General features: G+C 39.5%; 2 protein-coding genes and 1 pseudogene across 4 annotated transcripts; 1 reads left to right on the top strand and 2 right to left on the bottom strand.

The window, feature by feature from the left end:
• Window positions 1–5,099: 5,099 nt before the first annotated feature.
• LOC128106450 (elongin-C-like) lies at window positions 5,100–11,049 on the bottom strand (annotated as a pseudogene).
• A 26,770-nt stretch (window positions 11,050–37,819) lies between these two features.
• Pfn2 (profilin 2) lies at window positions 37,820–43,787 on the top strand. 2 transcript variants are annotated; one of them, XM_052730661.1, is made up of 3 exons: window positions 37,820–38,049; window positions 40,016–40,208; window positions 42,470–43,787. In XM_052730661.1, exons 1-3 carry the CDS (start codon window positions 37,918–37,920, stop codon window positions 42,565–42,567), a joined length of 423 nt encoding a protein of 140 aa, XP_052586621.1. In that variant the 5' UTR covers window positions 37,820–37,917; the 3' UTR covers window positions 42,568–43,787. The 2 variants fall into 2 exon arrangements, with proteins under 2 accessions (XP_052586621.1, XP_052586620.1); XM_052730660.1 differs by having other exon boundaries at window positions 37,826–38,049; window positions 42,149–43,787.
• A 6,597-nt stretch (window positions 43,788–50,384) lies between these two features.
• Window positions 50,385–143,786, bottom strand: Rnf13 (ring finger protein 13). 2 transcript variants are annotated; one of them, XM_052730267.1, is made up of 11 exons: window positions 143,666–143,777; window positions 118,687–118,843; window positions 107,252–107,377; window positions 103,454–103,534; window positions 99,489–99,614; window positions 82,942–83,029; window positions 78,689–78,779; window positions 74,335–74,440; window positions 63,271–63,364; window positions 52,249–52,329; window positions 50,385–51,730 (listed from the first exon to the last, which is right to left on the bottom strand). In XM_052730267.1, the coding sequence occupies exons 3-11, from the start codon at window positions 107,363–107,365 to the stop codon at window positions 51,369–51,371; spliced, it is 1,143 nt and encodes a 380-aa protein (XP_052586227.1). In that variant the 5' UTR covers window positions 107,366–107,377; window positions 118,687–118,843; window positions 143,666–143,777; the 3' UTR covers window positions 50,385–51,368. The 2 variants fall into 2 exon arrangements, with proteins under 2 accessions (XP_052586227.1, XP_052586226.1); XM_052730266.1 differs by lacking the exon at window positions 118,687–118,843 and having other exon boundaries at window positions 143,666–143,786.
• Window positions 143,787–144,179: the final 393 nt, after the last annotated feature.

Here is a 144,179-nt window from a genome sequence, read left to right as displayed (position 1 = left end):
CTGTATGTGCCAAATAATTGCTTTAAATAAATTTCTTTATGACTTATTATTGGTAAGTGTTTTGCTTGTATACCTATTTACCCAGAGTTGTGTAGAAATGTGTTAGGCTAGTGGGGATCATAAGGGGGACAATTTGAAGAGGCCCTTCCCTAAACCCATAAGACAGCACAACTTCCTGTCTTATAGCTTTCAGTCCTGTGCCTGGCTAATGCTTCCTTGAGGAAAGCAGAGCATTCCTACTGTCTGAACATGGAAATCTCCACCCTTCTTCAGCCTGGCTACTGTTTAACTTGGTTTGATTTCATTAAACACAATGACCAGCGCAGCACATGATATTTTCAGGTTCAATAAATTGTCAAGGGATGGCTTATTTTCATTCCTTGTGTTTTTTGATAAGAACAGAAGATAAAACTAGTCAGGAAGTTTTAGGGCTGGAAATCCAAAAGCAGCAGTTCTAGAAGTGGGCATGGTCCTGACAACCGTTCCTCCTTGCTGGAGGCCAGAGCAGAGTTCTTGTTCCTGGTTCCTCATTACCTCTCTGCTTAGAGAGCACTCTTGTTTGAGAGCTATACATGAGGAGTGACTCAAATTGAGAGGAAGAACTTGGACACCTCATAAGTGGGCCAAGTGGAGTAATTGTCCTAAATGCTTTACCCAATTTCTGCCATCAGTCCTATAAAAAGTCCCCGGACTAGAAGCTCAGTTATCTCCTTTCCCTGGCATCTGCTCCAGCTCCACAGAGCTCCACCCTCGTTTTTTGTCTGAAATGTCTTATAATAAAACTTCTTTCTAAAATTCAGCACTGTGATCCATGAATTTCCTTCTTCACCTGGGTTAACAGAGAAAGCATCCATTGAACCCATTGAAGTGTGTCAGTGTGTGGGTGCGTATGTGTGTCCATGTGTATATGTGTGGGATGTTTGTATTTCTGTGTCTGTGTGTCTGTGTTGTGTGTGTGTGTGTGTCTCTGTATGGGTGTGGGTGTCTGTGTATGTATGTGTGTGTGTGTATGTGATGTGTGTGTACATGTATGCCTGTGTGGGGTGTATCTGTGTGTGTGTGTATTTGTGTGTGTGTGTGTAGGGGTAGTGTGTGTGTATGTGTGTGTCTGTGTGCATCAGTGCATGGTATGTGTATGTGCCTGTGTGTGCATGTGTCTGTGTCTCTGTATATGATGTGTGTGTTTGTCTGTGAGAGTGTGATGTGTGTGTGTGTGTGTGTGTGTGTGTGTGTCTGTGATAGTATGTGTTTGTCTGTCTCTGTGTGGTATGTGTGTCTGTGTGTGTGTGTCTATGTGTGGGGTGTCTATGTGTGTGTGTCTCTGTATGGGTGTGGGTGTCTGTGTATGTGTGTGTGTGTCTGTGTGTGTGTGTGTGTGTGTGTGGTGTGTGTATGTGTCTATGTGTGGGGTGTCTATGTCTATATATATGTGTATATATGTGTGTGTCTATGTGTGGGGTGTCTATGTCTGTGTATATGTGTGTGTGTCTATGTGTGAGGTGTGTGAATGTATGTCTGTGTATGTGTATGTATCTGTGAGGGGTGTGTGTGTATGTGTGTGTGTGTGTGTGTGTGTGTGTGTGTGTGTGTGTTTGTCTATATCTGTGTGTACTGTCAAAGCCTGCCTGTTGAGGCTGGGAAGACTTACTTTCCTTTACAGGAATCAGAACTTCCAAACATCCTCCCAAGAATACCAGATCCAATCTTACAATTGGAAGACATCAATTTGCATTAGTTGTAACTCCAGTTATGCAGTAGGACAAAAAGAGACATGAAGATTAGCATGACCCCTGACAGAAAAAATAAGACCTCCACTCCACTGGGGCTCTTATGCGAACAAGAGATGGCATGTTTGAGAAAAGTCGGGGTAAATTCAAGTGTGTGGGGTGGGGTGGGGTGAGGAGGGGAGACAGTGCTATGCCAAGAATCTGTACAGCGGTCATGACTTTTGTGGCCCAGCACCAGTGAGCCTTTAACCTTTCTCCAGCTCTGGCTTACTTCCATTCTTGGGTGTGTTTTTCTCTTTTAGTAGGCTGTCTCTGATTTTACCACTATCCATGTGTCCCTGTTGCAGTTCATCCCAGGACACGAGTGGGTACCCTGGAATCCTCATCCATTCCTATAACACATTTTTTTTTGCAAAATTTTTCCTTTATCTTTATTTTACATGTATGGATGTTTTGCCCATATGTATGTCTGTGTACCACATGCATACAGTGCTTGAGGAGCCAGAAGAGGGAAATATATCCTTTGGGAATGCAGTTAAAGATGGTTGTAAGCCAACCATGTGGGAGTTGGAAATCAAATTTGGGCCCTCTGGAAGGGCCACCAGTGCTCTTAACCACTCAGCTCTTACACTCTTTCTGCCTCCTTTTCTACAGTTCCCTGAGCCCTGAGAGGAGGGGTTTGTTAATGACATGTCATTTAGAACTAAGCATTCCAAAGAATCTCATTCTCTGCACACTGTAAAATGTGGGTCTCTGTACTTATTCCCATTTGCTGCAGGAGGAAGTTTCTCTGATAATATAACAGACCCATTTCTTAACAATCAGTCCCTCACATCACAGGGGTGAGAAACTAACACTAACCCTAATACTAACACTAACCCCAACCCCACCCCTAACCCTAACCCCAACTCCAACCCTATCATCTGAACAATGCAGATAAAGCAGATCTTCTTAAGGCTCCTGTTTTCTTCTGAAAGAATAAAGAAAATATTTTAATTTAGATACATTTTACCATTTTTCTGTTTCAGAAAATCAGAATACCGCCTAGAACTGTGAGAGCCACTTGTACTCAACAGATTTATACTGTGATGGCTATTTTGGTTGCCAACTTGACTACATCTGGAATGAACTAAATCCTAAAAATGGCTGGGCATATGTATGAGGGATTTTTGCTTAATTAAATCATTGGAAATGAGAAGATCCATCTTCTAACCCAGATCTTTGAGGTGGGAAGACCCATTTCTCCTCCCGGCCACACCTTCTGCTGGCAGCCTATGTAAAGGACATGGAAGAAGGAAGCCTTGCCCTTTGCCTGCTTGCTCTCACTCTTGACCGCAGCCCATTCCTTCACTGGCATTGGAGCCTGCTTCTTTGGAATTCCAGTGTATACTGAAGATCAGTTGGGATATTCAGTCTCGTGGATGAAACAACTACTGGATTCTTAGACCTTCCATTCATAGCCAGCCCTTGTTGAATTATCTGGAACACAACCTGTAAGTCATTCAAATAAATCTTCTTTCTATATATAGAGAGAGTTTCGTTCTATAAGCTCTGTACTCTACAGAACCCTGACTAATAGAGATACCTGGTTGTACTCAGAGTTTCTTAATCTTTCTGACTATAAGCTCTCTCAGTCATAAGGATGATGACATGAAACTCTGGATTTAGGCCTAAGATATTTTTGCTACAGATGATTTCTACATGATGATTATTTAAAATGCAAGATTCTGCTGTATTTAAGTCTATATATGTGTGTGTAACTTTTCAGCCTGCCATGTGTAAAATTATAATGCAAATTAACTTCTGAATTAATAGTTTTTAGGTATTTTTGGCAATCATTCTCTTAAAACCTTTAAAGTACGTATCTATTACCTTTCTGTTGCTGTGATAAAACACCATGACCAAAGGCAACTTAAGGAAGAGAGAATTTATTTTGGCTAATGGTTACAGAGGGATAGGAGTCCATAAATGGCTGGGCAGAGGTATGGCAATAAGTGGCAGGCGTGGCAGCTGGAGAAGGATGCTGAGAGCTCATATCTTTTTTTTTTTTTTTTTTTTTTTGGTTTTTCGAGACAGGGTTTCTCTGTGTAGCTTTGCGCCTTTCCTGGTACTCGCTTTGGAGACCAGGCTGGCCTCAAACTCACAGAGATCCGCCTGGCTCTGCCTCCCGAGTGCTGGGATTAAAGGCGTGCACCACCACCGCCCGGCGAGAGCTCATATCTTAAGCCACAAGACAGAGAGAAATCAACTGGAAATCATAGGACTCTTTAAACTCTCAAAGCTCCCTCCCAGGGAGAAATCCATTACTTCTTATGCTAATATGCTAACCTAAGAAATGAAAAGTATCATAGAAGATAAATTAAGAAACATACATCTCAATATATAATAGCTTTAAAACATACACACTAATGCTTTGTGGTGGTTTGAATAAGGTTGCATCCCCAGTGGGCTCATGTATTTGAACATGTGGTCCCCTCGTGGTGGTGCTGCATGGGAGGTATGGGAGCTGCAGAGCTGTTGGAGGAAGTATGCCACACTAGAGGCAGGCTTTGAAAGTTTAAAGACTCATGCCACTTCCAGTTTGCTCTCTCCACATCACACTTGCAGTAACAGGCATGAGCTTTCGGTATCCTGCTCCAGGTGCTCAGTATCTTCTGCACCAGGATGGAACCATAAGCCCAGATAAAACCTCTCTTCTTTAAGCTGCCTCTGACCATGGTGCTTTATCACAGCACCAGAAAAGTGATGCAATGGGTTAAGACGCTGGGATGACTACAAAGGAGACAGTGAGCTGAACACAAGTAGTTCATCACTCTCCTCTTCCTGATCACGCACTAGGACCAGTCGCCTCCCTTTCCGGAGGCCATGACTTCCCCACCTTGGTGGACTGTAGCTCCTGGAACTTGATGGTGGTGGATGATCTTTTGTTCTGTTCTCAAAGTCGGCATGCAGACTTTTGTTGGGAATTTTTGTGAGTGTGTTTGTCAGAGAAATCAGTCTGTGATCTTTTTGGTTGCCATTGTATCTTAATCTGCTTTTGATATTAGGATAAAGCTGGGTTATAAAAAGAATTTTATAATGTTCCTTCTTTTCTGTTTTATGAAATTGTTTTGAGAATATTGAGGTTAGTTCTTCTGTGAAGGTCAGGTAAAGTTCACCAGGGAATTCATCTGGTACTGAACTTGTTCATTTTTGTGGGGATTTTCTTTATTACTACTTCAATCTCACTGCTATTAGAGATCTATTTAAATTGTCTATCTCATCATGGTTTAATTTTTGTGTTCATATTCATGGCAAAATGTAATGTATCTATTTCTTTTAGATGTTCCATTTTAGTGAAATATGTGGGTTTTTTTTTTTTTTTTTTGATTTTTCGAGACAGGGTTTCTCTGTGTAGCTTTGCGCCTTTCCTGGAACTCGCTTTGAAGACCAGGCTGGCCTCGAACTCACAGAGATTCGCCTGGCTCTGAAATATGTGTTTTTAAGGTAAGACCTAATGGTTTTCCGAATTTCACTGATAATGGATCCTTGCTCATACCTTATTTTATTAATTTGGGTCTTCTCTATTTCTTTTTCTTTTCAGCAAAAACCCATGTTTTTCATGCCATTGCAAGAAAGGTTTCCTTTGTGATGGAGGGACAGCTCACCTGTAGCCCTGAGCCTTGCTGCAGCTGGAGGACTTCTCTACTTTTGTTGGTTAGTTTACCAAAAGATTTCTCAAACCTGCTTATCCTTTCAAAGGACCAAGTTTTTATTTCATTGATTCTCTGTGTGTTTTTTTATGATGTTTATTTGTTTCTACTTCATTCATTTCTGCCATGATCCTAATAATTTCTTTCTTTCTACTGATCTTGAGTTTAGCTTGCTCTTCTTTTTCCAGCAGTTTGTTTAGTATTTTCTTTTCTTCTTTTCCTTTCCTTATTTTTTTTAAAGAGGCAGCTTTGCTTGACCGATGATATAGTCTGCTCTTTTAGTCTCCATTCTATCAGTCTCTTCCCTGGTCTTTATTATCTCTTGCTGCCTACTAGTGTGTTTAGATGAGTCCTGTTTCTCTAAGACTTGTGACACTTTATTTCTCTCTTTAAGATAAAATCAATTTTTTTCTTAAGTAATTAGCATTTAGTTGACTAGATGGCTACAGTTCAAACAAAAGTTGCACCTGGTACTCTTCCAAAACTGCTTTTAAATAAAGTTCTTAAATTGTAGCAATAAACAAAATATAAGATTCACTTAAACAGTATTTCAGTTTATATATTAAAAATGTAAGAAATTTCAACTCATTCTTTGAGTTACAAAAATCAAGGTTTAACTAAGTTATAAACATGTTTTTCATGTAATTGTTTTCAAGACTCTAGTAATACTCAGTGGCAGTAAGATGGGACTGGTTCTTAAAATAACACTAAAAACATAAAAATACTTAGCCCTGGATTTACCTGTAGAATATATAGAATATGTTCATTTATCATTACATCCCAGGATTTACTGTATCACTTACGATTTTAAAGGTCATATCCAAAGGAGAAAGCAAACCACCTATAACCCAGTATTATGTGTTTTTTTTTTTTTTTTTTTTTGGCTTGTGGAACATCTTTAATTTGTTGATATAGCAAACAAATTTTAAGTCTGCTATGCAAAGGAACAGAAGGAATCTGCTCAGCAATTAACTTTAGAGTTAAGTTTCATACAGGCACCATGCTATATGTGAAAAAATGACTAACTGAACTACAGGTATTAAATACTGAAAAATGAACAGCTTATTATAATTTATATTGTTGAACAATCTAAGAAGTTTGCAGCCACTAGCAGTTCCAGTGCAATTTCAGGTGCAACTGGGAACTCAGGAATCTTGATGGAGCTGTGAATGTAGCCAGCCTCATAGATTACATGCATAGTTTCAATAGCACATGTGAAGGGATCTCTCTCAAACTGACTTCATTGGTTCCATTCTCAACAAACTGCCCTGGCCTACTCATGTATTTTAACGCATGTTCTCTTTTTACAGTGAATTCACGACCATCAGAAACTATTGACATCCATGGTGCCAGGGTCTTCACAGTCACCACAGGCTTTCCCTTCTCCGTCCATTATGTTCTTACAAAATTCTACTTGGATCCAACAGGAAGTGTAGTAGTTTCCGACAGTCTGCTAATAGCTTGCATCTGAAGGATGTGTGTTTGTGCTCTTGCCCCTTAAAATCTATTTTTTTTCTTTTTACATTATTCTAACTCTCCTTCGCCAACTCTCATGGAGGTAGCCACTAATCTGCCATGTGATTTAGAGAGATATTAAACTTGTCTCTAAGATATGTGCTCCAAAACATGTTCCTTCAATGTGCACAGACAGATTCACAGAAGCCTTAGAGCAGTTGCTGATCAGCAGGAGCAGTGCAACCTGACCTGCTGCAGCTCCTGATGGTGTGTGGCCTGGCTCCTTGTGGTAATTATTTTCATAGATGGTCTGACTCTAGATGATGTCCATTTCATCCTCTATGAGAAAGACAATTCCTGTCTATTTATCTAAAGATAATTCTTCGTCTATTCACCTCAAAATAAAACATTCTACCAATGAGGCAGTTTCTGGACATTTCTCTAAGCTTTCAAAGCTTGCATCAGTGTTTTTCCTTTTCTCTTCTTTCTGTGAGTCAGGCTCACTAGTCTAGTCAGCTGGCTCCATGTGCACTAACTTCTCTCAGTCCCTTTTTGGAAAACCTAAAGAAAAGTTTAGCTACTCTCACTGTTCAAAATGTTCTTTGTCCTATGTTGTTTTCATTTTACTATGTTTTGTTTAAAAATTCGAAGTTTAAAAATTGAAGTTAGAATTGAAGAAAAAATGCTTTATGACAAGGGACATCAAGTATACAGCATCCCTGTCATGTTGCTGGGGATATATCCTCAGCTAAATTAAGAATTGGACTTGATTCTTGAGTATTCACAGATTTCCAAGCAAAGAGAAGTGGACTTCTTTGGCCCCAGTGGAATAAATATAAGTGTGAAAATTATTAATTATGATACCACCGTGGTCTTTATTATTATAATAAATGAATATAAGAAATCTAGAGTGGACTTGGTGAGGATGACTGGGTAGTAGAGCCTTTAACCAGCATCCTGAAGTTCCCAGGTTTCTTCCCTAGCATCACATGCACACACACACACACACACACACACACACACACACACACACACACACACCACGATGTAATAATAAAATATAAGTGGAACATGTTTATTTTTCTTCTATAGAGCCCTCTAGAATAGAATCTTGTCCTACCTAGAAAATGAATTCTAAAGTCTGTGGAGAGAAAAAAAACTACATTTAATTTACATACTCCAAAAAATAATCAAATACAGTTTTCATGTCTCCATTTCTAAAATCCTTTGTGATGTGTACAAGACATAGGAAATACAACGAAGGATGTAAAGGCCAAGTTTGCTTGTAGTGTGTTAATCCCATGAGAAGGATAAGCAAATCAGGCCCACAACATTCATCTAGAATATAATTCTATTGAGTCTCATTTCCTTTAAATACTAGTAATGATGATGGTGTGAACAATACATAACGTGGCTCCTAGCAGACACTGTAGTAACTGAGAAGTCCTGCTCAGATCTCTTTCCACACGGCTCGGTCGATCTCAGCCAAAGTCAAGATAGTGCCAACTCATTTCAAAGGTACAAGCATATTTCCAATGTCTCAGAACAGGGGCCAACTCAAACTTTTAGTCCCGCTAGTCTATTTATTCTCTTGCTTTACACATAATTGTCTATGACTAACGAGACCTTTCACTTAGTATCTTTGTATTTTACCAATGGTCTGAGACAGGACTTGGTGAATAAAGAAGACACTTTCTTTGGCATATCTTCCTGAAGTCTCTCATTCCCCTGGAGCACTTTGATAGAGAGGTGATGTGCTCCAGTTCTGCTTTTCATTTGTTCACTTCAGGCTTCCCTCCACCTCAGCCTCTCATGCATTTTATAAACAGTGTTTTCCTTTCTCACCCACCCACAGAGATGAACTAATGTAAGATTATTAACTCATGCTCTTGACTTCTTATTGAATAAGACAGAAAGAGAACAGTAATAGCAATCATAATTCTCATACAAAAGTTACCTGGACTAGCCAGCTGTGGTGGTACGTAGTTGTAATCCCAGCAGAAGGTGGCAAGCCCGGGGCCAGCTCAGACTACATAGAAAAACACATCAAAAACAAATAATAAAACAAATCACCAGGATTGCGGTATTTTAAAATTAAACTCTGGATTTAGTGAAGGTAATCTTACACATTCCTTGAGTCCCAGAATTCCACAAAGGGTCAGGGGACCTAGTGTTTTAGAACGGATGCAATTTTATTAGTAAAATATCATATGTCTAGAAACAACTTAAACTTGGGAGTGGAGTTGTGCTGAAGAAAGACTGGAGGGGAACCTTCAAAGCATTGCCAGAAGTCCAAGAACAGTGGATCAAGTTGTCTGCAAAACCACTTGACCTAAAGTTACAGAGCTACTTAGGAGCCCAGATTAAAAAGAGCACTGCTGTTCCCAGGCTCCATTGGAAGCCTGAAACCAGTCTTTACTTTGTTTACATTGGAAGTAATCAGTCATGTTTGAGGCCTGTGTCAGGATAAAGAGTCCACAAAGCTAGCAAAGATGAAAAGTCTAACTAGTGCTTTTCAACCATGTCAAAAAAAAAAAAAATAAAAAAAATAATGTGAATTGCTAATTGTGCAATTACCTATAGTGAATAAAGTTTGGTAGAAATGGAAAAGAATAATGTATGGTCTCAAGCCTTCTATGACCTTTTAGAAGTCAAATGATGCTTGCTATCTACTAACTAGAAGGACACCCTGAGCAAGGTACTTTAAATAGATTAAAGATTTAATATTTAATATATTAAAGATTCAATCCTCCATTAGACCAATATCCTTTTGAAACAAAGGATTTCTATAGTCAGTGTGGGACTCCACATTGTAATGTGAAGTCTACATTCACTATATAAAAGAAATGTTTGAAAACTCCAATCCATATTTTAAGATTTATTTCTACTACTTTTCAATTATGTACACATGTGTATGCCTGTGGGTGGGTATGTACATTTGAGTGCCAGCGCCCAGGGAGCGCAGAAGAGGGTGTCGAATCTCTTGGAGCTGGAGTTACCAGAGGTTGTGAGTCACCCAACATGGATTCTGGAAACCAGACAGATCCCTACAAAAGCAGTATGTGCTTTGAACTTCTGAGCCATTGCTCCAGCTCCCCAGTCCACTCTTATATATCATGTAGATCCAATTTTGAATTAAGGGGTAATAAGCTGAGGCACAAACAAAGGCACAGGAAAAATATGATCTAAAACTAGGAGGGAAAGCTGCCAATAGAAACAACCTCTAGGACTAAATATTGGATTTCACAGAAAAGGAGCAGGACTAAAAGGAAAAGTTGTCATAATAATTAAATAGGAATATAGCAGAGGAATAGACGCTATAAAAAAAAGATCCAAATGAAAATTCTATATCTGGAAATGGAATATCATAAATGAAATATTACTAAATAGTATCATTGAAAAATAAAGAAGATAAGGTAAATAAAATGAAGACAGACAAATAGAAACAATTAAATCTGACAGAGAGGAAAAAATGATCAAAACAATTTAAATTATTTTAGATTTATTTTAGTATTTTATGTGTATGAGTGGTTTGCTGTATGTATGGGTGTGCATTGTGTGCATGTGCCCGCTGCCCTAGGAGGACAGAAGAGAACATCGGATTCCCTGAGACTGGAGTTACAGACAGTTATGAATTGTCATTTAGGTTCTGAAAATTTAATCCACATCTTCTGCACTAGCAACAAATGTTTTTAACCACTCAGCCAACTCTCCAGCCCCAATCAAAACAATTTTTAAAATGTCTTAGTGTGGCGAAAGAGGACACAGATTTGAGATGGAGCAGGTGGGTAGGTAGGTGGGAGGAGACATGAGCAGTGTTGGAGGGAGAGGGAGGGAGTTAATAATATAAATACAGTGCATATATATATGAACATTTAAAAATTAATTTAATAATAATTTTTCAAAGCCTTAGTGGCTTATGGGACAATATCAACATTTCTAATGTATTAAGAGTCTGAAGAGGCAAAAAGATGAATAATAGTTTAAAATGTTATTTTAAAATCTCAAGAACTTCAGCAAACTCCAAATATACACAACGAAAATCACACATAGAAACACCCTAATCAAAGGATTAGAAACCAAAAAGAAAGAGAAAAATCTTGAAATCAGCTAAGGCAAAAGACATCTCATACAGGCACTCAGCATCACAAATGATAGCTTATTTCTCACCAGAAAAGAAAAAGTCAAGAAAACAATGGGAGGACATATTTTAAATGCTAAAAAAAAAAAAAGCTGGTACAAATGTTGTATATACAAGACCTGAGAAAATCTGTCACCAATAAACCTGTAATAAAAAGAGAATTAAAGAGAAGTATCACTATACAGAAATAGCAGTCTATAGCAAGGAATGAAAAACATTATACATAACAAATATATTTTCAAGTGTTTTGGTTTGGATCTTAAATGTACCATAGAGACTCATGTGTTGAACATTTGGTCCTCAATGCATTGAGAGATGTTGTCTTTGGGAGGTGATTGGCTCATGAATAACTCAGTAGGTGATTGGGAGGAGGTAAGAAACCTCAGAAGATCGCCTTGTGATCGTTAATCTTGGTTGTTAATTTGATTGGATGGGGAAGCACTTGGACTATAAGCCACTGCTGCTGTTTGTTTTTGTGTATATATATATATGTGTGTGTGTGTTTGTGTGTGTGTGTGTGTGTGTGTGTGTGTGTGTGTGTGTGTGTGTGTGTGTGTGTGATTTATTAGACTGACTTGCAGGCTGTAGTCCAGCTAATCCAACCATGTCTAGCTATGATCCAGTTCAGTCCACAAGGCTGGATGTCCCAGCTGGTCTTCAATAGATGCTGGAATCCAGAAGTAGGCTCTAATACCAGTGAGGAATGGACTTTCTATCAAGATGAGAGCAAGTGGTAAAAGCAAGAGCAAAAGCTTCCTTCTTCTATGTCCTTATATAGGCTTCCTATATAAGAAGGTGTGGCCCAGATAAAAGGCCTGTGTGTACCTCCTCCAGAAATAGATTAAAGGTATTGGTCTTTCTGCTTCAAGATCTAGATTAGAAGTGGATCTACCTACATCAAATTAAGTAAAAATCCATCACAGGTGTGCCCTCCAGTTTTGGATTTTCATTATTTCAGGTGTAGTCAAGTTGACAACTAAGAATAGCCATCATGGACACCACATGACCAGCTGCCTTCTACCCCTGCTGCTTTATCTTCCATTCCATGATCAGCTGTATGCCTTGGAACTGCAAGCCAAAATAAATCAACCCTCCCCTAAGTTTCTTTTTGTTAGGTATTTGATCACAGCAATAAGACAAGTAACTGATACAAGCCACAGAAGATAGCATAATATTAACTGAGTGGGCTGATCTGTTAAGACGTAGAGAGTAATGCTTACAGCAACTAGCAACAAAATATAGATACATATCTGCACTGATTAGCTGTAATTATCAACTTAACACAATCTAGAATCACTTGAGAGTAGAGTTTTACTGAGAAATTCTTTAAATCAGGATGGTCTGTGGGAATGTCTGTAAGGGGGCTGTTTTGTTGTTCACTGATATGGGGAGACCCAATCCATTCCACCATTCCCTAAGCAGGAGATTCTGAACAGTGTAAGACAGAAGAAAGCTATCTGAGCTCATGTAAGCAAGGGTATGTTCATTCTCTCTTTGCTCTTGACTTCCCTGAAATGCAGGATTATAACCTAGAATGGTAAGCCACATAAACTTTTCCCTTCCCTAACTTGCTTTTTGTCAGGGTACTTCACCATAGCAACAAAAATGACACTAGAACAATTTCTAAGAGGAATGCTTGAGTATTTGATACAAATTTAAAAGAAGTTAGGAAATACATATAAATACATAATAGGTATAAAACTGCAGCTGTCTAGACTGTTCAAAGCTAATGACACATTTAGTGATGATCTGTGTTTCAGGAATTGTCATGTCTATGGTGGGTGTAATTAATGCAGGAAGCAATCAGACTTGTTAGGGTGCTGATCTGAAGTGTGTCAGCAACAGCACCGTCTGGGCAGGAGCTTGTCAGAAATCCACAGCGGATTTCTACAAAATCCAGAATTAGCCATGTCTCTACTTGATTCTTACACAATTTAAATATGAGAAGTAAGGCCAAGAGATGGTTCAGCAAGCAGGGTGCTTGCCACCAACCCTGAAGGCCTGTGCACCCCTATACACACACACACACACACACACACACACACACACACACACACACACACACACACGATTAAAAAAAAGTAAAATTTTGAGGAGCATTGCTGTAGAATTTCCTCCTGGGGTTTGTTTTGAATATATAGTAGTGATGTAGAGATTTGAGTAATATCGAGTCTTTCTAGTGATACATGTTTCCATGAAAACATGACTAAATTTGGCAATGATCCTAATTTTATTACATCTCAGAGATAAAGTTTCATTTCTGGTTTTTAAAAATATCTTTTATATTTTTATAATATATTTGCAAACATCATATCTTGATCTGACCCACTCCCATTCTCCAACCCACCCCCATTCTTATTTTTAAAAGTAAATCTGCATGAGGAATCACCACTCAGGTCTTATATTTCTTAGTGTTATTATACAAAGGATGTCTGATTTTAAAAATCCATTCTGAATCACTGGAGTTCAGATTACAAACTTGTTACTTACTAGATGTTTAGTTGGAGATAAGAACTGAACACAGCCTCTGGCTCATGCTTCTTCCTATTATAATGAAGCCACAACTCACTGATTTAAAATAGAATGTTTCAAGACCAAATATTTTATTTGGATGTATTTGAAGAGCTAAAATATTTCTATTGAAACTGCCTGTGAGCAAACATTCCCAATATAAAACATCTGTTCGGGGTCATTTCTGGTTAAAGATTAATATTTGCATAAGGTAGGGAGGCCTGTGGAAATATTGTTATTCTAAGTACAGTATTTCCATGATGTTGTGCTCCTGAAGTATGGTGTAGATGTGTTCACCCCATTAACATGGAATCAAATATTCCCAACATACTTGGTAATATGTATGTCTGCAAATATGTAGACCTGACTTTCTCACATTCTCCTGTTTTGGGGGAGGAGGACAGAGAATGGAGGGAGTGTAGGTTGGACATAGTTATAGAAACCCTGTAAGAGTCAAGACCTGGGGAAATATGAATTGCTTGTGTCTTCATGGTTCCTCCAGATGATCTCCAGATCAAAGTGAAAAAGACCAGGATGCCTGCCATTGACTTTGGTGTGTACTGGGGTGTGAAGAAGCTCTGTTCTAACATTTTGCTGAGCAAGCAATCAAAAAGTTTTACCCTATAGTCAAATTTTCTTTGTGGAAAGTACTAGAACTTAAGGCTTCATAATCAGACTTTAGATTTTTCAGTCTCAACTACATGATTCAAACCATCTAGGTCTGCAGCTATAAAAGTCACTGGTGCCCATATCTCTTCCCTGGTGCCCTGACTGAATTGCTCAGAATGTATAATCTCATTATTGTGGTGATTAACAGTACCCCTTCCCCCTGGTGACCACTGATGAATTGGAAGTCTCTATGCCACAACTCTGGTCCTCATATTGTCCCTTTTCTAAAAGTAAGTGATCCTCAGGTGGCTGTATTCTTTCTTTGTCTCCCCAGACTACCCACTTCAACTCTTTCTAAGACTGGGTCCTTCTGACCACAGTGAATGAGATTTTAATCTTTTGTGTAATAGAAATTGCTATGGGCTGAACTGTTCTCCCCAAATGTCTTAGTGTTGAAGTCTTAATGCAGAGTAACTTAGTCTGGGGTATTATCTAAAGACAGGACCTTTAATGAGGCAACTAAGATCACATGACCTCATAAGAAGTTAGAGTTACTAGAGTAAGAAGCTGTGGCATGCAGAGTGGCGATGGCACTCTCAGGAGGCAGAGACAGGAGGATCTCTGTGAGTTCGAGGCCAGCCTGGTCTACAAAGTGAGTTTCAGGAGAGGCTCCAAAGCTACACAGAGAAACCCTGTCTTGAAAAATCAAAAATCAAAAAAAAAAAAAAAAAGAAAGAAAGAAAAAGAAAAAAGAAGAAGCTGTGGTATGCTATTGTACAGTAGGGCAACTACTGCAATCAGTAAGGTACTGCTCATCTTTTAAAAAGAAAGGATCTTGAAAGTTTTTACTATAAAAAAATCTGAAAATATTAATACATTTTACCAAATTTAAACATTATACAAGGTGCACAGTACATGTATTGTAATTAATATGTATAATTCTTATATTTTTAAAATTTTGTATTATTATTGTGTGTGTGTGTATGTGTGTGTGTATGTGTGTGTATACATGATGTCTGTATGGGCTAAGCATAGAGGTGTATACCTTTAATCCCAGCACTAGAGAAGCAGAGGCAGGCAGATCTCTGGAGATCCAGGACAGCCTTGTCTAACTATATAGTGAGTTTCAGACTAGCCAAGGCCACAAAGTGAGACCTTGTCTCACAAACACCAGGCACATGATGTGTGTATAAACACGTGACATGGTGTGTGTGTGGAGGTCACAGGGACAGCCTTACGGAGTTGACTCCATCTTTAGGAAGCTGCTAATGAGTACAGCTGAGCTTACAAAGCAGAGCTGTCTCATCTGATAAGCCACAATTTAGATCATGAATGAAATAAACCCTCTCCTTCCCAAGTTGCTTTTGGTCATGGTATTTTATCATAGCAATAGAAAGGAAACAAGGACATTTCTTGAATTGTATTTATCTTCCCATTATATCTGTCTATCAATTATTTACTTAGTTCAACATGGACTCATACAATTCAAAAGTTAATTTTATTGTGTATATTTGAGTTTTACAGCATATTAGTGATATTATACAATGGATAATAACATTATTATTAAAGTGACAGATTATCATCTGCTCACATGATTTTTAAGTATGACAAGGAACATTAAAATCTACTTATGTAATCTAAATCTCTAATATAATTTAACTAATCACAGTATTCATGTTGTATATTATTGTGTTATTACTAGCAATGGACCCTCCAGAATCACGATTACCTAGGAATCAAGTCTGTGTACCTAGCAACCTTCTACAGAACATCTAGATTAACCACTTGAGAATATGCTGCAGAACACTCTTTGTATTTGAATGTTGCAGCTGGACCTCTAGTCTATTGTAGAATATTACTTTAAGGTGTGTTACTTTTGTTTATGTTGCATTTGTTTAACTCTGTGAAGCTGTGTTACTGCACCTGTCTAAAACATCTGATGGTCTAATAAAGAATTGAATGGCCAATAGCAAGGCAGGAGAAAGGATAGGCAGGGCTGGCAGGTAGAGAGAATATATAGAAGGAGAAATCTGGGAGGAGAGGAAGGAGTAGCCAGAGAAAGAAGAGGACTCCAGGGGCCAGCCACCCAGCTACACAACAAGCCACAGAGTAAGAGTAAGATTTACAGAAGTAAGAGAATGGGAAATGCCCAGAGGCAAAAGGTAGATAGGATAATTTAAGTTGAGCAAAGCTGGCAAGAAACAAGCCAAGCTATGGCTGTGTATTTATAATCAAGAATAAGCTTCTGTGTGTGATTTATTTGGGAGCTGGGTGGCAGGCCCCCCAAAAGAACTAAGACAAACAACAACACTAGTCCTGGTTAACTATTCAGGGATTCAACATTTTCTGTCATTCAGAAGCCAATGCCTTCATAGACTCCATTTGTTTTGGATAAATTGTATGATATTTTTGGCAGTCTTGACCACACATACACAGGAACTTCTGTGTTGTGCAAATGTACAGAAAATGGATAGCACCTTTCTTCCTTATCTTGTCTTGAACACTTCTAAAGAGAAAAAAAGGAGACTGTAAGGCAGACTTTAAGACACTGGATGAAACACAGTCAACAAGGAAGATGTAGATCCCCTTGATGGTGATGGTGACAATGACAGCTTTTTCTTATCTGTTTACTTCTACACTCCATGCTCAGAATCTGTATGTAAACTGTCTCACTGAATTACCTCTCAGGACAGTCTTTTGGTATTATGTATCCTTACCATACGCATAGGAAACCGTTATGTTAGGAGATTAGCTAATATCCAGCAAGCTGAGTGGCAGCAATTTTCATTCCAAAGTATCTAACTCAAAGCCAGAAATCTTTCTTTTGTTTTTGTTTAGAAAAATGCACATAATGAACAGAGCACCCTTATCAACAGCCTGATGAGTTATCACAAAGCAAACCCCCTGTGTAAGCATTAAGCAGGTCAGAAAAAGGAATGTCACCAGCACCCCAGAAAACTTTCTCTCATCCAGTCACCAGTCCCCCTCCCTCAATGATGGCCACTACCTGGATGTCTAACAACAAAGGCTGCCTTACCTGCATTGTCTTTATATAAACCAAGTCACATGAAATTCACTCCCTTGTTACTAATTTCGTGCATAAGGCATTATTTTATGAGATGCTTTCAAATTTTTTCAGTGTGTGGAACAACTTTGAGGGGTGAATTCTCTCTTTCCACCATGGGTTCTGAAGACTGAGCCCAAGTTGCCAGGTTTGCAAGGCAAGTGATTCTACCGACTGAGCTATCTGTCTGGCCTGTAAAGTTTTCTTGATGTGTTGTGCAGCAATACTTTATATATTCTCTTCACTAGATAGTATTCATTGTCTGATATAATAGCATACTTCATTTTCATCCCATTATTGATAGGCATTCATGCCATTATTTTTTAAAAGATGATTTTGTTGCACATAACTAAAGCCACAATGGGTAAGTCATAAGGCACAGCCCTGCCAGCTTTAGGTTTCGTATACATTGCCTCACAGCAGTGGAAGATGATCTCAACATGACTCTGTTCATACTTTGATCACACAATATATTTGTCAGTTTTCAATTAATTTGCTCTTTTTTCTTTCTATATTTATTAAAAAGCAAGTCACCAAGTCTAGCCCCTGTTCAGTGTAGACAGATAATGGAAGATTTGATATGTTTATGTTAAAATACTATAATTAATACATATTTTGAGTTTATGCCTTGATATCATGCAAATAATGTCTGACTTTGGCATCTGATTTTAGAATGGCATTTGCTTACAATAGTTTTTACTGTGGTGTTCTGATAGTGAGCTTTCTGTTTCCTTTATTCCCTTTGCACTCAGCACTTACAATTCTTCTATAAAGAAGATTTGGCCCTTCTCTGTTTATTTATGTATGTCACTCACTGTCATGAATATTTGTTTTATTTGAGGATTATATGCCAATATTGTCATTTGATTTTTTGCTAAGTTATTCAAACTTTGGCCATTGTTTCTTATAAGCCTTTGGCAAACTTCCTTCATTTTTCCCTTTGGGCATTTTCTTCTTAATTAACTGAAATTTAACTTCTACGTTATAAAATTTCCCTAAACATATAATATATATGCTTATTGTGCTGGCTAGTTTTATGTCAACTTGACACAAGCTTGAGACATCAGAGATAGGGGAGCCTCAATTGAGAAAATACTTCCCTAAGGTTGGGCTGTAGGCAAGCCTGCAGGGCATTTTCTTAATTAGTGATTGATAGGGGAGGGTCCAGTCCATATTGGGTGGGGCCATCCCTGGGCTGGTGGTCCAGGGTTCTCTAAGAAAGCAGGCTGAGCAAGCCATGGGAAGAAATCCAGAAAGCAGCACTCCTCCATGGCCTCTGTATCAGCTCCTGCCTCCAGGTACTTGTCCTGCTTGAATTTCTGTCCTGATATCCTTTGATGATGAACTGTGATATGGAAGAGTAAGCCAAATAAACCCTTTCCTCCCCAAGTTGCTCTGGTCTTGGTATTTTATTACAGCAACAGTAACCCTAACTAAGGCAGTTTATATCTATATTTTTGTCCTATCTTTATGTTAAGTTAGTACTGCTATCTGTGATTCTAATGGATAGCATAGGTATATTAGTTTTTTATTTTGATGTGATAAAACCCCATGCCCGAGGCAAATTAAAGATGAGTTTCATTGGGCTTACCATTCCAGAGAGTTAGAGTCCATGATGGCGGTATGGAGACATCAGGTGTCAGGCATGGTAGACGGAGTAGCAGCTGAGAGCTCATATCTTGAACTTCAAGCATGAAGCAAACTGAACAAACTCAAAAATGGTATGAGTCTTTAAACTCTCAGAGCTCACCTCCAGTGACAAATATCCTCTAACAAGGCCACACCTAAACCTCCCAAAGAGCACCATCATTGGGTGACCAAGTGTTCAAATGCCCGTTACTGTGGGGACATCCAAACCACTACAACAGGGTTCATTTTTGTCTCCCTCCTTCACTTATTTTTCTCTGACAGTGAGAAATGTGGCTTTTGTTATTTACAATATATTTCTTTGTCAATTGGTAAGACTCAAAAGATATAGGTCTATATGTTAGCCAGTAGAAACTGTGAACTTAACTTTATACGAAAAAAAAAGATTCTTTATACAGATTTGCCTATTGTGGTGATGTACACCAATCCTAGCACTCATGGGGTAGAGACAGGAATATATCTGTAAATTAAAGGCCAGCAGGGTCTCTACAGTAAATCTATGATGACCAGAGCTACATAGTGAGATCCCATGTTTTTCAAAAAATGAGAAGGAAGAGAAATAAAGGCCTCAAAATCCTTACCTTGAATGATCTAGGAGAACCATGAATCCAATAACAACTGACCTGAGCAAAAATACACAGAGCAAACAAGAGAGAAGGGGGGAGAAAAAGGAGAGAGAGAGAGAGAGAGAGAGAGAGAGAGAGAGAGAGAGAGAGAGAGAGAGAGAGGAGAGAGCCATGTGACGATAAAGACATAGGCTGGATTGATATAGTCATATTAGGAATCACCGGAAGCTAGAAACCCTGGTCCCTAGAGACCAGAAAGACTGAAGCCCTGAAAACATATTAATGTTGGGATTCTGTTTTTCAAAATGATGAGAAAATAAACTTCTTGTGTTTTATGCTACTACATATAGGACAGTTTGTTACATCAGCCCCAGGAAACTAAAACACATAAAAAGTGGAAATCTACAGAACTCCATTATAACCAGTATCCAGATCAAAAACTGGCCAGTGATAGCACCCTGGGCACCCTTCAAATGATCCACCTCTGTAGTGGGTAGCTGCTCGAGCTTTGACCTGGGAGTACTACCCCCAGTGAGGCTTCCAGTAACTGTCATGCCTACCTATGACCTGCCCCTGAGGCGGGGCCGAGACAGGAGCCCTTAGGACCTGAGATCCGGATGTGCCAGCTCTCTTTTTGTTCTTGGTGATCCTGGATGCTAGTTGTAGACCGAGCAGAGTTCTCCAGAGAACACAACTGGACTGCACTTCACCTCTCCCAGACCCTGTAACCTATCCCTTTACTTGTTGTTAAGTTACCCCAAAATAAACCTCCCTTTTAACTACATGGAGTTGTCTTGATAAATCCTTCATTACACCTCAAAAGAACTATTTATTTTGCTTGTATGTCTTAACTATACATAAGGTGCAGTCATAGTTTTACTCATTTATCTTATATCTCATAATATAATTTATTAATCCATTCTGTTGGTGGGGATTCAGATAATTTTAGAATGGGGCTATTCTGAATTATGCTGTAAAAACTCTCGTAGTATTCTGCAAGATATTCATACTCATTACTTTTCTGTTGCTGTGATAAAACACCATGACCAAAGTCATCTTACATAAGGAAGAGTTTATTTTGGGTTATGGTTCCCGAGGGGTAAGAGTCCATCACAGCAAGGAGACATGGCAGCTAGGGCAAGAAGCTGAGAGACCACATTCTCAGCTGAAAATATGAAGCAGAGAGACAGAGAAGAGAGAGGAGATGGGGGTGGGGATCATGAGAGCCAGCTGGAAGTGAAGCAAAGGTATAAACTCTGGAAACCTACCTCCAAGTGGTGTACTTCTGCCAGCAAAGGCCACATCTACTAAACGTCCCATCCTCCAAACAGCACCACCAACTGTTCAAACATCTGATATATGAGGGACATTCTAATCCAAACAGCATTCCAAAATGCCTATACTACCTTACACTTCTAACAACAGCATATGCATTTTCCATTTGTAACAGTGTTTTTTTACTCTGAGGTTTTGCAATCTAATAAGCATGTAGTTATTGTATGGTGACTGTAAGTTTTATAGCAAAATATACATATTTAGCATATCCATTATCCTAACACAGACAGTTCAGTGTGCTGTTGTCAGAACATGATCCAGGAATGGAGTCTTGAGAATTCTGAGTGCTTGTGAGAACACTCCAAGAAAACAAAACAAGGGTCTTGTAGCCTCAGTTTCTTCAAAACACAGAATTGTTCTTGGAATGTATTTTCATGCTCCTTCCAGGTGAAGCAGATAGGAGTGTGTTTACTTCAGATTACTCATTATTGCTTGCTGCTGTTATTCATTTAAATGTTTAAACAATCCTCTATGGGAAAACATGTTTTTGCCCTTTGCCACGTGTGACTTGTCCTTGTGATTGTGTACAGCTTGAACTCATGAGAACTTTACTCATGTGACCTTTCTTAACCCTTAGAGTATAAATTGTCTGGGGCTCGGAATAAAGTTGGCTATTTCATGAGACTTTAGTCTGCCTCATTTGTTGGCTCCATTCTCCTAGGTCCCAGTGTCTCTAGAGCGGTGGTGTGTCAACTCATATTTCTGTATCACCATCACCCAACCTGTTCACAGAACTCTCTTCCTCTCAAACTGAAACTCCGCACCTGTTTGTTGTGAGGCAACTTCCTGGGAACATTCCCTCCTGGAGGGAGGCTTAGGAAGTAGGCCACCTATTCGGGGAAAGGAGAATCTTAAGTGATTTGCAAGGCCTATCCTCACATTTATACAAACAGCAAACAACCATTGGGGAGGGCACTCTCCAACCTTTCAGCTACCTGCAGGTTGAACAGAGCCCCAGAGACACAGCTTTTCGAGTTATCTCCCAGGCTGGCCTGGGCTTTTGTGTTTGATAACGCAATGATCTTTGCGTCATCAGCACTCCTGTAACCAACCCCTTCCAGCCATACCACTGTAAGTAATCCAAGAAACTCATTGGTTTGCCAAATTGGGAATTTGGTGGATTTGTTAACGTCGGTACCCTACTTGAAGTGAGCAGACATTTGTTCACATCATCCCAGGAAAAGTCAACACCTAACACGAAGCATAAACTCCTCATTTTCCCCTCAATTCCAGGCCCTGGCACCACCCTTCTGTTGTTATATTATTGGTTACTCTTAAGTATTTCATCTCAGTAGGAACAGGAATCACAGTTGTCTTTTAGATTGGTTTATTTCACTTAGAATGATATCAAGATACAGACACGTCTAGTGTGTGTCAGAGCATCCTTGTTTTGGGGCAAAATGACATCATATTGTATGGATGCCTATAGCTGTTTGTCTGTTCATGTCCGCGGGTCGTTGGGCTTATTCCATCTTTTGACTGTTGCAAATAATGTGGCCATGAACATGGGTATACAATGTTTGAGTTCTTGATTTCAAGAAAATCAGGGCTCAGATTTGTCTACATCCTCACCAAAAATGTATTGTTTTTTAAATAATGGCCATCCTGATGGGCATGGCTGTGAATTTACCTTCCGTTTGCCAGATGTAGCTGAGTGTCTTCTCCTGTGGTTAGCTGCCTCATGACTTCTTTTATAGAGCCCTGGCCAATTAGCTTACAAGTCATCTGCCGCTTTTTATTACCAAAGTTTCTATTCACATTCTGTAGTTATTACAGTCTAAATGTGCAATCTGCCAAGTGTGTGCTTTGTAATTGTATTTTCAAAGTCTAAGGACTATACTTTCTGGTAAAGAGGGAATCTTTAGTTTATGCTTTTTCCATGGTTTTGAAAAATCAAACTTCAGTTCCACCCATTCAGTAAGGAGTTGAGTCTTTTCTATGAAATATCTTTTTATCGTTTTTCTTATACCTGTAACCCTTCACTTCTCTTCTAGAATACTCACCATCTACTTTTATGATATAATGCGACTAGGTTTCATTATAGAATATACATACCCTATAGCCAGCATACAGTGCCTAAGTCCTTTGTATACATTACTATCCTGCTTTGGAAGGCAAGAACCTCCTTTTGTGTTATATGCATTGTTGTAACAAGAACCAGATATGCATTTAATGATTTGAAAAAAAAAAGTATTACAAGAATATTTACTTTCACTAGGAACAGACACCAAATAGTTTAAATTAAGGACATTTTATTAAAGGCATCTTAAAAACAGAGCCACAGTAATTATTAAATTAGCCTAATCTTTACATAAGAAAACACTTTTGACCTAGAGTTTGTAAGCTTATTATAGTAAATTTTATTGCTTGTCTTCTTGGACCGAGATGAAGAAGACTTCGATGTGTTATCTCTGGGGGTGTCAGTGAGCTGATGGAGTGCCTGCATTTTTCTCACATATCAGAGAACAAGGTGACTGTGCTTTTATAAGCTTTCTGTCCTTCCCCTTGGAATTATAGAACAAACACCCCTAAGGTTCAAGTGTAACTTTCTTGAAATGAAATGTTCCATCTGTGACCCCAAAATCTCTTCCCACATTTGGTACATCAGAGAAAGCAAGTTTCACCTCACAGGGAATTCTCTATCAGTGTGATGTTTAGAAAGGTATAACAATCCTTGAAGCTGCTAGGGCACTATGTATGATGGCCACAAAACCGACAAAGCAGTTTCTACGATATGGCCACACCAGCCCCTATTACAATAGGATGTGGTAAGTATAAAATATTTCCTCAAGATAGGCAGCCCCCCCACACCAACACCTGAGGCAGGTGGGAGAGCTGGCCCTGAGGTCATAAGAGTGGGAGAGCAGGCCCTGCACCTTGCCTGGGCAACACAATAGATTCAACCCTACAGGCAGAGGTGTAGGTGAGCCTGCCCTGAAGTAGTGAGCATGGAGGAGTTATCCCCCTTACTCATCTGTCTTGAGGCAGCATGGGCTGGGGAGAGTTGCCCTCCTTCCTGTCCCCAGCCCATCAACACCTGAGGCAGGTGAGAGAGCTGGCCCTGGGGTCAAAAGAGTTGTCCTGGACACCCCCAGCTGCAATACTCAGAAAATCAGGCCCTGCACCTTACTTGGGCAACACAATAGAGCTACCTTGCTGGCTGAAGTGTGAGTGAGCCAGCTCTGAAGTTGTAAACATGGAAGAGCTGCCCCCACTACTCATCTGTCATGTGGCAGTGTGGGTGGGGGAGATGCCCCCCTTACACCTCGCCCCTTATTGCCTGCAACAGATGAGAGCTGACCCTCCCCCTTACCAGTTCCAGCACTCAGGAAAGTAGGTCCCGCTCCTCACCTAGACAGCACAGCAGAGCTGGCTGGGTAGTTGGAGGTAAGGGTGACCCAGCCCTGAGGTTGTGAGCAAAGCAGAGCTGTCTCATCTGACATGTGGCAGAATGGACAGAGGAGAGATGCCACCCCAACCCCCACCCTTCAACACCTGAGACAAGTAGAGGAGCTGCCTATGGGGCCATAAGAGCGGGAGAGCTGTCCCTGCCCCTCACCAGCTGCAGCATTCTGGAGAGTGGCCCCTACACCTCACAGGGGCAACACAATAGAGCTGGCCCTAAAGGTGTAGGTGTGGGAGAGCAGACCTTGAAGGTGGGAACGCAGAACTGGCCCCACCCCTCGCTCACTGTTGCAAGAGGTGAATTAGCCAGGGCAACTCTTGAGAGCCCACCCTGGTGGTGAGGACAGGGGAGAACTGGCAGGCTACCAACCCTGCAGCTGCCCAGGCCCAGAGCTAGGGTTATGACTCGACCCAACCCAACATCCATCCCATCTGTGATTTGCTGGAGCATGTGAAGGAACCTGACCTGCAGACCCAAAGCTGCAGGATCTCCACACACAGGGCAACATCAGGATATGCAGGAAGAGGCCCAGTGAGGGCCCAGCATCGAGAGTGTAGCAGAGGCCAGAGGCCTCGAACCAGACCAATGACTCTTTGCAATGAACACTTGCAAGTAAAGACATATGGACAAAAGGGTTCACTGCATGACACATTGTGTCACGCTGCAGCTTCCATGAGGAGATTTTTAATTTTTCCCTTTCTTCTCTTAAATTTTGTTTTATGTTGGGGGGTGCAGGGGTGGAGGGCAGATGTGAAGGGACAGGAATTAAGATACATGATGTAAAAGACACACAGAATAAATAAAAAGAGAAAAAATATTTTTAAAAATTTCCTCAAGTGCTTAATTCATCATGAAAAAGCAACAGTGGATAAACTAAAATGCTTAGGGACCTGTAGTGTGTGTGTGTGTGTGTGTGTGTGTGTGTGTGTGTGTGTGTGTGTGTGTGTATGTGTGCTGGTGTGTGTGTTCTGCTTCAGATAGGGTTTGTTTGCACATAACACAGGCTGCGTTTTGTAACTTAATCAACCAGGAGTTTATTTATTCACTACAACAAAACTCAGAAGTCAGGCACAGAAATCCAGAGAAACAGAGTCCTGCCTTCCTGGCCCACAGGACAGGGCAGGTACAAATTCGTGGGTCTCCTGCCACTGCATTACAGAGTTCAAGGGGGGACAATGGACTATGGCAGACAGAGGGCGTCTACTGAACAGTCCTCTCTATGACTAGATACTGGAAAAATGGTTCCCCATGAAGTAACTTTCTCATCAAATTCACTGGCCAGTGGACCAAATGATGACTCTACCTAGAAGGGCATTTACAGAAATGTGTTAAACCAGATTGCCATTACTCCAAATTCACGGTTTCAGTTAGTAAAAATAAGAGTTTATATGGGGCAAGCAAGCCAGCAGTCTATCACATTTGGACTTTATATTTTAAATCTTGTTAATTTTTCTAACTATTTGTGTTTCCTTTTTTTTTTTTTTTTTTTGTAAATCACAAAAACAGATCATATCTAAGTTTTCTTTGCTTATTGCTGCTCAACCTAGTATTTCAATAAGGGAAGTTTATGACATAGCCATCCAGAAAATTACTCTCATAGAAAATGACAAGCATATGGAAAAATTTTCCACAAAAAAAACTAAAAAAAAGTATATCCAAATACGGATATAAAATAAACATGAAAATCATGCTCACCTGTGTCAAAACATGCAAATTAAAGCCATAATGGGATACCTATACCCCAGCACACACACACACACACACACACACACACACACACACGGCGTGGGGGAGCAGGGGAGCTTATTAAGTCAGGAGAATCTTTACAGGAAAACAGGGGGGAGAGATGTAAGCTCTCTAAATCAACAGCACAGCAGCCACCTCAGGCTGCCTAGGGAAGAGCAGGAGACAACACAAGGAATGGCTGGTCCTCCCATCCACCGGACCACAGGACCTAAGAGCTCACAGACAGTACAGGGGTTGGAGGGAACCATTAGGGAAGACCTCCAACATACGCTCACCCCGGCCAGAACCACCCGGAACACAGAGGCAGCAGAGTCCAAGGCTCCCATTCACCTATCCCACACAGCACCACATGGAGACTTCAAAAGCAAGAGGCCTGAGCACTTCCCCCTTGAACGCAGTGCATCTCTGTCAGGAACTCGCCCAGATTACTCCTCTTTTCAATTCTCATACTGTTACTTGGTCTCCACTCTGGCACATTCATCTCATGGTGGTTTGCTTCTGTCTGCATATTGCTCAGTCAAGGTTTAGGATTGTTGAGTGTGTTTCCCCACAACTTACTTTACCTTTCATCTGTATCTTGTATACTTCCCCTATTACCCCATGGTTCCCCTTTCTCTCAGCCTCTGGCATGTACCATGCGATCCTACATAGTGGCCCTTTGATTTCAGTAACTGTTTCAGGATAAATAACCAAGGGTAAGCCTGGTGCATACCAGATTTTAGTTAAGAAGATTAGGTGTGGGAGGGTACTGGGGTGGGAAGGATATGTATACTATCTGAGTGACTTTGAAAACAAATAAAAAGCTGTGTGAGTAAAGTACCTGGAATCGAAAAGCCAGATACTGCTAAAGTCCATAGATTTTAGACTGTTAGAGCTGTGCAAAGTTATAATTCATATGTAAAAAGGTGGGTGATGAGGATGCACATAACAGGCAGGCCAAACACTATACACATAACAAAAAATTTTAAAGGCTTCTAACATTTAAAAGAGAAAAAACATATATCTGAGCTTGAAAAGCAGGCTGAATAGCTATAATAACCAAACACGGACAACAGTAAGGTGCCAGCTGGAATATCAAGACATGCATGGCACTCTGACAAGATCATGCCATTCAGTGAGGTATGAGTGTTAGACCACATGAAAGACCAAATCTGCAAGTCAGGGGCATAGAAGAATAATTTTACTTTAAAGGCATAGAAAAAAAATTGTCAAAAGAACCATAACAGAAAATTTCCCAGAGTTAGGAAAAGAGATACTGGTTTGGATAGAAGAGGCATTTAGGGAGCCAACAGGAAGACCAGAAAAGAACTTCCTCTTACCATATCCTACACAGAATAAAGAAAGTACATTGAAAGTGGCAAGAATCACCAAGACAGGCAAAAAACAGGCTCATTAGAATAATAGCCGATTTATCATCTGTAACGTTAAAAGCCAAGAGGGTCAGGATAGACTTATTTCAAGTTCTGAAAGACAACAGCTGCCAACTACTACATCCAGCAAAACTGCCATCATTGAAGAAAAGTAAAGTTTTTTCCATGATAAAAATAAATTAAAGTAATTTATGATTGCTTGACTAGCTCTATAGAAACTACATGTAGGATCTTTGGAACTGAATTTAAGAAAAAAAATCTATTCATGAAGTCACAGGAAAGAATAGCCCATGCTAGAATTATAGTTTAACAAGAGAGGAAAAAAACAAACACTATAAAGTCAACAAAATGGCAAGAATCAATACACACATTTCAATAATAACCCTGAATATAATGGTTTCAATTTCCCCATCAAGACACAAAATGGTAGATTGTATTAATAAGCAGAAGTCATCTATTTGCTGCCTCCAAGAACATGCGCCTCCCCACAGAAGACAGATACGTCCTTAAGGTAAAGGGATAGAAAAATGTATCCCAAGCAAGCAGACCTAGGAAACAGGTGCCACTGTACTAATGTCTCAAAAAATAGACTTCAAATGAAACCTATTGAGAAAAGATAAAGATAATCAGTTGGGAATAATGGATCAAGATGACACTGAGTCTAAAGCTCTGCCCTGAGCACAGGAGCATCCACTTTCATATAACAAGTACTACTAGAGGTGAAGTTGCAGATTAACACAAGCACAATAGTATTGGGTGACTTCAATAACTGGCAAGTCTTCCCAACAACAAAAAGCATAAATATATGAATTAAATTACATCACAGGTCAGATGGACTAAAGAGCCATCTGTAGATCACTCTATCTGAACACTGAAGGATACACACTTTTCTTAGCAGCTGATGTGTGTCTAAAGTGGATAATATATTAGGATACAAAGGTCTCACTAAATACAAGAACATTTGTATTCCGTCTGTTAACAGGAGAGCCATACAGCAAATACAAACTCCTGGAGATTAAACCATGCACTACTGAATGATGACTGGGTCCTTGAAGAAACTGCAAAGAGGGGCTAGAGGTACGGCTCAGCCATTAACAGCGTGTATCCCTCTTTAAAAAGGTTCAGGCTTGGTGTCCAGATCCCAGGTTAGGCAGCTTACAACCATCTGGAACTCCAGCTCTAAGGGATCTGACATAGTTTTCTGGGCTCTGTGGACACATATATACATCCCTATACAGATATAAATACACCAGATTTAAAAAAAATCTTTATAAGAATTAGTAAGGAAATAAGAAAGCCCCCTAGAATCAAATGAAAATGAAACACAACCTATCAAAACCCATAGAATACAATGAAGATAGTCCTAAGAGAGTAGTTTATAGCTCTAAGTGCCTATGTTAAGAAATACAAGATATTTCACATAAATACCTTAACTGTATGTGTTAGGACCCTAAAACAGTACAAGCCAATTCCCTCAAAATCAGTACACTGGAAGAAATCATTAAGATAAGGACAGAAATTAATAAAATGGAAACAAACAAAAAATACAAAAAGAAATTAATAAAACAAAGAGTTCTTAACTAAACAAAACAAAAAGAAAATATTCAAATTAATAAAACTAGGGATAAAAAGGGAGTAACATCTATTGCATCAGTTACTAATGAAATTCAGAAAATCATTAGGTCTTACCTTAAAAATATATATTCCACTAAAATGGAACATCTAAATGGGACAGATAAATTTCTACACCCATATGATCTAACAAAATTAATCTATATCCAAGATGAGATAAACAAATGAATCCATTATGAGCAGTTATAGTGAAGCAGTAATTAAAAAACAAACAAAAACAAAAGCATGGCTAGTCCTAGATAGATTCACTGATGAATTTTACCAGTCTTTCAAGGTAGAACTAATTCAGATGCTTCCCAAACTATGCCATAAACTGGGAAGGGAAAGTACATTATTAAACCCTCTTACCAAGCTAGTGTTAGCTGATACCCAAAGCATAATAAAGAGATAATGACAAAAGGAAAATCACAGACTAAATCCTCTGATGAACATGACAACAAAAATTTAACTAAATACCTGCATAAATTTTAAGAACAAAACAAAAGATCATCCATCACAATCAAGTTGGGTTTATTCCAGAGATACAGGGATGGTTCAATATGTGCAAATCAGTAAATGTTATTAATTGCATAAATCATATCAAGGATAGAAATTACATGTTCACAGAAAAAGATTTCCACAAAATCCAGCATCCCTACATATTAAAAATCTGGAGAAAGTCATAACAGAAAATATTTATCTAAACATAATAAAGGCTACATATGGCAAACCTACAGCAAAAATTGAATGGGAAAAGACATTTCCACTAAAATCAGGACCAAGGAAAAGTATGTCGATTTTCACCACTCCTACTTGGTGGTGGAAGCCTTAGCTACGCAATACAATAAGAGAAGGAAGTTAGGAGGGACACAGATAGGAAAAGAGGACATCCAATTATCTCCATTTGCAGATAATATGATTCTATATGTGAACCCTCAACAACTCCACCAAAAAGCTCTGAGAACTCATAAACACTTTCAGTAATGCAGCAAGATACAAATTAAATACAGAAAGGGAGCATGCTAAGAAACTAATCAGAGAAACAATTCCCACATAATAGCTTAAAAAATACATTGTGGTTAACCTAAGAAGGATGTGAAAGACCCTTACAATGAAAACTCTGAGACACCAAAGAAACTGAAGATGGGAAGACCTCCTGTGCTCTAGGATCAGCATGAATACTGTGAAAATGGTCATCTTATGAAAAGCAGCCTACAGATTCCATGCAATCCCAGTCAAATTTGCACAGAAATAGAAAAAATAAAACAAAACACAAGTGGAACATTATAAACCCCAGATGGCCACAAAAATCCTAAGCAAAAACAGTATTTCTGTCCTGATGTCTTAGGGTTTCTATTGCTGGGATGAAACACCAGACCAAAGCAACTGAGGAGGGAAGGGTTTATTTCATCCACAGTTCCGTAGAACAGTTCATCATCAAAAGCACTGGGGGCGGGACTCTGGAGGTAGGAGCTCATGCAGAGGCCATGGAAGAGTGCTGCTTACTTCCGATGGCTTTCTTATAGAAACCAGGACTACCAGCCCAGGGGTGGTCCTACCCATGATGGGCCAGGCTCTCACACATCAATCACTAACTTAAGCCTGTAGACACAGTCTTACTCACAGCCCGATCTTAACTGAGACATTTTCTCAATTGAGGCTCCCTCCTCTCGGAAGACTAACTTGTGTTGACATAAACTAGCCAGCACACCTGATTTTAAGTTATACTACAGAGCCACAGGAATAAAAACAGCATGATATTGGCACAAAATTAGATGAACAGATCACTGGAAGAGAAAGAGGGCCTGGACACAAAATCATAGTCACCTGATTTTTTTTATAAAGATACCAAAAGTACAGACTGAAGAAAGGCATCTTCAACAAATGGTGCTGGGAAAGCTGGACATCTACATAAAGAAGGATGAATCAAGAGCTTAACTCTCATCCTGCACAAACGTCAACTCCACACGGAGCAAAGACCTCCACATAGGGTCTGATCCAGAAACTCCTAGAGGAAAACATAACAGTACATTTCAAGATATCAGAGTAGGTAAGGGCTTTCTGAACAGGCCTCAGATCTCAAGAAATATACTCAGTAACCAACAAATAGGATCTTGTGAAATTAAATAGCTTCCATAAAGCAAATGGAAGAAAAACTGCCAGAAATACATTTGATAGAGCATTAGTATCTAGATTATACAAAACAAACAAACAAAAACAATAAAAAAAAAACCTCAGGAAAATGACTAAATCAAAACATGGGCTAATGAACTCAAACAGTTCTCAAATGAAGAAATATAACTAGCCAATAAATACTTTAAAAAAAAATGTTCTTCATGATTTGGAGCCAAAAGCATAAGTTTCACTGAAGACCATTAAAAGCACCAGAGCTGATTTTGTTGTTGATGTTTTGTTTTTGTTTTTTGAGTCGGGATTTCTCTGTGTAACTGTTCCAGCAGTCCTGGAACTCTTGCAGACCAGACTGGCCTCAAACTCATGGAGATCCACCATGCCCCGCCAGAGTTGATATTTTTAAAATTAAAATTAGGAACTGGAGAGATGGCTCTGCGGTTAGGAGCACTTGTTACTCTTGCCAGGGACCTAGATTCAACTCCCAGCACCCCCATGGGAGCTCACCATCACCTGTAACTCCAGTTCCAGGGCATCTACACTCCCAAGCCAAGAGATCTAGAACTTCAGTTCCAAGGAACCTGACGCCCCCTTCTCACTTCTGCGGGTGCTACACATATGTAGTACACAGACATGGCTGCTCTTCCAGGAGACCTGGGTTCAATTTCCAGCACCCACACAGAGACTACAACCATCTGTAACTCAACTCCCATATGATCTATCACTTTCTTCTGACCTCCAAGGACACTGCATGCCCATGGTGCACAGACATATATGTAAGCAAAACATCCATATAAATAAAGTAATTTTTAAAAAGACATAATGCCAAGTATTGGTAGCAAACAAACCTTTCACATAGCAACCAGAAAAATTCTCAAAATCCCCTGTCTACCAAATAAAAAGATACAAATTTCTCTGGGAAACTAGAGCAGCAGCCTGTATGTAAGTAGGAATAATGGGGCTGGTCTGAGTACAATGTCAACAGCAGCTCTGACTAATGGTGGAAACAGGTTCTTATGTTTTGAGAGCCCACCACAAGAAGGGGTGCAGGAGTACCAGATGGCTAATATCCCAAGACATGTTGCAGAAGCAGAGGCAAATCTTATTTGAAGTGAAGTGCCTTCCATTTGGACCACTAGACTCTTCACACAGTAAGGATGCCCCATGTGGTGCCACACTCCTATAGTCTCAGTATCTGTAGAAGCAAGAGACTTACCATTTTAAGGCCAGCCAGGGTTACATAGTAAGGCTCTGTTTCAAAAATCTAAGGGCTGGTATGTAGCTCACTGGCAGAGTACTTGCCTAGCATGTAAAAAGGCTTGGGTTCCATTCCCAGTGCCATAGAAACAAATAAAAACATGAAGAAATGTGAACTCAGAAACCAGTATGGGTAAAGAAGAGTAAAGTCAATATGCACTGTTATTTAGAGGTAGGAATTGCCAGACAGATACAAATTATACAATAACTGGGTAACAGATTTCCGGAGAAGTGATCCAAGTAGCCACAAAAATGACAAGCAAGCCCAGGACCACCAGGAATCATGTGAAAGTAAATGTTTAATAGTGAAATGTAATTTCAAAAATGAAAAATAAAGTTTTAGAATTAAAAATATTGGAGTTTAGCAGATGAAACAATTTAAAATTAAAATGGAATATGTAACTAAAGAAATCACCCAGAATATAGTCTCAGAAGCAAGAAAGTGAAAAATACAGAGAAAGTGTCAGTCTTTCATCAATAGGTATAATCTATTTTTTTTTCAGGAATGAAAATGATATAAAGACATTTCCAGGAAAACAAAAACACAAAATATACCAGCAAAGACTGACATGAAGATGTAATTAAAGACAAAGGAAAATGGTAATCAAATGATAATCTGAGATGTGACAAGGAAGTACATATATAAAGATAAATGTCTGGGTAAACAGTCTGCAGAATGACCAGACTTCAAAGGCTTTAATTCTTGGACTGTGTGCAGAGACCCTTTACAACAGTACTTAAAGTTCTACTATGTTAAATATACAAGGCAGAAATCTTCAGAGTAACACTAAGATAAAAAAAAATGAGCATATAAATTTCAAATGAAATTTTAAAAACACCTAGAATAAAAGATCCTCTTCACACACATTTCTTTAAATGAAGAAAGAGAAAAAAGCATAAAATGGCATTAATAGATTTGTTCCCATACATTCAAATACATGTCAGTGATTACAATGAATATAAATGGAATAAGCTTGCCAACTAATGGATATAGTGTCATAGTGCATAAAATAACAAAACTTCACAAAACACTATGTAAAATTTATATCCAAAATATAAAGATGGAAAAAGGTTAAAAACAAGCTAAATGAGACATATTTTGTCTTTGTTATTTGCAAGACACATGTCAGATTTTTTGAGATTTGATGTCTAAAATATATAGTTCTTCTAATACTTTTACTTGAGGGAGAAGATAGGATTAGGAGTTTGGAGTCATTGTGAAGTTGGCTAAATATCAAGTCTGAGGCCAGCCGTGGCTACAGGAGCCGCTGTATCAAAACAAAACAAAACAAAAACAAAAACAAAAAACAATTAAACAGAAAGGAGCCAAAGCAGAGAAAAGATACATAAGGTAAAAGCTAATAGAAAAAGCTGAGATAGCTATCTTAATAATTGTAAAATAGATCTTAAGACAAAGTAGACAATAGGATGTAAAGAAGACACTGATAAAAGCTAATTGAAAAATTTTCCTGATTACTATATTACTTTTATAATTAATATCCTTCCCCTAAAATGAAAAATGGGGGTGAAGATTTTAGATGACTTAGGTAGATTTAATTCTAATTTTTGTAATTGGGTAATGAGAATCAATGGCTTTAGTTTTTAATCAAGTATTTATCAAGCTGTATATATCTTAAATAGCATTTTTTTATTGGCCAAATTGTTAATTTATGGACTTACATAGTTTACATTATTTAGTTTGGTGACTTCTCCATTAAAGTTGTTCTACATGGAAGGGTGGGAAAGACTGCACATAGCTAGCCACTCCAAATTTGAACATGTGACTAGCTGTTAGCCACATACCCTTCCGAGTGTCTGCATCAGCAGCAAAGCCACAACTCTATAGACTTCTTCCCAGACACTGCTGCTCTGAAGGAGAGGAGGGCTCAAGTCAGCGACTTTCTCTCATCCTGCCATTCCTCTGACCTACACTGTTGTTCCTAAGCCCCAATATTCTACCTCAACTGATACTTGTTGCAATGTGTTACAAGCAATAGCTGACCTAGGACCAGACGGTTGTGTACATCTTATTGGCAACATGCTAGGGAAGTTGGCACTGAGGAAAATAAGCAGAAGACAACTTCCTCACAGTACTAAAAACACAGCCATAAATGGACTCTTAGTAGACAAGCTACAGTTCCGACTGCAGCTAACAGAACATAATTTCCATAGCTATTTAAAATTTACTGTAGGCATTTTTAGGAAAATAATACCATGTTGAAAAAGTAAAACAGTAATTAAAATGCATTGTTACAGTTTGGAAAGTATGAGAAAGCCATAGGCTCTAAACTCTGGTTTTTGTTTTGTTTTTTGTTTTTTGTTTTTTTCACTTGATCTTAGACAAAAATAAGTGACAAAAAAACTGAGTCACAATTAAATTTTATGGGTTTTTGCAACGTACATTTTTAGAATCTGTAGATTAGGATTTCCAAAATACTCAGTCCTTCTAATCCTTTCAATTTTTAGAGCCAACAACAAGAGAATGTAAATGAAATAATAAAGTCCAAAAATAAAATATTAAAAAATGCCAGAGTGGAAGGCACTGAGGTCCTTGTGTTCACAGATGAACACTAGGGGAACTACGAATCTTAAGCACACAGGGTTGTCCCTTCAAAGGGAGGGATGTATATATGACCTGCTTTCTGCCCAGAAGCCTGGGAGTGGACATGGTTGACAGCCTGGTGAGCTTTGCACTACCTGTGTGGCTAAGAACACACCAGATCCTCCCAGAGTCTTATCATGAGCTTGTCGATCTATATAAACCCTTTGTATGAAAGATGTCACCCGTACTTTACAAAGAGTTTTCATGTAGTTATGTATTAAGCTTTATTGTTCACACAGAATTGAGTTACTTATCATGGAAAATTTTCGCTAAATTGTGCTGTGCTTAAATATGCTTAAACTACTCAGGGTCAGAGTCTCCATGTTTGACCCAACACTTTCTACTTAGTCATGTTGAATAGAACTGCTTTCTTGCCTCTGGGGGATCATTACCTCTGCTGGCCACGTCACCCCCCTGCTCCGCACCAGAGTAATGAATAAAACAAAGTTTCTATATTTCTGTAAGTTATCATCTTTTCTACTATCTTATTAAATGTTTAAATTTCCTGGATTATAACACACAAATAAAGAAGACAAACCCTAAACATTATCACTTTTATGAATTTTCACAAAGTAAGCATATCCATGTTATTGGCAAACTGTAGCTACCATTAACTTGACAGGTCTCACTGTGTAGCCCTGATTATGTAGACATGGCCTCAAATTTAAGAGTTCCTCCTGAGTCTGCCTGTGGTGGGATTAGACAGGCACCACACCACACCCCATCTCATCTTTAATTTTTTTAAATATTATTTTATGTGTATAGGTATTTTGCTTGTGTGTGCGTGCGTGCGTGCGTGCGTGTGTGTGTGTGTGCGCGCGTGCGTGCATGCGTACCTGGTGCTATAGATCATCTGGAACTAGAGTTACAGACAGTTGTAAGCTGCCATGTGGCTGCTGGGAATTGAACCTGGGTCCTCTGGAAGAGCAGTCACTGATCTTAACCACTGAGCCATTTCTCCAGCCCCCCCATCTCTAATTTTTAAGGTGATAATAAAAGTTAAGAAATAAGAACTAAAATGGTTGAGACTACAAAAAGACAGAGTGATAAATAGGAAGGAGCAATGGGCAACTAAATCAGGTGGGGACACGCTGCAGAAGTGGAAGGATTTCTTTATAAGGCACAGGATTCCCTATCTTCCCGGCAGGAGGAAACAGTCTCAACCTGACAGCTGCTCATCTACAGTTTGTTCTGCTCTCCTTTCCAGTCCTAGTTCCACTTGCTGTGGTTTATAGAATGGCCCCCATAGGCTCATATATTAGAATGACTAGTCATCTGGGAGTGACACTACTTGAGGATTAGGAGGTGTGGCCTTATTGGACAAACTGTGTCACTGGGGGGGGGGGGGGTGGGCTTCGAGGCTTCAAAAGCCCAAGCCAGGACCAGTGGTCTTCTGTCTCTGTTGTATTTGGATCCAGATGTAGAACGCTCAGCTACTTCTCCAGCACCATGTCTGCCTCCTTGCCACCATGCTCCCCGCCAGGATAATGGACTGAACCTCTGAAAATGGAAGCAAATCCCAATCACATGCTTTCTTTTGTAAGAGTTGCTGTGGTCATGGTGTCTCTTCATAGCAACAGAATACTAAGACATTACTTTTATCTTTAAAAGTCAAAAAATATATAAAAGTTTGGCAATGTCATTATAAAATTGTTAGTGTACTCCACAACTTTAAAATTGACAACAGTGTGCAAGGTATAGGAGCTTTCTTTCCCTTAACAGGTAGATTAGGTTTGTCTCTAAAGCTGGTCATTGTTGGGGAACATCTGATTCTGGGTACAGACCCAGCACCTAAAGTTAATAAAGATGTAGGACAAAGTTCAGAGACTCTTAACTATCTTCTACCCTGTTAAACACAAGTCTTTCTCAGATTTGGATTCTGAAATGCTTTCACCGTCTAGAACAGTGGTTCTCAACTTGTGGGTCGTGACCCCGAACATATGCATTACGATTCATAACAGTAGCAAAATTACAGTTATGAAGTAGCAAGGAAAACAGTTTTATGGTTGAGGGTCACCACAACATGAAGAACTGTATTAAAGGGTCACAGCGTCTGGAAGATTGGGAACCACTGCTCTAGAATCTTTTCCTAGCTCGTTTACTCGCTATTTTCAGCGATATCTGCAACGCACAGCAACTTTCCCAGTTACCAAATGCACGCAGGTCTGTTTCACATAGAATTTCTGGACGATCGAGCCCCAGCAGCACTGGGTTCTGGGCAATGGTTCCATAGAACCCCAGGCTCCCGGTACCCAAAGGAGGCAACAAAGAGCACGGGAGAGGGCTCCCCTGCCGGGGCTCTGATTTCAGGAGCGTGCTGGTGCAGCTGGCCGAGGTCTTCTCAGAGATTCCTGCCCAAGCGTGGGCAACCCGCACTGGCCGCTCCCACCACAAAGAGCAAACCCTCCGCATCCGTCACCAGGGCAACCCTGCCACCCGACACCGAGGCTGTCAATACCGCGTCCAGAGCCAGCGCGGGAGGAGGGCGCATCGTGGCCCCGCACGCGGAGCTCCAGCGGCACCCCCACGGCACCCCCACGGCACCCACTCGAGCTGCTTCCCCCGGGCCTGAGGGGCCGGCGTGCCGCGCCCCAGCAAGCCCCAGCCGTGAGCCAGCTCGCCTCCCGCACGTGTCACCCGTGATTGTCCCCGGCGGTATCCCTCCGCGCCCCCGCCTCGGCTCCCCCCGCCTTTCCCGGGACCCTCGCCGGCCGCCGCGCTGCGCTGCGGAAGGATCGCACGCACGCGCGCTCACGTCCCGCTGGCCGCGGAGAACGGAGGGAGCCGCAGTGAGAGTCAGCCGCCGCCGGCCCCGCTGCCCGCGTCGCTCCGCCGCCGGCTCCTGAGCCCCGCGGCCGCGGCCGCCCCGGCGCGCCCCGCTGCGGGTCCTGTCCCCGCCCGCCGCAGTTCCCCCGGAGAGGGGCGGTCGGTGCCTGCGCAGAGCCGCCTCCTCCCCGCCCCCGCCCCGCCTCCGCCGCCGCCGCCGCCGCCGCCGCCGCTGCGCCTCTGCTCCCTTGCCGTCCCCGCTGCAGTGCGAAGGGCTCGAAGATGGCCGGTTGGCAGAGCTACGTGGATAACCTGATGTGCGATGGCTGCTGCCAGGAGGCCGCCATTGTCGGCTACTGCGACGCCAAATACGTCTGGGCAGCCACGGCCGGGGGCGTCTTCCAGAGCATCACGGTGAGGCCCGGGGGCGCCGAGCCGGCAGGTGTGCGGCGGGCCTCTCTGAGGAAGGGACGCCGCCCGCGAGGAAGGAAGGGGATGCGGTCGGGGCTTGAGGAAGGGGTGCCGCCGGCCAAGGAAGGGGATGCGCCAGGGGCCCTGGATGTGGGCCGCTGAGACTGGGGGATGCTGCCCGAGGCCGCGCGGGGGCGGGGCGGCCGGACTCTTAGCCCCGGCGGCGCCCCGGCCCGGGTGGAGGAGGGGATGTCTCCCCGAGAGGCCCCTCGGCGTGCGGGGAGCCCCGTGGGCTGCAGTGCGGGTCCCCGGGTGTGGGCGGGGGTCCTGCGCGGCCGGCTGGCCCTGGCTCGGCGGTGCGCGCGGGCTATGGGAGGCGGCGGTGGCCAGGTCCCGGGAATTAATGGAGTGACTTTGCGTAGGCTTGCCGGTGCCCAGGCCTCCTGGGCTGGCGAGAAGGGTACGCGGACCACGTAGGTGGAATCGTGAATCTACTTCATCTGTGGCTCTATAGTTTTTTTTTTTTCCTCCAAGATGGCGAACTGCCATTGATTTCTCTTCTCCACCTATAGAGATTCATCGATATAGCGTTATCCCCAGTTACGCAACCTAGCTCTAAAAAGAGGATGGTTTTAGGGTGATTAAAAGAAAAAAAATCTGTCTGGGAAGTCGCAGGAGGGGGTGACACTTCTCCAAGTCACTCCCTCTTCAGTGAGGGTAGTAAAAGAACTAATACCGATTTATGCTTCATGTTGCCTCATATTCATGTGTCTTGATGGCTTTTGACTCGGTTGCCATACATTTGGGGAATATTCGTCACTCAGCCTCCAGCACTGCTTATTGTTATGCCCATTTCTACGCAGGCTCTTTAAAATGTTGACACCAGTACCAAGTACAGGACCATTCCCTTAATTTCTTAGCCCCACACTCCCACTCCCTCCCCATCACACAGTAAAATTCAAGTCTCATATCACAGGTACTCAGCATTTTATTACTTAACATGGTTTAACACATTAGTGTAGATCCGGTCCTTGATAGGAGTGATTTAGGATCTCCTGTCCCAGTGTGGGAGACTACAATTCCTATAGCGAATTGACATTTGGTGATCAACTTTTTTTTCTGCAGTCTTGTCTTTGTGTGTGAGTTCCCGCTGTCTGGCTAAGAAGATTGCGGGAGTGTGCTTGGAAAAGGCTGGGGCCTGCTATGACTCTGCAGTTCTGATGGGGGCGACGCCTTCCTTCTTATTCATGGAATGTTAGAATGCACGTTTTTCTCTTTTCCGGTGCTGGTGGCTACCTCACTTTACCAGTGCCCCTCCATTTTCTCTATAATTTTACTGTCGCCCATGGCAGTGGTGCTGTAGACAGAATCCACTCTGCACTTGTCCAGAAAGAAAGCTGATTACTGAATGAAAGGGCAAGGCAAGCTGGAGAGAAAAGAGTAGTGGCTAGAAAAACAGGAGGGAAATACGAATTTGGAAATGTCCGGCAGTCTGATGATTGAGGTTCACACTCCCAGGGGTACTTCAAGCTGCTCCAAGGAGAGAAGTGAGCAGGTTTATCTGGGGAGACTTTTACCCAACTTTAAATTTGTTGCACCATGACTAATGTGGCTGAATATGATAGGCAAGCAGTTGGAAGAGCTTATAGCTGAATCTTTACAATTACATAAGCACCTTAATCACCACCTGACTTGATAGAGTTTATAAATAACTCGTTTTCAGTTTGTACCTAGTGTCAACTGCCAGCTATTGAGGGAGACTCTTTGTATGGTTGGTATACGCTAGCTTTTAGTTAGCAGACCTCACTGTTAATTGCAAAAGCAAACTAATTAATGTGTAAAGCATGTAATCATGTAGGAATAGGCAATAACAGAAAATGCTAACTTGATTTTTACATCAACACAGTTTGTTGTATCAAACTCTGAAAGGAATTAACTGCATTTTTTTTTCTTTGTTTTGGGTGGCCAGCCAGTAGAAATAGATATGATTGTAGGAAAAGACCGGGAAGGTTTCTTTACCAACGGTTTGACTCTTGGTGCAAAGAAGTGTTCAGTGATCAGAGATAGTCTATACGTTGATGGTGACTGCACAATGGATATCCGGACAAAGAGTCAAGGTGGGGAGCCAACATACAATGTTGCTGTTGGCAGAGCTGGTAGAGGTAAGCAAGCTATATTTATTTGTGTGTGTGTGTGTGTGTTTGCCTACTTGCATGCCATATTACAACTTGAGTTTCTTTAATGGTATAAATTAAGAATCGGTTCATAATGTCTGTGAAGGTGGTTTTGGGGAACTGCTCAGCACTGAAGGGAGGTACTGCTTTCTGTTCGTCTACTGGACAGTTGTTGCACACCCAGGCTCACTTCTTTTACCCTGACTTACTCTAAATGATTAATGTCAGCTCTTCAGCTTCGGCTTTAGTAAACTTCAATATGAAAAGTTGCTTCTTAAACAGTCCAGTATGTCATAATCCTGTGGTCTATGTGGTGGCTAAACTGTTCAGGTCCCCTGATTATTTTGTCTCTAATGAGTCTTTACTTGTGGATCTTTCCTTTCATGTTTGCTTAGATTTGAAATCAATTTACTGCTCACCATCAAAAAAAAATCACATTGGTTCATTCTTCTGCCAGGAACATTTCTGAAGAAAAGAGAAATAGTTAAATGAGGGTTTTAGAGTACTTTGTCCATTTACTGAGGTACTTCCAAAGATTTCAGTTTGAAAAGTAGGAAACTACATGTAGTTCACATATTTGGTCCACAACTATGGTACCAACCCCAGACTCGATATAAAATTCTGGTTTCAGCCTGGTATAAGGAACTTTTGAAATTGAAGTTTACTCTGACATCTCACTGACACATAAATGCATTTAAATGTATTAACTTGTATAACTGCCTCATTTGGCAAAGTTGGCACATAGAACAGCTCTACAGATACATGAGCCTACAGTGAGTTATAATTTAATGCTGTGGTTTTACCAGCTCGCTGTGGGCATCTGATTCAGGTGTGATTTGCTTATGGGTTTCTGTAAAACAAGATGACTTTAAACCAGACAAATCTTAAGTTTTAGCTGCTTCCAGATATAAAAGGTGCATATGGTTGCTGTTTTTTGTTGCTTTTGATTTGTTTTGTTTTAATGTATCAGCTGAAGGGCTGGAGAGATGGCTCAGTGGTTAATAGCAATGACCTGTCTTCTGTAGGGCTGGGATTCTATTCCCTGCACCACACAACAGCTCACAACTGTCTATAACTACTGTCTCAGGGGTTCTGATGCCCTCTTCTGGCCTCCAAAGACACCAGACACACACAGTATATAGACCTGCATATCAAAATACCAACTATATGTATTAAAAAAAAAAAAGCATCAACACATATAAAGCCAGATGACATTTGTATTCCATAGAACACTGCTGACATCTAGTGGCAGTGAGTACAAGACTTGACACACACTTGTACATATATCTGAGGATAGACCTCTGAAGTACATTACAGAATTAGGTGCTAGAAATAGTAAACAAGCTTTATGATTTTTATACTGGAAAATGACTAGCAAAGGGAACCATCTATATAAGACAAATACCACTAATGAGCATTTTCTGACTAGCAGTGGAATTTCTGTTTAAAATCTGCTTTTCATTTTCCTCTGGAAGTACGAGACATGTTTACTCATATTTATAGTCATACTCTTTAAGACAACAGCTTGCACTTATCACACATGTTAGATTTGGGGAGAATTTGTAAATGGAAAATATCGAAGTTTTTAAAGTGTATTTTGGGAGACAAATACTATGATAGCAACCGGAATATTTTTCCCTAGGACGCAAGGTAAAGGATCACTTTTCTCCTAGTTCTCATAAAGATCCCCTAATGGAATCTTGGCTGTTGCATGGTGAGGGTTCCCAAGTGCATCCAAAATGTGCTCTGATTTTAGTATATTCCTAGCCTGAACGCTCCATTCTGGAGACCTAATGGATTTCAGTGCTTGACAGTTGATGGAAAACTAACTTAATGTTAACTTATTAATTGGGGTTCTGTCTGCTTAAACTTATGTGATTTTCTTGATTAACACTTCTTTTGAAACACTTTTCTCCTTTTTCTTTCAGTCTTGGTCTTTGTAATGGGAAAAGAAGGGGTCCATGGAGGCGGATTGAATAAGAAGGCATACTCAATGGCAAAATACTTGAGAGACTCTGGGTTCTAGCTGCTAGGCAGACTGTTAAGTATTAGGGGAAAATTGCTCTTAAATTTTCCTAGCTGTAAGCTTAAGTCTTAATTCTGGAAATTTTATTAGCAATGCAGGGTGATGGGATATGAACCTGTGTCTCCTTTGTATCCCTCTGTTGGTGGGGAAAGGTGTCTTTCTTTCTGCCCCTTCCCCTTAAATAATTGTGTTCACTTTTGTTTTGTTTCCTTGTGTACTCCAGCATTGGTTATAGTCATGGGAAAGGAAGGTGTCCACGGAGGCACACTTAACAAGAAAGCGTATGAACTTGCTTTATACCTGAGGAGGTCTGATGTGTAAGCAGCCTCTCCCATCTACCTACCAACTGTCTTCATCACCACCCCAATTATGGTCACAGTGCTACCAGATTGTAGATGGTAGCTAGTTTTTCTTTATCTATTTTCTAATGTTATGATTCCCAAAGGGTCATTTGTATGTTAACCACTGTGTGTAACCAACCTTTAGATCTGGCATCATAATTGCAGCACAATAATGATTTGCATGATATCTTGAAATTAGGGGAAGGGAGCATGCCAAGTTGGGCATCACTTTGTCTTAGCAATTAATGGGATACTGATTACTAAAATAAGTTAATAATAAGCAAGGTGCCGGTTGTACAATCTCTAATTTGATCAATGTCTTTTCAGCACTTTGAGCATTTACTTGGCTCATTTAGTCTTCCTTTTGTAGCGCATGGTTGGGAGGAAAAAGTGCATGCATCTTTACTTCACTCTTTTCTCGTCCCCTCCTTTCGAACATGAGGTATTTGGTTTGTTTCCCTTCTCTTTTGTATAGTGCCTGGTTTATTTAACCTAATTAATACCTCCTTTGTTGATGAGCTATTGAGAGCTGCGGTGATTTGCTTTTAATACTATGATTGCACTTGAGACGACAATTTGTAGTGTCTTTAGGATATGAAGAGTGCAATTGTCAAGAGCAAAGGCACTTCCTCCCATGACCTTACTATGGTAACCATAACGATCAAATTCCCAGGGCCATTCTGTCATTGCAGTAGCTCAGACTTCTTGTCTTTTCTTTGCACACCAGCTCTACTCTTGAGTAAAATTGTAAAAGGCTGCCATTATGGATATTAGGTATCCCAACATAACCATCTGGAGTGTGTCCAGTTTATTTTTCATAGGACCAATTTTTATTTGCAGCTTAGGTTTTTATATGAAGTTGCATTATTGTGGACTTGGCTGTCTTGTGATGTATTTTTTCCATATGTATTCCGTGCCATACTATTGTTAAAATGAACTGTTGCTACTGTGAGATGGATTTTCTTTCGAATGGCACTACTTTAGGGACATTCTAGTATTTGCTTCTATTGTTTGGGCATTGTGGATAATGTACAGATTTAAAAACAAATCTTGTTGCTGATTTGTCCATTTCTTTCCCTGCACTTTGTTACATCTGGGATACAGTCTAACTCATCTGATTTAATATGCATTTAAAAAAATGCCATAACTATTAAACACCTTGTTTACAGACAGATGAAATAAATTTATTCCAACCAAATACTTTATAGACTCCTGTTGTTATTATAAGTTGTTGGCTTTACTATTATTGTTGACTTTGGAGGGTGGGATAGGGTGGGAGGCTCTTAATGTATAACCCTTATTGGTCTTAAACTTATAATACTCCTGCCTAAGCCTTCATAGTGGTGGTGTGTGTCATCACACCCAGCTATAGTTGACACAAGGGAATGTAAGGAATGGGCTAAACTCATGTGGAAGCACATATAAGTACCTACAGATTTCTCTTCAATAAGCTTTGGTGGACTAACTGTGACTTTTGGTAATTCATCGCATGATCATCCTCAGAGTTATGTGAAGAAAACCAACCTGCTAGGAAATAAATACGTTTGGTTGGTCTCTTGATGTGAACTCAATCTCATAAGCATTTAGAGGCCCCAGTAGCAAGAAGAGTTTCTGTGGTCTCCATTATTGAGGGTTCTTCTGGATTGAACTGTCGTGACTTTAAATTGGCAGGCTGATGTCAGCCAGTGAGTCTCATGAGAGCAGAAGCCATTCCTCAGGCAGCGTTTCAAGAGAATTGGAAACTTTCACATTCTCTGGTTTTCAGAGTAACATGTTGACCATGCCTAAGTATTTTAATGCTAGAGTTTCTTAAGTAAAATTTAAATTCAAGACTATTGAGACAACCATTACTGCAAATTATCAAGCAGAAACAGAGCAGTAGGTGCTCAAGTTATTCTGAGTGAAATTAGGGAGCTAGTGATTGTGTACATGGACTCCATGGTTCTGCCCTAGACATGGAGATTCCAAAGACCAGAAAATCAGTGTTTAGAAATAAGTAAGTGTGGCTTACATCAATGTCAAGAATAAAGGATGAACAAATGAAAATTTAGTGATAGGAGTAATGATTTGAGATTTTTGAGTAATCATTCACATATTAGTTGTAGTAAACCAAATAGTGAAACCTTTAATGTACCTGTAAATTATAATGTATGTTGAACATGTGGTTGAGTGTGATTGTTACATTGAAATAGTAAAAGATTGTCATTGGCTCCTGTTCACAATTTCAATAGAAAATATATTTAGGGAAATGTAAGTGGGGTGGGTTGTGTGTGTGTGTGCTCGTGCATGTGTGCATGCATGCCTGTGTGCATTTGTTACATACTTAGTTCTGAGAATTTAGCATAAGGAAATGGAGCTATACAAACTTGCATATCAAAATGCCTGTCACACTTAACAATAACCATACTTGGAAAACTTCGTCGAGCTCAGCAATAAGATTGAGTAAGTATGTCCTTTGGACGGAAGAGTTTTAGAAGGAATGACACAAGACGCTGCTGCTGCTGCTGCTGCTGCTGCTGCTGCTGCATGGTCTAGATGGGCATGCTTCATTCTATGTATATTTTACACTTGAACTTTGAAGGCACAAAGTCCAGGTACAGTTATCCTTCGGCCACGTTTCTAGGTGACTGTCTTGATTCCCAGTGTTGCATGTTTAATGTTAGAATTTTAGAGTAGACCCTTTAATAGAAAGTGGATTTTATTTTATGCATTATTGAAAAAGATTAATAGGTACAAACCATGAAATTATAGATTTTAAGTAAATATTGGAAACAAATGTCAGCCCTAGCCAGTGTTTTTAAAAGATGATCCAGAAGAACTCCTAATTTATATGTAAAGGCACCAGGTCCTTGTTCTGAACTGTGGTTTAAAGATTAAAGGTAGTCACAATCTAATATGTAGCTAGAAACAGAGTGCCTTTAAACTTGTCTCCTAACATATCCCACTCGAGGTGTGCTGTTTTTATTATTTTAATAGCTATTTACTGTGCATCTGTTGGTAGACAGCGAACTTAGTGTTATGTCATCTTCCTTTTATCTTAGGCTAAATGAAATTACAGAAATCTAACTGGTTTAAAGTTAGGGCCAGAGTCTAGAGAGATGACTCAACAGTTAGGAACACTTCCAGAGAACCTGGATTCAAGTCCCAGCAACCACATGGAGACTTGTAACTGCCTGTAACTTCAGTACCAAGGGATCCAACACCCTGTCCTGACCTCCCCAGGCACTATATGGATATAGTACATGGACAGATGCAGGCAAAACACCATGCACATGAAAAAAATTTAAAAATTAGATCCATAAAATAATGTCATATTTTAACTTCTACCTAACTACCATGGTAAAGTGTTTCTTGGGTCTCTGCTTTATCTTAAAGGAGTAGAATGACAGTTACCTAGTGTATGTTGAACTGAACCTTTTACTTTCCCAAGTAGAAGTAACATTTGTATTTTCATATCATACCAATTTTATAGTTTATAAGAAATTATAGTATTGCCATTGCTTTGTCTGTAGTTAGATTATGACTTTAGTTTCTTGTGTTTTTCTTACATATTCTAAAATTTCTAAGGTCAGAGTATACTGTTTTATGACAAAATAATTTACTGAATAAGGAAATATATTTTGAAAAACATAAGTATAGGAATTTGAGTAGCATTTTCTATAATATTTAAAATATTTCTAGTAAAAGTATCAATAGAAGAACTGCTATAAAACCTAATTTAAAATTCTAAGGAGTTGAATATTTAAGCTGTTCCTCAAAATATGTCTGCTAGGTTAGCTGGGATAGCCCCTGTCCAGTAGTAATTCAAAGGGATTACTAGAACATCATAGGGGCTCAGCCTTAATGTGTTACTGTTGGTGTCTGTCAGGCTGCCAACAGCTGGTGTGCACATGGAGTTCTGGATGTCCATCTTCTCCAGCTAAAAGTCAACACACCCTGTCATCTTTACCTAGATACATACACTTAACTGGATCGAGACCGCTAAGTACTTTAGTCTTAAAACCAAATAGCCTTCGTGTAAGTTTTCTATTGCATTTATTCATTTTGGACTGATGGATTAAATTCTATGAATCAAATTTTCAGACTGCCAGAATATTTGTATATAAATTTGTACGAGTGCAAATCTTTCTTAATAGAGATCTCAAAACTTGAAACTAAATTGAATTTTTCGTGTAAAACTTATTTTGAGAGAGTCTCATGTAGTTCTGTCTGGCAGCCTGCCTCTACTTTCCAGTGCTGGGATTAAAGGTATGTGCCATGCCCAGCAAGCTTTCTGTATTTTTTAAAGTTTTTGTTTGACAGTTTCATACATTTGTATAACAGATTTTAGTTGTTCTCGTGAACCCCCCCCCCCCTTTCTGAGTTGATTTAGTTTTTTTGTTGTTGATGTTTTTTGTTTTTTTGAGCCAGGGTTTCTCTGTGTAGTTTTGGTGCCTGTCCTGGATCTTGCTCTGTAGACCAGGCTGGCCTCAAACTCACTGAGATCCTCCTGACTGCCTCCCGAGTGCTGAGATTAAAGGCATGTGCCACGGCCACCTGGCTTGATTTAGTTTCTTGCTCAAGCATAAGTAGGAGGCTACTTACTAGAGCAAGGGCAACTTATTCGTGTCTACACCACTGGAGGAAGTGATACCTCTTCCAACACTGTTGATTGCCAGTAGTCCCTCAGGGAGGGATGCAGTGTCAGTGGGTTCCCTCCCCGAGCCACAGTAAAATGTTGCTAGGCCAGTCCTGTGCAGATAAACCACAGCTGCAGTGAGTTGATGATTGTGATGACTATGTCATGTCCAGAAGTCATCTTTTCGCTTTGACTCTCCTCATCCTCTGGCTTTTAACAGTCTTTCCACTCTCCCTGACCCTTGAAAGAGGTGATACTATATTAGCTGTTCCATTTAGGACTGAGCACACCACTATCACTTATTGTCAGCTGCTGTGGGATGTTCTGTATGGCAAATGTGTTGCTGATTGGTCAATAAATAAAACACTGATTGGCCATTGGCTAAGAAGAAAGTATAGGCGGGACAAGGTGGAGAATAAAGCTGGGAAGTGGAAGGCTGAGTCAGAGAGACACTGCCAGCCACCATGATGACAAACAGCATGTGAAGATGCCGGTAAGCCATGAGCCATGTGGCAAGGTATAGATTAATGAAAATGGATTAATTTAAGCTGTAAGAACAGTTAGCAAGAAGCCTGCCACGGCCATACAGTTTGTAAGCAATATAAGTCTCTGTGTTTACTTGGTCGGGTCTGAGCAGCTGTGGGACTGGCAGGTGAGAGAGATTTATCCTGACTGTGGGCCAGGCAGGAAAACTCTAGCTACAGTCAGCATTTTGGCATTTAATGAATTTCTACATTAACCTCTGTCCTCTGCTCTAAGCTTCTCTGATGAAGGCTAATATATAGGTTTGAATGTGAGTATTTATAAGCCAGTTTGACAACATGACCTTGTAGTAAAACAATAATAGTAGGATCTCCATAGGGCCTGTGACCTCCCCAGTCCTGGGCTCTTGACCAGGTTTACAGAACTAGGCACAATTTCCCTCTTGTACAGCAGGCCTCAAACCAGCAGTTGGTATCCCCGTAACAATCGTGGCACTATTTCATAAGTTGGCACATCTTGCCTGGTAGGTCATTATGACAGCTCTCGGGATTCATAGCTGAGTAACACAGTTAATGACTTTTCTTCCCCAGCAGCCTGCATAGCAGCACATTCTTGCACCTTGAAGGCTAGCCAGTAGGGAGGAATCTTCCAACTCAGCTCCAGTCTGATTCTCTCTGTCTTAGGACCAGAGTGTGTGATCTCTCCAGCAGCAGTCTTAATCAAGTTCAAGTGGGCAACCAGGATCAATACCAATGACCTTGAAATGTTTGAGCCCCTTCACCTGTCCCCAATCAACATTTCATAGGAGAGGTATCCCATATCTAGCACTGAGATTTTTACGTAATAATCTATAGCATTTGGAGAAACATTACCCATCCATAGAGGATACTTATGACCAAACTTGCTTCTTTTTTTAAAATAACCTTATAAAACTAGTACCCATATGGGTTTTCTATATATCCTTAATTTTGGTTATCCTTCTCTATGCTACCCTCCTCTTCCCGGGTTTCCCATCCCCTCCCTACACATACACACACACACACACACACACACACACACACACACACACACACACACACACACCTCTTTCTTGCCTTTACCAAGATTCAACATTAAGCACGCTGTTCCAAAAATTCCTAGCTAGTATCAGCATGTAAGGGAGACCATGCAGTGTTTGACTTTCTGGACCTGGGTTACCTCTCTCAGTATAATATTTCTCAGATCCATCCATTTCCCTCCCCCCAGGAAAGTTTAGTAATTTTATTCTTTACCACTGAATACAATTCCATTGTATATATTACATTTTCATTATCCATTCTTCATTCATTGACATTTAAGCCAGTTCCATTCCCTCTGTATTGTGAGCAGAACTGCAATGAACATGATGTACAAGTGCCTCTGCTGGAGGGTATGGAATCCTTTGGGTCATAGGGCACAATTCTGGTTTTAGGTTTTGGAGACACTGACCCTTACCTTCATAGTGTCTGCACCAGTTTATACTCCTACCACCCGTGCATAGGTTTTCCTCCCCCACAACGTTGCTAGCATTTGACCTCATTTGCTTTTGGTAATAGCCGTTCTGACTTGGAGTAAGATGTTGAACACTTAGAGTATTTATTAACTATCTGTGTTCCTAGATCACGGTTTTCATCAGATTGTTTCTGGTTTTGATATGTAGCTTTTAAAGCTCTTTATATATTCTGTATACAACAATCCTCTATCAGATTTCTGGTAAAGATTTTCTTCCATTCCTTAAACTGCCTTTCACTTGATTAACAGTGTCCTCTCTTGGCCTTATTTCCTGAGCAACCAGAGTCCTCTACAGACAGTCATAACCTACTCCTATATCTACTTTACTCCCAGCTTTATCCTGTAGTGGTTCAGAATTGCAGGTCTAACACTCACAGTTTCACCGTGTCTGGAATTGTTTTATAGGGTGAGAGCTAAGATTCAAGTTTCATTCTTCTGTATGTGGATAGATACCCAGTTTTCTCAGTCCATTTGTTGAAGATGCTGTCCTTTCTCCAGTGTGTATTTTGGGCTGTAATTTTGTAGCCTTATACCTGGGTCCTCTGTCTATTCTGTTGTCTATGTGTATTTTTGTGTCAGTGCCATGTCCTTTTATTACTATAACAAATCATCTAGTTTAAAAAGGGAGGTGGTGGGTAGCACACGCCTTTAATCCCAGCACTCAGTAGGCAAAGACAAGAGGATCTGAGTTCGAGGACAGCCTGGCTTACAGAGTGAATTCCAGGACAGTCAGGGCTACACAGAGAAAACCCTGTCTCAAAACAAAGATGGTATAAAATTTTTAAAGAGAATTCAAAAAATTAAAATTTCTTTTCCTAGTGTTACATTTCTCTTAAAATACAGCATTTCTTAAAAATAATGAAAGGCTCATACACCTGATAGACTTATTCTATAACATGATTTTATTCAGTTTCCCATGTCACTAGATACATCTACTGTAAAGCATGTGCCACAATTTACAACAGAGTACCCTAATTTACACTACTTAGGGGATGATTTTGACTGTAGTTAACTTTGGTGGATAAGCCTAAAAGCTTGTGAGTAGTTAATAAGTAACCTTATATAAAATCCTAAGGTGATGTATGATCTCAATCATTTTCCTTTATAGCACCCTGCATGTAAGGCTAATTAATGTGATAAAAGAGTTCATCAGAACAAATACTTCGTGGCTTTTAAAGTGGAAAACATTTATTAACATTGAAGCTCCCATCATACAAGGCCATATAAAAATTCTTAGCATCTGATTATATTTAAGTATATTTTCTACATAGTTACAGTGTTATATAATTTAGCTTTTCATAATACATCGCTCAATACATTAGTTCTGTTAAGCAAAAGCACTTATTTTCAAACCCAATACTTGAACAGTTTCCTCTGCACATGGTTCAGCAGGGTTAACTAGCATAAGATGCTCTTTATGAAGAGGTATATGATCTCAGTATTAACAGTTGGCTGAAATTTGGTATTTTTATGCAGCATTTTTTTTATTGCAACACAAAAGGATACTGAAATATGGAAAGTAAGGTCCAGAGTCGCTCCTGTGGAGTCAAACTCATAACACTATATAGTGTTTTTAAAAGCCTTAAAATAAAATATTTGAAGTTTACACTAGACCTTTCCTATGAGGAAAAACTAGTTGAGTAGGAAGGAAAATGACATCTTTTAGATTCTGTGGTTCTAAGAAGAAAAATCCTAAATTGCATGTTGCCACGCACTAATCATGACAGGGGAAATATCAGAACAGACATGTGCCAACTCAACAGTCCTAGGCAACTTTATGGAAATGAGAGTTGTTTCAGCTCATGCTAGATGACCATAGGCAGACTTCATGTGTAAGACATTTGCATACTGTGATCTAGGTTTTCATTTCAAGCTATATTGAGGATTTGTAAAGTGTCTTAGCTACATTTCATCATCCCAGAGAGCTAATTTGATGCCTGAGTTACAGCACCAGTCTGTTACTTGTTAGTGAAATGGATGTACACTATTGAAGATAAGTATTATAGATCAAATAGCCTATTTCAGGAACGTGATTACACTAGAAAACTAAAAAATAAGTTATTTCTACAGAAACCTCTAAAGAGAGCAGAAAAATCAAATCATGTACCTAAATAAACATTTTAAGGGGAAATAAACTAGTCACCTGAAAGTCACACAGTATTTGCTATGCTGTAATCCTGTTCATCATTAGGCTGCAGCTGGACCACAACACTGTGCTCAGTAATTTCATTGTCTGCATCACTGCTGTCCGTCTCATTGTCATCTTCCTCGTAGTCTGAAGACTCTGTCATGTTCTGATGTGAGTGGGATTCTGACAAAGACCCGAATGACTGGGTCCTGACAGAAGCTGAAGGTGGGAGTAAAGGGGTGTGCTCTGACACTTCATTTTCTTCCTGACTGCTGTCTGTGTCAGAGTCCGAATCACCTTGGGAAGGAACAACTTTCTGTTTGCAGACTGGACAGGTTTTTTTGGTTTTAGTTAGCCAAGGATCTACACACTTGCAGTGATAAGCTGTTGAAGCAAAATATACATCTTCAGTACGACAATTCTGTTAAGCAAAAGCACTAATTTTCAAATTCAATACTTGATTTGGTTTGGCAGGGCATAAGATGCTCTTTATGAAGAAGTTTATGATCTCAGTAGTAACAGTTGCTGAAATTTGGTATTTTTATGCAACATTTTCTTTTTTTTTTATTTTATTTTATTTTTTTTTTCTTTTTTTTTACTGGGACTTTGTAGGCCAGTTAACATTTTCTTTTTATGACAACACAGAACGATGATACTGAAATATGGAAAATAAGGTCCATAGACATTCATGTTGAGTTAAGCATGCCTAACACTATAGTATTAAGAGACTGTTACATTTAATTTCTTGCTGTGTTCATTTAGTGCAGTGATTGGTACACATTGTGTACACACATTTTTATAGAATCGCATAAACCCATTAGTTTATATTTCAGTCTCTTCGCCCTTGATACAGAACTCAAAATCGAATTATATGCAAATTCAAGGTATGTGGTTACTCATACCATGGGAACAGGGAAGGATCCTTAGCTTATCTCCATCTTCATATTCCTCCAAACAAATAGCACATACATCATACTCATCTCCTGTAACAGAAAATTGTAAATAAGAATATGTAGACTTGAGCATTACTTAAGCATTTGAATGTTAGTTCTGAAATATTCTATACTAAAAATAAAAAATTTCACCAAACATCTCAAATTCTGAGTCATTTTTGTGGCTGATGGTAGGATTGAATTCAGGCATGCTAGCAGGAGTCTTACCACTGACCTACATCCTTACCCCAGCCTACACACAAAAGCACATCAAAAGCTTCAAATACTTATAATATTTTAATTAAAAACAGATCCGAAGTGAAGACACTTTTGGTTTCAAATAACCAATATTGCCAGTTCTGTGGTGTTTAGGCTGATAGGCAATCTAATGACCAGGGAGATAGGTATTCACTAACTGACTATTAACAGTAATGCAGTTGCTGCTTTTGTCTTACCCTTGTTCACTGCCTTATAATATCTAGTTTCCTTAATTCAGAGCTCTTTTGGTATTCAAATGATACATTTGGGGGGGGGGGTTGAGACAGGGTTTCTCTGTGTAGCTTTGTGCCTTTCCTGGATCTTGCTCTGTAGACCAGGCTGGCCTGGAATTCAAAGATCCGCCTGCCTCTGCCTCCCAAGTGCTGGGATTAAAGGCGTGCACCACCACCGCCCAGCTCTAAATGATACATTTTTTAAAGGAAGCAAAGCAGTACTCTTAAATACAGCTGCTTTGGGGGGGGGGGGGTGTATTTAAAAATACTTTGTTACCTCTGACTGCTTTAGTTCAGTGTTTTCCAATTACTTTAAAAAATAACCTTAGGAAACAAAAGAGGGTTTCATTGCCTGACCTACACAGGTATAATTACTTTGGAAGGTATCAGAAATAAAGTCACTATCTGGGAAGATAGTCAGGATGAGCACCATACATAAGGAATAATGACTCTTTTCAGCAAGTCATTCAATGTCCTCTAATCATTTAAACACAGTAAGAAGAATCCGAAATAGAAAGCTTTAAAGAAAATTAGTATTTTTGTTTTGCTTGTACTTTGATTTTGCTTACTGTATTAACATTATCAAATACACTCTTAACAAATTCATGTGTATATATGTTAGACTCTCCTGTGGAGTTTAGTCAGACAGATTAGACATGTCTTCACTAGAAATATTAAAGAGCTCTAACATATTTATGATAACTTATACAGATGAATCATTGACATGGATTTTGAGGGTAGAGTTTGAACACATTAAGCAATTAAATCACGACATGTTATCACACATGTCAAACATTTAGTCTCATTACCTTGTAATATACCTATTGAGTTGTAGTTAACAGGGATCAAGGTAGGTAGGGAGAATAGCTTGGATGTTTTGACATGAATTCAGTATGGCCACAAGAGTCCTTATACAGAACTACAGGTAATACATTTGTAGTGTTTTAAGATATTGTGTTTGTCATAATTTGTAACCCAAGAAACTAATAAATGTAGTTGTTTTCTGGGTTGTCAGTGAGTGTATAAAATTGATATTTTAGAGTCATTGAGTTTTCATGTCCTGTGAACAGTTCTAAATGATGACTTTATATTGATCTTGTACTTTTTGCTATAGTATTTACTTGCACAAAGGAATCAAAGATAGAGTTTTTGATTGTGGACCAGAATAGAGCCTGGTGTTCTGTATGCTTTGTAGAAAGCCCTTGTTGTCCTGGACTAGTTATGAAATGGCAAGACACACTGCCTCATCCCATCTTGTAAGTTTATTTATTTGTGATACCTTGGAAAATACAATTGTAAAGCTACAGTGGGTAGGGGCCTAGTAACTTAAAGTAAGAGGAAATTTCACCCCAAAGTAGCTACTCTTGGTCACTTTTACACATTAAAAGTATAATGGCAAGGTTAAGAAACTGTACAAGATCTTACACACAATATATAGGGAAATCCAGAATTCCACAACGTTCTATACTTAAAAGTCTTTGCATTGTCTTAGCCATTGTGTTTTATTGTATCCTAGCATATGTACCTAGTTTTCTAGTCATATTTAAATATTGCCCTTTGACTCATAGTACCTAGAATGTTTTTTTTAGTCTGTATATTTTCGTTTGTACATGTGTATGTAGGTCAGAGAACAACCTTGAGTGTTGGTGTTTGCTATCTACCTTATTGAAGACAGCTCTCTTGTTCCCTGCTGCATACATCAGGCTAGCTGACCTTTGGAGGATTCTTCAGCCTCCACCTTCTATCTTGCCAGAGGAGCTCCAGGATTACAAACAGTGACTGCTGGCTTGGGGCTGGGGGTATTCAAACACAGGTCCTCACACCTGCTCGGCAGGTGCTTTACCCATTGAGCCCCCTCCCTAGCCCAGAAGTATTCTTAAACAGCCATCTAGGAAATTAAGGTGTAAAATCCCTTCCAGAGCTGACTTCAAGACACCTAAATTTATATACATCCTGGGCTAGAGAGGTGGATAAACCTCACAACCATCTGTAACTCCAATACCAGAGATCCGATACCATCTTCTGACCTCTACACGCATGTGGTGCATGTACTTTCATGCAGGCAAAACACACATACACATAAAATAAAAATAAAATATTTTCTTTAATTATACACATTCTAAAATACTAGTGTTCTAGTATTTTCTTTTCTTTCTTTGCAATATAAAGAAAGTTAAAAAACTGATATTTGTCCTAGAAACTGCTGGATAATTGAGGTCATATTTTTCCTCCTTGTAAATTTTCTAATGTGTCTTTAATAGTAATAGGCACACATTCATTTACAATATAATTGGGGAAAATAATCAATCCTGGTAACTGAAAGGAAGAACAGTCCTGCAGGACACAATAGAAACTCTTAGATCACACTTCAGGTTTCTTTTTCTGCGAAGGTTAAGACATCCTGAAGCTCACCTGGCCTACAGGATTTTGAAGATTCTATATCTATTATGGCAGTACAGTTCTGGACTTTCTTCCTGTCAGCCCACGGAAATTCTATGACATAGTTTTGCATCACTTTTCCTCATAACTGAGCAAGATGCACAGCACAAGTATTATCAGGGAAGTTAGGTTAAGTGGGTCCTCAGGTCACATCCAAGTGGTAGGATGGGGTCTTACGGTTCATTCTTTCTACTGTACCATGCTGGGGGAAGTGCTAGCCTACTAAAAAATACTGCCAGCTTCCTCATTACTATAAGCTCTCATACACCTCCCCATGAATGTGCTCTACAAAGCATAAGTAATGCTGAACTTCAGGGATAAGAGAGAACTAAGGAACCAGACACAGAAAATAAAATGACTTGTGATGTCATGGGAGTTCTGGTGCTCTCTAATTCCTAAAGTGGAGTGGTCCCTGTAGGGAGGACACTACAACAATATTCCTCACTGACTTCTGGATCTCTACTTAGATGTAGTCCCAGGTAAGTATCCCATTGCTTTCTTTAACTTCTTTTTTTAAAGTTTTCCGAGACAGGGTTTCTCTGTGTAGTCCTGGCTGTCCGGAATTCACTCTATAGACCAGGCTGGCCTCGAACTCAGAGATCTGCCTGTCTTTGCCCCCTATTAAAGTATTAAAGGTGTGCACCTCCACACCCGGCTCTTAACATATTATATATCAAATAAGAGCATTAAAAGCATAATCACTATTAGCATGCCTAATACGAATGAATGGGTTTCTTAATATCAGAATATCATAGTAAATTAAGATTTCACCAACTGTCTAAAAATCTTTCTTCATAGCTGATTTGTCCAAAGCCAGATCCAAGCTCTCAGCTTCCTGCCCCTGCCACTATACACCAGCTGCCTGCTGCCCTGTTTCCCTACCATCAAAGACTCTTCCCTCCAGAACACAGGCCCAAACAGACTCTTACTTAAGGTGTTTTGCTCATGGTATTTTATCACAGAAACAGAAAAATAACTAAGATACCTATAGATCCATGTCAATTCATTTCTTAAATTATTTATGTGGATTTTTGGAAACAGGGTGCTCTGAACTGTAACATGGAAGACTGAGACTCATAATATTCGAGAAGCTCACAAGAGTTAAGAGATTCATATGACGCCTCTCAAAGATTATATATGAAGCAGCACACACTCACGGGAGAGATGAGATGCTCTTAGTGGAACTATCTGCTAGTTACACGTGGCACTTTAGGGATACAGTCATTGCCCATGCTGGGGTGCACTATCCAGGGATGTCACTACCTTCAAGTCACCCATACTCCTATAAGTAACCTCAACAAATCCATTGGTTCACCATGCTAGGCTAAGGTGGAATCACTTGTTTGGTCTGTCTTCAGTGCCCTATCAAAGGTGAATAAACCTTTATTCATGGCTTCCCAAGAAAAGCTGTATAATACAACTGGGCACCTGAAAGGGACGGATGAAACCAAAGATGAGTTAGGGAGAAGTTGTGTGGCCCATGGTATGGTGATAAAACTGAGGTAGATCTGTCTGAGGGTGTAGCATATGTGGGGGTAATTTTGAGGTAGCCATTTTCCCTATGTGATATGGATGGTGTGCCTCCTTGCTCTGCTGCACTGGCAGCTCCTAACAATGATATAAGATAAATAAATAAAATATAAAACCAAGGTCAATCCACCTGAAAGCTGGCCACTTAGACTGGCCATCTTCTTCTATGTGGTATGAGGTGTCATGCCTCCTTGAGGAATACAGACCCACCTCCCTCCTAAAACAGCCAAGAACTAAAGAATATGTTGCAATCTCTAAAAGCAGTTGTGACAGGTGTTGCATGGTTTTTCTGTGGGCATAAGACATGCAACTCGGGCTCACTATCTTACCAGAAGGAAATTGTCGAGTACAAGAGGGATGACAGTGGGAAAAAGTCATGTGAGTGCTAGCCTTGCATTGACCTACTCTTCTGTGGCAGGAAATAAGTAAAAAGGAGAAAACAAGATGGAGGTGCTGGCCTATGTCTCCTCGAGTTGGCAGGATGCAAGGAAAAAGTACAAATTAGATCTCTGCTAAAGAGCTCTTGTTGGGAATCCAAAAATTGGAACCCATGCGCAGAACAGGACAGTAAGGACAGAGAGAGTACAGTAAAAGTGATAGAAGATACCAATCAGATTTGACCTTTGATGCAGAGGGGGAAAAACAAACACATGATTTAGCAAACAAATTGAGGCTTTGATCATGGCCCCCTATAAGAACCTAATCACCAAATACTCGACATCTGGACTGCTTAAATTGGGGAAGATTTTTAAACACAGAATGCCAGTATCTTCCGACAATGTGGCTTATAGCACTATGGGACATGGGTGCAGAAGGGATCATCAATACGAGTGTCATGGAAGTGGAGAAACAGTATTATAACTTACCCATCCCTCTTTGAGACAAGACTTTGTATTGAAATAATACAAAGGAAACCAGTCTCTGATGGATTGGCCCATGAATGTCATTAGGTTATTGATGGCTGAAGTCTCCATGAATATTAAGATAACAGTGCAAGGACAGTGTAATGAGCAAATGGGGCAGCAAGAGATGATACTACATGGTCAGTTCTATGCCTGATAGCACTGTCTCACAGGACACTTAAGTTGCAGAACTGGCCTAGCTCAGGGGTTAGAGTATTGACTGCTCTTTAAGGGACCTGTGTTTGATTCCCACCACCCACATTGTAATTCACAGCAGTCTAATTCCAAGTCCAGGAAATCTGATGCCTCCTCCATACCTCAGTGAGGACATACATACATTGAGGAAAAACACATAAATTTTTCCTACTTAAAAAGAATAAGAAGGAAAAAAAGTTGTTGGGAACCAGCGACATGGCTCAGCACCTAAAGGCACTTGCCACCAAGCCCTTGACCTGAGTTTGATCTGTAAGCTCACACGGTGGAAGAAGAGAGTCAACTCTTGTAAGTTGTCCTCTGACCTTCACATGTGTCCTGTGACACCTGTACTCCCCCACAAACAAATACAAAATAAGTGTAAAAAAAAAAAAAAAAGGTTTTTCCTTTTTTCAGCAATGACCTTTGGACTAGACTAGGGCTTTAGTGGATTTCCTGAGCTTCATGACAGAATGTAATCTTTGTAAGGTAGAAGGAGCTCTGGTAGATCTTAATTGCAGTCCAGCATGTAAACTGAACTTGAAGTCCTAAAGCAAGCCAGAGGCACTGAGAGGGGTTAAGCAAACAAAAGCATCTATCTGGCCCATTCAGAAGATCACTGTGGCAAAGCCTGTCTCTGGAGTTCCTGAGCAAAACATTAACAGAAAGACAAATGCTACGTTAGTTTCTGGAAGTCAGAAAACTGTTGCCTGAGCAACAGTTTGGAGAAAATATGATAAAAATAATGCAAATGAAAAAAATTAAGCTTGTTCTAGGGGTGTACAGTTATTTACACATGCACATGTGTGCACATGAGTGCACATTCACACCATAGTACTCGGTGCACATTTCTTCCCATAAAAAAAAAAAAGTTCATTAGAGACTGACTCTTCACTCAGACTGGGGCTTTCAGCAGCCAGTTGTGCCAATGAAAATGAAAGGGACACAGTGCAGGCACAGGAGACTGTTGTTCTTGCTTCCCCTTGGGCCTGATCCAGGATAAGCAGCACAAACTGGCCTCACCAAGTCTGCTGGGTATTTAAGAGGATGCACAGAGACACCACAGCAGATGCATCAACACACTAAGATACGGGGACCAAATGGCTCATGGAAAATAACTGTGGGTTATAGAGAGTTGGATGGATTAGTGTCCCATCTATGCTGCTGTACAAAACACTGCTCTTTTGACAACACAGTTGATACAAGTGATAGGATCTTTTCATGCAGTATTGGACCTTGTAAACACTTTTTTAATAGCAGTCCAAGACAGCAGCAGGCCTTCAGAGACCTTGCCCATCTTCTGTAAATGCTAACCCTTGTGTGTCTTACAGATTTAGAAAGGTACCTGGAAGGATGGTAAAACTATCAGTATGCAAGTGTTTGAATAAAGTCACTGTGCATGGGTAGGGAAAGATATTCCCAGGAGCCATAGGTTGCTAGGTAAAAATCTTAAGTCCCAGGAGTAGGTTGCCTTCCTATGACTTGTTAGCAAAGGAATCCCCTGATACTGTGCAAACCATAAAGTTATTCTCACTGCTCTTGGGTGCACACCAGAGCTAGATGGTAAAACCTTATTTCTAAAGATGACACACACATAGAGAAATGAGGCTGAGACCAAGCTGAAAGTCCCCTTCCTTTTTGCTATAGTATCAGACTATGCACATTCCTAGGGAAGAATTGTTGCTGATTGTTCTGCCCAGATATGGATGCTGTGTGTTCTACTAAGACACCCTAGACAAGCTTAGCATGCTGGCACAACAGTGGCATGACTGTTATGGGTGCAACCAACTGCTTTTTAAAATTAGATTTAAAACTTACTCCACAGGACAGAATTCATGATTGGTACTGTAAAACAAACTAACAACAACAACAAAAAAAAACATGGCTGAGGAAATGAAGAAAGACTAGTCAATGGGGAAGAGGAGACAGAAAAGAATGGGGTGAGTCAATCATGGTAAAGATGTATGGAAAAACTCTTATAGAAACCTACTATTTTTAAACTAATTTTAGAAAGTAATAAAAGGAGGGAAGAGAGGGAGAAAGAAGAGGAAGAGTTTAAATACAGACACCCTGCATGGGTGGACAATGCTTCCCCTAGAAGACATCAATTATTAAATGAAAACTCCTTGCCACAAGTGGTATACCTCTCTCTGAGTTACAGAGGCCCCCTAAATAACATGGGCTATTGCCATTGTTCTTGGTTGCCTACCAGAACTAGACAGTAAGACCCTATTGCTAAAGATACAACCAACATATTTTGCTTGCAGTACATAAAAAATCAAGTTGAAGTGACTTGAAAACATTCTCCTTGACTGTTGCCTCCTATAGTGGCATAAGGTGCCATACAGGCTGCTGGGGAGGGAAAGTCATTAATAATCTCCCCTAGTGGTGGACCCTGAATGCGACAATACTAACCTGCTAGGCAAGATGTGTCTACTGGTAAAATAGTGGTACATCCATAATGGGGATAAATAACCACTTTTGTATTGAATTAGAGGCCTGCTCCACAGGAAGGAATTCATACCTAGTACTGCAAACTTGGTCAACAGCTCAGGAGGCCAGAGGTCCTAGTGGTGACCCTAATACTGTTGTCTTACTAAACAGACATGTTATCAAACTTCCTTCTAAATTTGATGCATATATATATATATATATATATATATATATATACACTTAAAACCAAATACGAAAATTAAATAAATGTATGTGAAATATCAAGATTGGGGGAGTTTTAAGTTGGGCTTTGGTTTTTATACAATAAATTCAGCTTTATACAATAAAATCAAGAATATAGTCTTGTGAAAATATAAGTCACAAGCTAACAAATGACAGCTAACAATATGTAAAATCAGTGAAGGGCTAAACTGCCAAACAATTCCAAAGGGGCTGTTGCGAATATATAAAAATTCTTGCTATCCATGAAGTGGTGGGATATTCTCCCAAACTTGATCTGCTATAGATTATCACGGCTATTTCTAATTAAGGATCTTTCTCAAATAAAGGTGTTTGCCTTTTTCTGAAACAAACAAAAAGCAGCCTCCTTACTTTCCCTACTTCTAGTCTATCAATAAATTGACTGCATTCCATCTTCCAGATGTATCCAAAATTAGAAGACTTTACCTCCCTAATAGTGACCCCAGCACATTTATAATTAATGCAGTAACTTACTATCTGCTATTTGTTTATATACTTGACCCTCCTACTCTTAACATAGCAAGAAAAAAGTACATGGGGAACCTTACCTGGCCCAGACATGGACATGATTGACAGATTGATAGCTCTTTCTCGATTCCGTCAATGGCTACTCATCTTAGAAGAAAAGCCAACTTGCAAACCCCCTTTAACACATTTTAACCCAAGGTAGTCTCAATATTCTTCTTCTCTTCCTCCTCCTCCTTTTTTCTTTATTTTATTTTGTGTGTGTGTGTGCATGTGCGAATGTGCACACTTGTAGTTAATTCTTCCCTTCTACCACGTAGATACTGGGGATCAAACTCAGGTCATCTGACTTGGCAGCAAGCACCTTTACCAGCTGAGCTACCTTGTCAACTCTCAACATCATCTTTTTAAAAAATATTTTGTTTAAGGAAAAAAAAATTTTTTAGACTAGGTCCTACCACTGAAAGGAAAAAGTAGACATAGGTTCCTACCTCTGACCCAAGAAGCTATCTACAATTAATACCCACTAAAGGAAAAATTAGTTTTCTCCAGTGGAATCTCACTGGGTTTATTAACCACACTTAAGAATAACCCTCATGCCCAGGAGTAAGTAGTTCATAACACAAAGCAAACTTAATGGTATTTTTGTAGACTTTTTGACTCATATTGCTTTGGTTGGATGTTTTTTGTCTCACTGGTTTTTTTGCTTGTATATTTTGGTTTCCATTTTTTGTGTTTCTGTGGGGTTTTTGAGTGTGTGTCTTTCTTGGGTTTTTTGGTTTGGTTTTTGTTCAAAGGAAGAAAGGGCATAGATTTGGGTCAGAGGGGACATGGGGAGGATCTGGGAGAAATTTGAGGAGAGGAAAACATGATCAGAATATATTGTATGAAAATTTTTTTTCAATTAAAATAAAAGACTGTCTCACATTATTCAAAAAAAAGTCTTTAAACTAGAAATTAAGAAATACAAAACTAAGCATACAAAATGGAGTTTTAAAAGGTGATTCCTACAGCTAGCCTTTCCTATTGGGTCTGATCTGTAAAGAACTTTTAGATAACTCACCTCATATGCTGGTAGTTTTATAGCATCTATGTCCTTTTTATTTATTTTTTATTTTATTTTTTTTTTTTTGGTTTTTCGAGACAGGGTTTCTCTGTGTAGCTTTGCGCCTTTCCTGGGACTCACTTGGTAGTCCAGGCTGGCCTCGAACTCACAGAGATCCGCCTGGCTCTGCCTCCCGAGTGCTGGGATTAAAGGCGTGCGCCACCACCGCCCGGCTATGTCCTTTTTAAAATTGAAATATGATGCTTTTCCTATTTTTCTTATTGTTATATTTTTAACAAGATAAAATTATAAATGGCATTTATAGCTATGTGGAAAATCAAACTTTGCTTTTTATTTATTAATCATTCATTCACTCATTCATTTTGTCTGTATGTATGTCTGATGCCTGGTGCCCATGAAAGCCACAGAGGGTACTGGATCCTCTAGGACTGGAGTCACAGATGGTTGTGAGTCAAGCATGTGGGTCCTAGGAATTCAATCCCAGGTCTTTGGAAGAGAAGCCAGTGCTCTTAAGCACTAAGCCATCTTGCCATCCCCTGCAACTATGTTTTATTGGCTTTTCTATTCTCACCATCTGTTCTTTACTCTCTTTCAATAGGACGTTATATTGGTATAAAAAAAAATGAAGTCTGGGAAGTACTAGCCCAAAGGATTAGCAAGTATACACCTGCATTAGCTTCTTACTGAGTACACAGCAGGACTCTATGCTGTCTGTAGTATCAAACCTAAACTCCACTCTAGCTGTCAATACAGTTCAAGCCTCAGTGAACCTCTACTTCCTTGTGTATATTGGAAGGTTAATGATAGCACCCATTTCATATTAGTATGAAAATTAAAAGACATTCAAAATGCAAACCCATAGTAGCTACCTATAGTTTTAACAGCACCATGTACTGGTGTATAACAAAGCAGGTGAGAGGATAGGAGGAAGGTCAGTGAGGGCAGACTAACTGGGACAAGGAAGTATTTTTTTTCCTGACATTGTCTAGAACAACTAGCACATAGTGGTGGCAATATATAGCCACCCCATAGCCTCCTTCCTGCCTTTACCAGGCTACCAGAGCATAAAAATACATCCCATAAACATTCATTACTAGTGTTAGTTAGTGTTGGGCATGGTATATAGACGAGACTCAGAATGTAGTATAAGTATGGTCATCATGTATTCTGAAACATGTTAAATGTAATTGTTTAGAAAACAATATTCACTTACCTTTCTTGAATTTATGTACAGGGAGTTTTTTAAGTTGATCTTTACGAAGTCTGTTTCTTCTGTTTCTGTGTCTATCCTGGACAAATTTTGTGATCTGAAAATAGAAAAAGAAATAGGGACAGGTTAAATACATGTGCAAAATTGGCACTAAAATAAAAAACAAGTTATGTATATGAGTGCTCTATCTGCATGTACACCTTTATTCTAGAAGAGGGCATCAGACCCCCACCATAGATGATTGTGAGCCACCATGTGAGTGCTGGGAATTAAACCTGGGTCCTCTGGAAGAGCAGCCAGTGCTCTTATCTGCTGAGACTTCTCTCCACTGCAGCTTCCATGATGAGATCCCCCCACCACACACTTTTTTCCCCCTGAGGCAGGGAGATGGATGAGATTGGGAGACATGGTGTGAAAAGACACAAAGAATAAATAAAAAGGAAGTAAAAAACAAGCAAACAAACAAACAAATAAATAAATAAATAACCAAAGAATAGAGCCCAGAAGTGACAGTTTCTGAGGGGGGGAAAAAAAGTAAAAACAATTCAATCCTAATGACAATATTATTAATTAAATCATTAAAAGCGATTACTTAACTTACATATTATTCTTTGAACTTCTTATTAATGAATTTTATCTTCTTAAATTTTATTTATTTATTTATTTGTCTATCTATCTATCTATCTATCTATCTATCTATCTATCTATTCTATATGTGTGTGTGTGCATACTCGCATATTCCAACATGAGAATGTGGAAGTCAGAGGACCATCTTGGATGAATGGGTTTTCTTCTTCTATCATCTGGGTCCCAGGAATTGAACTCAGGTCATCAGGCTTGTCAGCAAGCCTTATTATTCCATAAGCCATTTTGCCAGCCCAAATTTTACCCTTCATTTACTGATAGTGATATTATAAATAGTCTATAACTATTCTTTGCAAAAATACAAATAGTAGGCTACAGATTATGAATACTTTAATTGGTCAAAAACAATGGGAAGTTGGGACTGGAGAGATAGTTAGTTCAGTGGTTAAGAACACTTGCAGCTCTTGCAGAGGACCTAGTTTCAGTTTTCCAGCACGTACATGGAGGCTCACAACCATCTGTAATTCCAGTTACAGAGGATCCAATGCCCTCTTCTGGTATCCATGAGCATGAGGCAAAATGGTTGTAAATACAACTTGAAATAAAAAGGATGTATAATCAACATACTCAATAATTTACATAAATCTCAAAAATTATGCCAAAAGATGACACAAAAGACCACATAGTACATAATTCCATTAGTATAAAGTGATTGAAAACATATTGTAGTGAATAAAATCAGGTTTGTGGTTATCGAAGCATGAGAATCAAGAGAGACATCAAATAAGAAGGGATTATCAAGAAACATAGGGAAATTTTTGGAGGTGATGGACATCTCATCTTGACTGTAATGGTGATATACCTGTGTATGTTTGTGTACATATATATATAATTATATAAGTGCTAAAATTTACTATGATGTACATTAAATATGTGTGGCTTATTTTATATCAACCATACCTTAATAAATATTTTAAATAACCATTAAAACATTAAAAATAACAGTATGAGCCATGAGGCTTTGAATAGAACTCAATAGTAGAATAGTTGACTAGTTTATACAAGGCTCTTGCTTCAAAAAAGAAAAAGCTACAGCAATATAATAAGTTTTTAAACCAATAGGAAAAAGAAAAGTTATACAATCCAAATTTAAATAAAGAAAGCTGAATAATATGCATACATTAATCCAATTATGTATGAGGACAATAGGTGTAAATGGAGTAAGTTCATCAAGTTTAAAGGGGGGGGATACAGATATGCCATAAGCGTATTAAAATTAAAAAATAATAGTAAAAAGAATATTTCATCAAGAATATGCTGAAAACTATGGGAGTGATATATAAATTCAACCTTAGGGATTTATATCTAAATCAAAGACAAACATTTAGAGTCGAGCTGTACTAGCTCTCACTGTATGTCACAAACAAGCACTTAAAGCGTAGCTCTTCTAAGTGAGGGTGTGCTCTGAGAATAGACACACAGCGGCCTGTAAGATGAAGTACTGAGAGATAAAAACCAGTTATATATGTGAATAGAAGGCTCAAAACATTTCAAACTTAGACAAAGTATTCAAATTAACTTCACTCATTTCTTCTTACTTTGTTTAATTTGGCTGCCAGAAGATTAAAAATAATAGTGTTCTATTGCTTAGCATTGTTTTAGAAAACCTAAGAATGTAAAACTACAGACAACTATAGTCACAGTTGTACAATTTTGTGAATATACTGAAATCATTAATTTGTACATTTTAAATATGTCAATTTTATGTTACAGGAATTATGCTTTTTAAGTTAGACAAATCCATAAACTTAAATGAAAGGACATGCAACTTGGCATTCTCTGCATATGTGAGCAACATTTATAAAATTTCACTACAAAAGGATGCCACAGAGCAGGTGTTTGAAAATTACATAAGTAAAATGAATAAAAAAATTCTTAATAAAAAAATGAAATAAAATGATTATGGAAAGAAAAGAAAATTACATAAGAATTCATCATGTGATGTGTTTTCTGACCATAATATAACTAAATTAGAAATATATAGGAAAGGACACTGAAAAAATACATGTCTGAAATTTAAAACTTTAATAAAGTAACCAATGAATAACAGAACAACTCACAAAGGGTAAGAGGTTTCTGGTGAAGTCTCTTTACCACCTAGAATCTCAACAACACAGAAAAGACCATGAATTATGGAGGATGGTGAAACACAAACTCACTGGAGAAAGGAAGCTTTTTACTGAGCCACAGAATTAGACAACCTTAACCACTCAAATAATATCTGCAGGCAGCTCTGAGATGGCATGGGCTACTGCAGAACCAACCCTGAGGAGCTGCACAACAGCCACAGCTGATGGGTGGCTGGAGTGCAGCCAAGGGTGCCTATTTATTCCTGCAAATGCACCACAGGGAAAAGACTCTTCTCTCCTAAGACACAGGGCAAAAGAACAGAAAGGCTAGAATTGAGTTCCCTTCACAGAGAAGGGGACACCAAAACAAACAAGTGTCTTACACAGGGATGGAGCTTTAAATGAGCTGTGCAGCCCAACCCCAGTGGATATACCACAAACACCCCTCCCCTAAGTCTCAGGAGGCACTGCAGAAGAGGGGACAGTCCAAGGATTGGGGAGTTTGCTGTGAGATCATGTCTCCTAGTGATACCAGAAGGTACACCCATGAAGTCTCACCAAGATGACTGCCCAAATGTGAGCTGAGCAAAGACAACAACATGAATATACCAGACTGGATGTAGAAAAGCCCATGAGACTACACGAAGAATTACAAGCAACCGCGGAAAGCCGGGAAGAGAAGTGGTCCTCCCCTAGAGAAGAGCATACCGATTGGTTGTCCAATACCAAACAGATGGCTCTCAAAACATATATATTAGGTAGCATTATATGAACTGAACAGGCTATATTTAGGGATATACATATATATATATATTCATATATGTATACTCATGAATATATATATATATATGCATACTTACATGCATGCAATAATAATTAGGTTTTTTTTAAGGCAATGAATTTGGAGGAAAGAAGGAAGGGGTATATGGGAGGGTTTGGAGGGAAGAAAGGGAAGGGAGAATGTCATCAAATTATAATCTCAAAAATAAAATATAAATCTTTTCTTAAAAGAAAAAAAAAGAAGACTTTACTTCACCTAAATCCCCTAAGGGGCAACAGTGTAAATAAGGGCATAAAAAATCACTTTAAGAAAGAAAGACAAACAAACAAACAAACAAACAAAAACTTCTAACCAGGTGTGATGGTACACGCCTTTAATCCCAGCACTTGAGGAGGCAAAGGCAGGTAAATCTCTGAGTTCGAGGCCAGCATGGTCTACATAGTGAGTTCGAGGACAATCAGTGTTACACAGAGAAACAAACAAATAAATGAATGTATAAATGAAGAAAAATTATAACCTTGGCAGTTTTAAAGACCAGAGCTGGATTATTTTGTAGAATATCCTCTCATTTTGATAAGCTCGGTGTTCTCGAATGATTACAGTTAATTCCTGCATCTTTGGCAGGAATGACAAAAACAATACTTGTTTCTCTGTGTCCCACCAGGTAATTCACAATTTTGATTTTATCAATTACAATTAATGTTTAAATTAATCATTTGTTTAAGGTAGCATTTTCTAGACTTTAACCAATGTCCGTTTATCATTCCCAACATATATTTGATAAGCAGTTTGTCAGGGCATACTTGAAAATTATGCAGATGTCCGATTTTTTTTTATTTTGCAATACAATTCAGTTCTACATATCAGCCACGGATTCCCTTGTTCTCCCCCCTATGGCCCCCCTCACCTTCCCCCCATTCCCACCTCCTCCAGGGCAAAGAAAGAGTGCCTGGAGACAAGGAAACATAAATGAATGGAATGCATGATTTTGAATGAGATCCTTTCATGTAGAATATGATGGTAATTTTTGTCAAACTTGACTGTTGCAAAAATTTAGAAATAGTGAGGCAACCATTTTAACTTCTTGATTTAGGTCATTGAATAGAATACAAGTAATAAAAAAACAGATCATCCCAAAGTATTCAAGAGTGATGGGACATAAGATTGACAGAGAATAACATACTTTGTTCTTTCTTTCTAGATTTTCTAAATGTTTAAAACTGCTTTAAAACTTAAAACTGAATTGTATTTATTTTAAAAGTCAGTTTTATTTTCAAAAAATAAAACAAGCAAGATTAAATTCTATAGTATTTAGTTTTATGTGATAACTTGGCTAGGTCAAGGTACACAGATTGTTTTGTCAAATATTGTTAAGGATGTTTCTATAAAGCAATGTTTTAGATAAAAAAAAAAAGAAAGAAAAATTATTTTTATGTTTTTTGCTTACTGATGAATATATAGATCCCAAAGTGGACCTGCTTTCTTATGAATGTAGAACAAAAGTCTACTTCTTTGAAAGACAAATTACATAAACATCTAACAACAACAAGGCACAGATGGCTAAGAATAAAGAGAACTCATTCCACATATGACAGAAATTCTCTTAAAACTGTTAGTGAAATATATGAATAACTGAAATCCTTTGTCTTACTACACTGAATAATTTCTTAAAAATATTTAAGTTGAAGCCTTCCAGGAAAAACGGAGGACTCTAAGCTGCCTCCACATGACTGGTTAAGGAAAGACATTGGGATGAGAAAGAGTGGTGCTCTTTCCAAAGGAAGAAAGCAGAAGTCAGCTTCAGAAACTCAGAATGGCAGTGCCGGAACGGACAGTGTAAAGAAACAGATGGGTACCCAATGACACAAAGTAACCTCTGCCAAACACAACTCTAGCCTTGGCTTAGAGGTGGGGTGAGAGGACACAACCACCTCATCTCCAGACCATAAGCTGGGTGACCCTAGTGAGAGGAGACTTGTCCTACGGGGCAAACTTAGAGCCCTCACCAGCCTCCAGTGCAATTTCTGGTTTAAGTAGGAAGGATTCCTCTGGCAAGCAGTGTAGTAGAGAGGAACCCCACTTTATCACTCTATAACTAGATAGTGAGATCTTGACAGGGAATCGCTATGTTTAAAACTGAGCTAGATTAGGGCCCTGAGAATAGAGAACAACCACAAGCCGGAGCTAGTATGGGCTGCCATCCTATGGGTCATTAGCTGGGTATCCCCTGAGACCTCCAGAATAATACAGGCTAATTCTACTGCTTTGGTTGTCTCCATTGTTGCTGTGGTTGTCACACACTCTGGTCATACATAACACATAGAGAGATTAAACTGAAACTGAGGTGGGAACTTCTTACTTGCTTTCTAGGACTTACAGTAGTGGGCGGTGCTATGCAGGCTGCTGGGGAAGAGCTGTCCTCAACAGTCTTATTCAGCAAGGTATACTCAGTGCACCTTGCATCCTGCCGAGCAGGCAAGCAAGATGTGCTAACTGGTGTAAGGACACCACTATGGAGGTAACTCACCACTTAGTTCCTCCCTGGATTTGAGGCCTGGTCCCCAGGAGAAAATTCATGTCTAGTACTGTAGATCTGTAGAGCTGGTAGCTCAGGACTGGGTAGTTAGCTCACCAGGTTAGAGTACTTGCTGTGCAAGTATGAGAACATGGGTTTGAATGCTATCGTCCATATAAGAAGCTGCAGACATGGCTGCATATGCCTGTAACCCCAGCATTAGTAAGCAAAGGCTGAATCTGAGAGCTCACTATGTCTCAAAGCAAGGTAGAGAACTATAGACAAAGACACTTAACATCTTCCTCCTCTGATCTCTACATGTGCACACATGGGAACACGCACCCAAACACTCACATACATGTACTACACACATATACCATACATACATACACATATATAAGAAAAAAGAGAGAAGAAAAGGCCCATGGCTAGGGAGATCACAGACCCTAATGGGGAAGCTATACTATTGTTTTACTAAAGAGACATGATAAACCTATCAAATCACCTTCTAAATCTTTACACCTATGCCAATGGTTAGTGTTCCTGTCAGCTTTTGCCAAAGAAGCTTCTTTTGTCAGTGGGAGGCAATTATTGAAGGGATGTTCAAAGTTCTGACAACTGATAACTTAATGGGTGTCTGGCCCTAAAAGGGACATCTACATATGTCTTCCAAGGCTTAATGAGTATCATAGAAGAGAAGTTGGAAAGAATGTAGGAGTTGGGGGAAGAAGAGTGACATGAAATGCTGTCTTTGGGACATGACATGGCTGGCAAACTCATGATTATAAGAGGAAAAGTTGGCAGTCAGGAACTGAGGAATACCACAGTCACACCGCCCAACAAACCTCAAACAGGGATTTGGGGAAATAAATCACACAGGAGGGAAGGTAGTTCCCTCTGCTCAGGAGAAAAGCAGCAAAGAACTGGGCAGGAGGCCGACTTTATATAGGGTTTCCAGGATGAACTGGAATTGGAGGGATTTGGTGGCGTGATCTTGGGCTTTTTTTTCCCTTTAGGGCAGGGAGGGGCTAGAAATGACCTATGGCTGTTAGAGAAGTCTGGAGGACAGTCTAGCCACTCACGTCTTGATGGACATACAATTATTTCACACAGCTGCTGTTACCTTCACAAGACCTGCCTATAAATATTCCATCGTGGATGAGGGTGAGACTCATGAGGCCAAAGTGCCCAAGCTCCAGTAAATAGTGTCCATCCATTCTCACACAAACAACACTAATCAAGCTTGGAGGCCACCAAGAGAGAGGGGCGAGGAGGGAGACAAAGTACTTGAAAGTAGGAAGGGGCTCACTGGGACTAAAGGAACAAAAATATGAGTATGATCAAAATGCGTTATATACATGTATGAAATGCCAAAGAATTAAAAAAAACTTTAAATGAAGAAAGTAATTTTAAAATGTGTGGTACCACTAAAGTACCACTAGTTTGGCAAACCTGGTATATATATAATATATACTAAACATGAATATACAAAAGTTGTTCATCATGTTTATTTTATTTTATTTATTTATTTTAATGCCGAATGCCGTTTATTGAGGGAGGGAGGAGGTCTTGAATACAGGCTTACAGCACGATGGGAGAACCCTGGAGGGCAGAAGTTTGCTACAGATGTTTTACAATCTTGCATCTAAGCTGTTAACACCCATTATGCAGGATACATAGACAAGGAACTTCCCTTAAGTATTTAGGAGGGTGAAGCCCAGGAGGGAATTAGCATAGGGAGGATATCAAGGTCAAGGTCAGCAAGCAAGGCAACAGTTATCCAAAACAGGGGCCAGGGCCCTACAGGTCTGCCTTTTACTAATAAATGAGCTTCTGACTTAGATTGCAATGGGACGTCAGCAGGTCACCTTACCCGTCATGAAGATGCCTGCCCAGGCCACACAGGCTCTCTGTCTTAGGTTGGTGAGTGCCCCCCAGGCATTAACCATCTCTGAATACTCATTATCATACAGGCTCAATCATGTGTGAGCTGCAGAGTTAACTGCTGCCAAAGATCTCAAAGTGGCGCTAGGCTTGCAATCTGTGTGTTCGACTGGAGGGCTCCTGTTGCAAATCACCCTCTGGAGCGATGGAAGGATCTTTCTACTGGCACTTGGAGGAGACCCGATCTGGTATTGGTGTGGGCCCAGGGTTCTGTTTATGTCTTTCCTCAGGACAATGAGGTTCCTCTTTGGATTCCTGCATGCTGAGTGCACCCTGTGCCTACTGCTGAAGTCCAACATGGCAGAGACTTATTGGGCCTTCGTGAAAAACTCTCCCCTTCTGATGCCAATGGGGATTGAGAACCCAATATGGCCAACTTTGGCAAGCATTAACGTAAGTCTAGGGACTGCAACCATGTGGTTGGATTCTCCAGAAGAGCTGCCTGATTAAGTCGTGCTGGGATCAAGAAAAATGGACCCTGTCGGTTTGTGTTCCTGGAGCTGTATACATGTCAGTGTGGATACCCACACACTCCAGAAGAGAATTTGACATTGCTGCTGCTGTTTTTGCTGTTATAGCAGAGGTGGCCACCACTGCTACTGTTTCTCGGATTACCATTTCATAATTGCTTATTACAGCTAGCACAGTGGAGACCCTGGCAGCAAAAGTAGCTACCACAGTTAATTAATCTTTCATTCTATTGGGCACGATAAATTTAATTCAATAATTATATACATTTTGATTGGCTTTTAAAATTATAAATTTATTAACTCAAGTTCCATTTGCCTTTGGGATACCATCTTACAAGGACTCCAATTTGCAGTAAGGCTCGTTAAGGAAGGGAATGGCTCAGTTGCCTTTAACCTACTGGCTATGGGTGGGTTAGGACTTCTGTTGGTCTTTTCTGTGTTGAACACACAGATTGCAAGTTCATCATGTTTTTAAACTCGAGGACGAATGGAGGGAATAAGGCTCTTGACCAATACTTGAATGTTGTACCTAGAACTGTAGCAGGCCAGTATTGAAGCTGAAATTTGATGAAATTCATTCAGTTGATTACATATATTATCCATGGAAAATGTGTACATTGATAGTGGCAGTGGCAAGTCCAGGGAGCAGACCAGACACAGAGCTATGCATGTTAAATGGCTCAAGTTTGTGTGTGTTCTATCATAACTTAAGACATAAAAATAACTATACAATCATAATCACTGTAGCTTCACACAGTTAAAGCATTTTCTTATTTTATATTTTCTAAGATAGTATATTTTTAAAATATTAAGGGTATGTATTATTTAACCCTCTCCTTTTCATTTCCTATGCCCCCCATCATTCTTCCTTATCCCAATAAATCCCTGTTCTACTTTCATGTCTTTTTATTATTCGTGAAAAAAATCAATTTAATGAGCATAATTTTATGGGAGTGCAGGTAAAGGTTATTTCTAGCATCATGGGCAACTTATCTACAGCACTGAAGATGTTTCTTCCTGCCTACAGACCTTCAGGGACGGGGTGATACCTAATGAGTCCCTCTCCCCTAACTGCTAACTGCCTACAAACCCTCAGTAAAATGAGATCTCCACACTCCAGGATGGAATGCTGACAGGCCTAGTCTTGCACAGGTAACCATAGCTGCTGACAGACTAAAAGAGCAAGACCCGTTTTTACATCTTTTAAATTTTTCTGTTAATATTTGAATAAAGAATACAGCATAATTGTATATCTATTCTCTCTTCAAGTATTTTTATATCTCATATCATAGAGCCTCTAGAAATGTCCTCAACATAATCCTAAAAAGACTTAGGAGTTAGCTAGGTGTGGTGTTGCACACCTGTAATCCCAGCAAAAGCACACAGATCTCTGAGTTTGAGGTCAGCCTTGTCTACACAGTGAGTTCCAGGCCAGCTAGGGATACACAGTGAAGCACTGTCTTTAAAAAAAGAAAGAATTATGGTGGGCAGTAATGGTGTGCATCTTTAATCCCAGCAGAGCCAGGTGGACCTCTGAGTTCGAGGCCAGCCTGGTCTACAGAATGAGTTTCAGGACAGGCACCAAAACAACACAGAGAAACCCTGTCTCGAAAAACCAAAAAAGGTAAGAATTAGGAGTGACACTGGCAAATATTAGTATCATTTTGAAAATAACTTGGACCTCACCGACCCTCTAGAGTCCTGAAACCATACTCTGGTTATAATGGTCTTAGAAAAACAATGCATCCATTATCCCTTTACCACAATCCCTCTACCACAATCCCTCATAACATACATTCTTTACATTTTAATATGAATTTTCTAAAATTGACTTCTAGGTGAACTTGGAGAATTTGGTAATAATACCAATATACAGAGTCTACAAATGATACTGCATTTCTATGTGCCAATCAATACATCTTATTTTTCTTCTCCATAGCTTTTTTTTTTAATTTAATTTATTTTTTTTTTAAGTATATGAGTGTTTCATCTGTATGTATGTATGTATGCGCACCACATGCATGCCTGGTGCCTACAAAAGTCAGAAGAGGGCATCATATACCCTGGAACTGGAGTTACAGATGGTTGTGAGTCACCATGCGAGTGATGGGAACTAAACCCAGATCTTCTGTAAAAGAGCAAGGGCTCCTTACCACTGAGTGATCTCTCCAACCCTTAGTTTTTATAATGCATTTCAAGCTAAGCTATAGATATCAGTATATGTCCTCTGAAAAACTATGTTTGTTTGTGTGTGTGTGTGTGTGTGTGTGCATACACACAATATGTGTTTATATACAATTTAAGATTGAAACAAATACTATGCATCTGTGTCCCCCAAATTTCTATCTAGATATAGAACATGGTTCTCACCTGGGAAAGTTCCCTCCTACCCTTCCAGTAATCCTCTACCAGGTCCCTATACACAATTGCTGTTCATTCTTTCATTTCTTTTCTTCCTTCCTTCCTTCCTTCCTTCCTTTCATTTTTCTTTCTTTTTTGTTCACACTATATATATTTCCCTTCTCCAGAAGTTTGCATAAATAGATATATGTACTCTTTCAAATAAGGCTTCTCTTAATTTTTAAATAATTTTTAGATCTACCTGTAGTACTTTTTATAATTATTAGAAGTTAACTGACATACCATAAAAATGACTATCAGGATGAGGCAGATGCCCACTATGATGAGGAAGGGGATCAGATAGTACTCCAAAGGAAGAGTCAGTTCTGGAATTAAGATGACGTGGCCCCTAGAAGAAAGAAAAATTAACAATTGAGAGTTAGGTTGGACAGTCCTCTCACAGGGGTCACCTAAGACTATCAGAAAACAGATATTACATCACGATTCATAACAGTGGAAAATTAGAGCTATGAAGTAGCAATGAAAACAATTTTATGGTTGGGGGTCACCACAACATGAGCAACTGTATTAAAGTGTCGCATCATTGGGAAGGTTAAAAACTCCTGGTTTAAGGGATAATTTTCACATTTTTAAGTATATTTTACACATATTTCAGAATAACCCCTGGAGAAATATTTACTGAATGCAGTAAACTATGCAAAAGTTGTATTTTATATGCAACATCAGCATAAAAAACAATTGTAGGGCTAGAGAGATGGTTCAGTGGTTAAGTGCTTGCTGCTATTGGCAAGAACCTGGCTTTGATTTCCAGCACCCACATGACGGTTCACAACCATCCAGAACTCCAGTTATAGGGGATCCAACACCTTCTTATGACCTCCATGGTCACTAGGCACACACATGGGGAACATACATACATAACATACATACATACATTCAAAGAAAAAAAAACAACACACAGAGAAAATAATAAACCTTAAAAAAAAAACCAGTAGCGTGTCTAGGAGCACATAGTAAGAACCTCTACCTCATTCATTATTTCCATCACTATAAAAACTCTATAGAATCTGGGCTGGAGAGATGACAGCTCAATGCTTAAAAGCACTTGCTGCTCTTGCAGAGAAACAGGGCTCAATTTCTAGCATCCACATTGGGTGACTGGCAACCACCTCTAACTCCGGCTAGACTATCAAATGCCCTCCTGTTGCCTTAGTGGGCACCAGACATGTACTCAGTGCATATACATACATATATGTTGGCAAACACTCATGAGTATAAAATAAAAATATATCTTTTTTTTTTACAGACATTCTAGAGCCGTGGTCCTCAGCCGCCTTAATGCTGTGACCCCTTAATACAGTTCCTCATGTTGTAGTGATCCCTAACCATAAAATTATTTTGTTCCTATTTTATAACTGTAATTCTGCTACTGTTATGAATAATAATGTAAATATTTGATATGTAGGATATTTAATATTTGAACCCAAAGGGGTCATGACCCACAGGTTGAGAACCACTGCTCTAGAGGAATTACTGACACAAATTATACCCCCTCCTTATATATTTCACCCATTGTACCTTGTAAAAGGGACACAGCCCCTGTACCCCTGTATTCATCTGTGAGATATGGCATGAAAAAACAAGAAATTCCTAAGAGTGATTTCTTGTACACCTTCATGTTCTCCACTGTTTGGCTGTATGTTGCGGAGATGGGAATCAGAAGGTGTTACATTTCTCATTCCTCTTTGCTATAACCATGCTGTTGGCTACTGTGACATCACTTATTACAAAACAGACAGAACCCTATCAGAAGAAAACAATGATCAGAATTAAGTTCACTAACTATTTCATGAATGGCCACACTTTTCATGTAAGGCATTGCTTTACAACTACCTTTAGTCTAAGGAGGGGAATACAATGCTCAGCAGTGTGGACGTTTTGTTACCCTGCTACTCACTGCTAGGTGATTATTTTTAAGGTGACAATATCACATACTCAGTTCAGGTAAAGTAATAACATTTAGTATGAAAGAAAATGAGACCAAGTTGCTTCTTTTCCCACTAACAGAAGTCTTTAGGAATTCACAGCACTTACGAAAAATAAGAAAATTTTTACTTCCAAGCTGTTTTTAATGCTATCATTTGTCAGATTTGCATCTAAGGAATTCAATTAAACTGCAACAAATATAAACAATACCAGGGACTTCTCCCAAATAATGCAAATACCCTCCAAAAATTTGCTTGGATTGCTAGAGTAAAAGTGTAACTTTTCATCAGAAGAGAGGATAATAAATTATTTCACATGCATTTTTGTAACTTTGTATAAAATACCTAAGTGATAGTGGCATTGGTGTAGAAAGGAGAAAGCAGCGGCAGGCTTGAGACCTATTTAGTCATCTCTTCTAGCAAAAGGCCATTTCAGAAGATAATTCTCCAGTTCTGAGCTACATCTCTGGTACTACTTGTGTGAGCCATTGATCTTCTGGCACATCACTACCACATACTCTGCAACATGCTATAAATTAACAGTGCTGGTGTCCAGCAGCCAGACTACTCTATAGCTAACTTTAACCAATGAGAGAGAGCTTCTCAGTATCTTTCAGCAGGACTCTTACTACTCTGGTTTTTCTTTTTTCATGCTTATGACATTTTCCCCATATGACGAAACAAACACTGTTCTGTGATTTAACATGATGAATTGCTCGTAAATAATTTGCTAGGCAGAAAAACAGCTAAAAAAGCAAATCAGGAAGTTTCAGTAAGTAAAAATTAACACACTTTAGAATAAAAATGGTCTGGAATTCATTAGACATTTCCAGATGCACTGATGGTATTCAGTGGTCTGGATTCTAAACCTAAAATTCTTCATGTCCTATTCATGCTACCTGTCACATTTCAAATCATTTTAGCTATAGTCAAGACATATTATGAGAAGTCTAAACAGTTTAAAATTGATAGAGTATTTTAAGCATCTTGAATTACAGGTTGTCCTGGCTAATTTATTGTCAACTTCATACAAGTAAAGGTATCTGATAAGAGAGAACCACAATTCAGAAAACCTATAAGATTGGTCATAGGCAAGCCTGTGGGACATTTTCTTAGCTAGTGCCCATTGTGGATGGTGCCATCCCTGAGCAGGTGGTCCTGGCTGGGGTTTATAAGAAAGTAGGCTGAGCAAGCCATTAGGAGCAAGCCAGTGAACACTGATCCTTCATGGCCTCTGCTTCAGTTCCTGCTTCCAGGTTCCTGTATGACTTCCCTTAGTGTAGGACTTTTACCTGGAAGTGTAAACAAAATAAACCGTTTCCTCCCCAAACTGCTTTTGGTCATGGTGTTTTATCACAGCAACATGAACCTAACTAAGACACAAATTCAATACACATTCAAATACTGCTCTTTCCTTACCAAACTGTTAATGGGATAGGTGGTGAAAGAGACTACATATGGCTGAGAACTGTTTCCCATTTGTTTCTGCCACAGCTGAACCTCCAGATTCACTCCAGATTAATCTCAATTTGGGGAACAACAACAACAACAAAAAGGTATTTAGACAGGTTTAGTAATTTCTTACCACAACATTGCCTTCTGTGACTATGCCTAAATACTGTGAACTCCATAGGTTTTGCAGCTAATATTTGATCTTTGAAGCAGAGAAATGTACAATGAAGGAAATAAGGTTTATTCTCCTGTATGTGTGGTTTAAGGTTAATTTCAAGCCTGATGTCAAGGTCTACAGGTCAAAACAACTTGTTCATTTCCCAATCCCCCTCTTGACACAGACAGCCTTGTTTTGTCTCTTTCTGACAATCATCATCAGCCAACTAAGTACACAGTCTTCTATCCATACAATTATCAGGGAAATAACCTGTGATCAGTTCAGATACTGGATATTGATGTGCATGCTGGAAACTGAATTCAGGTCCTCCACAGGAGTAGTATACCCTCTTAATCTCTGAGCCATCTCTCTAGTAGTGTTAAAAAAAAATAAAGTAAAGATGATTCTTAATCTGATTAAAAGCCAGAATCCTTTTTGAAATAAATTATCTCACTAATGAATAAGGCAAAGACACCCACTATCTATACTGATTAGCATGGTATTGCCAATGCATTCTTATGACAGAAAGCAACTTGAAGTAGAAAAATTAGAAAAGTGAAGCCATTCATATGTGTAATAGAAAAATTATTATCAGCACTAACATAATTTTGGCAATCACAATAAGCTTTCATTTATGCAAATTAAACTCTCCTTAGCAACTATAATGAAAGAGTAGTGTCTACCAATAATTGTAAACAATAAAAAGTCTCATTATAAACTTAAAAAGAAACTATAAATGGAAAGTTTATTCTTAGCAACACTGATGCCAACATTAGCACCTCCCTGTAGCTTGAGCATAATTTTAATACATAATCAAATCCAAAAGAAACACTTTTTTACAATACAATGGTTTAAGAAGAGAAAATTTAGCACAATCTATTAGCTCATTATAAAACCATCTTTTCCAGGCCAGCCAGGGCTACATAGTAAGACCTTATCTCTGAATAAATAAGCAAATATCAATGTATGTAAAATTATATAATTCTGCTATAATATAAGGAACAATCTGAAGTTACACGATTTTTTGATATTCATTACTTACCCTTTTTCATATGTGAATTCATCTTTCAGGGAATTGGCTGATGATTCACCAATAAAGACAGATGGAATGTCAATTTTCTTTAATACATCAACTGTGTAAAAGAACAGTGAGTTTATTTGTAAAAAGCCAACACTTAAGGTTCTCTCTAGCAGCCCCAAATGCAATTGGAAACAATCACATCCAAATTCCGATGCCTACCAGTTGATCCTTCAGACTGCAGATTTACACTTACCATCAAAGTGTTTAGAAGCACCACATGGACATTACAGGGTGATGTTTTTCCTATACACATTCTCGCAACAGTCTTACAAGGTAGAGACATAATTTTTTTATCTTTAATATTTCCATTTGACTTACTCTCCTATAGATAAAACTTTTTCAAAGAAAGAAGAGGACAAAATTGTAGCCTTCTTTCCCACAGAATACCTAATTCCTAAGTAAAAAGGAAAAAGTTTACTTTACACACCAAGTAAAGAGGAAAAAGTTTACTTTACATACCCAATTCCAAGACGGACACAAGCCACCAATGTGAGACCGACCACTTTAAAGAGGTCTAACAGACAACACTGTGGCTCTGGTCCTCAAGAGGGAAATGTGAGAGGCATTAACTGGCAAGATGCAAGGAACTAAGGGAGTTCCAACTTCCTCCTAGAGATTACAGCAGAGCTAACTTCCAGCTGGTATCCCAGGAAACTTGACCCTGACCTCTGTATTTAAAGAAAAATAAAATGCCGCCAAAAGAAGAATTTTGTTTTTTAAAATTACACTCTATTCGGGTAATAAAATCATCAGAAACACAAATAAAAAACAATCTTCTTAGGGGAGGGACTTAATAGAGATGGCCCATTTAGGGCTGAGCTTACAAGGTCTCTCACTCTCTGCATAATGTCTGGCTGTGGTCTCTGTATTTGTTTCCATCTCCTGCAAGAACTTCCCTGATGGTGCAAGCTTCTCTAATGATGGCTGAACAAAGGCACTGATCTATGAGTATAGCAGAATATCACGGGGAGTCATTTTATCATTACATTTTTTTTTTCTTCTCTTAGACCAGTAGTATTTGGTTTGAGCCTAGCTCCCTGGGTGATCTAGTCTAAGGTTCTTGGTCACCCAAACAGTGTTCCATCTCGTGGAGTGGCCTTAAGTCAAATCAGTGATTTATTCCCACAAGTTTTGTGGCACCATTGCCCTAGAATATCTTGCAGGCAGTATACCATATGAGGAGCTAGGAAGAATGTATGACCCAGAGGGGATGAGGGACACCAAGAAAACAAGACATGAGCAAAGCTTATAAGAACTAAATCAATATGAGCAAAGCTTATAAGAACTCAAGAGATTGAAGCAACATGCACAGAAAGATTCTAAAAGACAGAGGACCAGGATGCCTGCTGTCAGATAATATCTTCTAGACAAGACAGGAAAATGGTACCCATGAAAACAAGACCCCAACAATAACAACACCAACTGACATGTCAGCACTGATAAAAAATTTCCCAAGGCTCCACCTCCACATGAAGGGCTATAGGCAATCAATGGCTGCTGAGAGAGAGAGAGAGAGAGAGAGAGAGAGAGAGAGAGAGAGAGAGAGAGAGAGAGAGAGAAATAAGTTTTTTTCAGGATGAGGCCGATAGGCAGTCCAATCCCAAGTAGTCAGCCCTAAACACAAATACATATAAACAATACTAAAGAGATTCAGCAGGGTGTGTGTGTGTGTGTGTGTGTGTGTGTGTGTGTGTGTGTGTGTGTGTGTGTGTGTGTGTAAAATAATAATTAGGAGAGAAAATCATGAATTTAAGAGGGACAGGGGAACACAAGAGAGAATGGAAAGAAAAGAGGGAGGGATGAAATGATGTAAATATAGAACTCATATATGAAGTTCTCAAAAAAAAATTGTAATTAAAAAAAAACACATGATAGCCCTGAGGTGTGAAAACTACATTGAGTGAAGGATATAGCTTTTTAAAAACTCAATGGGTAGCTGTGCATGGTGGTTCACACCTTTAACCATAGCACCCTGAAGGTGGAGACAGGCAAGTACAGATCTATATGAGTTCACTATGGCTACATAGTACCCTATCTCAAAAAGAAAACAAACAAAATCATTAAAAAATGCTTGTTAGTTCCTCGAGGTTGGCTCATTTTCCCTGTGAACTAATATTTAGAATAAGAAAATAATCTCATTTCAAATAAAAAATACGGATATATACATGTGATGTAAAAGACCAACTGCCATAGGAAAGTATATGGGAAGCTGGGCATAGTGGCCCACGCCTTTAACCCCAATACCTGGGAGACATAGACAGGCAGATCTCTGTGAGCTCTAGACCAGCCTGGTCTACAGAGTGAGTTCCAGGACAGCCAGGAACACATAGAAATACCATGTCTCAAAAACAACAGAGAGAGGGAGAGAGGGAGAGAGAGAGAGAGAGAGAGAGAGAGAGAGAGAGAGAGAGAGAGAGACAGAGAGAGAGAGAGAGAGAGAGAGAGAGAGAGGGGAAGATGGAGGAGGAGGAGGAGGAAGAGGAGGAGAAGGGGTTGGGGATTTAGCTCAGTGGTAGAGTGCTTGCCTAGCAAGCGCAAGGCCCTGGGTTCAGTCCTCAGCTCTGGAAAAAAAAAATAGGAGAAGGAGGAGGAGGAGGAGGAGGAGGAGGAGGAGGAGGAGGAGGAGGAGGAGGAGGAGGAGGAGGAGGAGAGGGAAGAAAGAAGGCAAGCAGGCAGGCATCCATCCTTCTATCCATCTAGAGACTGGTGAAATGGTTCATGGATAAAGTGTTTGCTGTATTTAGGGAGATCTAAGTTTTGGGTGTCTAGCAACCAATAAAAAGCCCAATTCATCACTGTAATTCCTGCAGTGGGAGACAGGGACCAGAGGATCCCTGGGGCTTGCTGGGCAGCAATCTAGCTAATCATAATCAGTACATTCCAGGTTCAGTGGAAAACCTCAAAGAAATCAGGGGGAAAGGCTGGAGAGATGGCCCAGCAGTCCAGAGTACATGACTGCTCTTCCACGGGACTCGTATTCTATTCCTAGCACCCATGGTGGCTCACACTGACTACACTCCACTTCCTAGGGATCCAATACGCTCTTCCAGTCATCTGTGGTCACACATGATACACAGACACACATGCAGCAAAACATTGTATGTATAAAATAAAATACAGTGAGGAGCAATAGGAAAAGACGCCAGATGTTGGACTGTTGGACTACTCTGCCCCCCCCCACACACACAAACACACACACACACACACCCCAAAGCATGCACATGCATAGATCATATAAAAGAAATTATGATGTATTATAGCTTTGAAATTTCACCAGAATACAGTAGGTACTTTAATCTATACATCTTAAAATTTCATGCTGTGTAAATCTAAATAAATTACAAAAATGGTTCTACAGCATTCCTTAACTTTTATTACATTTCTGTTTGTGTGTGTGTGTGTCCCCAGTATGCATGTGGAGGAGAGAGGACAACTGTCAGGAATGGACTTTCTTCCTTATGTGGTTTAAGAAGACTGAACTTAGGTCATCAGTCCTAGCAACAATGCCTTTGCTCACCGAGCTATCATCCTACAGGCCTTCTATGGCATTCTTACCAAGTAATTTAATCACTGTTTATGGCATTTGAATTATTTTTTAAAGAAAACATCTATAAATCAATAAATAACCCCACCCTTAACTGTTGAGAAAAAGGACAAGTCAATTCTACCTCAGTTGAGAATTAAAATTATCCTCTAACAGGGCCCCAGGCCTTAGTAAGACTCCACAATGGGAGTGCTTTCAGGCTATAACTCAGCACACAGACAGCAGCACCACCTGAAAAAGCTAAAATAAAAGCCTTGCTCATCAAAGACCATATAGTTCTGGGAAAGTCTCTAAGTGTACTAACCTTGTTTTTTAGCTTCTGTAGTTCTGCTTCTGGCTACTGTTCTTGTTAACTGAAGTAAGTGAACCCAGAACATGGCTTTTGTGCTTAAAAGCTCACTCTGAAGAAAGCTCAGGGCTACACTGGGATCCAAACACCCAGTGGAGTTGCTGGCCTGCTAGTAAAGAATTTCTATTGGCTTAAACCCATGCCTGAGCATTCTTCGCTGGTGAAAACCCCATAACAATACCATGAAGGCTAACAGCTAGGAGTTATCTGGTAAAAAACAAACTTCACTGTTTGAATAGAAAATGAAAGAAGAAATCCTGTTAACTTTAATTTCAAATGATCTGTCAATCAGGAGACAAGAAAAGTGATACCTGTACTTACTGTCGTTGGATCCCATGCTAATCAGGTCTTCAGAGTCTACATTGTAAACTATGGCTGCTTTGTATCCTGCTCTCTGTGCATTTAAAACCTGCAGATGAAAAAACAGTCATATTATGTGGGAGATGGTCACAAGTCTATGCTATTTGCCTGGAAGCATATCATGTGCTTCTGTAGGAATAAAAGCACAGATGTTCTTGAAACACATGGATGCCTATAGGGGACCACTGAGGAGTTCATTGGATACTTTCTTAATTCATTCATGGCATTAAGAGAATTCAAAGCCAATAAAGGTTAGAGATGTGGCACAAGTATTAAGAGGACCCAAAGCAATAAGGAGTCTATTTCCAGAACAGAAACGTGCAGTGATCAGGCTCAGTAATCAGTAGGCCCCAGACATTCAAATCCCATCTTGATACTTAGTAGTGGCATAAACTCAGGCAAATGACTTTCTCTGTATGTAAGGGGTGAATATGGTACGCACGTTCATATATATATATATATATATATATATATATATATATATATACACACACACACACATGGATGTGTGTATCTGTGTGAGTACATCTGGAGACCAGAGGGTGACATCAGTGGTCTTCCTTGATCACTCTCTATTTACTTACTGAAGCAAGGTCTCTTTAAACCCCGAGCTCAAGGCAGCCAGCTTGACCTGGGGAGTCTCTTCCTCTCCAGTGCTGGGATTACAGGAAGGCTGCCAATATTTAATTTACCCAATATTTAATTTACATGGGTGCTTGAAATCAATCTTCACAATTGGGGGGCAGGCGCATTTAGCTCTGACAACTGAGCTAAATGGAATGAGGCTGTGTGTTCATGGCAAGTCAGCTCTACACAGTCAAGTCTCTTTTAGTTACCCAATGTAAGTGTGGGTAAGTCTGAATAATTTTGTCATCTTATTTTTTAAAAAATTAATCTGTGGGAGATACATGTGTCTTAAGCCAGGAATATTTTGTTTATATTTATGGCCCCATCATCTATAAAATAGTGCAACACAGAGTAGAATAGCATTAAATAAATGTCACTGAATGACTTAAGTAAATGAAGTATTTGTTTGGATTAAAAGTTTACCTAAACGGTAAAATTGGGCAGAAAGATTTTCTGAAGAACTAATTAAAAGAAATAGCTCACTGACATAGGACCTTCAACATTAAGGACTTTAGCTCTTAACATTAGGAATAATGGCAAGAAATCAAGCAGTTAACAAACCTATCATATATTCTGTACTCGTGGAAAGAAAAGTCAATAATTAAGAGCATAAGTTTATTATTTTTACACGCATGTGCAGTATTTTTTTTTCAGGTGGATTTATATTACTACCTAATTTTATTGCCTAGCTGAAACTGAGACAACACGAGAGCCTCTTCCTCACAGAAGCTGCTGCTGTCCAAGAGTGGGCTCCTTCCGGAGAAGAACACTGGAGTTTCTGCCCCTCACTACAATTAACATATCATTCACTCCGTACATTGCCATGATAATACAGACAGCTGTAGTTTTTATTTAAATAAAAGCTTGCTTAGGTGGTGTTCCTGTTAGATTTTTTGACACATCAGAGACCATTTTAATTCTTCCCCTAAAAGCTAGCCAAGTAACCAAGAAGTGTTCCTTTTCACATCAAAAAGTACCTTTTGCCATAGACACAACTTAAGAAATAAAAGATTAAATTAATATCAAAAGTCATTTCCTGCTGATCTGAAACATAAGGTTTAAATTTTTTAAAGGTAACTTTAATTCTCTGAGAGCAAAGATGTAGCATGTTAGGGCTGACAAAGCCACCACCGAAGCCATGGTAAAGAGCAAATCAGACACTGTACGTCATGCAGGATCAAAGACAGATCCTTATGGAGGCCTCACTCAGTCTTCCTAGACAGCCAAAGAGGCTGATGCTGTCTTGCTTCTTACCATTGCCTCCACACTAACTATGAAGTGCACCCCGCCTTGTGTCTTATCTACATACCCTCTCCACCCACACAAGTCACTCTCTGCTTAGAGTACTTTCATCAATCTATTTACTTCTTAATAGATTATTATTACTATATTAATCTTAAACCATGCCACATGTTAAATTTATGCATACATGTATCATCCCACTCGGGCTATCAGAAACAGGCTACCAAAGGCTCTTTAAATATTTACAAGCTATCCACCTATCAAGTTTTCTGATGAGAAGCACCAAAGTATCGTCAGTTTTGTAAGTTGCTTTCTCATTCCAAAATTATTTTTGAAATTTACTTCTTGTTGTTCTTGGTGGGGTGATGGTGGCAGTATGTGTGAACGTGGGTGCACAACGTGCCGCAGTGGGTGTGTTGAAGTCAGAGGACAACTTTCAGGAGTAGTTCTCTTCCCCCTTTACACGGGATCGGGGATGGAACTGGGGTCACTAGGCTTGCACAGCACCAGGACAGCCTGCTGAGTCATCTCTCCAAACCCTCACTCTCAAGTCACTAAGACACAGCAGCACGAACCAATGGATTAACAACAGCATGCAAGAGGTGTGCAAATAAATACAGCAGCCATTAAGTTTTTAAGATTTGATTAAGCAATTGAGGAGAAATATTTATTTCTTATATCTAGCATGTAACTGTTTCCACAAAATGCGAAATTATATTAACTAACAAAAGCTGTTTCTGATAACAAAATAAAAGGTCCTAAAATAGAAAATATTAAACCACCAAAATGGGAATTCTGTGAGCTTAAGTGTGAACTCTAAAAAAAAAAATAAAAGAATGTTTTCAAAAGTTTAACAATTTCCCCCCAAGGGTTTTTTTTTTATTGTTTTATTGTTTTTAAAATGAAGAAGGGAAGTGAAATCAAGAGACACATTAACATATGAACCAAAATGCTTATGAAAACAAACAAGAAAAATGTATTCATGTTTAGAAACTATAAATCTCAAGTGTCAGTCAAATTAAATTACATTTCAACTAAGCAGCAGCTGGTATTTTTAAGAACACATGAGACAGAAATAAAACCTAAATCATTTAGTAATTATCTTCATGGTTTTACATTCATAAAATGCAACCTCAAACACATGGTGTCAGATGGAAGGAAAAGATGAAAAGATTCATGAATAAAAAGCACACACGGTAAACAAAAACCTAAATCCAAAACATCCATCAAAACTGAAAAAACGCATGAAAAAATCTACTGAACTCTATTACCAATCTACCTTTTAAGGGACTGGCCAGGCTATTAGCACAAATTGCAGTGACTAGAGTGAATGCTTCGCATCTAGTCACCAAACTCGATGCAACTGCATTATGTAGACCAGGTGGCATCCAACAAAGAGTTGCAAGGGAATAAAGAATAATAAGGCTTGTTATTGGAAATAGGCAGCATGTCAAAAGACAGCAACTGCTAATGATAGAGTCATCAGTGAAGCATGGTGTCAAAGAAATCCTGGAAATGAAACAATAGTTCATCTTCTTTTCAGTCTGAACAAACTGGTAATAACCTTGTAAGAAGAAAGAAGTGACTGTGCTCTCTCTCAAGATGAAGGACTCACAGGCATTACAAGTTGGGAAATTATTGATAAGATATATGTAACTACGTTCCAGAACAAAAATGGCAAGAACAAAAGGAACCTCTATGTGTTAGACATTTGTATTCTTATCTCAATGTTCAGCATGGTCCTAAATCTAGATATTCTTTTCTACATTTTAGAGACGAGGCAAGGTAGGCCCTGCAGTCAGTCACACTTGTGCAGAGCTGATACAGAACAGCATTTTATTAGGTTAGAGAGAAAGAAGCTTGGGGATTTAGTTTGGATCTACAGTATCCCAAAGACCCACGTTCAAGGCTAAGTTCTTAGTTTGCTACTATTAGAAGGTGGTGGAAACTTTAAGATGAGGATCTTAATGGGATGTTTTAGGTGAGTGAGGGGTGGGGGCTGCCTTTGGGAGGACTGTAGGATGCTAATCTCTCTGCTTCCTGTCCACTGTAGATTGTTCTGCCACATGCTCCCCCAAACCCCCATGCCCAGAAGCAACAGAGCCAAGGAACCATGTACAGAATCCTTTGAAGCTATGACTAAAAAAATGCACTTTTCTCTTCATAGACAGCCTATCTCAGATAGGTGCCTTAAGGCAACAGTAAAGGAAATCAAACCAGCACAACAGGATTTGCTGATGGATTAGGATAAGAGCCAGGACCACTACCAGCACTTAGCATCTTACCGAGGCTGGAAAGGGAAACGGAAGTGAGAAAGACTTGGATACATTAATATTAGGAGCCTATAGGGGAAACAAAACTTACTAAATAAACAACATGTGCCAGGAAAAAAATGTGTTAAAATACTGGGGTAAAGTAAATAGAAACTTAAGAGAAGAAAATATTATGGCATGAAATACCTATGGCAGATTTTATGGAACTTGAATCTCTACAAGAGAGAAATTTTGATTTAATGGTGGAAAGAGATTTTTCTTGTGAGAAGACAGCAATAACAAGCCAATAGCATGCTAAGAACAAAATAACAAACAGAAAGAGCAACTTGACTTGAAAAGAAGGGTACCCCTGAAAGGCAGGACACCTAAGAACAGAATCTCGTAACTATATAACCAGGCTTTGAATGCTTCTACTAGATGTATCAATTTGGGCGAGTAACTTCCATAACAATTAATGTAATTTGCCCAACTGAGAAGGTTGTTCTGAGGATTTAACAAGTTAATATACAAAAAGCTCTTAAAACAGCACCTAGGCAGCTCCTGGCACATATGAAATGTGTTCTTGTTATGATTAAGCATCAAAATTCATTTTTATTATTTCTGATAGACAGTCTGAGGTGAGGAGAGAAAGGAAAAGGAGAAGCAGGTAATGGAGCACCTTGAAGGCCATTCAGAAGAGCAGGCTTGGAGTTTCCTCTGGTGAATTCCAAGCTGACACTTGAAAAAGGATAAATGGGGTGTCAATGGTGTTTTAGAGCAATCTGGATTTAACAAGGTAGGATGGTGGTAATGATACTATTTTTCTTCATAACTAACTTTTTTTTGTACTTGGGAACTTGGAAGATGTCTTAGACTAAAAGCCACAATACTAAGCCTGACTTGATGGAGGGAGCTAAAACTGGCTTTGAGCAGGTTGGATTTGAGAGAGAGCAAGGTTTCCTAGGTAGGAAGATGACATGAATCAAACTAGAGGCAAATATCCAAAGATTTTCAGCAAATAAATTCATTTATTAACTCAGTATTTTGAATAAAACTAGCTATATTTTTCAAAACAAACTTCAAACATAATGCACATTTTTATCCTTCCTATCATTTTCAGTCTCCTCGAATGCCTATACATAGAGTTAAAATAATGTTTTTACTCTACCAAGAGACAATTAAGCGAACACGTCTATATGATAAACCTGCAAAAATCATAAAGCATAACAAAGGTAGAAAAGAATCTTTTAAAAGGAGCAATACAATTACCTCATGAGACTGAACAAACTTACAATCCTTTTTACTTGAATGCAAGTCAACATTTCAAATTTAAAAACTGTTGTCTGAAATGTTGCATAAACAAAAACTTCTCATATTTTAACAAGTGGGGGCAGAAAAAAAATCAAAAGCAGGAGACTGCCTCAGACAGACAGACAGGCAGGCAGGCAGGCAACATAACATCAACATTGTACATGCATCCCCAAAACATGCTTAATATTCTGAAAACAATGGGCTTTTAGACAACTGGTAAAAGATGTCTGAAAAAGAAAGAGTTGTTCTAAATGTACTCTCTTCTCTTCTAACTATAATGTTAACACAACTCTTAAGTTTAGGTTACTATTTCAACATCTTTTATAACGCCAAACCCATAGTGACCACAAAACTGCAAAAATGATCATCATCTTTCTCATCCACAAGTGGTTACATTGGAGCAACAGCAAACAAAGAACTACACGCCATGCACAAAGGCAAGACCAAGAAACAAGATCTACACCAAGGAACACCACCAATGTCTAACTCCAGATGTCTAAATCCTAGCAAAAAAACTAAACATGAACAACCAAGTCAACATGCCTCCTCCAGAAGCCAGCATCCCTATCGCAATAAACCCCAAGACAAGCAATTTAGCTCCAGCATAAGACAAGGACTTCGGAATAGCAATTATGAGTATGTTCAAGAACCTTAAAGAGGATATAAATGAAAACAGAATCAAATGAAATAAAGAAAACAATTCAAGTTATGAAATTAGAATTTAACATGGAAATAGAATTGCTAAAGAAAAGCCAAATTGAAATAAAGCTCAAAATGAAAAACTCAGGAAGTCCAACAGAAAACTCATAGGTAAGCCTCACTAACAGATTATAAGACTTGGAAAAGTGAATTTCAGGTCTTGATGATAAGGTAATATATATATATACATATATACATATATATATATATGTATATATGTATATGATAACTCAATCAAAGAAAAGGTTAAATCTAAAAAATTCAGGCCAAGGTCTAGCATGGTGGTATACACCTTTAATCCCAGCACTCATAAGGCAGAGTCAGGCAAATCTCTGAGTTTGAGCCTGGTCCACCTAGTGAGCCTGGTTTACCTAGGCTAGCCAAAGCTATATATTGAGACCCTGTCTATAAATAAATAAATCCAGACACAAAACATCCAGAATATCTGGGACACTATGAAAGACCAAACCTAGGAATATTATGTACAGAGGAAAGAGAAGAAACTCGGTCCAAAGTTATAATATTTTTTAACAAAATCTCCTTAATCTAAAGAATGAGGTGCTCATCAAGATTCAGGAGGCATTACAGGGCATGAAATAGACAGCACCAGAAAAGATGATCCTGTCCCATGATATACAATAATGAAAACATTCAATGTACAGAACAAAGAAAGGATATTAAAAGCTGCAAAGGAAAAAGAACAAATCACATATAAAGGCAGGCCCATTAGAATAATACCTGACTTTTCAACTGAGACCCTGAAAGACAGAATGCCTGAACAGATGTTCTGCAAGCTCTGAAAGACCACAAATGCCTGCCCTAAATACTATACCCAGCAAAATTATAAATCACAATCAACAGAGAACAAAAAACATTTTATGATAAAAAGAAATTTAAGGAATTTCTTCTGTCCACCAATCCAGCGCTACAACATACACTAGAAGGAAAAACTGAGTAGGAGAAGGTTAACTACACCCAAGAGACTACCAGGAATAAGCAATCCCAGAACAGTTGCTTAAAGGAGCAGGGGAAGGCAGGCAATAATGGCACATGCCTTTAATCCCAGTACTTGGGAGGTAGAGGCAGGTGGATCTGTGAGTTCAAGGACAGTCTAATCTACAGAGCGAGTTCCAGGACAGTCAGGACTATGTGGAGAAACTTCTGTCTCAGGGGTGGGAAAGGGACAAATAAAATTTTAAAAAAATAAAGGAGCAAGGGAGAAGAGGAGGAGGCATGGGGGAAACCAAGAAAATAAGGCCCTCTAAATCAACATGAGCAAGTTCATATGAACTCAGAGACTAAGGCAGCATGCACAGGTCTGCACGGGTATGTACATCTGCCTATATATTATGGCTTCTAGTTTGGGGTTTTCATGGGATTCCTGGGTGTGCAAATGAGTTGGTCTCTGATTCATGTGCCTTCTTTGGGGCTCTTTTCCTTCTGTTGGTTTGTTTTGTCCAACTTTAATGTGATAGTTTTTGTTTTACCTTATTATATTTTATTGTTGTATTTTATTATTATCTCTTAGAAATCTGTTCTTTTCTAATGAGAAATGGAGAGGGAATAGATGCAGGGGAGATGGGAAGGAACTGGGAGGAGTAGAGGGAAAACCATAATCAGGATATGTTGTGAGAAAATAATATATTTTCAATACAAGGAAGAAGATTAATCTCCAAGGGGAAATTACCAGGAAAGGAGATCATTGTGCTGATTCCTTTCATGGAGGAATTAAAGGATGCTAAAATTGATGTATTCTTAAATCAATAAAACAAACTAAATCTTAAAATTAAATAGGAGGAGGGAGACAAATAATACAACAGCAAAATAACAGGAAGTAATAAACACTGTCCAATAATAACTCAGTATTAATGGTCCCAATAACCCAATAAAAGACACAGACTGAAACTGGATTAGAAAGCAGTATCCATCTTTCTGTTCCTTCCAAGAAACACATCTTACCATCCAGGACAGAGAGCACCTTGGGTAAAGGGACCAGAAATGGTATTTTAAGCAAATGGAACCAAGAAGCAAGCAGGTATAGCCATTTTTATATCTGACAGAGTAAACTGCACACAAAAACTAATCATAAGATATAAGAAAGGGCACTGTATACTCATTAAATAAGAAAAATCCATCAAGAGAATATAGTTCTGAACATTTATGCACCAAATACAAGGGTACCCAATTTCATGAAAGAAAGAATACTACAGCTAAAATCACATATTGATCCTAACACAGTAACAGTGGACAATTTCCACTGTGAATAATATTTCATTCTCACCAGCAGACAAGTCATCCAAACTAAATGGAGTAATGCTGGAGTTAAATAACATCAATCAAATGGACCTAACAGACAGAACATTCTGCAATAGCAATCACATATTAGGATACAAATCAGTGTTAATAGATAAAAGAAATCAAAATAACATCCTGCATCTTATCTGACCAGCACAGCTTAAAACTGAATATCCACAACAGAAACAGCAGTAAGTGTAACCATGAAGAAGACTCCCTTATTAGTCTTCTTTACCCCCAAGACAGGCTGTCCTGGAACTCACTCTGTAGATCAGACTGGCCTTGAACTCAGAGATCTGCCTGCCTTGGATAAAATTTAGGTGCACGCCACCTCCTCGGGCTGCCTAGCTACTTTGTCTTAATTAAATGTGTAATTGGCAGAAAAAAAAATCAGGAAATCAGGAAGAGCATTTAAAACTTGTTAAAACTGAATGAAAATGGAAACGCACCTATACAAACCAATGGAACACAGTGAAGGCAGTTCTAAGAGGCGAGTTCTTAGCATCAAGTGCCTACCTACATCAAGAAACTAGAAACAGCTCAGACTAATAGCTTAACAATACACTTGAAAGCTCTAGAAAAACAGGAAGAAATAACACCAAAGAGCGTAAACAGGAAGAAACAATCCAATTCCTGGCTGAAACTAATGAAATAGAAACAAACAAAAAACCAAAAATTCAATGAAACAGAGCTGGTTCTTTGAGAAAAATCAACATGATTGATAAACCTTTAGCCAAATTAACCAAGAGTAAGAAAGAGAGGATCCAAATTAAAATTATAGATGAAAAGGGAGATATTACAACAGATATCAAGGAAATTCATAGAATTATAAGGACATAGTTTAAAAATAGTGCCGGGCGATGGTGGCACACGCCTTTAATCCCAGCACTCGGGAGGCAGAGCCAGGCGGATCTCTGTGAGTTCGAGGCCAGCCTGGGCTACCAAGTGAGTCCCAGGAAAGGCGCAAAGCTACACAGAGAAACCCTGTCTTGAAAATAAATAAATAAATAAATAAATAAATAAATAAATAAATAAATAAATAAATAAATAAATAAATAAAAATCTATATATTCCCCCAAACTGGAAAACCTAAAAGACACAGACGGATTTCTTGATATACACAACTTGCCAAAGTTAAATCATGATGAAGTAAGAAATGTAAACAGGCTCTTAGCACCTAGTGAAAAACAAGTGGTCATTAAAAACTCCCAACTAAAAAAGGAAGAAAAAGAATTCAGCACAGAATTCTACCAGATCTTTGAGACCTCCCATACTGCTCAAAGTATTCCCCACGATAGGAACTGAAAAGCACTGCCAAATTCTTTTTACAAAGCCACTATTACCCTGCTGTTGTTGTTTTGCTCAGGGGGAGGGGGGTTGAGGATGAGGTGCCACTATGTTGTCCTAGTCGACCTCAAACTCCTAAGCTTAATCGGTCTTCCTAACGTTCCGAGAAGCTGCAAACCACAGGTGCACTGCGACCGTGAGACATAAGTTCCACGAGAAAGAACTAATCCTGATTATTTGTATATATTTCAATTCCAGGAGAATATCTACCACACAGCTGCTTAAACTTCAGGTAAGATAACTATTTATCCAGCTCTTATCCTACAGGATACAAATCAGGAAAATAAGATTCCCTTTGATCTGTGGTTTTGCTCCCCCTGGAGCCATAAAAGTTTTCTCCCCTCAGTGTAGACAAAAATAGTCCTCATATATATTGAAGTTTCCAAGCTTTGTCAAGTGAAGGGCAACAAACATGACTTGAACTTCTCCAGTTGGTCAAGGTCACAGTGAACAAGCAGGCCTTTTCTCTTTTCACTAAGTGCTGAATACCAGCCTGCTCCCCTCAGTCCTTCCGCCCTCACATTCTCTTCTGGAGTAGAGAAAGATTTAAACCTAAGAAGAACATTTTCCTTAAAAAAATATAAACAGACGAGGCGGTGCTGTGGATGATTGATTGATAAAGTGCTGATTGGCCAGTAGCCAGGCAGGAAGTATAGGCGGGACAAGGAGAGGAGAATTCTGGGAAGTGGAAAGTTGAGGCAAGGAGAGGCAGCCATCTGCCGCCACATGTAAGATACTGAGCCATGTGGCAACTTACAGACTAAAAGATACGGTTAATTTAAGATATAAGAATTAGATAGCAAGATTACCTGAGCCATGGCCATACAGTTTATAAGTAATACAAGTGTCTGAGTGATTATATATAAGTGGGCTGTGGGACTGGGGGCCTTGGCAGGACCTGGAGAGAAACTCTAGCTGCAAGCTGGGCTGTGGGGGGCTCACCTTTAATCCCAGCACTCTAAAGGCAGGGACAGGCGGATCTCTGTGAGTTCTTGAGTTCAAGGCCAGCCTATTCTACAAAGTGAGGTCCAGGACAGCCAGGCCTACACAGAGAAACCCTGCCTGGAAATAAATAAATAGATAGATAGATAGATAGATAGATAGATAGATAGATAGATAGATAAATAATGAATGAATGAATAAATAAATAAATAAGTAAATGAGTAAATAAGTAAATAAGTAAATAAATAAATAAATAAAATTAAAGTTAAAGTACATGAAAACCCCCAAGAAATGCTATCAAAAGCATATTTCCTCACTTGAAGTCATGTTTTCAGACTGACCTTCTGCTAAGTGTTTTTGGAGGCTTGACGATGCGGTGAATTTATTCCTCTAGAACTTATTTTTGGTAGGACTGTTAAAGCTTCTTTATTGTATTGAAAGTTACTTAGTAGATTTGAGAATGCCAGAAAAGGGAAGCTGGGGTACTTACAACTTTAAAGTGAAAATCATATGCTATATCCCAATACTATACTTTAAAGTCAGAATGTAGTACACAGGCAAGGAAGTTTTAAATATTGGGAGATATATTTGATACCAAAATTAAATATTAAAAAGCATTTGTGAATTCGCAACTGCTCAGGCTTGTTTCATTGATGCAAACAAAAAGCTAGTCTAAGACGGGCGGCGGAGGCGCACGCCTTTAATCCTAGCATTTGGGAGGCAGAGGCAGGAGGATCTCTGTGAGTTTGAGGCCAGCCTGAGCTACAGACTGCGATCCAAAGGCGCACAGCTACCCTATCTCAAAACCTATCTCAAAAAACAAAAACAAAAGCTAGCCTAAATCAGTATCTCTTTACCACCACCACACACACACACACACACACACACACACACGCACACGCACGCGCACGCGCACGCGCACGCACACACACACACACACACACACCCCTTTCACAACCTGACGTTTAGAATTCAGCAGTTTCTCAGCAGCTCAAATGAGTAACTCGAGTGAAACAGCTGCCTGAACATTCAAGTCCTTTTTAGCTACGTCTAAAGAGGGCATTCCTTAGGTTATCATGCATGTTAAAATGCACACGAAAATGAAGTCTCTATTCCAAGTTATGATTACATTACTTTTTGTGTGCTCACAGGATTCGTATTCCAACCAATCTTAATACTTCTCAACCTAACACAGCAGCGGTGCTTTCCTACATGCTCGTCACTGAACACCCGGTTCTGGAAGTATGTTAACACAACCGAAAGGTATCGTCTGTATTTGCGATCTGCCCACTAGGACTATCTTGAATGACAAGGATTCACACTGTCCTTGACAAATAACAACTGTGATAGAGCAGTTACAATCAGAACGTTGGTTCTTAGTGCCATCCAGTGATAGATCTCGGGTACACATGTCCTTTAAAGCTCACTCCCTGTTCTAGCATCCTAGGCCCTATATTTAAGGCTTAATACTCAGATTACATGAAATATAGGCTCTAATGCTAAGAAGCTAAATTTAGAGAAGAAAAAAAACCCCACAGACTTTCAGGACAGCATCAAGCATGGTGCAGGATGAGAACTAACTCCTACATGTTAAGTCATCTTTCTCTTAGGTTACATACTTTCTTCGTGCCTAAACATTATTCATCATGGCACATAAGAATAATCTGAGTATCCTGTGTTTGAGGAAGATGCAAATAAGTTAGTTTTCTAACATTTGATTAAGCTAATGCATTCATACAAAATTACAAATAGACATAAATGGACCACTATTAACTATTTGAAATATATTTATGTAAAATTCAGAAAAAGGTTTTGTATATACATTGTAACTCATTAGATTCTATATGTAAAATAAAACTGTATATAATAATTAATCTGGAAGATCAGAAAAAGACAGTGATTTCTAATCAAAGGCTGATACTTATTTATCAGAAATTCTCTGAGGTAAAATTACACTTGTTTCTCCCTTAACTAACTTAAGTAACTAAGATGATTCTACCCTTCCTTAAATTACTTTCATAAGTGTCCATAATTATTACTATTAGTAATAACCTGTATTTTCTATATTACATACTAATGTAACTAAACTGCCTTTTTTAATCAATAGCAGAATTTACAACTGATACCGAGTCACTAAATCAATGCCCTTTACCAATAACTACATTTCTTTAAAACTATCATTTTTGCTGTCTTTATTATGACTATATTTACCTAAAATGGGGAAAATCATGCAACACCGACAGCTGACACCTAATGCCTGCATCTTACATTCAAGGCACTGACAGGCATTTGGGACTCAAATGTCTGAAATTTATCTTCAGGTCTTGATTATAATCACTCTTCCCCTACGCTGATACCCTGGTATTTAATACAACTATGAAGAAGATAAAACCTGTGGAAATCACCTGAGAGTCATTAAGCACATCTTTAAAGAAAAACTAAGAGTAAAAAGCATGCACAAGCAAATGCGGTGGTATATGGTGTACCCTAATAAAATTGGCCAGAAGATCATAAAGACAAAGAACAAGCCACTGCCACGTCTTACCTCTAGGACTCCTCAGCCTGAGAAGGTTCAGTCCCTGTCTCCTCGTGCTTTATATACCTTTCTCCACCCTGTCATATCACTTGCTGTCTCAGTCTCTCTAGTGCTGGGGTTAATGGTGTGTGTGCTTCCCAAACACTGGGGTTAAAGGTGTGAGATCTCAAGTGCTGGGGTTAAAGGCATGTGACTCCCAAGTATTGGGATTAAAGGTGTGTGCCACCACTGCCTGGTTCTGTTTCTCTCCTAGACTGAGTCAATTTTATGTAGTCCAGCGTGACTTTGAACTCCCAGAGATCCGGACTGATCTCTGCCTCCCGAGTGCTAGAATTAAAGATGTGTGCCACCACTGCCTGGCATCTATGCTTAATCTAGTGACTGGCTCTGTCCTCTGATCTTCAGGCAAATTTTATTAGGGTACACAATATATCACCACAACCAACTAAAATTTTATCCATTGAGATTGTGCCTATACGGTGAAATCTAATGGGGAAAAACATTAACATCTTTCTTCCTAAAATGAAAATGGCTTAATTTAAACATTTCTACAAGTTTCCACATATATATTCTTTTAGATTTAGTTTTATTTTTAAATATATGTATGTATCTGTGTAGATGAATTGCTAAATGGTCTTATTAATAAAAAGCCTGGAGCCAGATACTAGGGTAAAAAGCTGAGAGACCAGAAAAGCAGAAGGAAGCCAGCAACCTTCTTACCACTTGGAGATCCTCCACCAAAGAGACCTACTTCCTATATACCCACACCTATATGCCTTTCTGTTCCGCCATCTCATTTCCTCTTTCCTCCCAGTACATCACTTCCTCTTCCTGCCCAGCTCTGTCACTTCCTGTCTGTCTGTACAGACCTCCAGACCTTTATGGTTAGTGCTGGGATTAAAGGTATGTACCACCACGCCTGGCTCTGTTCCCAGTGTGGCCTTGAACTTAGAGAGATCCACTTACTATAGTGGCTGGCTTTTTCCTCTGATCCTCAGATAAACTTAATTGGGGTACACAGATAAAATATCACCACATATCTGTGTTGGGGTATGTGTACAGAGTGAAGTTCCTCTCAGAGGCCAGAGGCATTGGGAATCTAGAGTTACAGGCAGGTATGAGCTTCCTGATGTGGATGCTCGGAATCAAACCCAGGTCCTCTACAAGAACCATATGCACTCTGACTAATGAGATATCTCTCTTGCATCCCACATATATATTCTCTAAGGATGCATTATGCACAAAAGCATGGCTTGATTTAATAAGCCTTGATTAGTAACCCAGAGAGGGAAGATAAGGAAAAGTGAGGCTTCCAGAGGAAGTAACATGCTTTTGACACATAAATAACCAGGTAAATGGGTGATAATAATCATCTCGCACAAAAACCTTTGACTGAGAAACATGAAACATGAAAGTACTGTCAACATACCCACAAATGGAGAGGCTTCAAAAAGGTAGTGTGGCTGCAGCACAAAATTAAAGGCAGGAGATGGGAAGCAGGGGCATCTGCTAGACATGCTCAGATTCATGGTTAGGGTGCATTAAGGCATAGATAGTAGACAGTAAGCTAGAAGCCTGCCTGCCTATCCCATTCTCACACATGAACAGGCAATGACAGTAGTTCCCTAGCTTCCAGATTACCTGTCTTCAATCTCCATCTAACAAGAAAAGTTAGAATGACAACGTAACAGCCTAGCTTCTTCTTACTGAGGATTGTACTGAGTCAGAAATTAATAAACGAACCAACATCACTCAATTAGTTTTAATTTCTTCATAATAAAAATTTTATTTTGGTTGGGATAATCTGTATTAAGTTTACTTCTGGGTCTAATATTGAACTGGTATAAGTTAAAACTACATAAACAACTCAGAAGCCATCCAGATTTGACTCACACACTAACTTGTTTGTCATGAAAGGGAACTGAGAGTCTAAATTTGGAACTAATATACAATAGCAATGTTACTTATCGTGGGCAAAATTCTCTACATTTTCAGGTTCCTTTACAATTATTATCTTACTCTTTTAATGAGTTTATTATAGAGGTGACATTTCTTCCAGGTAATGGAAGTTGAGAGTCAAAGTTCAGAATGGCTTTTCATATTGAACAGAACATGTTATGATCAAATGATGTAAAATGTATTAAAATATATCCGGTGTGTACTTTGTGAGAGTTTTGAGTGTGTGTAGTTATAACATCAAGATTTTGTTTCACAAGGGCTCCACAAGGTTATTCTCCTAGTTGGTCCACAAGAGCCTGAAACCACACCTTAGAACATCACTGCTAACAGAGCCATAAGTGAATTAATAGCCACTGTTTGATCTAAGATTCCCAAATGGATCCAGGAGACCAAACAATATAGGATTCCATCACAGTACTGAGCTTTGTGGGTTGCAGGGGCCCCAGAGGCTGAGTAAGCTACCATCAAGTGACCGATTGATTGACTAACTGTAGCCAATGAAGCTGCTTTCTATGCCTCGCTTCCATTTCTTCATCATTGCTAACTGATCGGGTGCCAGGTAGCGTTCTCGGAATCAGCTGTGGTTCTAGAAGGTACCTGGCTCACAAACCATTTCTGGTTTGCTTTGCTCAAATTAACTTAACTGACATACCTGGCCTAAGAAATGTTCTTTTTAACAATCATTAGAGCAAGACATACTGCCATACGCCTTTAATGGCAGCATTCAGGAGGCAGAAGCAGATGGATCCCTGTGAGTCTGAGGCCAGGCTCAGAGAATTCAAGGACAGGCAAGGCTACATGGAGAGACCATGTTGTTGTTATTGCTATTTACTATTATTATAAATAATAAGTACAAAAATGAGAGACGTTCCATGGTGAGCTCTGCTTTACTATCTGAAATGTCAGTTCCCCCAACTGTAGGGAAACAAAGCCCAATAGAGGAACAGACTAATTGTATTACTAAAGAAATCTCCATGTCAGTGTTGATAGAGGTAAAGAGTAAGCATTTTGTCAGTACTGTAAACCTTAAGGCTAAAATTAAGCCTCCTGAAATGGACAGTATCTTCCTTTTCCCTTTTTCACTGGCCACTAAATGCTTAAAGTTCATTTTGGAACAAATGAAACTTAAATAAAATGTCTCCCTAATCTTTTCTTCAACGTTTTTTGATTTTAATTTCCTTGGATTGGCTTCATTCTTATTTTAATCTGAATAACTTCATACACTAACTCTTTCCTGAAGGGGGAAGAGTTTAAATTAGATAACAAAAAAATTAACAATATCAAGAATAAAATATTACCTTTATATCAAAATTACAATCAAGTCTTCTAATCAATACGATGAAAGTGCTGGAAGAATTGTCTTTTAGTGGTGGAGGCACTATGGGTTCACATGCATTCTCTGGCTTCGAGTTAATCAAAAAACCCTGAAAAAGAATCAGGAGTAAGTTATTTCTCTTTTACTCAGTCAATTAGCTTACCTCCACAGACGGCTTCCACTCGTCTCCTAGGCTTTACACTACTTTGCACGTACTTTCTGTAAGCTACAGTTGTTCGCAATCCCAGAACTTTTAAAGGAGAATCTGGGTTCATGAACACTTCATTTTTTAATAGATTCAGCCTTTCAGAATATTAACATTTTTAGGATTACACATAAGACAATTACACCAAAGACAGCCACTCCGACCATGTTGGTACTACTTCCCAACAATGACATTTCTAAACCAAGAACTTTTTTAGGTTAGCTTTTACTTTTTACATTAACAAACTAGAAAGAAGCACACATTACATTATAAATAAAACATTTTTTTTATATCTGTACTCTCCTGAGCATATATAGGAATATGTACAAATATGTTAATTTCTTTTTTGTTTTGTTTTTTGAGACAGGGTTTCTCTGTATAGCCATGGCTGTCCTTGAACTTGCTCTATAGACCATGCTGGCCTTGAACTCAGAGATTCACTGCCTGTCTCTGCCTCCTGAGTGCTGAGATCAAAGGTGTGCAACACCACCATGCTGTGGGATGTTCTGTATGGCAAATGTGTTGCTGATTAGTCAATAAATAAAACACTGATTGGCCATTGGCTAGGCAGGAAGTAGGCGGGACAAGGAGGAGAATAAAGCTGGGAAGTGGAAGGCTGAGTCAGAGAGACACTGCCAGCTGCCACGATGACAAACAGCATGTGAAGATGCTGGTAAGCCATGAGCCATGTGGCAAGGTGTAGATTAATGGAAATGGATTAATTTAAGCTGTAAGAACAGTTAGCAAGAAGCCTGCCACGGCCATACAGTTTGTAACCAATATAAGTCTCTGTGTTTACTTGGTCGGGTTTGAGCGGCTGTGGGACTGGCAGGTGAGAGAGATTTGTCCTGATTGTGGGCCAGGCAGGAAAACTCTACCTGCACCACCATCCATTTTTATATTATTTTTAATAGTTAAAAAACAGAAATCAAGCTCATGAATGAGGTAAATATTTTTAAGATCATACTATATACACATTAGATAAAAGTAATGCATTCTTTAAAAATGAAGATATAACAATGGATTTCTCCAGCAGTAAAGAAAAGTAAAATCCTGATATTTTCAGGATGAAATTATGTTAATCAAAACTATGTTAAGCAAAATAAGCCAGACTCAGAAATAGTCCATGATTTTTCCTCATATATGGAATCTAGAAGACACACACACCCCACATGATTTAAAATAAATGTAAAATAAATTTTTAAAATAAATTTTAACAAATCAGAAAAAAGGCATCCCTCCTTTTACTGCCTATGTGTAGAAGAATGAAACTAGATCCTCATCTCTCACCCTACATAAAAATCTCCTCCAAATGGACCAAGGACCTCAGTTAAAACCTTAAACTTTGAAACTGCTAAGTACAAGATGAGATGCATCCTACAAGATATAGGCCTAGATAAGGACTTTCTAAACAAGGTTCTGGTAATTCAGAAAAAAAAAATAAGGCTAGCAACTGACAAATAGGACCTTATAAAATTAAAAAGCTTCTCTAGCACAAACGGAAGAAGCGGCCTACAAAATGTGATAAAAATCACTGCCCAATATCTATTTACAGGACTAATATTTAGCATACACAAAGAACTAAAAAAGAAAAATCTAAACATCAAGGGGGAAAAAAAACAGGCTATGAATCTGTGGTGGTCTGAATGAGAAGGGTCCTGATAGGCTCATATATTTAAATGCTTAGTCACTAGTTGGTGCAACTGTTTGGGGAAAAATTAGAAGGCATGGCCTTTGTGGATGAGGTATATCACTGGGTGTAGGTTTTGAGGTTTCAAAAGCCTATAAACGGCCCAGAATTTCTCTCTCTCCTCTCTCTTTCTCTTTCTCTGTGTCTCTCTCTGTCTCTCCCTGTCCATCTCTCTGTCTCTGTCTCTTGAAGGCCTGCACATCCTTAAAGTTGTCCTCAGGCCTCCACGTGCACACCATGGAACACATGCACGTGCACACACACATGCACACACATGCACGAATGCGCACACACACAAAATAAATTAACAAGAAAAGGACACAAAGGCCTGTAAGTCATTGGTAATACTTAACTCTAGAAACAGTATGACTGGTAGGTATAGCTAAAGAAGAAACAATGGAAAGCTTTTCCTTTTCTTATATGTTCCCTGTTCTGTTTAAATATTCATTCCAATGATAAATAATCACATGATATTGACAGTATTTTTTTAATAATTTAAATTCTTAAAGAAAACTAAAAGTGGATATGCCCATTGCAGAGCTGCACATCATGCTGATTGAGAACTGTGCATGTCTGTGTATTCTACCTTATACAACAAAAATCTCACAGTCTTGGAATGAGGAAGGGATTTCCAACTATTATGCCAGAGAAAAAAGGAAAACACACTAATTTTTAACCACACAAATAAAATTACTGGGCCGGGCGGTGGTGGCACTCGCCTTTAATCCCAGCACTTGGGAGGCAGAGGCAGGTGGATCTCTTTGAGTTCAAGGCTAGCCTGGTCCACAAAGTTGAGTTCCAGGACAGACAGGACTGTTACACAGAGAAATCCCTGTCTCAAGAAACAAAACAAAACAAAAATTACTGAAAAATTACTTAAACTCAAGAAAAATTACTTAAACTCAAGAAAAAAATATTCTGAAGCATACATAAAAAACAATTGATACTTCCAATATATAAAGAACTGTCAAAATACAAATGTACTAGTTTTTAAATAGGCATAGAGCATTTATAGTCAACTAACTCTTTCAATGTGTCTGTGCATGTGTTAAACAAGCAGAAAAACTAAGATGTTTAACCTTACTAGAAATGTCTGGCAAATTAGTGAATATTTTATATCTAATATTGAAGATAGTATAGAAATAAGGATGGTCTCAGACATTAATAATAGAATTTTAAACTGCCCTTAACTTTGTATAGGGCAACCTGAAATCTATACCAAAATTTAAAACATGTATGCCACAAAGAAAGCAGTTTTACATTTCAAGACATACCCTATAGAGATAAATTCAACAGGATGAAAACATTGATTAAGCCAGGACTGGTAATGTATGTCTTTAATCTCAACACTCAGCAGACAGAGGCAAGGGGACCCCTGTGAGTTCAAGATCAGCCTAGTCTATATAGCAAGCTCTAGGCCAACCAAGGCTACATAGTGAAACTGTCTCAGAAAAAAAAAAAAAAAAAAGAAATCACTGAAGCAAATGTTAGTAATGGGCTAGAAAATCTAAATATATATCTCAAAAAGTTAAAATGTTCAAACTCCATAGTATTTCATGATATTGCAAAACCAGGACATCATTAAAAATAATAATGGAGATCTTTTCCTATCAGCAAGACTACTTGATATAGACAAACAATTATGGGGGCAGGGATCAAGTAGCAAGTTCTATTAGTGTTAAATATAGCTCTACTGTGTATATAAGCATTTACATAAACATGTATACATACATATATAAAAATGCATGCAATGGCTTAAATAACTTCATCTTTTCAAGTGACTACTTCAGGTTTTATGACAGTAAATACTAAGAAATGTTTTCATATGATTTCCTAAGTACAGAATCTCTGTTATATGTGATGGAAAAAAGCCCCACAAACAGACAGTAGTATCAGGACATAATGTCATGAATGTAATAAATCAATATAATTAATGTAATTAATGAATATCATAAATATAGTTATTGAATGAAAAAAAATGTTTTCACTCAGTAAATGACCATTAAAAGCACCTTATCAAACCCCGTGTGCCTCTCCATTAGTATTTTCTTACCTTTAAGCCTTCAGATAGTAGTCTATAACCAAATCTTGCTGGAAGATCCTCAAATGTCTGAGATGCATTTTCAAAATTATACTAAACATAAAATTTAAAAGAATCAAGTTAAAATCAATTTATATATATTACAGTAAGAGTTTATTAAATCATATAAGTTATCATTTCTGTAATCTGGTTTAATACTGCAACTTACCACAAAATAGAAAAAGAGCATCAGTTAAAATAGCAAGAATAAATATAATTTACTAACATAAACCATTTAAATTGGATTCTAACTTCATGTATTCAACACCAACAATAATTCTATAACATTATGCATGTACTGTTTTCTGAGTACAGATAATTCCCTAGCAAGGGATTCTCTCTCTCTCTCTATAGATATATAGATATATAGATATATAAAATCCCAGCAGAAGAGTTTCCTTTTACTTTCTCTATATTTTAAGGGTCTGATTTAATAGAAGAAATTTACAGGATTTCTGGTGATAGCTATGAAAGAAGACATTTCCCCCAGAAAAAGCAACATCAACTCATATTCTTATGCACTGTCAATTTTTATATGAAAGAACACTTACGGCATGGTTCTCCACCTTTTAATGCTGTGACCCTTTAATACAATCCCTCATGTTGTGGTGACCCCTCAACTATAAAATTATTTTTGTTGCTACTTCGTAACTGTTATTTTGCTACTGTTATGAACCATAATGTAAATATCTGTGGTTTCTGACTGTCTTAGGCAAACCCCTATGAAGCGGTCATTTGCCCCCCACCATGGGTCGTCACAACCCACAGGTTGAGAACCAGTGACTAAAGGACCAAATTCAGTAGAGCACATAATAGAGAAATCTAAAGCTATTTTAAGCATTTTGATTTGGTTTATTATTGTTGGGAATGGTACACATATGCCATAATGGACATTCAGAGGTCAGAAGATAACTTTGTGGAGATGGTTCTTCATGTCCATTTTGATGTAGGTTTCAGGGATTGGACTCAGGTCTCAGACTTATAAGGTAAGCACTTTACCCATCTCGCTAGCACAAGTTACTTAAACAATTTCCATTTTCCATACAGATATTGGTTCTTGTGCTACAATATTAAGAGTCTTCTTCAGCCGGGCGGTGGTGGCGCACACCTTTAATCCCAGCACTCGGGAGGCAGAGTCAGGCGGATCTCTGTGAGTTCGAGGCCAGCCTGGGCTACCAAGTGAGTTCCAGGAAAGGCGCAAAGCTACACAGAGAAACCTTGTCTCGAAAAACCAAAAAAAAAAAAAAAAAAAGAGTCTTCTACTGAAATAAAAGAGTATATGCTTTTAGAAGATAATAGGAAGACTATGGACATAGCTCAGTGGATCATAGATCCTTACCTAGCATGCATGAAGCCCTGAGTTCACACACACACACACACACACACACACACACACACACACACACACACACACACACAAATTCATAGATAATAACAGTACTGACCTAACGGTGAGATAAGTCTGCTGTATCATTTAATAATAATTAATCTGCTATATAGAAAAAAAGAACAATAGAAGAAAGCATAGACAGTAAACAAGGAACTTTTGTAACACAGATGAAATCTGTTATAGCAGCAGTTAAGATAGTTGTTCATAACCTCTAAGTCGTAAATAGAAAACATGTTTACAAAGGGAGTTACATGACACAGAAAAAGCTGCCGGGGCTGAAGAGGTGGCTCAGAGGCTAAGAGCACTTTCAGAGGACCCAGGCTCCATTCCTAGCAACACCCACACAGTAGCTTAAAATCACCTATAATTCCAGGTCAAGAAGATCTGACAGCCTCTTCTGGCCTCCATGGGCAGGTACTATGTAGTGCACATACATACATGCAGGCAAATTACAAATACACAGAAAATAAAAATAAATAAGTCCTTTTTTAAAAAGATAGATACATCAAGTAAGCCTTAGGAGTCACAAAGCATAGAGGTCACACATCCAGGTGGACAGGTATGCTGCCCTGAATCAATCACCTACTGGACAACCCTGTTGTTCTTGCATCATCTGCCAGAGGCACGAGGTAAGCAGTACTGCAGTCTAGCAACATAATCCTCATAGCTATGCCGAGGGACAGACATCTGTCTCTCTCCTACAGAATAAGCACCATTCAGTCAGGACACCTGCCAGCTGCCAAGCCTTTTGGCCTCACCCTCACCTCGTGTCACAGTTAACAGTGAAAGCTGATGCATGCAGCAAACAAAAGACCAGGCTAACATGGCAGACAGCACAGGACCAGGGTGATGCAGTGCCTGAATGTCTGTACACCCAGCTTTTCCCTTTGCTTCTTACTATGAAACTACAATCATCCATTCTGTTGACTTGGGTGCCCAGCCTAGACTCATAACTGGGGGCCACCAAATATACACAGTGATTGCTCTACACTGACTTCTTATTGCAATAGTAATTCATACTTTCAATGTGACTTAAAAAATACTTAAGATACAAAGTGTTTTCAAATCAACCAACACAGTTCATATATAATATCCTAAAGTATTGTTATTTTAGTTATTAACCATGGTAATCTCAGTATTGAATCTGAGAAGGTCATTTAATCCTTCCCAGAGACACAAATATAAAATGAAGAGATTTAGATCAATATAGAAAGACCAAGGGAAAATACAAGTGTGTGAAAGTAGCACTTCAAAATGTATACTTTGAAAACTAGGAAATGGAACAATCTACAAATAAATGTTCTTTGATTACTTTTTGGAAATAAAACCTCTATGAACAGTATTTATAACATCCATCAGCACTTGGAATACAGGTACTCATTAATTTATAACCCTATAATACAAACTATTACTATCATCCTCATTTTGAATGAAAATGACTTACACCATTAGAGGGACCAGGAATCTAACCAAGGCAGTCTGGCACCAGAGTCCTAACTCTTCAACTACTGACCTACAAGGTCCATCTACACTTCTACTTTCATTGTCAACTAACTATGAGCTGAGATGTTAAGTAATTTGCTCAAGGTCATCTTACCATATGAACAAGAATTTCACTCAGCTTGTAACTCAATTACCAAAGCTCTTGACTACCATTATGCATACATAATCTATCCATCCATGCCACTTCTTACTATGTGATTCTCTGATGCTCACCTGGCTAACCATCAAGTAACCAATTCTCTCTGACAAATACAAAAAATGGAATCAAGGCAAATTGGGATCAACTAAAATGATGTCATTCAACTGTAATTAACAAAATAACAAGAAGTGGAACATCCAAGTTTAATGCTGCTACATTCACAACAGCATGATGTTTGTTATGAATGGAAGGGAGGGAGGGAGAGAGAGAAGGGGAGGGGGGAGAGAGAGAGAATAGGAGGGGGAGGAAGGGAGGGAGGGAGAGAAAGAGAGAAAGTATGGTGGTATACTCTATAGAAAGCAGAGGCAGATGGATCTCTAGGCCAGCCTAGTCTACACAGTTGTTTTCAGGATAACCAGGGTTATGATAGCAAGAACCATCTCAAAAAAGGAAATTAAATACACTAGTTACTAAAGAAACCAGTAAGTTTCTACATAAAACACAAGCATGTAGGTATGGGCACAGTCTCAGGAACAAATACACCATTTATAAGGTACTTAAATGCTCATGAAATTTACACTGGATGTTAAGCAAACAAAAGAAAATAAGACACGCCCAATTTTTGATTAACTGTATGTAGTTTGACATGTTTATAAACACATTATAAGATCACATCATTCATGGCTTTTTTAAAGCATTAAGTGATGTTTTTAGACATAAAAAGTGATATTATACTCACTGCTAAAATGTCTGCTTCTACAGGCAGCAGGTTCAGGAATGCAAAGAGCTGCACAGTCAAGATGGTGTAGACTTGTGTGGCGGACAGCATGAGCATCCCTATAGAGAGCAGCATCTCGTAAATCACCTAGGAGATAAGGAAAGAATAACTGTAAAAACTGGTGCTTTCACCTCTGGAGGCATCACCATCCCTGACCTCAAGCTCTACTATAGAGCTATAGTAATAAAAACAGCTTTGTACTGGCATAAAAACTGACATACAGACCAATGGAATCAAATTGAAGACCCTGACATTAATCCACGCACATATGAACACCTGATTTTTGACAAAGAAGCCAAAACTATACAATGGAAAAAAGAAAGTATCTTCAACAAATGGTGCTTGCATAACTGGATGTCAATATGTAAAATATTACAAATAGATCCATATCTGTCACCATGCACAAAACTCAAGTCCAAGTGGATCAAAGACTTCAACATAAATCCGTTATACTGAACTTGATAGAAGAGAAAGTAGGAAGTACTCTTGAACACATTGGCACAGGAGATCACTTCCTAAATATAACACCAGTAGCACAGACACTGAGAACAACAATTAATAAATGGGACCTCTTGAAACTGAGAAGCTTTTGTAGAGCAAAAGACACAGTCAATAAGACAAAAGACAGCTTACAGAATGGGAAAAGACCTTCACCAACCCCACATCTGGGCTGATATCCAGAATATATAAAGAGCTAAAGAAATTAGACATCAAAATACCCAACAGTCCAATTAAAAACTGGGTTAAAGAGCTAAACAGAGAATTCTCAAAAGAAGAATCACAAATGGCTGAAAGTAAATGCTCAACATCATTAGTCATCAGAGAAATGCAAATCAAAACGACTCTGAGATACCACCTTACACCTGTCAGAATGGCTATCGTCAAAAACACTAATGACAGTCTATGTTGGAGAGGATGCGGAGCAAAGGGAACACTCCTCCACTGTTGGTGGGAATACAAACTTGTACAACCACTGTGGAAATCAGTATGGTGGTTTCTCAGAAAATTGAGAATTGATCTACCTCAAGACCCGCCATACCACTCTTGGGCATATACCCAAGGAATGCTCAATCATACCACAAAGATACATGCTCAACTATGTTCATAGCAGCACTATTTGAAATAGCCAGAACCTGGAAACAACCTAGATGCCCGTCAACTGAAGAATGGATTAAGAAAATGTGGTACATATATACAATGGAGTACTACTCAGCAGAGAAAAACAATGACAGTATGAAATTTGCAGGCAAATGGATGAAATTAGAAAATATCATCCTGAGTGAGGTAACTCAGACTCAGAAGGACAAACATGGTATGTACTCACTCACAAGTGGATACTAGATATAAAGCAAAGACCAATCAGACTGCAACCCACAGATCCAGGGAGGCTACCTAGCAGGGGGAACCCTAGGATGACTGGCTTACAATAAGTTTTGGGTTTACTCAATCACTAGGCAAGCCTCAGTGAAACATTTCACTATAAGAATTTCTACTGTATCAAGCTGATAATAGAAAAAATAAAAAACGAAAGTATTTCAAAATCATAAGAAAACCACAGGAGTGGAGGAGGGGATTAGTTAAATGGTAGCATACTACCAATGATTCTATGTTCTGCATTTTAAGCACAAAACAAATGTTTCCCCACAGTGCTTGGTTATAGCACAACTTGTTCACCAACCCAGTTATTGGAGAAAAAAGATTTCAATCAAAATATGGTAAAAAGAAAACAGACTTTGCGTTAAAATTTAAAGTTCTTCTACATTTCTAGAAATCGCATATTTTGTTCAATATAATAATTCATATATATTTGTTAAATATAAATTCATGTGATTTGAGATAGGCTTCACTGTATGTCCCTGGCTGGGCTAGAATTCCCTATGCAGACCAGGTGACCAGGCTGGCTTTGAACTCACAGGGACCACCTACATCTAAAGATACATGCCACTATGACCACATATGTACTTTTCTGTTCTCTTTTCCTTCCATATTTTCTTTCTTTCTTTTTGAGACAAAGTCTCACAATAACAACAGCTGACTTCCAACTTAATACGTAGTTCAGGCTGGCCTTGAATACATAGTGATCCACATACCTCTGCCTCCCAAGTGCTGGGATTAAAGTGTGTTGTATTGACATTAAAAAGGAGAAAAAACTGGTTCACCCTCTTTGATCTAGAAATTTAAAAATTCCAGATTTTGTAGCATTTCACATTTGTGATTTCTGGATTAGAAACATTCAACTGGCATAATATTCAGAAATACTTTAAAAGTATTGAAACACTTCCCATACCAAGGACTTTTGGTAAGGGGCATTCAATTTTTTGCCCTGATCTCCTAATAACCTATAATTTTATTTTCCTTATCTATATTCAAAAATGATCCCATCTCTCCCTTGCACTCTTGGAACCAGGCCACAATGAATCATGGCTTATCTCCAGATCCCCTTGTATCTTTCCCTTCATAAACTATCTCCTTTGCTGTAAAAAAATAAAAATAAAAGACAATTGGTGTCTGCTTCTCCTAAATCATTCAGTTCTCTAAATGACTCTCCAATCTACCTTATAGCAAATCAAAACCCAGGATAGGGCTGAATATTCAACAGTGGATAATATTTTTATTGGCAAGTCTCAATCAATTGTATAGTATACTTAAGAAAAAAATGAGAACAAGATTAACAAAGACAATAGCCTTTATAATGAACTGTTTCATTAAATAACACCAAGTTACAGAGAACCAACGTTGATGATACTGAGTGAGTGTTCTTGGTGGAGAATGACACAGATTCAAAGTCTGAATCTGATTCACACACTGAAAGCAAAATACCTGTGTGTAGTTTTTGAAATACCATTTTTACAAAGCCACTGATATCAGGCATGAAAATGAGTTAAAGTTGACTGGTAGTTGACAGAGGCTATGACAAGAAGGTTTAGTGAAGACAAGAGAGACAGGTGGGAACAGAGAGTGACTTATTCACCTTCACCTTATTTTGATGACCTTTATGTTATTATCAGGTGACAATAAACACTGTGGGTTTTTTAAAAAGAATTTGGAAGAAAACTACAAATCTGATGCAAATGTTAATTGTGTGTGTGTGTGTGTGTGTGTGTGTGTGTGTGTGTGTGTGTGTGTGTGTGTTTACATGCAGTTTCTATGAGGAAGGTTCATTGTGCTGACTAGTTTTATCAACTTGACACAAGCTAAAGTCATCTGAGCGGAGGGAACCTCAACTGAGACAATGCCCCCCTAAGAGCATAAGATCAGGCTATGGGCAATCCTGTAAGGCATTTTTTTTAAATTAGTGATTGATGGAGGAGGGCTCAGCCCATTGTGAGTGGTGTCATCCTTGGGCTGGTGGTCCTGGGTTCTGTAAGAAAGCAGGCTGCACAAGCCATGTGGAGCAAGCCAGTAAGCAGCACCCCTCTGTGGCTTCTGCATCAGCTCATACCTCCAGGTTCCTTCCCTGTTTGAGTTCCTGTCCTGACTTCCTCCAATGATGAATAGTGATGTGGAAGTGTAAGCCAAATAAACCCTTTCTTCCCTAATATGTTTTTGGTCATGGTGTTTCATTCCAACATTACTAACACTAAGACTTTCATGATTAATACATTCAAGAGAGCACAAATTTTTCTTACATTTTAGTTTAACTTTGCTTCACCAAGAAGCCTTCTAAAGGGAAAAGCCTTAAATTCTTTGTTGGCTCCTCCTGGCACTTTACTTACTGTGTGAAGAGAAAAGCAAACTGTCAGTCATGTTACTAAGCAACATTCAGGTACATGTGATTCTTCACTGGAGAAAAGCATTTACGTGGAAATGACTCTAAGTTTGCTATAAAACCTTTTCCAAGCAAGGTACAATGAATGGCACAAACCTGTAGTCCCAGTACTTAGGAAGAAGATCACTTGAGCTAGGAATTGGAGACCAGTCTGAACAACAATATAGCGACACCCTCACCCTTAACACCCACCCTTAACCCCACAGTCCCTACCCTAGTACTGTAGGAAGAAAGAAAAAAAATGATATTAAAAAAAACAAAAGTGTCTACTTGCATGTGCTATATGTTTTTTAAAACTGAACACGATCTTCAAGGGAACCTGGAGGCTACTCAGTGGCTGTTACAAGAAGCTGTTCCTTCCAAATACCAAGATCTTCCACAACCTGATCTCATGGTTCTAATTCAGTATAGTCTATGCTAAGTATGAAAGATTCACCTGGATAATGGAAGACTTCTGCATAATCATTTATTTTACATTGGTATCCTGTGCTTCCAGTTTGTATACTCCTACAGAGTGAATATAAGGCCCCCCACACAATGTCTGTGTGGGAGCATACATTTGAAACTCCGAAAGTGAGGGAGGCAGAGACAAGCAGAAGATCCCAGGGCTCATCGTCCAGCCTGTCTAGCCAATCGATGAGCACCATGTTCACTGTGATACCCTACCTCAAAAAAGTAAATAAATAAATAAGGCAGAGAACGATAGAGGAAGTCAAAGCTATCAACCGCCAGACTCCACACATAAACTCACAAATACACTCATACAGAGAACACATGCATGCATACTAAGAAAAATCTAACAAATCAAATTCAAGAACACATTAAGACAATATATGCCATAAAGTTCAGTTCAACATATGCAAATTAGTAAATATAATTCAGCACATAAGCAGACATAAAAACAAAAACCACATGATCATCTTAATCACTACAGACAAGGCTTTCAAAAAAGTCCAGCATTACTTCATGACAAAAGCCCCGAAGAAATGAGGAACAGAAAGAAAACAGCTCAACATAGTAAGTTATGTATGACATACCCATAGCCTGTGATGTTCTAAATAGGGGAAAACAGCATCTCCTCTGAAATCTAGAATGAAAAAGGTGCCCACTCCCTCCGTTTACTCATTACACAACTGGAGGTCTTGGCTAGATCAATACAACAAGATAAAGGAAAGGGATACAGACAGGAAATGAAAAGGTAAAACTATGCCTACCTGTAGACAACATGATCCTATACCCAAAAACCTTCAAAACTCTACCAGAAAACGCTTAAACCTAATGAACATTTTCAGTAAAGTAACAGGATACAAAAAATAATCAGGGGGTTGGGGATTTAGCTCAGTGGTAGAGCGCTTGCCTAGCAAGTGCAAGGCCCTGGGTTCAGTCCTCAACTCTGAAAAAATAATAATAATAATCAGTAGTTTTTCCATATACCAATAGCAAACTTGGCAAGAATGAAATAAAATGGAAATTCCATTCACAATAGGGGGTAAAAAAAAAAAAGGTTAAAAGGCCAAAATCACTAAAACAATCCTTAAATCATATTACAACGCCATCATAATATAGCCAGTATGGTACTTGCACAAAATTGACATGCAAGCATTAGAACAGAATAGAGGACGCAAAAATAAGCCCACACAGCTGCAGATGTCAAAAATACACAGAGAAATGACCACCTCTTCAATGAATGGTGCTGGGAAAACTGTATTTCCACATGTAGAAAAACAAAATCAGATCTGTTCTCGTGTTCTCTCGCTCTCTCTCTCTGAAAACCCAATTCAAAATTGATCTAACACTAATGTAGACCTGAAATTTTTCAACTGCTAGAGGAAATATATATAGGTGTATACCTCAAGATGTAAACATAAGGCAAGGACTTCTGAAAAGGATTCCAATAGCAAAGAAAATAATCACTAGACTCAAGAAACAACCTACAGAATGGGGGGAAATATCTCTGCCAATTATACACCAGACAAAGGATTACTATAGAAGATAAAAAGGGGCTGGGGATTTAGCTCAGTGGTAGAGCGCTTGCCTAGCAAGCACAAGGCCCTGGGTTCGGTTCTCAGCTCTGAAAAAAAATTTTAAAAAAAGAAGATAAAAAACTGAAAAATGAAACACCAATAAAATCAAATGATTCAGCCAATACATGAACCAATGAACTAAATGGACAGTTCTCAAAAGAAGAAATACAATGGCCAATAAGTGCCTGTAAGTGTGTGGTCAACACTCTTAGTCACTGAAGGCATGTTAATTAAAACTTAAGGATCCTTTCTCATCAAACCCAGAATGATAACATCAAGGGAACAAATAACAAATGCTGGCAAGGAGGTGCGAAATAAAGAGCCCCTCCTTCCTGCAGACAGGAATGTTAATCTGTGCAACCAATCTGCCCAATCAGAATGGATTTTCCTCAAACCACTGAAAATAGAGCCACTGAGATGGATGAGCATGAATGCACCTGCTGGCAAGGCTGACAACCTGTGTTCACTCATCAAGACACACATGGTAGAAGGAGAGAACCAACTCCTTTGACTCCATGTGTGTAATAACATATTTACAAGCACCCATGCATGAGCACACCTGAACATACACACAAATACAGTAACCAAAAAAATGAAAACTGAATAACCATATGACCAGTTAAACCATTCCTGGGTATACAGCTGAATGGTTCTAAGGAACATTTCCAAATGCTTTGTGCATTCAAGTCTGTCTGCACTGTTCACAGCCAGGAAATGGAAACAGACTAGACTTCCATCAACAGAAGGATAAAGAAAATACAGCACATGTACAAAATGGAACGTTATAGGGCGATAAAGAAAAATGAAATACTGACATATTCAAGGAAAGTGATACAATTGGAAACCACTGAATACATTAAGTCAGTCTTAGAAAAGCAAATAACATGTTTTCTCTCTTATGCAGAAACTTAAAATTACATGTGTGTGCACACATTTGAACATGTATGCACAAGTGCATGCACGCACACATGTAAATCACAAAACTTGAAAGGGGAGGATGAGATCATTGGGAAATGGAGGATAATGAAATACATGTGATGGGAAGCAGGAAGGGGGACTAATTGAGTGGAGGGAATCAGCCAGAGGGGGCAGGGGGAGGGAGATAACTAGGGAGAAAAATGAATGGGAACAATGTACAGTGACACAAATGCATGATGACACCATGACAAAGCCTGCTGTTTTTATTCTAATCTAAAAAATTAACTTAAAAAGAATACTTTTCAGGGCCACAGAGATGACTCGGCAGATAAAGGCACTTGCTGCCAGGCCTGGTAATCTGAGTTCCATCCACAGGACTCACAATGATGGAAGGAGAGAGAACTGACTCTTGTAAGTTAGCCACTGACCAACACATACATCCTAGAGCATGCACACACCAACACATACATACACACACACAACCAATAAAAATAAAGTGTAAGTTTGGGTTTTAAATATGCTTTTTCTTCCTCTCTGTCTTCTTCCCAACAATCTTCCTAAACAGTTCCATATCACTGAGTGCGCCTCCATCACAAGGTATACTAATTCAGTGGAGGAAGTTACCACATTCTTTTCTTTTTTAAGATTTATTTTTATTTCATGTATGTGGGTGTTTTGCCTGCATGTATGTCTGAGCACCATGTGTGTGCCTGTGGAGGCCAGAAGGGGGCACTGGAACCCCTGAACCAGGAGTTACAGATGGTTGTGAGTCATCGCGTAGGTGCTGGGGATAGAACCCCTCTGGAAGAGCATGCAGTGTTCTCAACCACTGAGCCATCTCTCAAAGCCTCCTGCACCATTTGTAATAAAATGAGAGAATAAGCCGGGCGGTGGTGGCGCACGCCTTTAATCCCAGCACTCGGGAGGCAGAGGCAGGCGGATCTCTGTGAGTTCGAGGCCAGCCTGGGCTACCAAGTGAGTTCCAGGAGAGGCGCAAAGCTACACAGAGAAACCCTGTCTCGAAAAACCAAAAAAAAAAAAAAAAAAAATGAGAGAATAAAATACTTAAAAATAATGAGAAACACTAAATACAACACAGTTTCATCAAACCAACAATAAAAAGACAGTTTGGAGGCAACAAGGACAGTATAGCTATGATGGTTAGCTTTGACAAAACCTAAAATCACCTGAGAGAAATCTCAGTGAAGAATGTCCATATGGACTGGCTTGTAGGTGACAGGGAGGTCTTCCCAGAAGTCCATCGGTCTCATCTTTGGTGTGATATATGTAAAACTTACAATTTCAAAGAATTCAGTTACTATATTTTTACTGTCATGCGTGATATCACCACCATATATCTCTAGAACCTTCTTATCCTGACAAAATAAAACCCACAGCCCTTAGCAACACTTATTCCACTTCCTGTCAGAATATGACAACATGGGGTAGCATATAAGTGGAATCATTCAGCATGTCTTCTGTGACTGGCTCAGTTCACTAGCATGTCTTAAACACTGATTTGTGCTATAGAAGTGTAAAATCTGCTTCCTTTTCAGGCTGAAAAGTGTCACATGGCTTGTACATACTACATCTTGTTTACCTACTCACCCATTGACAAATATTAAATTGCTTTCATTTTGCCGGGCAGTGGTGCGCACACCTTTAATCCCCGCACTCAGGAGGCAGAGCCAGGCAGATTTCTGTGAGTTCGAGGCCAGCCTGGTCTACAAAGCGAGTTCCAGGAAAGGCGCAAAGCTACACAGAGAAACCCTGTCTAGAAAAACAAAAACAAAAACAAACAAAAAAAATTGCTTTCATTTCTTAACTTGTTAGAAACACTCACTTGTGTTCCTTCTTTGAGTTTGGTTATGATAGAGTGCCTCAGCTGTGAAAACAGAATTCCTATGAGATTACAGCTGGCTTTGTTCAACAGTTACTGGAACGCCCAGACAGGAATGTTTGCTAAGGCAGCATGTCTCCCATGATAGTCTGTCCTGCCTGAAGGAAACAATTCCAGAAAGGAAAGACCACAGAGATACACATAGCCCCCAAAGCTGCATCAAGTTCCTCATTCCAAAGCCCCACACCTATAAAGGGTCCTCCTTTGCAGACCCCTCCATTCTCATGGGAGAGAGGTTGCCCTTTGCTGTGCATGCTAATAAAATGCAGCGATGTGTCGAGGTCAGTCTCTGTTCCCTTTCTGCCTCCAATCTCTGTACTCTGTGCTCCAAATCTAATATGGCACACACCAAAAGTGGAACTGCAAGACCACAAGTTAACGCCAGCTTTCCGAGTATGAAACCATTTCCCACAGATGCTGAAGCATGTGTATCCCACCAGGAATGCACAGGGGTTCCTTTGTCTTCATAGTTAGCAACACCTGCTATTTAGAGTAACACAGTTACTCTAAAGGGCACAAGGTTGCGGTTCTGATTTGCATTTCTCTATGAATTAGTAATGTTGAGCACCTCTTCTTGTACTGTATGACCAATTGCACATCTTCTCTGGAGAAATATCCACTCATCTCTGTTTTAACCAACTGTTGTGTTGTTGTTGAGCTATAGGGATATTGACACACTTTAATTATCAAGCCTTGCCTAGTATAAGACTGAAAATATACTTTGTCCCATTTGGTACATTACCTTTTCAGTATGTAAAAAGTAGAAAAGTCCTTCAAACACTTTTAATTTTCATGAAGTTCAACTCATTTTTTATTTTATTATCTTTGCTTTTGATGTCATATATCTAAGAAATCCAATGATGTAACCTTTTCCCTGATTTCTTTATATATTATTTCTGTTTAGCTCTTGAATACATTTTCTGTTAATCTCTGTTAATTACATTAAACAGTAATGTAAGTTATGAGTCCAACACAGATTTGGAAAACACTTTCTGATCAGGACTGAAAAGTGACATATCATGCGATTATTCATAAACTTCGTACAAGTCAGAGGACAATGAATAGGTCAAAGTAGACAAGAAGAAAAGGCGGGGATAGAAACGCTAACAAAAACATACTTCATAGTTCCCTCAATGCCACTATTGTCAGCTCTATCACAGGTTGGCAACCCCAGCAATGAACCACACAGAAAACAAGAAATGAACAATTGACAATGAAACTTTTTTCAGGGATTTTGAAATCTTGAGCACTAGGGAAACATAGTAGGAAATTCTGGGTTTCATGGTTATCAAAATATGCACAGTGTACTTCAAAGTATGTCTCCAAAACCGAATGTTTTATTTTTATGATTTTTCCAATCAAATGTGAATCCTATCACTGTAGCTAACACTGAAAGAAAACTTAATTTTATGCTACATTTTGTGTTAACAATCTGACAGGAATGTTATTCCCCCTAATCCTCTACGCAACCTTTAAACTAGAACAGTAAATTGTACTGTCACTCTAGCTTCCCTGTTTTAGGGGACAGAACTTCTATATGTAAGTACTAGGAACTAACTGACTGGAAAATGAACAAACCGGCTTACTTATCGTCCCTCCTTCCATCCCTCATTCTTTAACTTGTGTACAGTTCTTAGGAAAACGATAATGCAGCCGATGATCTTCAGGGAGTTTTGGGTGTGAAATCTTTCATATTGTGTTAATGGTGGCAGACTGTCACACACCAGATCCAGGTACATCATCATTGTTACAACCAATTTCTTTACAATTTATTTTAGTTATGGATATGTGAGGAGAGGTCTACTTGAGTGCAGGAGCCAAAATAGGCCAAAGACATCAGATCCCCATGGAGCTAGAGTTACAGGAGTTATGAGCCACAGGATGTAGGTGCTGGGAACCAAACTCTTAAGAGTGCTCTGAGGCCTGTGCCCAGTACCCTGCTGCTTTACAGTGTCTCCCCAGCCGTGTTCTTGACCTTTTCCAGATGCCACACCCGTCTGTGGCAAGTGTTTGCAGTCAGTTTAACATCTACCATGACTTACTCCTTCAATCTCCTACTTTTTTTTTTTTTTTTTTTTTTTTTTTTTTTTTGGTTTTTCGAGACAGGGTTTCTCTGAGTAGCTTTGCGCCTTTCCTGGGACTCACTTGGTAGCCCAGGCTGGCCTCGAACTCGCAGAGATCCGCCTGGCTCTGCCTCCCGTCAATCTCCTACTTTTTAAATGCTCACTACTTCCTATCTTAATTTTTAATTCTTTTTTATTGTTTAGTGTCCTTATTTGCTGAAAGAATATGTACTTCAAGGACATTGATATTGAAACCTCTACATGTGACTACATACTAACCTCTCTTTGAAGTTTTGCTTTGTTTTGTTTTGTTTTTGGTTTTTCAAGACAGGGTTTCTCTGTGTAGCTTTGCACCTTTCCTGGAACTCGATTTGGAGACCAGGCTGGCCTTGAACTCACAGAGATCCGCCTGGCTCTGCCTCCCGAGTGCGGGGATTAAAGGTGTGTGCCACCACCGCCCGGCCAAAGTTTTTAAGACTTTAACATTAAAACTGTCTTAGGCTCAGTAGGAGAGCAGCCATGTATCATGGGCCTCAAAGAGGCACTGAATCACCAGCACTACCAAAAAACAAATAAAAACCCTGTTTCCATTAAAGCCAGGTGTAGTGGTTTCAACAGTAGTCCCAGCTACTCAGTGGAATTCAAGACCAACATAGGCTACAAAGATTTTTAAGTGAAAAATGTCTCACACAGACATTAAAAATATACATAAATGTACATACACTGAATACTCTGGAGGCTGGAGCGATGGCTCAACAGTTAAAGAGTTAGTTGCTGATCTTGCAAAGAACCCAGGTTTGGATCCAAGCGTCCATGTCAGGTGGGCTCACAAACCTCTTATGGCTTCCCTCTCCTGGCCTTCCTGGCCTCTGAAGGTACCTGTATACATGAGGTATACATCTTTATACTGTGTCACAAACATGCACATATAAAATAAACAATTCTTTAAATATATGAAACAATAAAATAATCTGAGAGCTGCGGCGGCAGAGGCAGGCAGAGCGGCGGCCGAGACGCTGTTGTAATAAAAACCAGAAACTAAGCTATTACCCGCTGAGGAGTTAGTGAAAACAAGGAGATTTAGAGCTTGGAACAGGGACACCTTTAATCCCAGTACCCGGGGAAGGAGCCATCTCTGTGGGAAGCAACCAGAACAGATCCAAACACTCTGTCTGAGGCCAACCCAGGACCCAGCTGCCAATCCTACAAAACCCAACAACTTGGAGGTGTTGGTGAGATTACCCTACTAAACAACCTGCTCAGCTGAGATCCATTCGGGAGAGGATTCAGAATATTACAGTCTGCAGTCTGAGGAAACAAGATCAGTTGAGGAGTGGACGAATGAGCAAAACGTGACCTGAGAACACAAAATAAGGTGCTGCCCAGCCACCGAACCAGATCACCAGAATCATAAGCCTGCACTACATGACCGGGAACAGGAGAGCCCTCATCTCTGGACCAGCAGATCAGTCCCAGGGACCAGACAGCAGCTACCTTTCCCTGCTCCCCCACCAAAAAAAAACCAAACCAAAACAAAATAAAACAAAAAAAAACCCCAACCCTATGAACCTAAAAACCACTGAAACCATAAGCACATCCTGCACCAACTGGAAACAACTGCTCCCTGAGACAGAACCCACTAACACTCTTTGGACTAAGCTGCTCCTAAAGAAACGGAGCCTAACGGCACCGATTTAACCAAGAACTCCTAGTGGACCAAGACTCACAATTAGAACAAGAGAGGCACCTTCAGACATAGACACTGCCTACACTGAGCAGAGGAAGAGATGAGTAGGCGCCAGTGCAAAAATACAGGCAACAATATAAAGACCTATATGACAACATCAGAACCAACCGATTCTACACCTGCAAGACCTAAACATACCAAGGCAGAAGAAGCAGAAGAATTCAATCCTAAAAGTGAGTTTAAGAAGATAATAGAGACCCTTAAAGAGGAAATGAAAAACTCCATTAAAGAGGAAATAAAAAATTTCCTTAAAGAAATGGAAGAAAAAACAAACAAAAAATTGGAAGAAATCAAAGAAAGCCAAGAAAAAGTAATTAAACAGATGAAGGAAACAATTCAAGATTTGAAAATTGAAATTGAGACAATAAAGAAAACACAAACTGAGGGAATGCTGGAAATAGAAATCCTGACTAAATGAACAGGACTACAGAAGCAAACATAACCAACCGAATGCAAGAGATGGAACAGAGAATCTCTGACACTGAAGACACAATAAAGAAAATAGATGTGTCAGTCAAAGAAAACACTAAAGACAAAAAAGTCGTAACACAAAATGTCCAAGAAATTTGGGACACCATGAAAAGACCAAACCTAAGAATAATAGGGATAGAAGAAGAAGAATACCAACTCGAAAAACCAAAAAAAAAAAAAAAAAAAAAAGCCGGGCGGTGGTGGCGCACGCCTTTAATCCCAGCACTCGGGAGGCAGAGCCAGGCGGATCTCTGTGAGTTCGAGGCCAGCCTGGTCTCCAAAGCGAGTTCCAGGAAAGGCGCAAAGCTACACAGAGAAACCCTGTCTCGAAAAACCAAAAAAAAAAAAAAAAAAAGAATACCAACTCAAAGGCACAGAAAATATATTCAACAAAATCATAGAAGAAAACTTTCCTAACCTAAATAAAGAAGTACCTATGAAGATACAAAAAGCTTACAGAACACCGAATAGGCTGGATCCAAAAAAAAAAGTCCCCTCGCCACATAATCAAAACACTAAACATACAGAACAAAGAAAAAATATTAAGAGCCGCAAAGGAAAAAGACTAAGTAACATATAAAGGCAGACCCATCAGAATAACACCAGACTTCTCAATAGAGACTATGAAAGCTAGAAGGTCCTGGACAAATGTTATGCAGACACTAAGAGACCACGGATGCCAATCCAGACTATTATACCCAGCAAAACTCTCAATCACCATAGATGGAGTAAACAAAATATTCCATGATAAAACCAGATTTAAACAATACCTATCCACAAATCCAGCCCTACAGTAAGCACTAGAAGGAAAAATCCAACCTAAAGAAGCTAAACATACTCATGAAAACTCAGGCAATAGATAATCCCACACCAACAAATACTAAAGAAGGAAAACGAACACTACCACAAAAAAAAAAAAAAAAAAAAAAAAAAACAGGAATCAACAATCACTGGCCATTAATATCCATCAATATCAATGGTCTCAACTCACCTATAAAAAGACACAGACTAACAGAATGGATAAAAAAACAGGATCCATGCTTCTGCTGTATACAAGAAACACACCTTAACTTCAAAGACAGACACTACCTCAGAGTAAAGGCCTGTGAAAAGGCTTTCCAATCAAATGGACCTAAGAAGCAAGCTGGTATAGCTATCCTAATATCTAATAAAATAGACTTCAAACTAAAATCAATCAAAAGAGATCAGGATGGACATTACATATTTATCACAGGAAAAATCCACCAAGATGAAGTCTCAATTTTGAACATTTATGCCCCAAATACAAAGGCACCCACATTCATAAAAGAAACATTACTAAAGCTTAAAACACACATCAAACCCCACATATTAGTAGTGGGAGATTTCAGCACACCACTCTCACCAAAAGACAGATCTACCAGACTGAAACTCAACAAAGAAATAAAGGACCTAACTGACATTATGACTCAAACCGAATTAATAGATATCTACAGAACACTCCATCCTAACACAAAAGAATATACCTTCTTCTCAGTACCCCATGGAACCTTCTCTAAAATTGACCACATGCTTGGTCACAAAGCAAATCTCAACAGATACAAAAACATTGGAATAACCTCCTGTATCTTATTGGACCACCATGCCTTAAAGTTAGAATTCAACAACAAAAATTATAGAAAGCCTACAATCTCATGGAAACTGAATAATGCTCACCTGAAACACCAATGGGTCAAGGAAGAAATAAAAAAAGAAATTAAAGATTTCCTAGAATTCAATGAAAATGAAAGTACAACATGCCCAAATTTATGGGACACTATGACAGCAGTGCTAAGAGGAAAATTCATGGCTCTAAATGCACACATAAAGAAGATGGAGAAATTGCATACCAATGAATTAACAGCACAACTGAAAGCTCTAGAACAAAAAGAAACAAACTCACCCAGGAGAAATAGACACCAGGAAATAATCAAATTAAGGGCTGAAATCAATGAAATAGAAACCAAGAGAACAATACAAAAAAAAAAAAAATCAATGAAACAAAGAGTTGGTTCTTTGAAAAAAATCAAGATAGACAAACCACTAGCCAAATTAACCAAAAGGCAAAGAGAGAGCATCCAAATTAACAAAATCAGAAATGAAAAGGGAGAAATAACAACAATGAGGAAATACAGAAAATCATCAGGTCATACTTCAAAAACCTCTACTCCACAAAACTGGAAAATCTAAAAGAAATGGATAATTTTCTGGATAGGTACCACATACCAAAGTTAAATCAAGACCAGATAAACTATTTAAATAGACCAATAACCCCTAAAGAAATAGAAACAGTCATCAAAAGTCTGCCAACCAAAAGAAGCCCAGGACCAGGTTTCAGTGAAGAATTCTACCTTATTTTCAAAGAAGAACTAATTCCAATACTCTTCAAATTGTTCCACACAATAGAAACAGAAGGAACATTACCAAACTCTTTTTATGAGGCTACAATTACCCAGATACCCAAACCACACAAAGATGCAACAAAGAAAGAGAATTACAGACCAATCTCTCTCATGAACATTGATGCAAAAATACTCAACAAAATATTGGAAAAAAGAATCCAAGAACACATCAAAAAAATTATCCACCATGACCAAGTAGGTTTCATTTCAAGGAATGCAAGGATGGTTCAACATATAAAAATCTGTCAATGTAATACACCATATAAACAAAACGAAAGAAAAAAAAACACATGATCATCTCATTAGATGCTGAAAAAGCCTTTGACAAAATCCAACACCCCTTCATGATAAAGGTCTTAGAGAGATCAGGAAAACAAGGAACATTCCTAAACATAATAAAGGCAATTTACAGCAAGCCAACAGCCACCAAATTAAATGGAGAGAAACTCAAAGCGAGTCCACTAAAATCAGGAACAAGACAAGGCTGTCCACTCTCCCCATATTTATTTAATATAGTACTTGAAGTTCTAACTAGAGCAATAAAACAACAAAAGGAGATCAAAGGGATTCAAATTAGAATGGAAGAAGTCAAACATTCACAATTTGCAGATGATGATAGTATACATAAGTGACCCGAAAAATTCTACCAGGGAACTCCTGCAGCTGATAAACTCCTTCAGTAAAGTGGCAGGAAACAAGATCAACTCAAAAAAATCAGTAGCCCTCCTATACACAAATGATAAAAGGGCTGAGAAAGAAATCAGAGATACACCACCCTTTACAATAGCCACAAATAAGATAAAATACCTTGGGATAACACTAACTAAACAAGTGAAGGACTTTTTTGATAAGAACTTTAAATCTCTAAAGAAAGAAATTGAAGAAGGTATCAGAAAATGGAAAGATCTCCCATGCTCATGGATAAGTAGGATTAACATAGTAAAAATGGCAATCTTACCAAAAGCAATCTACAGATTCAATGCAATCCCCATCAAAATCCCAACACAATTCTTCATAGACTTCGAAAGAAAAATACTCAACTTCATATGGAAAAACAAAAGACCCAGGATAGCTAAAAAAAAATCCTGTATAATAAAGCAATGTCTGGAGGAATCACTATCCCTGACATCAAGCTCTACTATAGAGCTATAGTAATAAAAACAGCTTGGTATTGGCATAAAAACTGACATACAGACCAATGGAATCCAATTGAAGACCCTGACATTAATCCACGCACATATGAACACCTGATTTTTGACAAAGAAGCCAAAACTATACAATGGAAAAAAGAAAGTATCTTCAGCAAATGGTACTGGCATAACTGGATGTCAATATGCAAAATATTAAATATATCCATATCTGTCACCATGCACAAAACTCAAGTCCAAGTGGATCAAAGACCAACATAAATCCAGTTACACTAAACTTAATAGAAGAGAAAGTAGGAAGTACTCTTGAACGCATTGGCACAGGTGATCACTTCCTAAATATAACACCAGCAGCACAGACAATGAGCACAACAATTAATAAACGGGACCTCTTGAAACTGAGAAACTTTTGTCACAGTCAATAAGACAAAAAGACAGTCTACAGAATGGGAAAAGACCTTCACCAACCCCACATCTGACAGAGGACTGGTCTCCAATGTATATAAAGAACTCAAGAAACTAGACATCAAAATACTGAACAATCCAATTTAAAAAATGGGCTAAAGAGCTAAACAGAATTCTCAAAAGAAGAATCACAAATAAATGGCTGAAAGACATTTAAAGAAATGCTCAACATCATTAGTCATCAGAGAAATGCAAATCAAAACGACTCTGAGATACCACCTTACACCTGTCAAAAACACTAATGACAGTCTATGTTTGAGAGGATGTGGAGCAAAGGGAACACTCCTCCACTGTTGGTGGGAATACAAACTTGTACAACCACTGTGGAAATCAGTATGGCAGTTTCTCAGAAAACTGGGAATTGATCTACCTCAAGACCCAGCCATACCACTCTCGGGCATATACCCAAGGAATGCTCAATCATACCACAAAGATACATGCTCAACTATGTTCATAGCAGCACTATTTGTAATAGCCAGAACCTGGAAACAACCTAGATGCCCGTCAACTGAAGAATGGATTAAGAAAATGTGGTACATATACACAATGGAGTACTACTCAGCAGAGAAAAACAATGACAGCATGAAATTTGCAGGCAAATGTATAGAAATAGAAAAAATCTGTGGGCCTCTCTAGCACTTTGCTTCTTCCTATTCTCATGTGGTCTTCATTTACCATGGTCTCCTATTCTTTGTTCTCCCTCTCTGTTCTTGATCCAGCTGGGATCTCCCGCTCCCCCAAGCTCTCTTTCCCTCAACCCTCGCCCTTCATTACCCTCACTCATGTCCAAGCTGTTCATGTAGATCTCATCCATTTCTCCATCATTGGGTGATCCCCGTGTCTTTCTTGGGGTCCTGTTTTCCAGGTAGCCTCGATGTGATGTGAGTACAGTCCAGTCATCCTTGTTCCACATCTAGTATCCTCCTGAGTACATACCATGTTTGCCTTTCTGAGTCTGGGTTATCTCACTCAGGATGATTTTTTTTTTCTAGATCCATCCATTTGCCTGCAAACCTCACGATGTCATTGTTTTTCTCTGCTGAGCAGTATTCCATTGTGTATATGTACCACATTTTATTTATCCATTCTTCAGTTGAAGGGCATCTAGGTTGTTTCCAGGTGCTGGCTATTACAAAAATGCTGATATGAACATAGCTGAGCAAGTGCTCTTGCGGTATGATTGAGCATTCCTTGCATATATGCTCAAGAGTGGTATAGCTGGATCTTGGGGGAGATTGATTCCCAATTTTCTAAGAAAGCGCCATATTGATTTCCAAAGTGGTTGTACAAGCTTGCATTCCTACCAGCAGTGGAGGAGAGTTCCCCTAGCTCCACATCCTCTCCAGCATAAGGTGTAGACTGCTGGCAACGGTCGAGAGACAGCCCCAACTGACCTACTCTGGTGATGGGATGGCCAAACACCCTAATTGTTGTGCTAGAAACTCCATCCAATGATTGAGGGAACTGGATGCAGAGATCCATGGCTAGGCCCCGAGTGGAGCTCCAGGAGTCCAATTAGCGAGAAGGAGGAGGGTTTATATGAGCAAGAATTGTTGAGGCCAAGGTTGGATAACACACAGGGACAAATAGCCAAATGAATGGAAACACATGAACTATGAACCAATGGCTGAGGGGCCCCCAACTGGATCAGGCCCTCTGAATGGGTGAGATAGTCAATTGGCTTGATCTGTTTGGGAGGCATCCAGGCAGTTGGACCGGGTCCTGTGCTCATTGCAGGAGTTGGCTGTTTGAAACCTGGGGCTTATACAGGGTTGCTTGGCTCAGCCTGGGAGGAGGGGACTGGACCTGCCTGGACTGAGTCTACCAGGTTGATCTCAGTCCTCGGGGGAGGCTTTGCCCTGGAGGAGAAGGGAACGGTGAGGAGGCTGGGGGGAAGGGGAGGGGGGAGGGGGGAGAACAAGGGAATCCGTGGCTGATATGTAGAACTGAATTGTATTGTAAAATAAAATAAAATTTAAAAAAAATAGAAAAAATCATCTTGAGTGAGGTAACCCAAACCCAGGACATACATGGTATGTACTCACTCATAAGTGGATTCTAGATATAAAGCAAAGAACAATCAGACTGCAACCCATAGAACCAGGGAGGCTATATACCAAGGGGGACCCTAGGATGACTGTGGCTTACAATAAGTTTTGGTTTTACTCAATAACTGGGCAAGCCTCAATGAAACATTTCACAATTAGGATAAGAATTTATACTGTATCAAGCTGATAATAGAAAAAATAAAAAAGTGGAAAAAATAAAATACAATAATCTGTAAATACATGTTAACTTTGGGTGGTGGGTCTTTATGTCATTTTTGATTTATTCTTCATACTTATTTACATGCTTCAGAGAAAAAAATTTCTAAAGTCTATTAATTTATGATAGTTTCCACCTTTAATCCCAGCACAAAGGCACCCTGGCCTACACAGGGAGTTCCAGGATAGCCAGGGCTATACCATAGATCTTGTTTCAAAAAAATCAAAATAATGATGATGATGCTTCCGGTATGTGGCTGCTGGTAGGTTGCCCAGATTCCATGAATGCCCTGTACCCATGTACATGTAGGCAACACTAATTGTACTCAGTGGATTTTACAGAAAGACCTGAAGGTGAGAAAAGACCTGTTGGGGGAGTTCTATGGGGAACAGGAGGGAGGCTTGGGGTGAACATGATCAAGACTGTACACATGCATGAAATTATCAATGAATAAATAAAAGTATTTTTAACATTTTTAAAAATAAAGGGACAGATCTTGGGGAGGAAATTAAGTGTTTTTTCCCAATATAATCACTCAATTACACACAAAACATTCCTTTTAAAGATTACTTATTTTTATGTGTATATGTGAATGCTTGAATATATGTATGTACAGATACACACGCTGTTGTTGCCCACCAAGGTCAGAAGTGGGTACAAGATTTCCTGGAACTGGAGTTACAGGCTATGAGAGGGTTGAATGAGAGAGATGCCCCCCCCCCCCACAATCTTAGGCATTTTAATTCAGTTGGTGGCACTGTTGGGGAGGTTCATGCGGTGCAGCCTTGCTAGTGACTGGATGCAGGGTTTGAGATTAAATGCCTTGTGCTACTTGTTCTCTCTGCCTTGTGTCTGCAGTTGAAGATAGGAGCTCTCAGCTTCCTGTTCCTGCTGCCTGCCACTGGCAGCCATGCATTCCTGCCATGCTCGAGTCTTACCCCCTGGAATCATTGGTCTAAATAAACCCTTCGTACTTGCTTCTCATCATGGTCTTTCATCACAGCAAGAGAAAAGTAACTTATATCCTGGCAGCTGTAAACTCTTACACAGATGAATTGTGGGTACTAGGAACTAAACTTAAGTCCTCTGCAAATGTACAATTGGTGAGCCACCACCCCAGCTCTACTTCCAAAATATTCTATCCCATACAGTAGTTCTAACAATGAGTATGACTGCCATAACGTTCAAAAGCTGCAGGCATGTGTGTCAGTAGACAATACATCTCAATCCACAGCTTAGTTAACTGTGATGCTGTGATTGCTAACATCCAATTCCAACTGGAAAATGGCTCAGCACTTGTGCTGTAAACCAAACCAAAAAACAAAACAAAAACAAACAAACAAAACCTCAATTTTTTAAGTATACTGGAACTATTCCAGGTACCAATACCAAGTTTGTACCAGCAGGGAGTTATATCAAGAGACAGGAACCATATAATATGCTAATGTATGGTAGGATAGTAAGTGTAAAGGATACATATTACAGAGGCAGCAGAGTGGGAATCCTATGGGGCTTGAGAACACTGCTGGGGTTGGGGATTTAGCTCAGTGGTAGAGTGCTTGCCTAGCAAGCCCAAGGCTCTGGGTTCAATCCTCAGCTCCAGAAAAAAAAAAGAAAGAAAGAAAGAAAAAAAGATAGAGAAAACTGCTGAGACTAATGGACATGTTTGTCAGCTTCATTATTGTAGTTGTTTCATAGCTATATAAATGTCAGTGATTATCAGAGTTTATACTCAATATCTGCAAGTGTTTTCAATCAACTAGTCAAAATCTGTTTTTAATATTTTATAAAAAAGACAGCTAGAAATGGTCCTCAATCCTAGCACTCAGAAGGCAGAAGTAAGAGGATCTCTGAGCTCAAGGCCATCCTGATCTAAATAGCAAGTTCAGGCCACCCAGAGCTACCCACGAGACCCTGTCTCAAAAATAAATAAAAGATAAATAAACTGTTATAGGAGATTAAGACTCAGGCTCTCAAAAGAGTAAACATAGAAGAGGGATCCTTTTTTCCACAGCTGGGATCCAGTCCTCAACTGAGTATGGAAGAAAATTAGTCAGCAGATAATTTCACTAGGCTGTCCAGACAGAACTGATCCAATACTGTCAAGAAAGCAGGACACAACCAGAATTTCTGGTACAGGCAAGGAAATTCTGGTGTATAGATATCACCAGGGAATTCCTGCACACATCTTGGAATGTGCAGTATTTGCGAGAACTGGTTAAAGAATCCTCTTACTAGGCCTACAAAGACCTAAGGGCCCTTGTAGAGAGCTAAGGGTCCCTCTGCCCAGGGCCTGCATGAGAGCTGTAACACTAGAGGATGTCACCTGCGACTCTACTCTCCTGCCTGCTGCTTTCACTCACAGCTGTCACAACTGAGGGATAAAAAAGCTACCAAATGCCATCACGTGGCTTCTTTTTGCCGCTCAGAATGCCAACACAAATGTGCACAATAAAAACTGTTATGAGGCTTTAGGTAAGAAGGACAACTCTATTGGAAAATGGATGTGTGTAATATTCTGACAAAGAATTCATCTACATTTTGTTCATACCTTGGGTAAGAATGTGTTTGTGGCCAGGGGATGGTGGTACTCACCTTTAATCCCAGCACTCTGGAGGCAGAGGCAGGCAGATCTGAGTTTGAGGCCAGTCTGGTCTATGGAGTGAGTTCCAGGACAGGTTCCAAAGCTACACAGAAAATCTCTGTCTCAAAAAAAAAAAAAAAAAAAAAAAAAACCGTATGTGTTTGTGGCTTAATTTAAAGGTGCCTGCAGAGGAAATTTCAATACAGCCCAGTATTTAGATGGAATATTACCCTTTACTTACTAAATTGATATTGGAAACTAGGAACAAGAAGTAAAACAGAGAGATTTGAAAAATGTGCAATTTGGCCAGAGAAAAGTACTTTTAAAGGTGAGGTCAAGGCAGTATTATCCCAAGCTTAAAGAGTACTTAACAGAACAGTAAGATGACATGAAGGCATCTCAGGTTTTGCCATTGCGTCACCCATCTCAGGATCACCATGTAAGAAGAAAATTCATTTGAAAGCCTTTGCTGGAAGAAGAGATTTCCAGGATGCCTGCTTGCACAAGGCCACCTAGGGAAGTGCTTCCCAGAGTCAGCACCCAGGCAATCAGTGGTAACTACAGCCACGGTCCAAACAGCTTCAGCTGGCAGACAATGACAGCATCTATGTGTTGCAGGTTTTACAGTAATGCAGAATGCAACAGTCACGGGGTCATAAAAACACCCACTCATATTTTAAAGAAAACCTCAAAACTCCAGCATGTTTGTAACAGAGTCAAAGACCCTGAAGGCAAACACTAAGAGGACAATGTATGAGGCTGAGAGAGTGAAGGGAAAGAGGCAATGGAAATCCCAGGAAGTGAAAGATGCCAGGAAGATGGAATGTCTACCAAACAGGCAGCAAGTGGAGTGTGGAGGCCCACAGAGACTCCATAGTGTGGCCTTATTCCATCTTGACTCAAGTTCAGAGAGTCCAAGCTTGCTTTGCCAAAAGGAATGTTTTGGCCAAAGGCATGGTTACCAGGTGTCTTATACTTCAAGACCTAATTACAGGATGCTCTGCCATAAGCGTAGAGCCTTATAAGTCTTAAGAATTAAGGAGGTGTTTACACTTGCCTGTACTTTGTCTTTTGCCTCTCCCCTTGCTGGTGTGTAAAAAGCCTATGAGGAATAAACTCGGGGCGACTATTGACCCAGAGCGCTCCGGAAGCTATCCTGTGTCTGTCTTTTTCTTTTATCTATTATTTCTTAATCCTCACTCCTCCCTTCAAGGACTGTTCCATAGTCGGGCGGGACCCGACAGTGGAGCTGGCTCAGCAGAGGCCACAGGGCCTGTAACTAGCAAAACTATGAAGCAGAGTTGTCCGAGCCCTCGGAGGCTCATGTCCGGCTGTTTTCAGTGGTGCTTCAGCCCCATTTCTCCATGCCTCTAGTCCCCCTTTGTGCCACAGGAACTTCAGTCGCTCTTTTTTACTTTAATGGGGCTCACAGCTAAGAGTCTGGCTTGAGGCTCAGTCAGAGGAGACTGTAGACTCAGACTACAGAGCAACACTGGAACCAGTGAGCTTTAGAGACTCCTGCCGATGACTAAACAGTTTGCACTATGTGATGGACATGTGACTGTGGGGGAGCCAGGGACAAAATGTGAATTTCACTAAGAAATGTCCCTCATAGGCTCATGGTTCAAGGGCGTGGTCCTGTGGCAGCCAAGTAGCTAGCTGTGATGGTATAATGGTTAGTACTCTGCCTTGTGAAAGTTGGTCACAGCTGGCGCTGCCACGCTGGGAGGCGGTGGACATTTTAGGAGGTGGAGACTGGTAAGAAGTATGTTAGTGGAGACATGCCTTGGGATGGTATCTTATTTCTAGCACCACTGTTTTCTGGATTTTAAGATCTCCTCTCTACAAAGTTACAATAATCAAAACTGTATAATGCAAGCATGTACACAGAGTAAGACAGCAGAACCCAGCATCGGAACATAAGCCCATATTCCTACACAGGGTCAAATAATCTTTTTAAAAGGTGCAGAACCCAGAGAGTACCATCTTCAGCAAGGCTGCTGGCACAAAGGGATCTTCACATGCAAGACAATGAAGCTGTAATATAAACTCACACCACACCAAAACAATAACAGAAAAGCGCATCAATGACCTGAATATAAGAAAAGTCCTAGCCTGGCGGTGGTGGTGCACGCCTTTAATCCCAGCACTTGAGAGGCAGAGCCAGGTAGATCTCTGTGAGTTCCAGGAAAACACGAAAAGCTACAGAGAAACCCTGTCTCGAAAAACCAAAAAAAAAAAAAAAAAAAAAAAAGAGAAAAGAAAAGTCCTAGATGAATATTAGATTAGAAAAGTCCTTGAAGAAAATACAGTGTCAGGCCAAATATGGCAGTACACACCTATAAATTCCAGAACTAAGAAAGATGAAAACTCACAAATTCATATAGCTTATGCTACATGTTGAAATATTATTTCCAAAGGAAAAAAAATCCAGGTACAGTGGCACACCTATAGTCTAGGAAATTGGGAAGCTGAGGCAGGTGAGCTATGTGAGTCCAAGGCCAGCCTGGTCTACACAGAAAGAAAAAGTTTCCATTTTAGAAATGAATTCTTAGAAACACCAAAAGCATGAGTAAAGATAAAATAAATTGGGTTTCTCAAAATTGACCACACATGAAGGGGAAAAAAATCTGTATATCAGAAGTACAGAAAGGAGCTGGAGAGGGCACTCAGTTGTTAAGACTGCTTATTGCTCTCTCAGAGCACTGAGACTCAGTTCAGTTCCGGGTTCCCAGCATCCACCTAAGACAGCTCCCCACAGCCTGTAACTCCAGCTCCAGAGAATCCAACATCCTCTTCTAGTCTCAAAGGGGACCAACATATATACACAAAAATAAAAACAAAATAAATTTCAACACATTTAATCCCCCCCCCCTTTTTTTGGTTTTCTGAGACAAAGTTTCTCTGTGAAGCCTTCACTGTCCTGGAATTTGCTCTGTAGACCAGACTGGTCTTGAACTCAGAGATCTGCCTGCCACTGCCACCTGAGTGCTGGGATTAAAGGCATGCTCCACTGCCTGGCCATATAAAGCACTTTTTAAAAATTCAGTAACAAAAAGATAATTTTTAAGAGGCAAAGAGCTTAAACAAACAAGTCTTCAAGAAAATGTGCAAATGGCAAATAAGTATATGAAAAGATTTATGCTCAAAGTCATTGGTGTCAGCCCAGCACAAACCAAAACTATGAGTAAGGCTTGGCATAGTGGCACATACCTTTAATTTCAGCAGTTGGGAAGCTGACAGATCTCTATGCTCAAGGCATAATGAGCCCTTCTCTCAAAAAAAAAAAAAAAAAAAAACATGTAGGTACCATTTCATACTCACAAGGGTAACAATAATAATTTTTTTGCATTTTTAGGCTGGCCTAGAACTCGTGATCCTCCTGCCTCTGCCTCCTTCAGCAAATCCTACCGGTGTGCCCCACCACAACCAGCAAGTCTTGTTTTTTTTTTAGTTTTTCAAGACAGGGTTTCTCTGTATAGCTTTGTGCCTTTCCTGGAACTCACTCTGTAGCCCAGGTTGGCCTTGAACTCAGAGATCCACCTGCCTCTGCCTCCCAAGTGCTGGGATTAAAAGGCGTGCGCCACCACTGCCCTTAAAGACAGAAAATAGCAAGCTGGAGAAGGATCAGTAGATAAAATCCTTTCCACACAAATATGAAGCTCCAAGTTCAGACACCCAGCACTTGGCAAGTTGGTCATGGTGGTGCACAACTGTCACCCCAGTGCTGAGGGGACAGAAACAGGAGGACCCTGGAGCTTACTGACCAACTTGGCTTGCTGAACCATGGAGCTACAGGTTAGTGAGAGACTGTCTCAGAAATTAATGTAGAAAGAGACTAAGGAAGACACAGCATCACATACACTCGCTCTCACACATGCACAGGCATAAACCAGACATACATACACCAAACAGGCTAATTAAAAAAAACAAAAAACAGGAAATAGGAAGTATTACAAAGATGTAGAGAAACTAGTACCCTTACCCTCTGCCAATGTAAATATAGAATATTCTAGGCACTATGGAAACAGTTAAGCAGGTTCTCAAAGAACCTTGACACAGGCTTTCCATAAGCAATTCCACTCTTGGGATATAACTAAAGAAATGAAAACTGGTACCTAAACACATCCTCAATGATGAATGCTAAGAGAAACACTAAACACAACAGGCAAAGGGTTAAAACAATTCAAATATTATCGGGGTCAAGTGTTGGGGTCCAGTCCCAACCTATCGAAGGGTCCCTTGAAGAAGGGTTGAGGAATTGAGAAATGCTAGATAGGAAATCTAGAAGTAAAAATGAAGCCAAAAGATAGAGACACAGGATAGCTTTGAGAGGGCCCTGGGTCAATACCCAGCAGGCTCAAGTTTATTTCTAATGGGCTTTTTATACACTAGCAAGGGAAGAAGCAAAAGACCTCCCCCTTTCAAGACCTAAGCACAACGTAAAGCCAAGTGTAGACCCTTCAAAACACCTGGTAACCACACTCCAAGGCAAAATATCTTGTGATTAGGCCTTGAAGTATAAGATACCTGGTAGTCATACCTTTGCACACTATTACATAGCCTTGGAAAGGAACATAAACTCTGACTCTCTGACCTTGAGTCAAGCCACAAGTTGGAATCTTTGTGGGGGTCCCACAAAATAGCCATCAATGACTGAATAAATTGTGTTTGTAAAGGAACATTAAACAGCAGTAAAAAGTGAGGGTACATGTTACTACATGTCACTAAGTGAATGTCACTAAGTCACAATCATATATTTGATTCCATACAAAATACCAGAGTAAGCACATGCATAAAAAGAGAAATAATTAGTGGTTGGTATGGCTAAGGGTATTAGAAAATAAAAAGTAGTAGCTGCTAATGGTACAGGATTTTTACTTTTAAGTGGTGAAAATATCTCAAAACTAAACATTGAAAATACACAAAATGCCACTGAATTGCTACTTTTTAAATGATTAGTTCTTTTTGGAGTAAGGGAGGCATTTTAAGTGTATGGTGTGTGCATGTGAGTGTGCTGGTATGCGACATGTGCACACATATGTGGAGGCCAGCTGAGGATACAGGATGTGTTCCTCTGTCACTCTATGACTTACTGACGTAAGACAGGGTCTCTCTCTCACTGAGGCAGAAGCTTGTCATTGCAACTAGAACGGCCAGCCAACAAGCTCTCAGGATCCACTCCTTTTTCACAGCCTCACTCGGCTTTTTATGTGGATGCTACAAATTCGAACTCAGGTCCTCATGTCGCAGGGCAAGTGCTCTTACCCACTATGTTACCGTCTCAATCCTTAAATGGTTAATTTTGTTAGGTGAGTATCAATTCTTACCCCCAAAAACCAATCAATTAGCATTTATAATTCATGAGCATATAGCACTTTCTTTCTAAAGGGCAAACATGGAAATTACAAGGACAGTAACCAAATAATCTTCAACATTAATGAGGTGCTTTATATAAGAAAAGCTAATGTTCAATGACTGCTTTCTCTCTTGGGGCTTCACTCAGAAATATTCATTTCTCATCAGCTAAATAAAATTCCTTCCCACTGGGAAGGAATTCTATTGAGATTCACTCCCTCTGCAAAGCTTAAGTGGATATTTCAATCATTAAAAACTGAACTAGAACTAGACAACACTTAAGCAACAAAACATTAACAAATTTCTAACTACCTTAGAAATAATTCTCAAATTCTTTAACCCAACCAGAAGTCCTCATATATTAGTAAACAGAATTATCCTGAAATCTACTGCTCTTTTAATTATATAAATGTGGCTATGAATATTTACACTTTAATGTGTATATGTTTCATGATTATCAACACCCTAAAAAAAGCATGATATTAACAATGTTTCTTAGGCTTTGCAGTTAAAAGACTGATTTCTTCAAGGTCTATGTTCATCATTGAATAGCATAAATGTCTTCCTCCAGTCTCACCCTCTTGTAAGAGGAAGGCAAGTTACACACCAAGTGTCTCAACAAGTAGGAGTGGGAGGGACCAGGGCAGAATAACAGTAAATGAATATGATCAAAACATTTAAGCCGGGTGGTGGTGGCGCACGCCTTTAATCCCAGCACTCGGAGGCAGAGCCAGGTGGATCTCTGTGAGTTCAGGCCAGCCTGGACTACTAAGTGAGTTCCAGGAAAGGCGCAAAGCTACACAGAGAAACCCTGTCTCGAAAAAACAAACAAAATAAACAAAACAAAACAAAAATTTAATAAACACGAATGAAAATGTCATAGTGAAACCTACTGTCATATATAATTAATAATGCTGGGGGGGAAAAAAGCCTGATCATGTTACTACCTGTGTAAAATCCTTAGCAGATCACACAAATGTCAAGTACAGTTCGTGACCAGCTTGAGACGAGCTCTATGTACACTCATTCTCTCTGAACTCAGTCCCTTGCCATCCTCCACACTCCCTTCTCTTCTCACTGAGTAAGTCTGTCTACCAGTAGCCTCTTCTTCTGCTCTTTGTCTGTACCACCCGTAGGTAACCAAACTAACTGTTCATCATTCTTTTGTTACCCTCTCATGCTAGGAACTCTTTTTCTTTAAACTTCCTCAAATTAGGGACTGACAGTCTCTGATGTCTAGCATCTCACACCAGGAAATAACGCAAGGAACTACTGTATAAAAAAGGTGAATAACTACTATGACCTAGTACTAAAGCTCAATATAAAGTACTGCAGCTCAATTCACTCAGGATGAAAGAGCTGGCAATTATATAGTAACTACATTTGACCCTGTTTTAAGAGGGTACACAGCAGTCGTTAGTAAACAGCATCAAAACATAACATGGATTTGGTCAAAATCTAGTCGTACATCTATTTTGTTAACCAAAAGCAGTTATTTTGCTTGATTTGTATTCAACAGAAATTTATTATCAGCTCTATTTTATCTATGTTAGTAAAGCAAAATATTAATGCAACATTTTTGTAAGAATCGCAAAAGTTGGTTTTTAAGCTGAAAATTTCCAATTACCTTACAAATGAGAAAATTAACTGGAAGGTAAAAATTGTTATTGTTAGTGAACAATAACAGCCAGATTCCCTTAATGTTGATGCGCTTTTGTCTCCAACAGCCTTATTTCCATTGGTCTCCTAGATCAGCAAGAAATACAATTCACAGCAGCCTTCTCTTTGTTCACCTAGTGAATGCACAGTCTTTCACATTTAATGCAGTACAAATTTCCTTTAAAACCTGGCCCCTGCCTTGGCACAGCCTCTTCTGGTCTACCATAAACATTTAATGTACACTTACATTTGCATGCATTAAGAGCTTTCTGACTTTAAACATTTTGTCTAAGAGGAGATAACGAAAGCAAAGTTGGAGACAGAACAATTTAACATTCAACATATGTATAACCCTTGGCACTGTTCAAAAGGTAAGCCATTGTATGGGGTATGGTGGGAGGAATGGACATAAGAAGGACCTGATCCCACTGGGCGGTGGTGGCACACGCCTTTAATCCCAGCACTCGGGAGGCAGAGCCAGGCGGATCTCTGTGAGTTCGATGCCAACCTGGGCTACAGAGTGAGTTCCAGGAAAGGCTCCAAAGCTACACAGAGAAACCCTGTCTCAAAAAAACGAGAGAGAGAGAGAGAGAGAGAGAGAGAGAGAGAGAGAGAGAGAGAGAGAGAGAGAGAGGAGAGAGAGAGAGAGACAGGAGACAGAGAGACAGGAGACAGAGAGACAGAGACAGAGAGACAGAGAGACAGAGACAGAGACAGAGACAGACATGATCCCTTCCTTCAAAGTGCTCTTCACAACTACGACCTGGTATCATTATTCTCATCTGCTTACGTAGTATGAATTGAACATGCAGTGTAAAAAATCTAATTACCGCCGGGTGGTGGCGGCGGCGGCGGTGGCGCACGCCTTTAATCCCAGCATTTGGGAGGCAGAGCCAGGTGGATTTCTGTAAGTTCGAGGCCAGCCTGGTCTACAGAATGAGATCCAGGACAGGACAAGCACCAAAACTACACTGAGAAACCCTGTCTCGAAAAACCAAAAAAAAAAAATTACCATTAGAAAAAGGTACCCATTTCTCTCATAGAAAGACAAGCTTCAGAAGGACAGGGCTTCTATCCCTTCGGTTAAGTGATGCTCACTGAGCACCTAGAGCAGTACATGACAAAGAAAGTACTGAATAAATAATTGTTGGGTGAAAGAATGTTGGGTAAAAAAAAAGGAAGAAATGCATGCAGCAGAGTTCAAGTCATGTTTTCTACTGAGGTGACATGGATACAGATGCCCTCTCTCCATGCTCAACAAACACATTATTGTTTGACTGGCAAGTTACTCAGGCCTAACATGACACCAGAGAACTAAATGTAATTCAGTGACAAAGTTCACAGCATAATTCAAAATCAAGCAATTGCACATAAGCACCAGAAAATCTGCTAAGAAAAAAAACCTGTAGGCCCTTCTACTACTTTGTCCTGAGCCCTTTCCAATGTCAAAGGGCTTTGAGACATTGTCCCTTCTTTCTTACCACAGGTCCCATTAGCTAGGATTATAATGATAACACAAACGTCTCAATTGCCATCTACCACTTTTCATATGGCAACTCATTTTCAAAACAACTCCAAATCAGCACTATTGTCATCATCATTTCAGAGTGGGAAATCTGAAGCCAGAGAATGAAGGGAACAGGATTCATTCACTCATCTTTATTGATTCTGCCCCCATCCCATGTAGCCTTCTTACCCTTTGAAGTTCTTTCAGTGCAAACGTGGGTAGAAACAGAGCACACTCTTTCTACTTGTGCATCCCCTTTGTTGTCCCGAAAAGTCCCACCCCATCTCTGAATAAGGGTTTTGCAATAATCTGAAGATGTAATTCTAAACAGTCTTATTAAATAAGAAACACAGGGCCAAATAAAGAGTTAAAAGCCCAAGAGGTCAGAGCACTAGCAAATAGCCTTTAGCTTACCAGTCACTACCGTCCTTCCCCTGCGTGAGAGACCTTCTCCTGTGTGACCCGTCTTTTTATTGCCTTTCTGTTCTGCCTTCTCATTGGTTCTAAACCCAACCACATGACTTCCTTGTCATTGCCTGTCTATACAGGCCTCCAGGTCTCTGTGGTTGGTACTGGGATTAAAGGCATGTATCTCCATGCTGGCTGTGTCTTTAAACACACAGAGACTTTGCCTGCCATGTGATTGGATTAAGGACGTGTGCTACCACTGCCAGACTTCTGCTAAATGGCTTGATATTAGCTCTGACCCCCGGGCAACTTTATTTATTAACATACAAATAAAATCACATTTCAACACAAATAAAATATCACCATAATAATCAATTCAAGTTAATTAACAAAGAGATAATAAGACTCAACATGGAAATGTTGCTGTGCACATGTTTAAATGCCTTGCAGAATACAAAAAATCAAAACATCTTCCGCGGGGCAGTGATGGTGCACGCCTTTAATCCCAGCACTTGGGAGGCAGAGCCAGGCTTTGTGAGTTGGAGTCCAGCCTGGTCTACAAAGTGAGATCCAGGACAGGCTCCAAAGCTACACAGAGAAACCCTGTCTTGAAAAAAACCAACAACAACAAAAAAAATCTTCCAATATTAGTGTGAGAATCTCTAGTCTCCAATTTACTGTTCTTAAGAAATGGGATGCCGGGCGGTGGTGGCGCACGCCTTTAATCCCAGCACTCGGGAGGCAGAGCCAGGCGGATCTCTGTGAGTTCAAGGCCAGCCTGGTCTCCAAAGCGAGTTCCAGGAAAGGCGCAAAGCTACACAGAGAAACCCTGTCTCGAAAAACCAAAAAAAAAAAAAAAAAAAAAAAAAAAAAAAAAAAAAAAAAAAAAAAAAAAAAAAAAAAAAAAAAGAAATGGGAGCCTTAGGCCGGGCGGTGGTGGCGCACGCCTTTAATCCCAGCACTCGGGAGGCAGAGCCAGGCGGATCTCTGTGAGTTCGAGGCCAGCCTGGGCTACCGAGTGAGTTCCAGGAAAGGCGCAAAGCTACACAGAGAAACCCTGTCTCGAAAAACCAAAAAAAAAAAAGAAATGGGAGCCTTGTATGTTTACACACTTTTTCCTGCCCACTACTTTCCCTCCTGCCACCCAGAACACTAATAAAACATGCTATAGAAAAACAATCAGTGCATTCTTACTAAGTGAGGAATTCTCAGTCCTAAGCAATTTCCAGTGCCCAAATTTCCTCATGGTGTAGCCTCACTCCTCTGCTCGTGGAACACAGGATCTCCAGTATCCATTTTACCTTTTCACATGCTGAACATCTGCTCCATCGTTCAGTCTCTCCCTAATATCAGTCCACTAAAATTTGTTCATTATAATATCCTTTATTTACATTAACAGCATCAATATTCCCCCCAGATGTGCCCAAAGCCATGTCAATTCCCAATGTTCTTTAAAACATTTCAAACCTATCATCCCTCATTACAATCTTCACATTTGTCTCAACTCTATGGAACTCAGACCTCACATCTTCACTGGACTTCTGTTCCCAAATTAATGTTCATAAAAGAGGGATTTGTCTCAACTAAAAATCAGCTGGGTGGTGGTGGTGGTGGTGGTGGTGGTGGTGGTGGCCCACGCCTTTAATCCCAGCACTTGGGAGGCAGAGCCAGGCGGATCTCTTGTGAGTTCAAGGCCAGCCTGGGCTACAGAGTGAGTTCCAGGAAAGGCGCAAAGCTACACAGAGAAACCCTGTCAAAAAAAAAAAAAAAAAAATCAACTAAAAATCAAATGCAAATTCTTAATCTGGCATTTGAGGGTCTCCACAATCTGTGCCATTCCTCATTTCTCTTCATTAGCCTGTTCCTTTAATATAACACCTTGGCAAATGTTCTCTGACTTTCCTTCCTCTAAACTTTTGCTTTGATCATGTCCTCATGGGGTCTGTTGTCTCCCACCCTCCTCTATTTACTAACAATTAAATAGCCACATCCTCAATGTAAGAACAAGACTGAGGCTTATCATTCACTAAACACATTTTCTCTAGTGATTTATAAATGTCCCAGTGCCCAAACATTATGAGTTAAGAGCAAACTACCCAAAGTCACCAAGAAATAAAAACTCAAAATACTCAATAGTATTTTATGGGGGAGGGGCATTATGATGTATGTAGTATATGCATGTGTACACAAGTGCATATACTTGAAAAGGCCAGAGAGGGACTTTGGGTGCCCTTTTCCAGTCTACAATTCTACAACTTACTTCCTTGAGACAGGGTCTTTTACTCTGGTTTTTTGCTAGTCTGATGGTCAGCCAGCCCCAATCATCTTCCTGTCTCCCACCATCTCCCAAGGCTAGGGTTACAGGTGTGAACCACTCTCAGACTTCTCACATGGGATCTAAACTAAGTCTTTATGCTATGCAGCAAATGCTCTGCATCCACTAAGCCACCTTCTTAGTCCCACCCCGTGACACAAAGCGACAGGCTTTAGACAGTGGGTGTCAAATACAATCTACTCTCCTACATGCAGGAACTCATGATGATGTCTTAGCTGCTTATCTGGAAGAAGGTGTGTAGAAGTGGGCACTGAGGAGATGGCTCAGCTGTGCTTCCTGCTCTTCCAGACGACCTGAGTTTGGTTCCCAGCACCTACATCCGGTGGCTCACAGCCACTTTAACTCAAGCCTCAGGGTATCCAATGCCTTCTTCTGGCCTCCACAGTCACCCACACATGTGTGGCATACACTCACACAAACACACATACACAAAAACAAAAAGAATATATACATATGAGTTAAAATAATTTAGCCAGACAAGATGGCACATGCCTTTAATCCCTGCACTAGGGAGGCAGAGGTAGGTAGAGTTCTGTGAGTCTGAGGGCAGCCCAGTCTACATAGCAAGTTCTAGGCCAGTCAAGTCTACATAGTGAGATCCCCACCACTACCTAAAATAATATTTTTTTAATGTTAAAGGTATATTTGGGCCAGCAAGACAGTTCAGAGGGCAAAAACATTTGCTGCCAATCATGAAGACATGAATTTGATCCCTGGATCCCATATCATATGAGAAAAGCAACTCCCACAAGCAGTCCTCAGCCTCTACATGTGCACTATGACTATATGTGTGCACACACAAAAAAAAAACAATTCTGTCATAATTGCACTAGCTACCATACTAATGAATCTGAGAGTTGTATGTGATAATACAAAGTAAATCTATTGGACCCATAGCCAATAACATTAGCTATTATGTTTTGTTATTTGTATACTATGACATATAAATTTTGACACTAGTAATCATATACTTTCATTCTTCTCAACTTAATCTTTGTGCAATGCAAAAATTTCATAAAAGCTTAATTCTATGCTGTATATGTGTTCAATAATTAGCTACATAATATATGAGTTTAAAACCACCATTCATCACCACAGTTTATTAAAATGAACTCACATGTCTACTAATTCTGTTTCTTCTTCTGAGAAACTTAACAATGCTCACTAACTGCCTTCCTCTTTTTATGTCACAGGAAACCACCATACCAGCACCACACAGTAATAACAAGACAACAGTGTAAATCACTATTTTGACCTACTCATTTGCTTTCAGCTATACATTATTAATTCCACATTTTAAAATGTCCAAAGTCATTTTTATTTTAAAATCCAAATATTTTTAGTTAATGCTAACATAAGTATACCATAATAGTTCATCAAGCCAGTTCATAGCTATTCATAATAAAAACTATAAAACATAAAGTCTTGCTTATCACTATAAACCTACCTCTAGAATCGAACCCCTACTCTACCCTCTCTTTGCTGAAATTAGTGCCTGAAAGCTGATATAAAACCTGTTAGTCTCAGATGTAGAAACAGCAAAGGAAGTAAGCAGCATGCTAGCATTAAGGGTCCTGCAAAATCCTTAAAGAAATAACAAGGATAAATGAAAAGTTAACTCCAAACCCTTCCATAGTCAACTTCCCTAACCAGTTTTTGCACACATGATTTACACTGCACATCAAGATATGCTGACTTCAAGTAAGGCAGAGAAAAGCACACGCGTGTTAAGACAACTGTCATTCCTTACACAAACACAACCAATTCAATGACGCTGAACTACGTAACAGACGTGCTTTACTTCTCTTAATCTTCACAACTTCCCCAGTTTTTCATTTTTTTCACTTTTACTTATTGTATGTATATGACTTGGGAGGAAAGGCACACACGATAGGGTTCATGTGGAGGGCAGAGGTCAACTTTGTGGAGTCAGTTCTCCCCTTCCACATCTACGTGGGTTCTGGAAATCTAATTCAGGTCATTGGGCTTACCCAGCAAGCTCCACTACTCACTGAAACATCTCACCAGCCCTTTCTGTATTTATTGATGCTAAGTCTAGTCTGAGTCCCAAATTTGCAACTCCAGTCTTTTCAAAGACCGAACTCTTTCCTGAAATCTACCATAATACATTTTACAACTTCCTCTTGACACGTATTTAAAAAAAAAAACAACCTGAAACTGAAATTGACTTTCTCTATAAATTAAAAAAAAAAATCAATTAATGAATCCCTGCGGCCCTGCACACTCAAGTCCAGCTGTGTTCCTCTGAAATGGAGTTATCTTTTTGACCCATTAAAAACGGTTTTTAAACAAGGCTTGATGGCCCAGTAATTCCAGTACTCAGTAGGCTGAGGCAGAAGAATGGCAAGTTTGAGGTCAGTCTGCTAACTAGAGGGATCCTGTCTCAAATAAATAAATCATGACCCTATGACTGATTGAACTCTCATACGCTCTTCCCTAAATCTTTAAATGACCTGTTTCTACTGGCTTTTTGGAAGCACGACCACTTTACTGTGCTTTATCAGAAAGTGCAGCTGTCTTCTAGCCACTGCCTAAAGGAATGCAGTTTCCACTCTAACTGCTGCATCACTGGCAGCGAACGGTAACTCCCAGGCAGCTTTGGGGCGGACATCAGCTCATAGCAGCTGCCCACGGTGCTGAAACTGAGGATAAAACGGGAGTTATGGAAATTAACTACTGCCAGATTAAGACAAAAAGCAGAGCAATTTACCAAAGGCAAGCAGAGAACATGCAATACAGGCTACCAAAGTTGTTTTCCTCTTAGGGACAGATCAATGCATACGCGTCCTTGCCAAAGTTCGGACTTCGAGATTGCAAGAAAAAAAAAAAAAAGGTAGTGGGTAGCCCTAGCAAGGTCACGTTGATGCCTGAAAGCTGAGCTTTTAGGGAAGGAAGGAGGAGGCGGTGAGAAAGGAAGGAAGCGAGCAATCGCATTTTTTTTTCTTCATTTTTTTTTTCTTTTTTCTTTATTTTTTTTTTCCCAAAGACCAAACAGCTCCCCGCGGATTTTCACCTAAGAGGCAAGTGCTGGACCAAAGGAAGTCTTCCAAGTACCTTTCCAGGCCACAGGCACCTCTGGAAGGCAACGTGGGAAACAGTATCCATAACCCGACAACTTCTCACCTACGCGCACCCAGGATGGGGTGCTGTGAACTGGTCTCCCGCACGGGCCTATACTGTCACAGCACTCAGGCGAAGGGGCCATCCAAGTCCTCAACGCGGGCCACCCCACCCAGGCCGGAGTGGGTGTGTTCTCCGGGCCAGGCTCGAGGACAACCCCCGCCCACCGCTGCCAAGCCACACAGGCTCTTACCTGAAGTCCGGCCCCGGAACCCAGGCTCGCGGGCACCCGGGAGAAGTCGCTACCCGGACTTCATGACTGAGATCCGCACCGAGCCCCTACCCAAGCGAGTCCGAGAAGGGACAACAGCGGGCGAGCGGAAGTCCCGCCTCTCACGCCTCATTGGTCCATACTTGGAGATAGAGAGGCGCTATTGGGCCCTAGCGTTGCCCGTCAAGGCCCCGCCCCTCTCACAGAGTCGCGCCGCCTGCTCCGGCTGGGCTGGGAGAACTGCCCAGTTGTTGAGTGTCTTTCTGAGCCGCGTGATCCATCATCCGCACTGGGGAAGAGAAGATGAGGGAGGGGAGGCTTTCGGAAGCCTTGGGTGTGGTGGAGAAACCACCCTGGACTGCCCCGGGCCGGTTGGCAAAGGAGTGGCGTGTGGGGCCCGAGGCCCAAGCAGAATGGCCCGCACCTCTTCCCTGCACCCATGCCGGCCGGAGGAGCCATGAGATGTCGTGCGGCCCTCCAGCTAGCAGGCCGACGA

Source organism: Peromyscus californicus, unplaced genomic scaffold, assembly GCF_007827085.1.
Source record: "Peromyscus californicus insignis strain IS unplaced genomic scaffold, ASM782708v3 Scaffold_9__1_contigs__length_137607984, whole genome shotgun sequence".
Classification (NCBI taxonomy): domain Eukaryota; kingdom Metazoa; phylum Chordata; class Mammalia; order Rodentia; family Cricetidae; genus Peromyscus; species Peromyscus californicus.
This window is presented reverse-complemented; position numbering and strand designations above follow the sequence as displayed.

What these genes read in the sequence shown, in the direction of transcription:
- Pfn2 (XM_052730661.1), top strand. Translation starts at nt 37,918, where the DNA reads ATGGCCGGTTGGCAGAGCTACGTGGATAACCTGATGTGCGATGGCTGC. An exon ending in GCGTCTTCCAGAGCATCACG is followed by an intron (nt 38,050 to 40,015) that starts GTGAGGCCCGGG and finishes TTGGGTGGCCAG; the next exon opens with CCAGTAGAAATAGATATGAT. An exon ending in TGTTGGCAGAGCTGGTAGAG is followed by an intron (nt 40,209 to 42,469) that starts GTAAGCAAGCTA and finishes TGTGTACTCCAG; the next exon opens with CATTGGTTATAGTCATGGGA.
- Rnf13 (XM_052730266.1), bottom strand. Translation starts at nt 107,365, where the DNA reads ATGCTGCTCTCTATAGGGATGCTCATGCTGTCCGCCACACAAGTCTAC. An exon ending in ATTGTAATTTTGATATAAAG is followed by an intron (nt 83,030 to 99,488) that starts GTAATATTTTAT and finishes TTTCATCTGCAG; the next exon opens with GTTTTAAATGCACAGAGAGC. An exon ending in TCCTGATAGTCATTTTTATG is followed by an intron (nt 63,365 to 74,334) that starts GTATGTCAGTTA and finishes TTCTATTTTCAG; the next exon opens with ATCACAAAATTTGTCCAGGA.